This window comes from Diplotaxodon limnothrissa, linkage group LG1, assembly GCF_057381915.1.
Source record: "Diplotaxodon limnothrissa isolate DT_005_m linkage group LG1, D_limnothrissa_male_GT1.1, whole genome shotgun sequence".
In the NCBI taxonomy this organism is placed as follows: Eukaryota; Metazoa; Chordata; class Actinopteri; order Cichliformes; family Cichlidae; genus Diplotaxodon; species Diplotaxodon limnothrissa.
Window position 1 is genome coordinate 23,445,011 of NC_140596.1, and position 132,157 is coordinate 23,577,167.

A 132,157-nucleotide genomic window follows, 5' to 3' on the forward strand; every position below is an offset into this window, starting at 1 on the left:
GTTATGTTAGAAGCACAGCTCAAAGGACGCCAATATCATTTTGTTTTTGTCTGGTGTGAAACAAGAGTAAAATATTATTATTATTATTATTATTATTAAAAATCTGACACGTTGTCTAAGCAACACACCAATTTCCCTTGTTGGATGGCTACCACAGCATTTATGAGGGTCTCAGGATCACATACTGTATATAATAGATTGACATGGCCAATGTGACGTTACCTACCTACTAGTTGACTGGTTTTGAACTCTGCATTTTGAAGCTTCAATAGTACTGAAGCATAAATGTGTGAACAAGCGGATGGTTTGGTAAATTCTTAAAATGCCAGCAATCTTTGTCATCAAGCTCAAACCATTTAGGTGCAACACACAGAAATACATATTTGTCTAATATTGGCAGATAGCTGAATAATAAAATCCTAGCTTCAGTCATCATAAGCATGAGTACAAACTTCTTGAATGGGCTGCAACACACAGCAGGCATATTTGTAAGGTAACAATGGGAACCAATCTCTCATTTGGCTCCTGTGTGACTGGTTTTAGTGGAAGTGAAAACTAGCAGACAGCAATCAACTACAGCTCTAGGTAAAGTCTTGATGGTTGAGTCAGTCAAAATCACCCGCCCTACACTGGTTATGAAGAGCCACTGGGAGCAAAACAATTTTTTTGTCAGGCTTTTAATCCTGTAAAACTGTCTACCTTTAATATACAGGCCTACTGTTAGCCTCAGATGGCCACCACATGAGCAGCAGTTTTTGGTATTTCGGCGTTGGCTTAATTTTGTTGCTGCTGTGTCGTGACTTGTAGACTACGCTCAGAGAACGCACACATAAGCATCAATGAGGCTTGTTTCCTGGTGCAGCTGAGGTTGCTGTAGGAATGTGTAGTAAAAAAGATTAAACTTGTCTCTGCTTTTAATTAATGGCAATATATCAGGTTCTGCATTGGGTCAAAGAACTACAAGAAGCATATCCTTATTCCAACTGTAATATTTCCACCCTCTGTGAAGTGTTTTGCCATTTGACAAGCCTTAAAATTAATTGATTTTTTTGCCTATGCTGGACTGCTCAGATCTTATTTTACATCTCACCGGTAGCTTAGAAAAACACCCCCAACATCCAGAATGTTTTCTTGCCTTGTTACTTTATAGTAACACATTAAAGTCAGTCAACTGGCTCGAAGTAATCATATCTCTACTATATATCAGTCAGCACACCCACTGACCCACTGTACATGTTGTCATCTTAATTCTAGCTGATTAGAGAGAGCAAGCCTTTGCATGGTGCTGAGCTTTACGATCGTGACTGCTCTGGGAACAGGACAAATGAGCCATGCAGCAGCACCAGGAGACTGGCTCGGGGCTGTGGCTGTACATCTTATTAAACACAAGCTGCCTGCAGTCAGTTTAATCCCTTTGATTAATGATTGTGTGGATTGTTTGGTTGTGAAAACAGGGTTTGCACATGAAAACCAGTGCTGCAGCTTTGGGAGAAGGTTTCAACATGTTTTGTTGTTTTTGTACATTCACTTTAAAGGACTTACAAATATTACCCTTGAAAAACCATTATATTTTAAATTATGTATTTGGCTTTAGATGTATTATAATCTAATTAGATGTAGATGCACCTTTACAACATTTAGCATATAGGTATATGAGTTATTTTAACTGCTATTCATAGTTTGAATATGTCTGATCTATTTTAACTTTCTTCATGGGTAACAGATATAAAATTAAGGCCCACAGTTATAGGAGGGATAGTGTACATATAGGACATAGGATGGTGAATATGACAGGAGGGAAAGAGAAAGAATAAGATTCATTGATGTAGTGAAGGAGGACATGCAGAGGGTTGGTGTGACAGAAGAGGAGTGAGATGGAACTCATCCGTAAAGGGAGCAGAGGAAGTCAGGAGGTCAGCTGTGTGAATGTCATACCCTAATTTGAGACAACACTACTCTGCACATTACTGATGAAGAGCAGGTGTGCTTGAAATTACTTACTATTGAGATGCAATAAATGAATAAAAATTGGAGGACCGGAGTCATGTGCGGTCTTAAATGGTCTTCTTTTTAAATCCAGTTTCTCTGGACTAGTGGGATTCATCAAAGATCATTTGGTGCTGAAACATGGACAGTGAAGTTGGAGCAACGAAAGCCACTCTTGGCAGTCCCATCACCCCGAGGCAGTTGACTGGATTGGGGATGAATGGCTGTCTCTCACTAAGGTACAGACACTCTGGACCAGGCCTGGCCTGTCCCCAGGAGTACCACCAGTGGCTCCCCTACCGCCATGACTCCAGCCTTCTGCCCATGAAAGAAGACCTGGCCTTCTGGCTCAACACCATGATGGGTGAGACAACTTTTTATTTTGTAATAAACTGTATTGAATAATACTGTTTTTCGCCAATGATGATCAGATCTTGCGGACCTTAGAGGCCTACTAGGTTTTTATCCATTAAACACCTAAGTTATATATTTAGGCCCAAAGCTATTAAACAATTTCTAAGCAATAACCAATACTTTTTATTCTGTATTTGATTGGAAGCCAAAACAAGTAGCTGAGGATTAGAGTAATATGCTCGTTTTCCCTGTTTCTTGCAGCAGAATTCTTAACTAACTGTAATAAAAAGCATTGCAAAAAAATATTGCAGTATTGCACTGCAGTACTCAACTGGATGATCCATAGATAACCTTTAGATTTTGCTGGGACTCAGTCTAGCTATAATACTATACTTTCAAAACAAAACATGGCTACAAAATCTTGAATTTAGTTTGGATTTTTTTTCTAATCCACACAGTCACACGCCCAATAAATGTTAAATGCAAGTTGCGCCTCAATCAGCCATCAACAAGCTTCTGGCTTAATTCTGGTTCAATATTTGATATTTGGTCGATATTACACAAATTTTCAATAAGACTGAGGTCTATTGATTTGAGGTGAAGTTGAAGAATTTGGAAGTCATCCTCCAGTCCTTGACAGCTGGTACAGTGTTCCAGAAGGTATTTGGCTTATCCAAATGTCAGACAAGCTTCAGTTCTGAGCAGATGCTTCTTTCTTGGTCTTTGCTCTCTTAGTCCATTTCAGTGTAAAACTTGCTTCACTGTGGAAAATAATTCTGGTGTTCCTGCAGTTCCCAGTTCATTGCAGGGTTGAACCTCGGTGTTCCTGAACATCCAAACCAATTTCCTTTCATCTGAAAGTGACAGTTTTGGCAGAGTGGTGACACATCTGAATAAATTTTACTTAAATGCATTGAAATGCAGTAGTTTAGAAATGTCTCCAAGAGACCTTCCTATTATGTGTAAATCCATAATCCTTTTAGCTCTTCGCTGAGTTTCTTGGACTTTCCAATTGCTCTGAGTCAATCCAATAAGTGCTGTCAAACAAATCCTTTTATGCTGACAACAAGAAACTGACGGTTGTAGTCAATCATGATAGCAAGGTGTTACTAGATCTTTGTGTTGCCAACTTAAAAGAAATGTGTGGATTAGAGAAAACTCAATCTGAATTCAAAGTATTAAAAGATATTATTAACACTATTTACAATGTGTGAATATATGAGTCATTATGTTTGGAATCAAACATAATGACTGAAAAAAATTGATGTAATCATGTCATTATTATTTCAAACTTTGGTTCACCCATGTTCACTTTCACTCAGCTACAGTATAATCCAGAATTACTGATTTCATATTGGATTATTCTGAGTGCATCTGATTGTTAAAGAATCCTTCTTATGAAAGCAAATGGATAAGATCCTCTTGGAAAAACCAATAGAGGAACATATTTGATCGACTTCTAAGATCTTTTTTTGAGTAAAGCAAAATGCAAAAAGCAAACAATCCTGAGTTACAGTTGTGACATTTCTGTGTGTCATGTGTGAATTCTGCCCAGGAGTGGACCTCACAGCAGATAATCTGATGGAGAGTTTGGATAATGGCGTTCTGCTCTGTGAGCTGGCTCAGCTGCTGCAGGACAAGATGATACACAACAACAATGGCAAGGTGATGTGACAACACAAAGTAATGTGCACAATTATTTGCACACCAAACGGAAAAGAAGATAAGGCTAATGTAAAAACACGTAATGTGAGTCATTTTAATAACAACAAAATAAAAACAAAACAAATGAAATCTAACTTAAGAACAGTCAGAGTTCAGGTAGAAACTAGGTCAGGTCCGACGTTGGCAGTGATAATGTCTGGCATTTCATTCAGTGCTTGTCTATGTCTTTTATGTCTATTCATGTTTTCTTTCAGTAAGCCTCTCCTTACTACAGTCGTGTTTTGTAAAGATCTTACCCCTGATATGCGCTCCTTGCACACCAAATGCTGGCATAATGCAATTGGAGAGGAAGTTGTCTCTTCCACTCAGTGTGTTTATGCTCAAACTCACTAAAGAAGGCTTTTCTATTGTTGATCATTGGACAGGATCCATTGTGTACCCTGAAACACTGATCCGGGATAAAGCCAGTCAGTGTGCTTCTTAGAAATGAGAGCTTATGTTTCCACTGCTTCTCTGTGAATGTGCTTGTTGAAAACAATCAATCACAGGTCTTCACAAGAAGAGTGATCCACTGGCGAGCTGATGCAACTTCTGGATCATTTTTCGCCAGGGACAACACGGCCAACTTCCTCTACTGGTGTCGAAAGATTGGTGTTGATGAGGCTTACCTTTTCGAGTCTGAGGATTTGGGTGAGTTAAGACCTAATGAAGCAGAGAAATTCAGACCTTTGTTTCTTTTAACAATACAAGGCTCAAGTGAATCATGCCTCACAGCACTTACAGCACATTACTGATTAACATGAACATGTTGTATCTCAGCATGGTGCGCAGTGTGTCCTTAAAGAAACTGGACAATTGGAGAACAAAAGAAGAAGCGGTAGGCCTAAAAAAACAAAACTGTACAGCAGATGAACAGTATCTGAAAGTCATGTCCTGACCTTGATCTGACACAGGACCTAAGAGATACATCTGGACCTTTAGTTCCATCTACTGTTCACTGAAGTCATTCTTAAGAAAGGGAAACAGAAGGAAAAGGCTGATGCATGCCAAATTACACAAGAACGGGACTGAAAATCAAGTATAACAGGTCCTACGGAATAACAAATCCAAATTTGAAATATTTAGCATTTGAGAGAGAGTTACGACACTGAGACATGATGGAGGCCCAGTGATACTTTGAGGCTTCATTTTAGCCAGCCATGTCAGAGATCTTGTCAAAATTGATAGAATTATAACCACAAAAAAGTCAAATCATCCATCCACTATGCACTGAAAAGGTGTCTGACTGGCAATGGCTTCGTTTTTTGGTAGTGATCCAAAACACACTGCCAGTGCAGTAAAAGCATACCTCAATACAGGTGCACACAGTGGAACACTGTCAGCCATGGACTGGCCTCCTCAGAGCCCAGACGTCAACATTATTGAAGCAGCGTTTGATCAGCTTGACAGAGAACTGAACAAAAAGCTTCTATCATCCAAAGAAGAGCTTTGAATTTCCTTCAAGAAGCCAGGAGAACTATTCATGAAGACGACCTAAAGAAATTACAAAAAAGCTTGCTTGAGAGAGTTCAGGCTGTATTGAAGTGGTCATACCAAATATTGACTTTCAAACAAGTCCAAATCCTTTTTTGCCCTTATATACTGTGTTGCCGTGTATGTTTTCCCATGATAGGTGACTATAAACATTTGCACAATACTATAGTAACAGTTGCAAAACTACTACCAATTGTTTCAAATAAAACATTAACAGTCCAGTGAGTCGGTGATACAATGTTTGTGACTCAGAAAAAGTGAAGTATACATATCTCACATCTCACCCCAGTCAAGTCCAATTGAAGTACCGGTTTTAATCAAGTTAAATGCAGTAAGTAAGTCTAAGAAAGAACATTTTGCACTTCTTAGATGGGCATGTCTCTGCAAGGTGGCAGATGCGTAGGAATGATAATGTACAGGCTAATCCCCACCAGCAACAATGAGTCTCCCCTGCAGGCAAAGTTACCCACTTCACTTGATTAATTGAAGGAAGTGGGAAAATACAGTTACCACAATTTGACAGACTTAAGTTTACTTCATCAGTGACACAAAGGGGGGATGATATAAACTTCTTTCTTTTGTCAAAACAGATGAGTCAATAGAAACGCAGCTGTTTGCTGATTGTATAACTTTTTTTTTTTTGCCATAAGTGAATGCTGTGGCTAATGTGATGTCTTTGGACTCAAACGTTTGTCATCTTGGCAAATAACAAATTAATAATAATGTTTTCTGACACAAACTGAGTTATTTTTATTTCATAAACCATAATGGACTGAAGTGGCTTACTTGTTGATGACTTCATGCCTTCATGCCATCAGCAGCACATCCAGGGCCCTGAGGAATTCCTGGTTCAAAGAGAGAGATGCACAATAGAGACAGAATACCTCCTGAAACATATCCTCTATGTTCAGGCTGCAGGCCCCGCTTTTTTTTTTTCTTTTTTCTTTTTTTTACAAAAACAGAAGCTTATCTCTGGAAAGATCTTTCCTTTCAGATAAGTGACCTTTTTTTATTTGTACCCCTGTATCCTCTTTGTCTGTACGTCACGCATGTGCTGCCTGAAGTCCTCCACAAGCAGCCTCGGGAGGTGTGCCTGTGCCTGATGGAGCTGGGACGGATTGCAGCCAGGTAACTAGGAATAACCAACTGTCCATCCACAGAGCAGCTCCAAAAATAAAACTGTGATTGCATTACACTTAAATGAAATGTATTCTTTTTATATCATTGTTTTCATTCTACTGCCAATAGCTGCATGTTTTCCTGTTTAATTTTCTTTTCTATATTTAATTTTCTTGTCATCTCATTTTCTGTTTATCCTTCATGATGATTTTCACTGCTATAGCAACTCATTCATTACTTTTCACCTCTTAAGTTTTCATTTCTAGCTGCATTAGGTGCTCACTTTAAAAAAAAAACTAAGTGATAACTGCTGAAGTATCTCCAAGAGTTTAAGCACCTTGATGTGAAAATCACTATGTTCTCTCTCCTGTGTTGATTTGTTTGTGCAAATGCAAATTTTTTTGTTAAATTTCACTTTCAGGTACGGCGTGGAGCCACCGGGGTTGGTTAAGTTGGAGAGCGAGATGCAGAGGGAGGAGGCAGGGAGCTTATCTCCATCATCCCCTATTTTCATTTTTCCTCCTCTCTCATTGTATTCACCATCCCAGCCATCCCTACCACCTGCCCCTTCTCCCCCTCTCCCTGCACCCGCTCCCCTCACTCCAAGGGCAACCAGTCCATCTGAACCCCTCGCTGCTTTGCTTGCCTCTGATCTTCCATCAGCCACAACAAACCCAGTAACTATGTTTTCATCCCCTCCTCAGTCCCCCCTCTCATCCTGTACTCCTTATACAACCACAGTCTCGACACAAACACCTTTGTTCCCTTCATCCTGCACCACTAACACATCTGCCTCAACTCCGCTGTCAGCGCCTTCACCAGGCCAAACCCTGGAATCCACCACCAAAGTCTGCCTTACCGCAATAAACGCCCGCCGTGCGACAGCTACACCTCCCACTAATTCCCCACCTGCAGCCTTGACTCCTCGCTCATCAAACAGGTCAACCATCAGGAGGAGCTCCTGCACCAGCATTTTGGATGACTTTGTGCGTATTTTGTTTCCAGTGAAATTAATCTCAGTGGTACACTGTTTAAAATACACTCTTTTTGAGTTTGTTTTCTCTGTGGAATCTGTAATAGGTAAGAAACATTATTGAAAATCCACCCTGCAGTTGTCCCATCACCTTCCTGGTTGAGAAACAACCAAAGGGCTGTTACCGTGTTGGGGACAAAGTTCTTTATATACGAGTAAGTATGTTTCCGTTATCCCTTTCTCCTAAAAATTACTTGTATTTTGCAGTAACTTTGAGATCCTCCATACAACTCTTTAGATAATTTAGCCAACATAATAGAAGCAGTAAATACACTCTCTGACCCTTTGTTATGTACACTTTGCCAGTACTGAGTTGGACCCCCTTTAGCCTCCACAGTTATATTAATTATTCATGATATAGATTTAACAAGGTGCTGGAAACATTCCTGAAAAATTGTGGTCCAAATTGACGCGATAGCTTCATGCAGTTGCTGCAGATTTATCAGATCCATGATATGAATCTCCTGTTCCACGACATCTCAATGGATTGAGATCCAGTGGCTATGGAGGCCATTTGAGGACAGTGGTTTTTGGTGACCTTATGCAAAATATAGCCGCAATTTCCTGTTCTTGGCTGACCACATAGCAGTGCCGTGGTACCCTATGTAGTTCCACTTCTGTACCTCATCTGCTTCAAGGTTCATTGTGTTGCTTGTTCAGAGATGTTCTTCTGCATACCTTGGTTGTAACAAGTGGCTGTTTGAGTTACTGCTGCATTCCTTTCAGGTCAAAGTCTGGTCATTCTCCTCTGACCTCTAACATTAACAAGACTTCTCTGACTTTCACCCAGAGAACTGCTGGTCTCTGAATATTTTGTCTTCTCTGTAAAGATTGTGTGGGAAAATTCTAGTAAATCAACAGTTCCTGAAACACCCAGAGCACCCAGTCTAGCACCAACAACAACACCACCTTCAAAATCACTTAAATCACCTTTCTATCTCATTCTGCTGCTCAGTGTGAACTCAGTAGGCTGTCTTGACCAAGTCTACATTCCTAAATACACTGAGTTTCTGCCATTTGATTGGCTGATATGTATTAGTGAGCAGGTGAATAGCTGGACCTAATAAAGTGGCTGGTAAGGGTATAAAAACATAATAAACAAATAAGTAGTATGTAAATATATATTTTTAATAGAAGTTCGGTTTACATTGCATTAGTTTGATGACAATGCTTTTAACTTGTTGTTTTTTAAAATAAAATATTAAAGTATGTTTGCTAATAGGACAGGAGGCTTTGTGATACCAAAAGACAAATAATAAACCACACCTAATGGGAGCATTTGTCACAGATAACACATAATCACATATGAGGTGTGAACGTTTAATCAAGAGTTGAGTCAGCAACAAGTGCAATGTGTCAGAGGGACTGATTTGCATCACTTGGGATGGAGACCCTGATGTCTTTCAGCCTCCCTGAAACATCCTCCATCTGTATGCATGTGTTATGAAGGCTCAAAGATGGGGAGGCAGGGTTGCTTGGCAACCAGTGGTCAGGATACGAATGGGCTCACAATGATTGTATTCAGTACATAGACATTCAGTGAAGAGTTCAAACCTGGAAGAAAAATAAACATGTTTCTTTCAGGGTGATTCTGCAAAGATATGACCCTGGTGCGCATTTTAAATGGCAGCCCACTCGGGAGTGCATGTATGTGGGTACGGTTTTGAATACAAAGATGTACTTCAGTGTCTTTCATACATCCCTCCATCTATAAAAACTGAAAATGTGACCTTGATGCTTGCTGTATGTTCTGAGTACACGATATATCATTTTAACATAAAAATAATCACTGGGAATCTAAAAGGTGAGATCTTGATAAGGTTTCTCACAGGTTGGATCACAGTGTTTGTTCAGGAGATGAAATTTATTAGATGCATAAGTTCTGTTGCAACAGCTACATTATGACATTAGTGTCAGAATGCATATTTCTTACTTCCTATTTAGAGAATCATATCTGTCATATCATAACAGATATAACATATGTTGGAACACCACTTCTTAGAAACCTGAGGAAGTACAGATGCATGATAGCCAAATCATGGGCTGGCTAAATGCATATGCATAAGCAAGATTAAAGCTTTTCTATGCTATCAAAACTGCCTTGTGTGCTCACATTCTTTATGCAGTCTTTCAGATATAACGTCTGTCCTTGAACCTGCATCACGTCTTCATCCCTAATTATTAGTTTGTAGATAAATTTAACTGCTTCCTTTTTTCCCGGTTGCTGAAAAGCAGACAAACATGAGCTGTTTGAATAGAGTGATCAGTAAGCCATCCATTACCTTGAAACCCACAGCTGCCTACACGTGAGTGGGGAAACACACCATAAACCTCCATTTCCATATACCGTGATAACCCCTGTGTCGCTCCTAGGGGAGTGTACCCTTCAGTGTGTACAGACCTTTTTAAAGAGCAGATACTATTGATTACAAAGACAAAGTCATTAGCGATGGGTTTAATCAGACAGCTTGTTAATGAGCGGCTGAGCATGACCGCCCCTCCTCACGTGTAAACTTTCTACCCCGCCTCTCTCTCCCCTTCTCTCTCTATTCCCTTTGGACTCTATTCAATCACGCTGGCCCTGGAGTGCTTTGCTATTCTTTGGTGTTAAAAAAGAGGAAGGCTTCTCTTTCTTCTCTCTGCCCAATTAGGCTCTCGTTCAGCTTTGTAGCAGAGACCCCGTCTGGCTGTGCTGATGGAAGGAAAAGAGATTTATAGCACCTCACAATATTAAGACACATCATGCTAATATAGTGATGAACCTAAAAAGCACTCTTTTTTTTCATGATCACATATAGCTGATTAAAATCGTTTTCATAGAAACACTTCTTCATCTTCCTTTCTCAAGTGCTCTCGAGAAAGACGTTGACTCAACAGAAGCCATGTGGTCTTTGTTCTATAGCCGACCTTTGACATAACAGTGGAACGTGAAGAAATGATGAACAAGGAATGTGTGAAATATTTATGAAACCTGTACTCGGACCAAATCTACTGCCTTTGTTGTCATCGTTTTACCTGTTAGTAAGCTCAGATTTAGTAAACATTACAATGTAGCTGAGGCTTATGTGAGCGACGTTAGCTTTGTAGAGGTAAATTTAAGATTATGCAAATCTTCATCACCACAACTGTCCTCCAAATCATGAACGTGTGTCCAATCTGATGAACATCTTTACTGTAGTGGATTTGGGGATAACTAAAGTCACTAAGCTTTATCTTCTGGCGAATGAGGAGTTATTTTTAGCAAGATATCTCAATTTGACCTTTTAGTGCCATTCAGAATCTGCAATGGTCTAATCAATGTGCTGTCTTATAGGGTTTCTGTTATACTGTCTGCACCTAGACATACACCCTGTATTCAATAAGGAGGTCTCGCTGATGTGAGATCTCTAGTAAAGGGGAAACCGAGTACAACAGGCGAAACAGATTAATGGCATTAGAACCGGTATGGCTCATCAATTTGTGTGTTTGCTGTCAAATTTAAGAACTGAGCGCGCTCACAGCATCAAAATCAGCGCTTGTGGCTAAAGCCTGCCTCCTACTGGCATGTGTATAGAGGACTCCTTTTCCCTGAGTACACTAATGCATCTTTCAGGAGGAGAGGGGGAGAGAGGGAATCGATGGAGGACACAAGGGAATCCAGACGTTAGTTTATGGGCTGCAGACATAGCAGGGAGGGGGAGGAGGGCGGGGGTTACAGAGACAGAAATAAAGGAGCCTGAAATAACAAAGAGGGCTTTGGTAGATCATCTCCTTCAGAAAGATGCTGACTTGTTTCATTTTTTGTATTTTCTTCTTAGATGATTAAGTTGGTCTCTTATTTGACAACATTAGTCCATGTTTGAAAAATTACACCCAGAAAATAGTAGACTGCAGAAGCTATTTATAGTCTACATCAAATAACAAATCTAAGTTTATCTTTCACTTTATTTAATACGTTTAAGCTTAGACAGTCCATTGTTAAGAATCTGGACTGAAACACGAGGTTTGCCAGTGACAGTAAATGAAGACAAAGAAAAAAACAACTGTGTTTAGACAGTTTTTTTTTTAAAATTTGTATTGTGACTGATGTTTTGAGAATGATAACCAGTCACACTGATATTTCCTGGAAGTGTGACAGGAGAGTGGTTTATTCAGGATGTCAGACTTGACCCCTGTCAACCTCAACAGTTTAATCTGCAGGATAACAGCTGAGACGCACCACGTCTGGAGTTTCCTCTAAAGCCGCCCGTGTCTCCCGCCTGCGTGTGTGCGTGTGTCTGTGCTTGTACCATTGATTTCTTTTTCATCCCATACACGTGACACACACACACTTCCATACATAAAGCGAGGAGATGTGCTTGTATTATCGCATTCTTAATGGCCCTGTAATGAAGGCTTTATTGCTGATAAGGCAGGGGGTGGGTGGGGGGGTTGCTGGCGCTGACAGAACAACGGATGGCTTTGCAGGGCCTCTTGGGAATGTTAATGTCTGCTGGGAGTTGAGGGACTGAGCTGAACTCATCTCAATTTCTCCTTCCATTGCTTTTTTTTCTCCAAGGCTCTATATTGTGGCATTAGTTGCCATGGCAGCAGTTGGTTTTCAGCTGTAAGGACGGCTGTCTGTGTACGATTTGTTGATTCAGACACGACTGACCTCACTGTAACTACTGTTAACAGACAGACTGGTAACGCTGCAATTATTATCATTTAAAATAGTTCTGCTAGGCGGCTTGTGCTTCAGATCTGTGCGGGTGCGCCACGGTGTGTGTGTGTGTGTGTGTGTGTGTGTGTGTGTGTGTGTGTGTGTGTGTGTGTGTGTGTGTGTGTGTGTGCGTGCTCAGCTGGTTCCACGAGGAGCTGTTTCATTTGGCTTAATGAGATTTTGACAAAGCTTTCCAAGACATCATTTGCCTTTCATAGCCAGTGCTACACACACTCACGTGTATGTGATTATGTGTGTGTGTGTGTGTGTGTGAAGCACTGCTTAACATATATTTGAGAGTTCAAAAACATCCTGGAAATGCATCAGCCAGAAACTATATGGAAAGTTTATTACCCAGCATTCCCTCCCATGTCACCTTTGCAGATGCTGAATGAGCGTCACGTGATGGTACGAGTGGGTGGAGGATGGGAGACCTTTATGAGTTACCTGAAGAAACATGACCCCTGCAGAGGAGGAGAAGGAGGAGCAGTGCTGGCAGGTAAATCTGAGGTCAGGCTCTGTAAGGACAAACCAAAGCCACCCAACTTGAACATCTCACCTGACAGTTACATGGTGGTCGGAGCCCATTATCGTGGCAAGAAGTAACTGCCTCCGGCTTCAGGTGGCAGCGGGAACTCTCACCTAATCAGAGCAAAGTGTTCAAGGTCAGTGATTCAACACAGCTGACGTCCATTTTACCTCAAGTTAAAATACAATCCAACCTTTTCTCCTTATACACAGATGTGACTGTTCTTATAGCTGTGTGAAGTACGCAACTGACTGTGATTACAAGCTTACTTAACTCTGCGTATGCCACAGTGCGTTAGGAGGCAAATAAATGGCAACAATTTTATCAATTCACTCGCTTTCACCGCTTCCTGCTGCTGCAATTTGTGCTTCAGCAGCTTTATTTTGAGCTGTAAGAAATTGCAGCGCAGATATTTTTGTCAGCGCACCATCTTTTGGATGTACATCATTACTTCCATATATACTTCATTGTGAAACACTCTTTCAGGAAAAGGTTTTTTTTGGTACTCTGCAATAATGTGTCTGGTGTAAAGTCATGTTTAGATTTGTGCAGTTTCTCAAGCTCACAATGTGTTTATGTTTGTTTGAACTTTTTTTATTTTAGACATCCACATTCCTTAATCATCTGTGTATTTGAGTTTCATTGGATGTTTGCCTGTAATTAAACCTTTTTTCTAAAAAATATGTGTTTAAAATAATTGTAACTTTTAAAAAAAATATAGACTTGATTGCTATTGCAAGAACTAAATAAAAGATTTCTTAATGCTGCTTCATATTTACTTACTTCTCACGTTATTTGTATGTTTTGGGCCTTTTAACACAGATTCACTCATCCAAGTCTCTTTTTAAAAAAAAAAAAAAGCAAAAAGCAAAGACACAAAATGTTAAGTTCTCCCTCTAGGTGGCACCATGTCCTCAGTGACAAAAGGCCAACTGCCGCCGTGGTGATTAGTTGGGGAAGTAATGTGTCAACACTGGCGCTATGATGGTGTCCTACCTTCCTGGACATTCATCTCTTAGCTGGACCGTCTGTTTTCAGTTCAGCTCCAGAAAGCACCTCTACCCTACAGATTTAACAGTACAAAACATCTTGCTGCCTCAGACAGACGAGGATCGTCACATATTAAAACTTTCAAGATAAAGGTGCTTTTTTTGTCTTGTTTTTTTTTTAAAAACAGAGTGATTCACATATAGCTCTGCAACTTTGGAGGGCAGAACTGCAGAGTCCCGGCACAAACACAAAGACAGAAAGCAACAACATGTTAATAATTACATGTTTTATTTCAGTAAAATAAACTAATTAAAAATGGACACACTTTTTCATATATTGAAAGAAACTAACTGTAATGAGATCATGCAAGGCTGTAATGTCTGGCTTTTGTTTTTTGTTTTTTTTTTTATCCCCACGTAACATCTGCAGTGGATGGAACCAGTATAAATGTAGAAAATAATAGCTGTGCTACTGAAATGAGAGCCACTCTTAATGGTGGCATTTTCATGGGTCATCTCTCATTGCACAGAGTACTTCTCTAAGTTTCTCATGAAAGTTGGATTATACAACAATTTCCAGTATCTTGTTACACGGTGCTCATCCGTCCTCTAACGTTCGTTGTTTTTTGTTTTTTTGTAATGCTTTGTAAATCTTGCTACTGTGTGCTACTGTTCTTTTGTTTTGAGTTGATGACAAAACTTCAGCTTCAAAACACAGACACTGCTTTGTGTTGGTGTTCATTGAAATTTACTATTTGAGACATGGGGGGCTGGGGGCTGGGGGGTAGCTGTGTGCTTTCAAAATGGATCATGTGTTATGTTTTGACTGCACACATGCAGTGGTGGCAAAAGTCTAATTCCTTCCCCACCCCCATAATACGCAAAAAAGAGTTGTGTGCAGTTGTGCTTCAGTCAGAACAACACATTGTACTTTCACCATGTACATATACATTACACTTCACTGCTTACAGTATATTACTGTGTTTCAGTTTAAGTGCAAACTTAAAACTTCATTAAAACACCACACAGCGTCGCATTCTGTCAGTTAGCAGTGTAGCGAGCATAGATATAAAAAATTTCCATATTTATAGTATGCCCTACTTTCAGGTGGAAACATTTCCACATTAAGAGCCTCGGCCGATTGACCCTGACCTCACAACACTGTATAAACGCGGACTCACAACAGGGTGCTTGTTACATGCTCTGATCATCTTTTGCTCCCTTGTGTGACCTTGCAAACAAATATAGTGCCACCAGCTTAAGACTTCAGGTTCACTAAATCATGAAACGCAGCAAAGTGCAAAGATTCAACAAGACACTGGCGATACAGTTTTCTATCATGCCTCAGTTCATTTCCTCATTGATGGTGATGGTGAAATGACCAAACGTCACACACAGTGTTGTTAAGACACTATAACACCTTTTTTTTTCTAAGAGAGTTAATTGACATAGCTGATAGAATATCTCATGATTCATCTCAGGCAATCAACACTTATAAAAACATCATGGCTGTAATATTCTTGTATCATGTAGTCATGGATCGTGGAGGTGGTGAGTTTTGTCCTTTTAAAATATATTACCTCTAGTGACTCGGGAACAAAAAATTACAGCGTTACAAAAAAACAAAACAAAAACCAAATGGCTTTTGTGGGTTATTCTCGCCCAGTAGTGTTAACAGGGTGATAGTTTTTCCTTTTATATTTAACAGCTTTAAGTCCTACACTTTATTTTCAGACATTTTTACATTCTCCAAACCATGTTGCACACTATGGAATATGTCATTTTCCAACTTAATACAGAAAACCTGGTGTATTTCAAATCAAAAATAAGTTTCCAAGAACGCATTCCTTACATTTGACTTATTATGGATACTTGTCATTTCAAGTTTTCTCAGTCTAGTTATTTTCGATGTGTAAATTAAATAATTCAAACTGAATGTGTATTTGCAGTACAGCTCGAGACACATGTCTAGGCATATGTTGCTGTAGGTGCTTTGTTTCGACCTCGGATTTGGAGGTGTAAGACAAAAATGAAGAATTCCTCTGTTCCTCTCACACACAACAATGTGTAGTGTACTGTTTTGTTAGCTAGTACACAGTACATTTGCATTTTACTGGTACAAAATATATTTTTACTAAAATGATCAGTCATTGTGTGAATTCCAAGCATCACAGCCTTCAACAGGATTTTTTCTACTTATAATTTTGTTCTTGTTGTTGTTTTCTAAAGATTAACATCCATATAAAAAAAATTGTAAACAACTCTTAAATTCACAATATGCATTTGATTGCTGGACAATGAGGTCCATCACAGAAATGATCTTTTATTGTGCTCCTTTCCTTATATTAAAACTAACATTGCAGGATATTAAATGATGATAGTTTGGCCTTCCACTAATGTTTGATATAGTCTGTTATTGTACTTAGTACAGATGAGAATTCTGTGTGCAGATTGTGCTTGTATTTTTAGTGGCATCACTGAAGTTGCATTTCTTTCTCTTCTAAAATTGCTTAATTCGCTTAGTTTGGTTTAATTTTTCTTGCTGTCAGGTTATGATTCAGCCTTCAGCAAACACACCGGTCTGTCAGATCCATGACAGTGCAGCAGATGCTGTGTTTCTTTTACTCAGATTTACCTGCTTACTTGCATTACTTTCACTTGGTAATCGACTGAACTCTGCCGGCCATCACTGCCTCTGAGCAAACAGAAAACAAATATTCAAAATCTACTTTACACAAACAATGATCTGGATCTACACTGAGATGCATTTGTACATATATAATTGTCAAAGAAGCGTCAAACAATTTGCTCTGGAAGGCAAAAATTTTACTTCTGTGTATTTTATCATACTGACCGCACTGCTAGACCCAGTATAGGCTGCAGACGTGTGCCCTGGGGCTCATGTTTGATATCAGTTAGTGTGCTATACTAAAGATAGGCAATGGGCAGTCAGTGCCAAATTTTTTTCTTCTTCTTTTTTTTTTCCATTACAAACAGTAACACAGCACACTTCACTCGACTGACAGAGGAATGCTGACAGGATGTTCTGGCCTGATGTTTGTTCCTTTTGCTGGATATCTCTCATGATTCATCCATAGTAATTGAGCATGTGTGGAAAGGCTGGTGTGTGTCTGTGTTTGTGTGTGTGTGTGTGTGTATGTGTGTGTTTGTGTGTGTTTGTGTGTAAATGTGTCTCTTGTGTGGGATTGTGTGTGGCTTTATGTATTTAAGAGAGCACCATTTTATGACAATTTCTCTTCAGAGAAAACAGTCACCATTAGATCATCATAAAGTCAGCATTTCAAAAATCAAAACCAAAAGAAAAAAAGTCTTATTTGTGCTATTAGAGCCATGTCCCAGTCAAACATTGCTGTGGGTGTCACTCTTGGCCTTTACGGAGGTCCCTCGGGGATTTTCAAGATTAGGTGTGTGAAATTTGCCGTTACTTTGTTCCTTCTGTCACAACTCAGGCACACTGAACACTGAAGGGGGATGGCGATGCTGAGGGTGTTGTGAGATGGTGATCAGACAAAAACTGTTTCAGAGTTAAACATCAAGGTTGGAAGGGTGTGTTTGTGCGTTCGGTGGTTCAATCGCTTCACAACGCCCCTGTCACACGGTTCCGTTCTCCTGCCTCGGCTTGTGGATGGTTGTGCGAGTGGCAGGCGTACTCAGGGATGGAGCCAAGGTGCAGAGGAAGCCAGCCAGCAATGTGAGACCGAGGCCCCCCCAGGCACAAAACATGGACCAGCCATAGCCATGGCTAATGTCTTCAGGGAGGCCATACATGTAGCGAGGATAGCGGGATAACTCGAAGTTGATTCCTGCCACACATGTGCACAATGAGATGATGCAGCATGTTCCTGTGTGAGTGGAAGAGAACAGGACTGGTTTACATGGTTTTCAATTGATTATTGAATTTTTACATGTACTCTGCATCTTACTGCAGGATGAGAATCATGTTACTGCGGGACATTGAACTGTTATCTCATGTTAACACAAAGGTGCTCTCAGCTGTCATCAAATAAATAAATAAAGTGAATAAAATTGGATTTTGCATGCATGCATTCGTGTGTGTGGATGTGGGCATATGTGCTCTCACAGTACCTCCCATGAGAAAGAGTAGCCCAGCTACATATTGCATGAGGTCATGCTGCTGGCAGCATCCCAGCACTCCAATGATCCACCCGAAAAGAATGATGGACACAGCCATGCCCACAAAGCCAGCTGTCATTCTTCTTAGATCTGCAAGCAGAAACGAAAACTTCACCGAGGGAATCGTAACTTACAGACACTGAATACTAAAGCTAAAGGCTAAAGTATTATTATTACTATTATTGAATTCCTTATGTAAACACGTTGCATCACTGAGAACAAGATCTCTTTTTCATGACACACCTGTGTGCAATAACATAAGTGTAGACAGACTGCTAGACAGGCAGAAACCTAATACAAAGAGACATTATACATGGTCATAAATTATGAAAAGTATTTCCCAGGGTAGATATAGACATGTAATGTTTTAAAATCATCCAATTAAATAAAAAAAACAACAACATTGCTTTAATTGTTTGGTTGTTGTTGATGGGGTTTTCCCTTTTTTAGTCTTTCAGTTTTTCCAAACTGTGTGAACAGGAAGTACAGCTAATATTAAAATGTCATCAGACATCGTGCAGTAGAGCCTTGTAAATAAACTTTATACATTGCTGCTCTATTTGCGAGGCAGGAAAATCGCACTGTGTTTCACAGTTAGAACAAAGATACAAGAAACACAGGAGAGTAGGACAGTAACAACTACTCTGTGATAATAGTTAAGATAAGCATGAGTCAAGAGGCAGGCATAGAAACAATATCACCATGATAGTGTAGACAAAACTATAGATTGTACAATGATGTTACTGGGAATACAAAAGTCAAATCCCTGGAGTTCCACAGCAGCCTTAAAAGTGAGGCTAGCACCTATCCAATCAACAATTTCATGTAAACTAGGCTACATGCTAACTTAGAAATAAAGTTACCAATGAATGTTTACTTCTAATTGTATTATCAATAGCAAAGTTGTGACGGAACCAACTGGCTGTCCAGTTTCGTCTTTCAGAGGAACTAATATTGTAGTATGCTATGATATACTTACTCGTGTGTCAAGGATTTAACTAATGCCAATAAAACAACTTAATATAGATCAATATAATATTCAAAAATCAGAAATCAGTGAATTCAAAGCTCTAACTGAACTTTATTTCGTGCTAAACTATCTGCTTTTAGACAGCTTTTTCTGCTTTTTCGTGTTGAAACAACCTGCTGTGTTAGAAGAGGAAGTGTTTTAAGACATCATTACGTAGTTTCAATACACAGTTCTTTCTAGGAAATAGTCTTATTTTCCTCATCTTCTAGATAGATCCACACAGTGAAATCAAATGAGGATCCCACTGTATACACAAATAAAACTAATTCAATCTGTTAGTAAAAATAATTACATATATAATTAAACAATTCAAAAAAACTGTAATGCATTAAAATGATATCACTTTTACAGAAAACCTTTTTAAGCCAGAACCATGAAACAGTTGCCAGAAAATTCTAAACTTTGATAAATGAAGTGTTCAGTGAGCCTTCTAATAGCTAATGTAAAAATTTAGTACTCGTGCAACAAAATACAACGAGAATAAAAATGGAAAAATATAGCAAGAACACAAATAACAAGAATAAATGCAAGGATGTATTTTTAACTCATCTTAACTGAACATCTCTGCATTACCAACGCACTGTATCACCCGTACTGAATATAAAACAACACACCTACAGGCAATAAGATAAAAGTAGTGGAACATGATACTGGAAATCACTACTGATGGAATCTAAGGTCTGGCAACTCACTATCTCATATTAACCTAAAGGTGCTCTCGGCTGTCATGAAGAACAGAAACTGAATAAAATTGTATTTCGTCTGCAGACTCATGTGAGGATGTGCTTTTCACAGTACCGTGATACAAGGATGCCAAGAAGTACAGGTCTACTCAAGGGTTTAAAGGGGAGGTTTAAGAAAAGAAGCCCCTGTGTTAATAACCCTGATAACCGTGAGGTCAGTATAAGGTCAGCAACACATTTACTATTGATAGGCAGCTATGTGTTAAAAGTGGTAAATATAGGTATTTTAATTATTCAGAAATGGATAAGTATCCACTGCGACGAAGCGAGCGTCTTGCTAAGGCTTATAGGTTTATAAAAGACTGCAGGGAATGACAGCACAAGGAGATTATTTCACATAAACGTTTCCAGCAAGACTGAAAAAAGACGTGGCTTTTGCAAATGCATTTGAAATAGTGAGGGGGAAAAAGACAAAAAAAACATATTTATGTTTAATATTTCCACACTTATATCATCATATCTGTACTGTAAGGCAGCGGTCCCCAACCCCTGGGCCTCGGACCGGTACCGGTCCGTGAGTCGTTTGGTACCGGGCCGCGAGAGTTGAGGCTCAGGTGTGAAATGTATGGTTTTCAGGGTTTTTATTGGTTTTCAGCGTTATTTTGTTATCGTTTTTATCGTTAACTCGGTTTTCCTGGGTCTTTTCACGTGTTATGAATAAATCTTCTTTTTTTCGGTACCGGTACTAGTTTTATTTTGTTGTATTTATCCGCAACACCTTAAAGGCCGGTCTGTGAAAATATTGTCGGGCATAAACCGGTCCGTGGCGCAAAAAAGGTTGGGGACCGCTGCTGTAAGGTATAAGAACAGTATTTTGATTTTGGTGTTATACGCAGTTGTACATTTTTGCCATTATTTAAATTGCATTTATACAGTATGGGTACTTGTATGTATAGTTGTTTCTTTTAATATTTGATGACATCTAGAAGGCAAATAAAAATCACAATAAAATGTATTGACAGAAACAAAAATGTCTATTTGAATTTGTTGTTGAATGTGTTTTCACATAATTTTTTAATAAAAAATCAGCAATCCATCCATCCATGCGCTTCCGCTTATCCTTTTCAGTGTCACGGGGGGCGCTGGAGTCTATTAAAATCAGCAATGATTTAATAAAAGTTTATAAATAAAATTCACATTAGCCTCTGGAAGTGCTCAAGTTACCTTCATTTGCTAAAACTAATTAATTTTGTCACTGCCTCTCACATGAAAATAGTTTCGGACATGTTTGAGGCTGACAAGAACTGACAGGATGAAAACACTGTTATGTGAACATGGCATCTTTCATCTAGTGCATAGGTGTCAAACTCTGGCCCGCGGGCCAAATTTGGCCCGCAGCCTAATTACATTTGGCCCGCGAAGCCATACCAAATTACTATTAGAGCTGGCCTACTGGTATTATACAGCTAATGTATATATTGTTTAGTATTAAGCTTTGCTTGTTCCATATTCAGTTTTTCAGCAAAATGTGTTTGAGTCAATAAGAAAAGATTCATTCTTATATCTGAAGGAATAAATATATTTCAATAAATATATTTCAATAAATATTAACGTTAGCCCGCGACTTTGTTCCAGTTTTGAATTTTGGCCCACTGTGTATTTGAGTTTGACACCCCTGATCTAGTGGATCAATTTTAGTTTAACAAGCAGAGCTAATGGTAGTTACAGTAAAACTGTCTGTCGGTACAAAGAATAAATAAGAGCACAATACAAAATGTGTTTGTCTGTGTCCACCTGCCAAACTTATGTTCAACTTTTACTTCTGGTTTGGGTCTCCTCCACCTCCAGAGGGAAATATCTAGCTGATAAGCTGCTATATGTTCCACTGCCTGTTCCTATTTTTGTCTGCTATTCAGTGCTGTGCAAGCAAGTCTAAAGTGAGTTCCTTTTTCTCTGAAAACAGTGACACTAAATAAGAGAAGAAATGTGTGTTGATTCAAGTAGCAAAACAACGACTAAAACAGGGATAACTTTCATAACTAGCGTGGTTAGTGGTAGCAGGTGTGCTGCTGTTTCTCTTTTTTTGATTAAATGTGCAAACATCCTTTACTTTCTCATGCAGCTCTGATTTTTCATTGGTGTTTCACAGGTCAACAGTTTCAGGACTTAGTAATAAATATTGCATGCTTGAGCTGTTTTTATGGATTGTATGATTAAGAGCCTGTATGTGATAGTTATGTAGATGCTAAGAGCAGTATGATAAATCCAGAGCACTAATAGTAAGACTAAAGCAATCCTGTTGTACAAACAATAAAAAAAAACACCACTTTCCCTTCGACTACACATCATGTTGAGTATTGATATTCATTAAACAGAAGCAAATGTGATTTAATGTGAGAAAAAAGTGAGAAAGACTTCCAGCAGTTCTTTAGCTGGCAACATGGTGTTATTTTGATTTGGTAATAATAGAGACATTTGTTTGACGAAAAAAAGACATAGGACCCAACACAGTGCCTTGGTGCACACCAATGTCACTCAAAAACAAAGCCCATTACTAAAAAAAGATTGTTATTTAATTTTCTCTTTTTATTTTTTAAATTATCATTAAGCTAGTCTAGTAATGCTATGATCACACTAGGAAAAACAGTGGCTGGAAACTGTGTGAAATAAACTTCTAATCTTCATGCTTCAAAGATGTAGATTACATGAGCAAACCACTTGCAGTCACTTGCTGTGTGACTTTGACTTTGAACAGCAGTACGATGGAATTAGCCTGCTATCAGATTGTGATTGAATGGGTTCAAACTGGCAACGACATGCAATCTGTTTGTGATAATGCAGCAAATAATTGTGATAAATCAGTTAAAATAACAAATCTGTTCGCATCTACATAAACAGAAATCCACATTAACTTCAGAGTCCAGCCAGAACCTCAGAGATTTAAAACAGAAATTTAGATTCCCTCCAAATAGTGAAATTGTTGCTGTAGATCAGCAATTTCAAGATAATATCAAGAATGCCACCAAATGACAACCAGCTGAGTCGAGTATCCAATACAAAAAGAAACGTCACAGATGAGATGCACTTATCAGACTTGCTGAGTTAGACTGTAATGTTTTGGCAATCAGTCTGCTTGTATTGATCAGACAGCAATTATTTACAATGCCAAACCCTTTCGAGTCTGACCGAAATTCTTTGTAGAAAAAATACATGTGTATTAATGAATAACTCCAAAAACCAGATAGTCAATCACCAAACACAAACACAGCCAACACCAGCTCCATAAAGACAAAAACTTTAATACTTACGGAGTGCATGCCACTCATCCTGCCGTATAGTCTTTGTGATGTTGATGGGTAAATTTCGCGGTAAGATGGACGAAGAATAGTGATACTTGACTGGGATACATCTCTGAATTATGCCTGGCAGAAGAAAATGGAAACAGTTGTAACTGGAGGACAAATTCCTTTAATTCAAGTAAGTAAGAGGGTAACAAGCAAGGAAATTAAGTAAGAATTGCATTCTGAACCTTCGCCCTACTTCTGGGATTGTAAGATAATGTGTGTATGCAAACATGGTAGAAAAGCTTCTTATTTATTTTCCACCCTCACTGGGTTTTAATTTTCTGAGCTGGCCTTATTAACCTTGTTTTCCCAACCACTCCTACATTGTTATTAAGGGAGGGGATTAGGGAAACAATATGGAATATGGATTATTCCACCGACAGCCACAACTGTTAACTGTTCTGCCTTTAAAGTGAATCTATTTTGATTTTTGCATTTGGTTTTGGGAACCAAAGTCTATAATCCAGATCCTGCTTTTCATATCAGATCTCATATTAAGGAAAATTGTGGATACTTGGTAAGCCATTAAATGTCCCACACACCTATTGAAGATTAACATAAATTAATTTAGCTTCATGACTGGAGCTGTGATCAGTGAACCGGACTGTGCTTGACTGACGCCTCCCTGAGTCTCCTTTTTGCTTTGTTGTGAGTTCAAATGGGACAAATCAGACATTTATCACAGCTACGGTACAATGAGTTTGATTATTACTCGTAAGCATATCGGTGCCCGGCTTTAATCTGATAACGCAAGTGAAGGAATCTTTGAAGGTGTCACATATTGTGAAAGTCTAAGTCCAAACATCTATAGGGGTAAACTCTGTTCCACATATGCTGAAAAACTATGTGAACAAATTAAGATTTTGAACTCCTAATACTCTGTATAGATCTGGAAATGCATTCAGAAATGTTTGCATTAATTAAGAAAATAATCTCCCAGATGAGACACAATCAACTATTAAAATGCTTTGCAGCTTTGACCTTTCTTTTCATCTGATTCCGAGTGCAGTTCTGTAAACTGTCTCACTTAAAATTTGTGTTATTATCATTTATTGTTTGCCTTCAAGCAGGATGACAGAGTTTAATTAAGGTCACTTTAAATCTGACAGACTGGTTGACGTCTGATTGCACAGTAATCACATTTTGGCTGCTTGAGCAGGAAATAACAACGTTAGCACAATTCTGATGTTCAATTACATACATTCGTGAGATCTAAATGTAATAACAGCGGACGAATCTGCGTAATGCTTCTGGTGTATATTCATTGTCACTGTAGTGAACATGCCAATGGCAAAGCAGAGCTACTGCAGCGAAGAAAGATATAGTTTGGTTTACATGTTATTATTCTCCACATAATGCTGGTGCTTTATAGCCAGTGACCATTATAAATAATCAGTTTTCTTCTATGCCATCTGTACCACTCTTTGCACAAAACATGATAAATGAATGTGAAGCTATAAAACCTGAAGTTAAAGATGATCCTAAGACTCAGGCAGGGCTATCTAAATCGAGTAATAAAATCTATTTACTTAGACTGCATACAGTATTTACTTCTGCAGGCACTTATAGTAAATACTGTAAGTTCTATTATGCTTGAAATTGAGCCAATTCTAATCTGCACCTCCATTCTTGCTGATAAGAGCTCAGTATGGTAAATATCCCAAAGGCATGGAAGCTAGTAGCAGCAAGAACTTTTAACATAAGTTAAATGTGTTGTAGTCTGTCAACACGCATAGTGCAAGATGTGGACATGGTCTCATGAACACAGCTCATAACCAACATAGTAGTGCTCGTTTAAAACGCAAATGTTTTAAAAAGAAACACAGTCCAGTTAAATAATAATACAAAGTACAGCCTGAAATAACCAGAACACTGAATCACAACCATTCAGAGACAAAATCTGAATAAGCTTCATCAGAGTTACTTGCTGCTGTAAAAACTACATCGCACTAATGTGTTTATGCCATAAAGTCAGCCTTTACAGGACAATGGGGCAATCAGTGAAACATTAACAGAACACTGAAATGATGTAAGTGCACTGCTCTTACAATATGATGATTTTTGAGAGCAGAAAAGAAAATGCACAGTAAATTATTCATTGGAGAGCCTGAAATCTTGTGTTATTCGTGCAATTAAATGGTTTTTAATTGTAAAATGAGTGGCAGTAGTTATAGTAGTTGGGGGGGAGGAAAGTGGGAAGTATTATGTAACAGAATTACTGCAAGGTATCTAAAAGGCTGCTAGATTTGGTGTGAATTGGTTTCAGTACAGCATGCTGTGGCTAAATGAATGTTATTTACTGGTCTGTTTTAGCCATGCTGATCTACTTTTATTGTGACACTAACCAACAACAACAACAACAAGGACCACAAAAAGTCCCCCAGTTTCAGGACCTTACTCTTTTCCAGGTATGACATCAGGCCTGATACAAAGGTTTTCATTGTTGTTCACTGAAGGATGGCTGTGCACTGAGTTGTCTCTACTGTAGCCTAATATTTAAAGCACTTGCATTAAAGATTCAGCTTCTGGTGCACACTGAAATTGTTTTATTTATCATATTGACTATTACTAGACCGCTTAGGCTCTTATAGACAAGACTATCCTCTTGTTATAATAATATTATAGAGAGAGAGAGAACGAGAGAGACTTAGCACCATGGACAGCGAAATTACCCGCTAAATTAAAAGACACAATAGATTCCAAAAGGCCATCCTCATGTTTTATAAAATGTCAAAGCAGAGACATGCTGATGTGAGAGGCCTCTGGATGAGTGTGTGTGTGTGTGTGTGTGTGTGTGTGTGTGTGTGTGTGTGTGTGTGTGTGTGTGTGTGTGTGTGTGTGTGTGTGTGTGTGTCAGGCTAGGTGAGCTCATCGCTGAGCATCACGGCCTGGTGGTGCACACAAGAAAAACCAGGCTCCAGACTGCTCGTGTTTACCTTTGTAAATGAGGTCCTCGGTCTCCGGGTCGAATCCTTCCCGGTGACATTTCCTCCAGAGACCAGAGATGGTGGAGTTAAACTGCCGGCTACAGTGAGACTCCATGGCAGACGCCCCGGCCAGAAAGTGCCGCTTCCTCCTGAAGACAGGAGCAGCATCTGGGCCGTTACCTTCCCTCTCCAGGCTCTTTGGAGGCATCTGGAGGGGGAGGTTGTGGCTCGAAATGTAGATGTAACCCGGGTCGTTTCGCTTACTGGCATAGTTTTTACACCTCTCTCGATGTCTCCTCGCGTCCGTCTCGTACCAATAATCGGTGCAAATCGCCATGGCGAGCAGCCCCAGCGCGCAGAGAGCCAAGAAGAGCCCCGTGCCCGTTAATATTTTCATAGCGGCCATCTTCCCCACTCGACGGAGAGCCCAAACAGTCGCAAGAAGGTTCCTCCGTGGCCGTGGTGATACCGCGTGAAATAAATCACGACGGCACTCACAACCTCGCGCAGTCCCGCGCTGGGAGCATGGTGCTGAAAGGCCAGTGATGTCCGGACTAGATGCTGCGGTCTATTGTTGTGGTACCCGGTGAATGCAATGTTGTTCCCACCATCTGTTATGGTACAGGAGGAGAGGGGATGGATGGCGACCAACGCTGTGAGGAGGAGGCAGGGGCAGTGATGTAGTTGCGCTCTCTCTCCTCCAGGTTGTTGCGGGATGGGGGAGCAGACAGAAAGCAGCTCTGTTGTGGGGGAGTGCTGGTTTTTAATGCTCGGATAGTCACCTTTTGCACTAAACGTGTAAAAGACAGGTGCTGTGGAGTCACAGCTGAGCAGTGTGCAACCGATCCTTCAGATTAAGAATCATCTACTTTTTTTTTTTATGTGTGTATTTATTGTTATTTATCTCCCACAACTGCGTTCCTGCACAGCAGCAGAAACGATGCACAGTGTAGAAATGATGTGACATGCTTTAAGTGATAATTGTTCTATACTGGGCTTCATAACTCAGCCATCCAGGCAATGTTCACGAGATGGCTGCCAGCTGATACACAATCACATGTGTTTCAGAAGCGAGTTCCAACACAATTAAATTTGTTTCAATAAAGGCACAAATAGAGCTATATATATTCGTGTGTCTGTGTATATATATATATATATATATATATACTTGTGTGTATTGCACGTATGTATTAGATAATGGTCCAGCAAGAGTAAATCTGTTAAAGATTCATTTACTCTATATTGGGCCTCTGCTTTGTTACAGAATAGTTTACAATCCCAAAACATTACTTTCCAGGACAAGCACATATTTTAATCTGGGCACCCCAGGAGAAAACATGTCTTGATGACATGATGACTTTAGTAGATTGAACATAGACTGAATTCCCTTAAGGCCTTTATGAATTAATATATATAATTTAAGTTGTAAGGCTCATTTTTTTTCCCCGTAAGCAGAAACGTCACTTTACATTTTACTACCCAACTACCTATAATGTCGCATGTGCATGCCTCTTTTCCCTTCAGAATTCTCTTAATACTTCATGACATAGATTCAGCAAGATGTTGGATGCATACCTCAGAAAGTTTGGCCCACATCAACATGATAGTATGACCCAGTTGCTGCACATCCACGGGGCGAATCTCCAGTTCCACCAGGAGGCCATTTGAGTAAAGTCATTGTGTTCAAGAAGCTAGTTTGAGATGATTTGAGCTTTGTGACATGTGACTGGAAGCAACCATCAGAAGATGGATGTGGTCATAAAGGCATGGACATGATCAGCAACAGTATTCAAGTAGGCTGTGGAGTTACTCAGTTGGTACCAAGGGGCCGAAAGCGCGCCATGAAATTATCCCCGACACCATTACATCCCCAACGACCTGAACTAGGCAGGATGGATTAGTGCTTCCACGTTGTTTACACTAAATTAAATTCTAAACCTGATTTCTAAATGTCACAGCACAGAAATTGGGACTTACCATCATCACCATCAACATTGTCCAATTTGGCGAACCTGTGTGAACTTCCTGTTCTTAGCTGACAGGTGTGGAATCTGCAATGGGTTTCTGCTGCTCTAGCTCATCTGCCTCAAGGTTTGATGTGCATTCACAGATGCTCTCACACATGAAACCCTTGGTTCACTGGTTATTTCAGTTACTGCTGCCTTCCCATCACTTCGAGGAAGCCTTGACCATTCTCATCTGACCTCTGACATCAACAAGGCATTTTCACACAGAGAAACTGCTGCTCACTGGATATTTTCTCTTTTTCAGAGATGTCCCCAGAGACGTTCATGTGGGAAAATTCAAGCAGATCAGCAGTTTATGAAACACTCGGACCAGCCCCTCTGTCACTACCAAACATGCCAAGTTCAAAGTCACTTCATTCATTCCTCTGATGCTCATCTTGAACTTAAGCAGGGCATCCTGACCATGTCTTTTCCTAAATTCTTTGAGTTGCTGCCATGTGACTGTCTAACTGGATACTGCATTAACAAGTAGAACAAAGTGGCGGGTGAGTGGATGCAGAAAAAAAAATTTCAGTGTAAAGTTATGAAACACAAAAGCTTTTGCAAAGCTTCATGTTTTGATTTGTTTTTTGTTGTTGTTTTTTTAACACTAAACAGTTAAATCCACTCTGAAAAGTGAAGTTATTAAGAGGACGGTGTAAACATCATCAAAATATTATGATTAACATCCATCTGTCACATATTCCAACCCCCCGACTCCAGGAAATAAACTCTTGGGCTAAACTACGCAAGGATGAGAATAAGAATGAAAGACTTGTTTGTACCATTTGCCAGTGAAACCTCTTCCACTACAGAGTAAATAGTGGTTGCTGGTTGTCCTTCTGTGCTGTGACTTAGGAAGGCTCCCACAGACAATAAGCTGCTCACAGGCTGATGACTAAGGAAGGCAACCCGTGGAGGAGTCGTTATGGCAACAGAAGCTTGCCAAATAGACTGTGTTGAAATTGGACAAGTGTGAACACACAATCAATACCCTCCCACACTGCCATATGACATTTTAGGCAAAGGACCTTTTGCAGTAAAATTATGCTCACGGTGGACAACAAGGTCAGCTGAACACGTCGCACTGTCTCAGCACCCACGCACAACTCTATCAGTCAAAATATCCCCAAATCCACTGAATCATGTGTCCCAGTGCTTCCTCTTGTCTGCTAAAGCATGGTGTTTAAAGTTAAAAATAAAATGGCTTCTTTAAACAGAGATGCTGGAAATTTACTGGTGATTTTATTCAGTGGTGGAAACTTTATATTAACAACATGACATGAACATCTGCATGGTTAACTTTCTAAAAATGTGTCTTAAGCATTACAAAACTGTTAGTGAAAACTAAATATGAAACCATACCAATCATCTTCTTCCTCGTGAACTAATTTCAACTTTGTCAGAGTCAAGTATACGGCGCCGGCACAGCTTTGTAACGAGCCCCGACTTCTGCTCGACAAAAGGTGCAGCCTGTGTTATGTTAGGGAGATAAAAGCATATCGAGTGTACTTTGGTGAGGAGCCGACTCTAAAGCGTTAAACCGTCCTGATTTCTTGGCACTTATTTCTGAACAAGGCAAAATGACAATGTGGTGCACGTCTGATGAATCCGTTTTCTCGTTTTCAATAAATACGCAGCAGCTACATGAGAAACAGAAGATGGGCAGCAGTAACAACACACAAAACATTTAAACAATGTAGCTCTGAATACACTATAAAGAGGGAGGTCCTTGTACAGGGCCGGTAATACTTGTTCTGACCAGGTACGTCAGGCGTACCCGTGTAAAGATACATGTGCAAAACATCATGATTATCTGTTCAACAAAAGACAACTTGGTAACAGAACTCCAAACGATCCAAGTTTGGCACATTTTGAAGTGTCCACATCATTTGTTCCGTCGACAGTCGTCCATCCGTAAGGTGCCAATGCTCTGTCAGACGTTTTTTTAAGCATCACACAAAAGTTTCTATGAACATATATGACGGGTAAAAGATATGAGGAGAACAGGATGTTGCTCCGCTATTAAGTTTTAGTTTTTGGTAAGGCAAAAAGGGTGTTTCCGCCATTAGCAGTCGAGAATGGCAGAGAGCAGAGCCATGACAGCCACGCCACAGAAAATGAGCAGTACCTGCATCAGGGAGTGTCTGGAAAAGCAAACAAAAAGATAATAAAACTTTAGACATTGAGACTAATTTGAGCACATTAAAGGAAACCATCTGCCCTTTTTGAAACCACAGAGCCAGTTTTCCATTCCTTGCTAAGTTTTATTCTACTAAACGATCGGTCACAAACTACACACTGGCTCTTTCAGCCATCTCCAATGTCTCCCCCTGTGGCCTCGAGCAAAAACTAGATTAATATGGAGCATGGGAATAAAAAAATGGCCATTTGTTTTAAGGGTGTGCAACCAAAGGACTGATAAGCTCATGCCATGGCAAGGAGTCCATTACCCATCATAAGAATGACTACCACTCCTACAATCCTCTATTCTGATTCCTTTGCACAAACACAGGTAGGACTGAAACTGTCCTGCAGAGCTTTAAATAGCTGCTTTGTTACAAAGCTAGCCTAACCCCCCCCCCCCCCCTCCCATAAAAAGGCTAATATATGCTTTCCTTTTACTTCACACTTATAAAAAAAATAAAGTAATTTGTTATTTCAGTTCTATAATTTCATATACGCATCAAAATCAAGATGTTGCTATAATAAAATGCTACTGCAACTAAAAGCAGTTAGGTGTGTCAAAAGATTTCAATATTTAAACCTATTTGTGATGTTGATAGGCTTCTTTATATTAGGCTGAAGCATGTTTTCCATGCAGATTTATTTTAGGTTAAACAACAAATAAACAAACAAAACCCCACTCTGGCTGTTTTGATAGTAAATGCTGGTGTCCCATGTATTAATCCATCTTGGCTCACATTATTGCCAAAGAACACATAAAGATGTGTATAAATATACATGTGGTGTGAGTCAAAGCCGGACGTTCGGTTTCCGGCAATACCAATCACAGATGAACATCTGTTTGTGAAAACATGCAAATTATTAAAACAGATAAAAACAAACAAACAAACATGTGATTTAAAATAATTCTTCTTGTTTGAAATCCATTCGACATGCTGGTTAGACCCCGAGAATAATGCTGTTGATTTCCTCAGTAGCAGTAAAAGCACTTTAATAAAGGACTTCTTTAATAAACATCCATCATACCTGAAACTGGATTCCTCGAGAAGGTCGGGCACTACATTCACCAGGGCTATATAGAGGAAGCCTCCAGAAGTGAAAGGCAATATCCAGCTACTGGCATTTTCTAGGCACAATATGAAAGTCTTCTTACTGAACATGGCGACTGTAAAATGCACTCCAGTTATTAATAATGTGTTTGCTTGTGTGTTGTGTATTGGCCCCATCCTACCTGTGCCTTTTGGTGACTGAGCGCACAGAGCGAAGAAAGCTCCGAGGACCCCAACCAGTGCTGTAGACAGCTGCATGCGAGCAGCACTCCATCTGTCAAACCCAGCCCTCAGCAGAATGGCAAAGTCCCCCACCTGCAGATGATGATGTTACCCACATAAAAAAAATGGGTAAACATTCAGCGTGTTTACAAACACTAGAGCACTTCCATTCTTCCGATACGCCTTAAGCAAAGTAAACTGTACAATTTAGCAGCAACTCTGATCCTCACCTCGTGTGGGATTTCATGGAGCAGGATTGCGAAGGTGGTGAGGAACCCAACCTGCAAGAAATGTATCATTAGTGCTGCTTTGTCCTACACAAAGAGCCTAAAGAAAACCACAACTGAGTCAGGTATGCGTCAATTATTTCTTGTTTTGTTTTTAGCATGAATTAGGGAAGACAAAATCTCAGCAGATCACTATAAGTGAGCTTAAATTTTTTTAGCCACAGTCAAGGAAAAATGAAAATCTCATGAAACAAAAAATGTAGTTCATACATCAGTAAGGTCAAGTGACAGTGAAGGTAACTTAAGCTGGTTTAGGCTTTAAAAAGCTAGAGTAATAGCAGCAATGACCACCTGCTTTTGAAACAAGACCTCATTGATCTGAGGGAAGTTGACAAATTTATAAAGTCCTGATTATTTCATTCTCAAAATAAATATGTTGAAAGCACGATCATAGACCAGTGTGAATGAAAAAAATTGCTAATTTTACACTGTGCTAAATGCACAACGAGTAAACAGAAGACACTGGTGAGATGTCTTGTATGTGCATGTTTGAGACATTGAGTTAACTTCCTCTCTGGCACACGGATCCATAGTTCACGCTGCTTGCCTTATGTCTCTCCAGCTGGACTCCCATCCCACTGCTACAAATATACAATAACTTACTGAAGCGATACAAATTCATGTTACTGCAGTTTGGAGTGCAGATTTTTTCAATAAGACCGTAATGCACCAACTCAAAGGCTGCTCCCACAAGCCGAGGCCGTATATTTCTTCAATTTCAGACACTGTTTCGTCGTTTGGAATAATTATTATTGTATTTTGTATTAAAGTATTTATTATTCAACCTTTTGAAGTGCAAACAACCAACTTTGTATTCACACTTACCCACACTCAGTGGACATTATGTTACTGAGTCTGATGTTTCCTCCTCTGAGGTTCCAATAACAAACCACTGACATGTATTTATAACGCTGTGAAAAAGTATTTGCCCCTTTCTGACTTCTTTTTTTTGGTGCATTTTTGTCACACTTACACGTTTGACATCAGATAACCTGAGTAAAAACAAAACACTTTTTAGACGATGATTTTATTTATGCAAGTGGGGGAAAAAGCTACGAGGTGGTTGAATTATTTGTGATTAACCACTCAGTTTCACTTGCCATACCTGCAAAGTGAAGCAGGTTAAAAGATCACCAAAAGTAACATATCATACCTCAATCATGTAAGTGTGACAAATTAAGAAATCGTGAAGGGGAAAATATTTCGGTGCATTGTATAGTTTGTATAGTATACATTATACTTGTATAGTGTAAAACATAAGGCCCGAGGGCCAGAATCAGCCCAACAAAGGCTCCAATCTGGCCCACTGGAAGGAGTGAATAGACTATGATGTTTAAGCTTTTCCCCCCTACTTATATTAAAATCACTCAGGAATTAAATGTTTAGTTAAATGTTTTTACACTGACAGAAACGGCACTTTCACTTGTCAGGGCCAGTTCGATGAAAACAGAGTAAAATGTGTGTCTTCAGACAAATATTGCTTCTTGTTCAAGAAACAGAATTTGAGGGGCTGCTACTCGACAGTCAACATTCAAATACAGTATCTGAAAAGCTTCCATTATAATTATAAAAGAGTCCAGCATCAGCTACTGCACTGTATTTACAGTAACCAACTGTCAGTATGTGACTGCAACTTCAGGGAACATCGGCAATTATATTGTAAAACCAGGAGTTCTTTCATGAATATGCATGCAGGAGACTAATTGTGAATAATCACATTCTCACAAAACTACTTTGCTGAATCAGTGTGGTTTTGAATTTGCATATTTTCAGCACAAAACTATCCAGATAAACTAAAACAAGGCGCCGCCACTGTTTTAAAGCACACTTTCGAGACTGTCACAGCTCTGTTGCCATATTGGTTAGCTGGCATAAAGCACACATAGAGCTTGAGTTATTGCTGGACCCAAAATAATAACTGCATCTGAAACCAAGAGCAAAATAAAGAGCAAGCACCTGAGCTTGAAAAAGCAAAGCTGCTAATATTACATGCAGAGTACTTTAGATGTAGGACAAGCTGTTGGCTTTTGTGTGTAAACTACAAAAGAGGTGTCACCTTATCTTACCTTTTTGCTAACCAGGAAGCTCCCAGATACTGCCAGCCCATGGGTGAAGTTGTCAATGCAATTGGCGAGTAGGTTTAGGTATCCACTCATCTGTGACACAGAACACATGACACATATGTCACTGTTAGTCACATTACTGCATATTAGTCAGAACTGAGAAAACAGCAGGAATGGATCACTTCTGTTAAAGCACAGCCTCGGCAGAACTCCACTGCAACATTACATCCATGACGTAAAGTGTAGATGTTTACAAAGTTTACTTTGTGGACCACATACAACTAAAAAAAAACTATTCTGGAAAATAAAAATAGTTTCTAGTTGACTAAATGCTCGAGACATCTAGAAAATAATTAGCGCAATTTCAGTGTCTTTAGTGTCTCAGTGTTTTTCCACATTTAGTCAGTCTAATCTCACCATAAACAAACACATGAACAGGCCTTGGGTTATGTCCAGATGTCTCCAAATTTGACTTTGGTGAAATTTTTCCATGATGTGACTTATTCTTGCAACACATTTTTTTTAATGGTGCAATAAAGCAGATTTTTTTTGTTTTTTAAATTTCTTCTCTGGAGCTCTGGCCGACCAAAGTTCAGTCTTATCTAACACATGTTTGACACCCACGCCACTGCGAACGAATAAACTAAACATAATAACACATAAAAAGATTTTGGTGATTAACTCTTGACTTTCTCTGCCAACTTTCTTGTTACCGTCTCCAAAAATAAATTGTTTATTATGCTGTCACTAAACACTCCCTGGTTCAAAAAACTCAGTGCTCCAAGCATGATATGTGGGGAAAGTGGAACAGCTTTGTTTTTCAGTAAGCTCCTGCTTTGTCTTTTCAAGGATCCCAGTATTTATTTGCACATACACAAATTGCATGTAAATGCAAAAGCAATGTGGTCCAATTCCCGGCTTGTATACCGCCACCAAACAAACTTTATACACAAAATGGAAAACAAAATTTTAAAAAAAATTAGTTACAAAAAGTTATGACTTTATACTTTTAGCTCAGTTGTGATCTACCCATTTTCACAAATCAAGGTAGGTTAAATATACACACAAAAACACATAAAGACAGACAGACACCTCCCCAGTGTATTCATCAGACTGGTCATATACTGGTGGAAACCCTTATGTATGGGATCACATTTGATCAGATATTAAATTGGTATCACTAACCTTTAAAATCTTTAATACATACGCTATATGTGTAAACAGCAGCACAATCTGTTTGGTGCAAGTATACAAGCTGCGAATGGCACCCCATTGCTTTTGCATTTACGCACGATTTAAGTATGTGCAAATAAATATTTACATACTTGAAAAAGGTAAAGAAGAAGCTTATTGAAAAGGGAAAGAAAAAAAAAGAAAACTGGTCCACTTTCACTACATATGATTCTTGTTGCAGTCAGTTTTTAAACGACAGAATTGGATAGGGCGCACCATGTCCAATACAGGGTTGTGACTGAGGGTGAAGTCATATCCCAGCTGTCACAGGATAGGGCAAGGTACACTCTAGGTACACATAGGTCACCTGTCTATCACAAAGCTAACAAAGAAAGACTGACAACCTTGCACACTCCACCTACAGCCAATTTAGAATCATCACCTGGCTGAATATTAGTAGTTATACCTAAATTATTACAATTAGCAAATTAATAAGAAAACACAGCCCAAGCCATCCTAAGAATTCCTCTATAGACACCTCGTGAGGTGAGGACAACCATGTAATTTAAGACACTTTCACTGCAATTTCAATAGGTGTTACAAGGGGCCATAACACCCCCTTAAAAGGGTTTATTTAGGAGAAAAATACATTTTGTAATAATTATACCTGTTATAATAGTTGCTGCTGGTGCATTACTGAGGACCAGCTTTGAGGCAACTATGAATGCTATAGCCATGAGCAGGGATATGGTCCACTCAGCAAACCCCAGCTGGGAAACCCACCCAAAACTAACTTGTATTAGCTACACTTCATTGCCCCCTTCTTAAATAAGGATCTGAAACCTAAATAACCAAGTCCCATCATACTTCACACACCTCAAAGTAGGGCAGGGCAATATGGCCAAAAATATTTATCACAATATATATTTGAAAATTTGCGATAATGATATAACTGATGTGAGACAAAATACTTCACAACTCCACAACTTTATAAGTGCAAAAAATCCCCATCACTTTATTTTCACTTAAACAAACAGCTGTTTTTAACAGTGCAAATGCAAATTTTTCGCTGACAGCTTAACCAAAAGGCACTTTTGGTTAAACATGCAAGCGGACCGGAAATAACGACGGTCTGCTTGCATGTTCTACAAAAAAAAGAAAAAAAATTGCTTTGGTTGCCATCTGACAGACAAAAACGAAACCAGTTCCACATCACTGAAGTGCACGTTTTTAAAAAACAATTCTGGTTAATCTGTTTCATTCAACGATCCGCTTTTGCCCTTCTCATTCTCCTTCGCCGCTATGCTTTTTCCGCCATGTGTGTATGAAAACAAAGGCACTGCGCAGATAAGACTGTGAACTTTCCTTTGTGTCCTCTCTCACCCTTAGAATGACCCTCACTCAGCCTGGCTCTGGCTGAGATCTCAAAAAAGGAGTTCTTCATCCCCACTGTCGCCATGTGTTTTGCTCATAAGGAATCGTTGTACGCTTGAGGTTGTGCATCTTTACAATCCATTGCACGATGAGATAACTATTGTTGTGAACGGGCACTATATGAACATTTTTATATTGAATTAACCCATTATTTATGTTACCAACCAGCTTATGAGACATTTTAAAATGTAGCTTATACCCTAAAAAATAAAATTGTTAGAGAAAAAGGCATTGCAAAGGACCCACAACAGAGTCGTTCTACAGCAGAACTGATTATGCAAGTCTCTCTTCCTGGTTTCACTGAACCAACTATGTTGCTATTTATTACTCAGTTGGAGAAAGTAAATTTTTTTTTCTTTAAATGTATTTCTTACATAAGCAAACCATGTCAAATTCTTACCCCAAGTGATGCCCCCATCTTTCATCATTTTCTGTCTTTTTGTTAACCGGGATATGTTTTGGTTGTCAGCCTTACCTTGATTTTCTCTGATCCTTCCTGCAAACTCTGCTTGGAGGATTTCCATGACTCAGCATGGTGCCTGTTACTGAGTGATACCACTGCTTTTCCACTGAAAACTGAATTAGGCTGTGTCTGTGGAGGAAAAAAACGGAAGGGGGGGAGAAGGCACAAATGAACACATCTTCTCAACAAGAACTTTAAAAAAAAACAAAAAAAAAACCTCATTTAAAATACAGTTATGGTCAAAACAGTAAGGAAATGGTAATGCCTGAATCCCACAGTGCAGTAAACAGTCATGTTACTGCTGCTCCTGCCGTGTGTCAAACAGTTCACCCACAGGCGGCTTAACAGCTGGTAAAACATTCTCATTATATTTTGACCTTCTTACATTTGCGCTAATAAGCAGTCGTTTGTACTTTTCATTTGTTTTCTCAGAAACAACGAAATCTCCTTTAAATTCGACTGCCGCTCCATCATGTTTACATTTTCATATTATAAACAAAACAGAACGAGAGAGCGAGAACCATTCATCTTAGGCTATAGGGTTTGTTTTCCGAGAACAGCCAGCTTCCTTGTCCCATTATTCAGAAACCACTTACGCTGCCATTTAAACTGATAGTCAAATTAAATGAGAGGGAAATAGGCTGCTGACTGCTGGTCGCCGAAAGGAAATTTTTGCTCCATGTGTACGATTGAAGCATGAGGAAGTAATAAAGCGTGATGAATTTTGGGGGGTTATCAATCTCCTCCAACAGATTGGAGCTAAACTGTCGGTGCCAAATAGTCTGAGTTTTGCCTAATGAGAAATTCAAAATGACCTAAGAAGCCAGAAAGTGATAAAAATCCTATCTTGACATTTTCCATTTGACTCTGAGGCTCTCCACGCGTTTGTTCGTTCTTCTTAAACACTGACCCAATTAGAGTAAAGAAATTTAGTTCAGCTTGTTATACTTTTTGCTTTCTATGGAAAGATTTGCCACACAATATTATCAGAGAAAACACCTATAACCACCTTCTCGTTCTCTCATTTCCCGTCTCTTGCTGCCTGTGTCTATAAGTTGAGTATTATCCTTTGGACACTCAAATGGCTAAAGCAGCTGCTACACCCCAGCGCTATAAATAGACACCAGTGGAGGAGCTGAGCCATGGACTCCAATCTTCTCCCTCAATAGCAATAGAAAGATAAGAAAGGGAATGAGGCTGCCTTTACAAACGTACTGCTATCAGCCAGTGTGTTTGTCACTTTATATTATCTCCATCAACCCCTAAACAATAAACTTAAACAACTAAGAATGCTACAGTATTTAAAGTTAATAGTTCATTTATAGATATTTAAATAATAACTATAAATAGTTGTTTTTTAAACCAGTGCACATAAATGCCACGTCTCATGTAGGTGAGGTTGTTCATGAGTAAACATATATGTTTACCTACAGGGGATGGTAAAGGCAGAATTCAGATGAATACACATATAAGGTGTTGTGAAAATGTGTTTGCCTCCTTCCTGATTTCCTATTTTGTTGTATATTTGTCACACTTAAATGTTTTAGATCATCAAAAAAATGTAAATATTAGACAAAGATAACACAAGTAAACACAAAGTGCAGTTTCTAAATAATGTTGTTTACTATAAAAGGGGAAAAAAATCCAAAGCTACCTTTTCCCCCCACAAAGACAGAGCAGACACTCACTTTGCTTTCATGCACATATGCCCAAATTTATCACCCCAGATACATCGGTATCTGTATTGTCTGATTTCTGCAAATGATTTCTGATTTCTGATGAGATGACTCAGGAGGGGTGGGTTATTTTTATCCTCCCATGAGGCTCTGTGGAATCACCAACGGCCAACAGTGTTGTGGAAAAAGTATTTGCCCCTTCCTCATTTCTTGTTTTTGCACATTTGTCATGCTTACATATTTAAGATCATTACATTACAATAATGCGGTTTTAAAATTACTATTTCATTTATTAGGGGAAAAAGCTATCCAAACCTGATCTCCCTTGTTAAATTATTAATTCTGACTAACCACATTTTGTGGAAAATTGATTTCAACTCCACTAGGCCCCACCCAGCCCAGATTAATGCCAGAACTGTTGAATCACTTGTATAGATGCTGTGTGACAAAATAGCTCAGAAAGCAGCTTAGAAAGAAAATCATTGACATCTTTCAGTCTGGAAAGAGTTACAAAGCCACAATAACTAGAGAACTGCAGTTAAGATCAGAGGTCATGACTGAACAATAAGAAAGAGACTGAGCAAAAATGGCATCCACAGGAAAGTTCTAAGCCAAAAAAAACCCCGCTGGGCAAAAAGAACACAAAGGCTCGTGTCACATTTGAAGCTGGAATAACTTTGGAATAACCTGGATGACTTGTCATAAATGCTGGAACCATGAATTCTGCTCTCCACCTGAACATCCTGAAGGAGACTCTCCGAACATCAGTTCATCCCCTGAAGCTCAAGCACTTGGGTTATGCTGCAGTACAATGATCTGAAACACACTAGCAAGTTTACCTCTGTATAGTTAAAAAAAAGTGACCTAATCAAAATCTTGGACTTAAATCCAATTGAGATGCTTTGGTGTGACCTTAAAAATGCCGTTCATGGTCGAATACCCTCCAGTGTGGCTGAAATAAAACAATTCTGTAGAGTGAGCTACAATTCCTCATTGCCATTTACCACAAACACTTGATTGCAGTTCTTGTTGCCAAGGGTGGCACAACCAGTTATCAGGAGCACATACTTTTTCACAGCACTGTTTGGCATTGCAGCCAGACACCAGAGGAACGTATCATTATAGTAGTGCTATCCAACCTCTGAAAAAATGTGCGGCCCAGACGTGCAAATAAAGAAGTGCACAGATGAAAAAGGGACGCACACACAACGGGAGTTTATTTCTCACGTCCAGCGTGAAGAAATGTTTGCACACTGATATAAGCTGAGGGATTTACCCAACTAGGGCTGGGCGATATGACCCAAATTTCATATCTCGATATTTTTTAGCTGGATGGCGATATAAGACATATATCTCGATATTTTTTTTTTAAAGCCATAAAGTAAGAACAAAAAGAGAGTTCTTAGTCAAAGCTGTGTCCCAGATGTCACACAGGCACTTTTATTAACATAGAGCAGATGTACATAAAATTTACTCAAAAATAAATTATGAGCATTTATTAAATAATAATGCTCCATAAATAAAAGAAAACAATGTTGTTTTTGTGCATAACAAAAAGCTCACAATTGTGCAGTCAGAATGTAAACTAAAAGACGCTGAGCATAATAACATAGACAGATTTCACAGCTGCTCTGTTCCCAACTTCTCCTGTGTGACTGATAGCCTGGAGTTTGAAATCCGCTTCGTAACCACGTCTCTTAACAGGTGCCATTTATGGTCCTTATACACACACAATACGGTAATATTACGCTGAAGCACAGTACGTATCACTCCGCGAGGCTCAGCCGTAATGCTCCGACAATCCATCAAGCGGTGCAGCTCCGTAGCTTACCAAAGTCGTACTAAAACATTTTGACAGATTGCTGAGCGCCGTGTACCACATAAAATCGGTTCGCGGCCATCAAGCACAACCAGAATTCATACAAAAGGCGCGCTGTCAACTTTTGAGAGAATGAAAGGGTTTTAGGCCGTGCAGCCCCTCTGGGCTGCATGGCGTTAGCGTGGTTAGCTCGTTAGCGTGGTTAGCTAGCTAACACGTTGACGCGGTCCAGCCCCACACACGGGGCGATGCGCAGTAACTCGTTAACGCAGATTTGCCGTGTCCATCTTGTCGCTTCCTGCAGGTGAAGCGATGGGGGAGGAGGGGGAGTTGTGTTGAGTGAAGGAGAGGCGAGGCCGAGTAACGTTGCGTAAAGACAAAAGTGGACGAAAGAGAGGCAAACTTGCGGCTCCACAAGTATAATTATAACGTAACATAGACTATATCGATATAAAGGATATTGTCACATCTTATATCTCGTATAAAAATATATCGATATTTTTTAAAAACTCGATATATCGCCCAGCTCTATACCCAACCATAATAATAAATGCTAATTAGTGAACATAAGTAGCTGGATATCAGATAAAGAGCCACAACGTTGAGTCACGATATTTTTCGGCTCTTTAATTAGGGGTCCAGATACACAAGTGTATGTGCAAGTACAACCTTATGCTCTAATTTTAAAATCAGTCCAAAAGTCAGTTTTATCCTCCTGTTGTCTCTCATTTGATGATAGGTATGAGGGATCAGTGTAGCTGCACCACATACACACCAATTTCAAAGTGCGCAGAAGTCCAGACCCAGTCACATCTGCTGGGAGCGTCACTTACATGTAAAAGTGCAGCACGAAAGCATAGCTTGGCAGATTAAATTGATCATGAATCTCAGAATAATCACAATATTAATATGAAGCATCAATTTTAAATGAGATAAAAATTGACCTGACTGTCAAGCTACCCCAAATCACTTTGATCATCATAACCCTATTACTCAGCTGTACGACACGTAGCTGTCCTCCCCTCTGTGCTGATAGTAGTGCGGACATGAGCAGTGTTTGTGTAATTTGTTAGCCTGTTAAATACAACGCTGGAAAACTGGCAACAATGACCCTGTCCAATATACAAATCCTTACAAATGAGCAAATTAAAGAGAAGACATAAAAATCCATCTCTGACAGCACAGTGATGCTGTTAGCATCGTTAGCTTTCTGTGTGGACTTTGCTTGCTCTTTCTGTGCCTATTGGGGTTCTTCCCAGATCCTCCAGGGTGAACTGATGCTTCTAAATTGGCTATAGATGTGAATTTGAATTCTGTCCAGTATCTGTCCCCGATTTGGTCAAATAGCTCACAAAATGGATAGATGGCTATTTCTCTCTCACTGAACAAGAATGCCGATGTGCATATTTCCCAAAATCTCAAGCTGTTGGTGAAAGCGTCATGTGATGTTTCAGTCATAGAAAAAAACTGGCAGAATTATGCTGACTGAACACAAATGCATTCTGCACCAAGCATACCAATGAAAAGATAAATATGTGAAGGCTTGTATTGACATGTGTGTGCGCAGCACTGAGCATATTCTTCTGAAAACGCAGCATTTCAGCAGAAATACTTACAGTCGAGTTAAAATTCAGGTCAGAAACTGAAGTGGAGTTCTTGGGGCTGTCTTGGTCTGGGAACATTTTCTCCAGGAGCAGGAAGGCCAGCAGACCGATGATTACCCACAAGCCTTGTGTCATGTAGTGGTTTTGTTTACCAGCTGGAAGGGTAGCAAACAGACTGCAAATAAGGCTGAGAGAGCAAATACACTTCATAAGATGCTTCAGGAGAAGCAGACTGTTAACAGTGAAAGCAAGCTGGTGTCTAAATATTACAATGATAGTAAACATTATTAGCAATTATAGAAGAATAGGTCAAATTGAATAGAGGTGGTGAAGGCACTGGTGGAAAGGAGACCCACCTGAAGAGCCAGAGAGCTCCCAAGCCTCGGGAAGTAGGTGGAGGAATACATCACCCAGGAGACCACCAATAGCAAAGCTCAAGAGCTGTTTCAGCTTATGGCATCCAGCTGACAAAACACACACACACAAAATATCAAGGTAACAATTATTTTGCAGAGTAAAAGTTATAAATAATTTTATACAATTTTCATGTTTTTGGTTTACAATTACAAGCACAAACTGATTCCACTTTCCACTCATCAACTAATCATTTTGTCACAAGAGACATTAATACACAAGAGAATCTCTGGCTCACCTTACTAATATTAACCATGCTTACTCACGCGCCCTGTTTTTATTCCTGAGGAGTTTCCTTGGTAATGACTAATGTCTCACAGCCTAAAATACACATTTGGCCTGCCACGTTCTTTAGGGTGGGGCACCTGAAAGAGGCCTCAGACTGACCTACAATAACATGTCTAGTTACTGAAGCTCAACAGTAAAAACCTCTCTCACTCTTCAACCATATGTTAACTGGTTAAAATTACAGGCAGGTATTGTAAGGGTACATTACTGCCTGCCAGGGATGGGTACTAATGCCTGGTACTAAACAGGCAATGGGGTGAAATGTTAAATAATGAATAAGCTCTGACGTAATTGGTTCTGCTCTCAGGACTGGGGGAGGATGTAATGCATTTTCACCATTTCCAATCTAGAAACTTCTCTTGTAGACTGCGTGCGAGGCCCACTGGCACAATGCTGCACATGTATCGAGACCCTTCGTTTAATAACAACCACAAACGAGAATGCAACATACAAAAATGTGTCTAGAATTCAACACCACTCACTGCCACAAGCGCTGCAAGTCTTTTCTTGTCAGGGCAGAAATGACTAATATCTTGAAATATCTAGCGGACATCACTTACTGATAATGTCGTTTTCCACTGCCATGTCCAAAACAAGGAAAATACTGCATGTGACTGCACAACTCAGTATTTCTCATTGAAAATCCACTGCACAAGTAGTGCCAGATCTATTAGCCTCAGATGTACAAAATTTTGGTTCCAATTAGAAAATGTCGGTACGTGAATAAGTTACGACTAAGGTGCTAAACATCACAGTGCCTCAGTGCAGCCTCACAGAGCTGTTGGTCCGGCTTCCATTTTCCCGCCTATCGGGCATTTCTTCTTTCATTTTTATTTGGTGTGGACCTGGGTGACCTTTAGACTGACAGTTTGAGAGTCTTTCTGTTCAGTATGGTATTTTAATGCCTCGTGGCAGGGGGGTGGAATCATTATCATGAGGTCACCACAGGAGACGATCTGTTTACCAGGAAGCAGCAGTTTTCCAAAAGGTTTGAGTACCCTTCACATTAAACCATGAGGAATGTGCAGCTGGGTTTAGGAGAGGCTGACCAGAACTACTTGTTGATCATACCGGGATTTATTATTCAACAGCTGGAAATCTGGAGATTTTAGCTATATCGTTGTAAGAAGCTTTGAGAATCAGCGATGCCAGGTCAGACTTCTGTAACTGTAACATACTTCCTTGATTCACTACAAGCATTTGAAGTCTGAACTCTTGTCCTTTAAAACACTGCCATCTCGGTTTATGTTGACTATTGACTATACTATTGTCAAATGTATTTTTGAGCAAGTAAAAAGGATTATAAATCTAAAAGTTTTGGCCAATTGGTGACAACTAGGGACAAATAACCCTCTAGGGAATGCCCAGACTGGTCGGCGAACTTTTATGAGAATACACATATTTTTGGTTGGCAGATGGTCACCAAGCAGTCTCTACACCCATGTGACTGAGGTCTTCCATATTTACATCACCAAGTAACAATGCAATGCCATAAAGCCCCGCAGAGCAATTATTTAGTGTGCCCTCAAAGAAAGAATGATAAAACGAAATGTTCTCTTGTTGGCTGCAAGACCAAACACAAGACTGCTCATGCATTCCTCGACATCAGAGCAACTGAAGACTCAGTGGGCGACCTTTACTGTAATAGCTATGTTAGCTCAAGAGAAATCTTTTTATGTTTAAGGTTAACAACATCCAGCGTGACAAGGGTTACCATCTGTTGTCTTCATTCTGTGTGCATGTTGATTATATTTAATACAATTACAGTCCCGCCAACTGTGTTATTGTTTACATGTGTGTTTTGTTTGTTTTCACTGTCAGATGCATGAACATGAAACAGTGACACAAACGCAGCCCATTAAAACAGGTGCACCCTAGCTTTTGTTATGCCAAATGACCCTCACAGCATTGTCTATTGTTTCACCTACACAAATATGTGTGATCGGCTTCTCTTGCATAGCGTCACATATGGTAAATGTCTATGCAGGTTTATCATTGCAGTTATAAAATACATGTTATAATATAAATAATGCACAGGCATACTGATGTTGCACATCGTCTCTTTCACCTTCTGTTTTGAGGGCTGCTCCAGCTTCAATGGGAATGACAAGAAGGGGGAAAATCCCACTGAGGCCTACAGCAACAGAGCCCACGAGAGACAGGAGCCAAATATGAGCACGCTCACTGGCTAAGAAGTCTGCTACTGCCTGGAGGCCTGGGAGGTCATCTGTCAGGCTGGGGCCTGGTCCTGCAGCTGTGGCCGTCGCATGAGCCATAACTGTTTGTGTCATCTTCTGGTTGCTCGATGCCCCCCTGGAGGTCAGCATCAGCAGGGCAACCGGGATAAACAGAGCCGCTACAGCCCAGCTGGGCCTCCAGTAACGTCCACCTTTCATCCGTTCCAAGGTCCGAAAAATACTTGCAACCAGTAATTCTGTAAAGGAAGGAAACTATAACAAAAACAGGTCTTCTCTGTAGCTTATAAATGTACTTTTAAAAAAACAACAACAAAAAAAACATATAATTAAACTGAAAACTTCTAAAACCTTTCAAAACGGTTAATCTTTGCAGCTGAGTAGATGGAATTGGTGTTTCTGCTGCAGTTTTTTTTAATTTTTATAATAAAATAAAATGAAAAATGAACAGAAAGATTGAAACACAATCTACAAACATCCTTCTGAAGAACAGCGATTATTTCCATGGAACAATTTCTTAAAAGTTATAAATCACACACAGTACTGTGAAAAAAATCTTGAGTCACCCCTCATTTCTTTTTATTTCGCTCAAAGGAAGCCAGGCTCTCTCAAGCTATTTCAAAATGTGTCCACTCATTTTTTCAGCCCAGTTCTTGACCCTTAACATTTTCATAGGACTTTTTTTTTGGAGCCAATTAACACTGACCTATGAAGCATAAAAAGAGATTAACAAGTGTTCTGTTTACACATATCGGACAACTTTTAACCAGAAGTAATTTCAAATTATGTCTTTAGTCAGTTCCAAAAAAACAAAATTTTATTCCAGTTTCTTTAAGAGAATCTAAAAACAACAAAGATTTCACAGTTTGCCAAGCATAAAAAGTTTGTTTGGTTTTTTTTGCACTAGGAAGGTGATTCCCACAGACCTAATACCGTAAAACTTCACATATGTCAGTATGGTATGAAGAGAATCCTTAACAATTTGAGAAAACTGGACAAGTGGAGGACAAAAGAAGAAGTGGGAGGCCTAAAAACTGTCTATAACGGATGGAACAGTATCTAAAAATCATGTCCTCAAAAAGAAAGAAAGAAAGAAAGAAAGAAAGAAAGAAAGAAAGAAAGAAAGAAAGAAAGAAAGAAATTATTCCCAAAGAGTAATGTCTTTAAGACATATATAAAAAAAAGAAAGAAAAAAAAACACACACACCAAAGACCTGACACAGGACCTAAGATGATCCCGGTACTGTTCACTGAAGGCTCACCAGAAATGACCTCAGTGTAAAGGAAACGGAAAAGCTGAAGTATGTAATTACACATCATAAAGTCAAAGATAACTTTTAAAAAGACGAGTATAGGCCCTGAGGCCCTGATAGTAAAAAAGACTACATTTTATGTATGTATGTATGGCAAACTACATACACAAAAGACTACAAATGCAAAAGTTCGCGCTGACGTCTATTCCAACGTAGGAAGTGTTATGAACAGCTGATCGGATCGGTAAAGCGTGTTTCTGGAATATTATGTTTTTGTTCCTGCAAGCGCTTTTTATGCAGTTTTTGCAAAGCTTTATGTGGAAGGAAACCGTGACCGAGGACAAGCTGATGGCATCAGATGTAAGTACAACTCCTCCGGTTTCATATGCAAAACAAATTATTGCACTAGCTTACGCGGTTCAGGTTCTACAGGGATTTAAAAATAGTTACGCAAAACGGAGCGTGCTGCTCTGACCGGCTTTAAAGGGTTAACAATGACTTTAAAAAATAATATAAAATAGTGTGCAACACCACTGAAGTTTTTTTAACCTCTCTTTTCAACCAACGGCAGTCACTCTCCAAATAACTTCTGCTTAGTTTTCCGAGCTTCCTTCGGGTCCTCTTAATCAGCGGTCTCCAACCTTTTTTGCGCCACGGACGGTTTATGCCCGACAATATTTTCACGGACCGGCCTTTAAGGGGTCGCGGATAAATGAGGGAGGGGCTAATAATCGGCTCAGTCATTTTTAATGATCGTTGAAAGCCCAGATCGTAATCGTGATTAAAATTCGATTAATTGAGCAGCCCTAACGCAATGCCACCTGGAAAGTGTCTGTTTTGCAACACCTTCCATTTCTTTCAGCATGACAATGATGTCAAACACACTGCCAATGAAGTAACAGCATACCTGGATAGAAAAAAAGCACACAAACACAAACAGAACAAATAGCAGCAACATTCAAAGAAGAGCTTTGAATGTCTTTCAGGAAGCCTGGAGAACTATTCCTATATTTCCATTTGTGTTAGTATTTAAGTGGAAAAATATTTAGAAATGAAAGGTGACTTTAGACATTTGCCCAGCACTGTAAACCAGGACCAGTATACACTATATACTGTGTATGTAAGTACTGGGGGATGACACAGTTTTATTACTGGCGCTGTACGCCACCACAAGAGATCTGAAATTAGACATGTCAAGACAAAACTCAAGTGCAGGTTTTCAGAGTTAAATCCACGGTTTCATGAAAACTATCATACTAACTATAGATATTAAGCTATTACTGCCATTTTTTATTGCCTCAAAAAAAAAAAACTTAAATAAAATCATTCTAAATAATACAAGCTGCTTTTACCTCTTGTTGTTGGTTTACTAGAACTGGGAGCACTGATCCAAATATCAATAGTATCAATAGCAATGGTGGTTAACACCTCAAACATGCACTATGAAAAATGTCTGAAACTTTTTGTGTTGACTGCCACGTCCATTGTATTTATAACCTATTGAACTTTTAAACACAAGAAGCTGACCTGCTTTAGAGCATTTACAAAAAAACTCCACTTTTAATATGCATGAAAAGATGAAAGGTGTGTTTTGTTACCAAATTATTGTGAAAAGTGAGAAAAAAAATCAAGTGCTTCAATTTGCTATGATGATACTTAACTCATAAGTCATAACACACTGAGGTCCACTCCATAAGCTGCCTTGTAGGCTAAAAATATCAGTATTGATATTGATATTTCCAATACCTGCACTGTATTTACTTGATATTTGATTGATACCAAAATTTGCAATCTGGCCGAGCACTACTATTTACAGCATTTACAGCCTGTATCTGTCCACAGCTTTTGTCCACTAACAAAAACGAGACTATAAATTATAGAGCTGTAATTCATAAACCCTTCCTATAATTTGTATATACAAGAATACCCTCAAACATAAGCCAAGAGTATCCCTGTATTTATTAGGATAAACTGTAACTTAAATATGGTGTTAGGTAACAGTAGCACTACACATACTGGTCCCATTAAAACATCTGTGGATTTGATTTTTACTCAACTTCCATCAATAAATAGAAACTTTTTAAACTCTCGGTAAACACTGGAGGCATTAAAAAGACTTTGGCATACATGTGACAAAAGTTCAGCTATGCTGGAGGAAGAAAGTTCCAGAAATAGCAGACAGACTTCCTCCTGGCAGGAGCCTATTGATATTTTTGTACAAGCCTTTTTTTTAACAGTGACTGCGAAAAGTTTAAGTGCCTTTAATTTATTATCGATTAATCACATTTTTGCAAGGGGGAAATGTATAACACGTTTACGTCGCTGTTAAACATCCAGTTTGACACTTCCCTGCTTGGGATTTCCCTGGAATTGCAGATTTAAGCAGCACGGAACATACGCAGTTGCGCTGTGATATTAACCGCAGAGAAGATGCAAGGACGGTGGTGAAAAAAGTCGCAAGCAGTGCGGCAACTTAAAAAAAAGCGGTTAACTCAAAGTTGTGTCAGCCAAGTTTACACTTGGGGTCTGGTTAGCAGGCTAACGTTAGCCCGTAAACGTGCAGACGGGCACAGCTACAGAGATTAGCCTCGCTGACACGCAGCCACTTCACATTAAAGCTAACCCTGCTATAGCTAGCACCAATTTCACAAACTTACAGATGGCGTCAGTGGTCAGGAAACCAAAACAAATAGCAGTCAGCATGTGGCTTTTTTTTTTATTTTTATCTCTAATACCTTGTGATTTCGGCAATCTTTGCACCAGTGTGTCCCTGCCATCCAGGCCGGCTTGATAAAATGCAGGCTGAGTTCCTCCAGACTCCAGCTGCTGCTGCTCCTGCAGACAGGGATCCGTTAGCTGCAGCGCACCAGAGACTGCGGGTCACCGCGGCTTCCCCAGTCTCCGAACCATACGCTGCTCCAGACAGCCACGTATCAGGATCATGGAGGGGAAACATAAACAACAGAGGAGAGGCACAGCATGGATCCCGCCCCACCAAAACGCTCCAGGAAGTAACTTTATTGCCCCCCTCCCTTCTTTCACTCGGGACCCTTAAGCTCTCTAAATCAAGGCCAAATATCAGCATACTTTTCTTGCTCGGGTAATTTTTATTTTTACTTCAGTGAAATGGCGGGATGTAACTAGATACCACTAGCACAAAAAAATCAAATCCTAACCCAAAAGAATTGTATAATTGGTAAGAGTGTTTGAAACAGATTTCAGAATCGACTGATCCGATTAGTCGAACAAAAAAAAGATTATTTGCATCAAATATAAAAAAAACATGCCTCCCATGTTTTTCTTTTTTTAATGAGAGTAAACTGAATAAGCATTTGTTTGTTCTGCAAAGTAAGACAAATAACTATTATTGTGCTTTAACAGTTTACACTTTAAGTATATATAATAATAATTTTAATTAGTTATAACAGAACAGATAATTCATGTTATCTATAAAGAAAAGTTTGGCTACCATCAGTATAGTCCATCACAGGTGTAAAATGTAGAAGAAACAGCTATATACAGTTGTGGTCAAAAATTTACATACACTTGTAAAGAATATAATATAATGGCTCTACCGAGTGTCCCGTTATTTCTAAAACTCTGATTTTTCTCTGATAGAGTGATTGGAACAGATGCTTCGTTGTCACAAAAAACATTCATGAAGTTTGGTTCTTTAATGAATTTATTATGGGTTAACAGAAAAAAGTGATCACATCTGCTGGGTCAGAAATATACATACAGCAGTGCTAATATTTGGTTACATGTCCCTTAGCCATTTTCACTTCAATTAGGCGCTTTTGGTAGCCATCCACAAGCTTCTTGTTGAATCTTTGACCACTCCTCTTGACAGAATTGGTGCAGTTCAGTTAAATTTGATGGCTTTCTGACGTGGACTTGTTTCTTCAGCATTGTCCACATGTTTTCAATGGGGTTTAAGTCAGGACTTTGGGAAGGCCATTCTAAAACCCTTATTCTAGCCTGACTTAGCCATTCCTTTACCACTTTTGATGTGTGTTTGGGGTCATTGTCCTGTTGGAACACCCAACTGCGCCCAAGACCCAACCTTCATGTTGATGATTTTAGGTTATGTTGAAGAATGTGAAGGTAATCCTCCTTCTTCATTGTCCCATTTACTCTCTGTAAAGCACCAGTTCCATTGGCAGCAAAACAGCCCCACAGCATAATACTCCCACCACCATGCTTGATTGTAGGCATGGTATTCTTGGGGTCAAAGGCCTCACCTTTTCTCCTCCAAACATATTGCTGGGCATTGTGGCCAAAAAACTCGATTTTTGTTTTGTCTGACCACAGAACTTTCCTCCAGAAGGTCTTATCTTTGTCCATGTGATCAGCAGCAAACTTCAGTCGAGCCTTAAGGTGCCGCTTTTGGAGCAAGGGCTTCCTTCTTGCACGGCAGCCTCTCAGTCCATGGAGATGCAAAACACGTATGACTGTGGACAATGACACCTGTGTTCCAGCAGCTTCTAATTCTTGGCAGATCTGCTTTTTGGTGATTCTTGGTTGACTCTTCACCCTCCTGACCAATTTTCTCTCAGCAGCAGGTGATAGCTTGCGTTTTCTTCCTGATCTTGGCAGTGACGAAACAGTGCCATGCACTTTATACTTACAAACAATTGTTTGCACTGTTGCTCTTGGGACATGCAGCTGCTTTGCCCCAAGTGACTTTCCTGACTTGTTCAAGTCAATAATTCGCTTTTTCAGATCCATGCTGAGCTCCTTTGACTTTCCCATTGTAGCGTTTGTGGGCGTTTGTATCCAATGAGCCCTATTTAACTGGCCTAAGAGAAGTCACCAGCTGTCGTCACTCATAATCACTCACAAGCAGTTAAGAGGCTATGCTATGAAGCTCAGTTCACTGACAACTTTCTAAGTCACCAAAATTGCTAATTCATGTTGCTGTATGTATATTTTTGACCCAGAAAATGTGATCACCTTTTTCTGTTAACCCATAATAAAGTCATTGAACAACCAAACTCCATGAATGTTTTTTGTGACAAAGAAGTATCTGTTCCAATCACTCTATCAGAGAAAAATCAGAGTTTTAGAAATAACGGGACGCTCGGTAGAGCCATTATATTATATTCTTTACAAGTGTATGTAAACTTTTGACCACAACTGTATATAGTCATTGTGGCTTACGATAATTAGATATATGGATTAATCTTACTGCCTTCATGTGGAATATTTTTAGTATCTGAGGGATTTTTTGGCCTAATATCACTGCAAAACTAAACAAACCAGAGTGTGAAAACCCCCCCCCCCCCAAAACAAAATAGAATAATGGTCAAAAAGAGAGATGCATACTGTCATTATCATCCTCATCGGTCCCATTATTGTTGCTGTTAGATACAGTATGACTGTAAGTGTCATTACACAATGCAGGTCTTATTGCAGACAGTGTTACTTAATATAAATAAGGAAGAGAGTGTAAACTACAAGCAAGTTACTCCTTTGCTGCTTTCGTTGTATTTATTTACAGGAATCAAAAACACTTAAGTTCTGGCTTGTCTTCATATTTAAAAGCTGGTACAATTTTATCTTTAAATTCAGTTAATAAAAGTTTTAGAAAATGAACGTGGTATACTGTTAACCTTTATGTCCATTATGTGTTTTATTATGAAATCAAAGCTAAGTAGGCAAACAGGTCTTATTATCACTATTACAGGTTCCCTGTGCAGTTTCCTGCTTCTATTAATGCAATAGAGGAACATTTTAATGTGTGGGTTCCTGTTTTGTTTGTTCATGGACACATCTAGGTGGTCATGACTTATCAGCAACTGTGGGTAGGCCTATGTTTTTACTTTTGTCCACTATAATAAGGGAGGAACTAAAGTTTTTAATTGCAGTGGGTCACAAATGAATAAGTTACTTGTTGTTGTTCTGGATATTATTAAAACTTAAAACCAGTTTGAGAAGATTATAAAATATGTTGTTAACAATTAAACCAATGCTTTGCAATTTTCTAGCTTTATGACCTCTTAAAAAATAACTGGTCAAGTTTCAGAAGTTTTGCAGTAGCCAGCAGCTCCTGAAAGACAGAGTTCCCCTATGATGTTTAAATAATATGTGATTCAGTTAACTGTCTGAGAACTAAAGAGGTAAAATTGGGCTTCACAATATCACACACAAAAGGCAAAGATAATAGAAAAGTGAGTGTTTGAAAGAAGACCTGACAGACCTGAGTTTGGGAGACACTGAGCTACATCTCTGTAACGAAATATATATAGTTAAAACTGGATGCAGCTCAATCAGTAGCTAAAACAAAATTCGGCTTAACGAGGTTTGGTGTCTTCTTTATGTTTTTTAGTGTTTCGTTTATTTTAAATGTGCACATTAGAGTTGTTTCTACCATATATGGATCTGTAAGAGGGTCCACTTCCTCATCTTTCCTTCAGTGGAGCTGTTCAAGAAGTTCTCTTTATAAACTGCCTGACCACCAGGTGGTGCATGTGACAGGAGTTTACTTTTTAAATTACAGTGTGACATTTGCCCTGACAGTCAAGAAAATGGCCATTGTATGCCGACAAGATTTTAACTTAAGACTGGACGCATGTGGAAACTACTTTTAAAAAACTATAAGAAGTCCTCATTCCCCCCCAACTTTAGCATTTTTGCAATGCAGCATCATTGATTCATTCTTAAATCTTTTGATTCTGTAGGATTAGAAAATGTGGAAGAAGCCAGTCTCATGAGTAATGCGTACTATTTATGACAAATCAGTCTTATGAGACATACAATCCATAAAACACCTTGAACATAAACACATGCTTTTCTTTTCCTATTTCTTTTTGTGTGCAATGACTTTACACTTGTTTTTCAAAGGTAAAAACATTTCAGTGGGCCAGCTTATCCACCACTATTTCCCACATTCTTTGTTTCGATCAATTCCTAAAAAAGTAAGACTTTTTTAGTCCTTTAAAAGCAGAATATGGACAAGCTGCAGAATGAGCGCTAATATACGTAAATAAAAGGATTGCGCAAACAGTCTTAGCCCCTCTCAAGGGCATGTTGTTGAAGTCAAATTGACAACATGCTCTGAGGTTGTTTTTAACATTTGAAGTCTAACCAGAGTTTAAGTTCTCAGATTTTTAAAAATAACTGTGGCTCTGACAGGCGGACTTAGCAGAGTGAGATGTGAAGATAACAAAAAAAAACATGATTAATGTCCGCACTGAGTCATCCTTGTCTGACTTGAGCAATACATTAAGAAAGAGGAACTTGGTTTTTTGGTGGGATAGAGGACCACAACCTTATATGGTTATCTATGGGTTTCTGTGCTTGTATAGCAATGAAGAGTTTCAAAAAGAAGTTAAATTTAAAAGCTGTTAAACTGACCGTGATGATAGATTATTCTTGTTGTGCTAAATAGAAAAAGGGCGAAACAGGGGAAAAAAGTAACTTTCCACTGTGAACGGTTGCGTGTGTTCGTTTGCGTGCATCTGGGTGCGTGTGCGCATGTCCGCTTGCCTTGTGATTCACCCTTGTCTAATAATACCCACAGCCAAGTCTAATAGCTGATGCTTGTGGAGTCCAGAGAAAATGAGGAATCAGGAATAAGAAGTGAGAGGGCTGGATGTCCCCTTACACGCTTGTCAAGCGACCGTTCCATGTCATTGTGAAACACATGATGGCCACTGAAACCTCTGGGGACTGTCAGCCAGGAAATGTAGGCCTTCGTTGTGGAGTGTCCACCCACAGAACTGAAATATTCTGTGTGTGTTTTTCCACAATTCTTGAGAAAATTGCAAGTGAAACAGAATGCATTTTGTCCAAAACCCACCCGCTGACACGAATCACAAACCGGGGGGCCCAGTTTTCTGTAGGCTAATACAACCCTTGCACATAAATGCTGGATTGCTTGCCACTCAGTGATGATGTTTTGTCGGGTGTGGGCTCAGATCACATTGTGCAAAACTGCATTGCACGACAAAGTGACAGTATCTGATCGTAAATTGTGGCTGTAATTAGCCCTGCAAGAGTGTCAGTATACAAAAAAAATGTCTCACGCGTATATTTCTATTCTTGTAAATAAATATACTTTGCTGTTTTTGCAGATAGCAGGCCATGATGCATGTGCATACACGATAGATCTTTACACGTTGTCACACCATTAATCGAATTTTGCCAAATTTAACATGCATGCAACAAACACACTTCAGTGTTTAAAAAGTTGCTTTGTCTTGTTTACATGGTGACTTCTTCATTGCAATTTGTTTTATGTTAGACATGTGAAATAATGTGTTTAGCCCTTGGTATAACCTGGCAACAGCCTGGTAACAGATGCTTTAAATGCTTCTTGCAATCATTCTGTGAGAACAAGTACAAATCAAAATACATCTATCTAACTTCATGCTGTCTTTTTTCCTCCTGCCACCCTGCTTTGCCACTGATTTAATTCAAAGGGGAAGCATCTATTGTTTTAGCCATGCCGATTACCATTCAGTTCATATTGTCACAACACTTCTGTTTAAGCTGTTTTTGTGCTTACATGTATTGCAACCCTTGTCACAGAAGTGTAGTGGATAAAATAGACTAAGCTTAAAGCAAAATTGCTTAAAACGCCAATCAAAGGTCACTTCTCTTGTGCCACCTTTCTTTCATTCTTTGCAACAAATGCGCATCAAACTGATAAGAAATAATAATAAGAGGTTTGAAACTAGACTGCTGATGTGGCCGAATGAGTTGAACTCATCAACATTAGGAGTTCGCGCTGGATTCACAGCTGTAACAACTTGTCTTGTAGGAAGTTTGTCACCTTCTTGTTTTAATAGGGAAGAAGAAGAAGGAGAAGAAGAAGAAGCCTTATGGTACCAACCTAAATTGGTAGATTTAAGGAAGTTTTTAGTTCCCCTGCTAATTCAGAGATATATAGAAAGCCTGCATTTTTCAGCCACCTTTGGCAATTTGCTTCCAGTAGTTCAGCAACTCCCGTGTAGAGAATTTACAGCTGGATGCTGTACATCAAGTGATGGTAAGACCCAAGCAGTATTTTTTTTTTTTTTTTTTGTTCTCTCTGAGCGAGAATGTGGGCGTTTCTTAACTGATACGAGTTCGCTGTTAGTAATACTTTGTGTTTTTGTACAGGTTTTTAAAAGTGCAGTTTAGAACCAAATATATTCAAGCATTTAACCAACATAGTTCACATTTTTTATTTCAGTAATTTGGTTTTCTTTATTTGGATGTGTTTAATTTTCAGAAGATTTTAATTTGTTTTGTTAACATTAAATATAAGTGCAGATAGATATTCGTCTGTTTTACTGTTTGCCTTTTTGCATGTAACGTCACTGTATTTACTCAGAATGCACAATTTTGTGCAAGAAATGCATGTGACTGAGTTTGCTTATTTATTTTTATTTATTTTCTTTTTTTTGTAAGTTGGTTAGTGTTAGAGTGTTAATCTTTAATAAAAGCCCGCAGAATATGTTTATATACAAATATTTGTGCTTTACTTTCATAGCTTTAATATTTTCTGCTGCACAGAGTTAACCAAAGTTTATATCTACAAGCATCTGCTGTGAAGAAAGTGTAGTCTGCCTGGGGACTTTCTTTTAAGGTTGGGGGTTATAACCTTTTTTTTTTAACTGAATTACTCAACTCTCTCAGAGAAATGGTGAGCGAAGACGATTACGAAATTCGAATACTGCCACAGGAGTTACAGAGTGTGGACATCAACCTGCAGTCATTCTGGTCAAACTGATGTTCTGTGCAGGGGGAGTGCAACACTTCCTGTTGCGACGTACCCTGTATCCTGTTTTCCACAGTCAGTGGTCATGCATGTCATTCCCCTCAGCAAGGCTGTGTGGGCACAACCTCGTGACCATGCGTTGTGAATTTTCTGAGACTGAATCAAGGGAGACTCCACATGTCTGAGAAAAACTCTAAATGTCAGCAGAAAAAAAAATCTGCAGGCCTACGACGGCACGAAGAATTTATGCACGTCTGTTAAGAAAAGACTAAAAGTCTAAAATGTGTTTGACTTCAGTGAAGGACTGTATAATCCCTGTGTTTTGCAGTGTTAAGTAAGCTGTAACAGTACCATTTGATAAGCAGCAGATTACTTCCCTCAAAATATTAGTAATACCTTAAAATAAGCACATACAGGCAGTGATGAGAACACTAACACCTCCACACTGCTGGCCTTGACAAGACATGAGGGGCCACGCTACGCGACCGTGAATTAAGAGGTGGCAATTTAACTGTTTGCCTACATGTGTGGACTTGCAGATATGTATCTTGTGACTGTATTCAGACTGAAAACTGTGAAGTGCTCAGTTACACCCTGTATTGCGGCCAAACCAGAATGCAGTCCTTGGTCTGAGCTGCTGCAGGTCACAAGTATGTAATTTCACAGTGTGTCACTTACACTTACACTTAAATTTATCAACGCTGAGAGCCTTATTTTATATCTCACTGGACCTGTTTGCCTTAGAATAAGCAGCCTCTATTTAGGTACAAGACATCTCATGCTGCATGCCCTGTTACTGGGTGTACATTTTTAATGTGCAGCAGCAGGGACAGTGCAGGTATGTTAGCAGATGTCCTGCTGTTGTGTATGTTGGTTAACGACTGTGGCTTATTGGGGCATGTTATGGAAGTTAATATCTATGGAACTTATTCAATCCACCTCCACTTTTTACTCTTTGATGTTATTGTTGATGAAATCGGGCAGCTAAAGATTTGCAGTTGGTTTGCTGCCATTGGTTATTCTTATTAATAATAAAATATTATTATTGTTAGCTGACTCAACGCCCAGGAAATCAACGAACAAAAGAAAAGTAGGTCAAGTCCCTAGAAAACATGGACACTCCCAACAAAGGTGGTTCTGTTGACAAAATCTTTTACCGCGAGCTTTTCCTTTTTTTTGGATTGAATTGTACAAGAAAATAAAGCAGAAACTCATTGTGCTATGCTAACCATCCACTGACTGCAGCTTTCAATTTACCCTAATTAAGGAAATAATATTGATTTGTGTAATTCTCGTTGAACAAGTGGTAGTAAAACACCCAGAAGTAAAACAGGATTTAAAAGTATTCAAGCAGTGATATGGGACTTTTTAACAAAGCCACTAAAGGAAGAAGGACTATTAGGAATGAAATTGCCATGAATGGACCAGCCTCTTTAATATTTACATTCAAAAAGGAGGTTCATTTGCATTCAGCATTAGTAAAATATACAAATGAATTAATGATATTGAAACTTAGGCAGCTGCCTTGTATTTTGATGCTGAGTCGAGGTTAATGCCTTGCTCAGTAACCCTTAAATGTCATTAAGAGTGGGTACAAAATGTACAAACACGTACATTGCAGCAGATGGAAGATTAAATATGGAGCCCTCTGAGTACCTTTAATTTATACTATTCCAGTCTGCTTAGATTTTTTCATGGTCATTATTTTTTTTCACATCTGCAATGTGGGAGTATCTCTGCCAACGGAGATAAGTACAAACAACTTTGGCACAGCGATCACGCTGAAACTGGACATTAGGAGCACCTGTTTTAAGAGCAGCTGTGCTGAGCCTCGTCATGTTTTAGCAAAATGTCTGCCAGTGGTATAACAGAGCCCTAAGAAATAAACGCATGCACACAGTGTTAAGTAAAGGGATACTTTTCCAAAGGTTGCAAAGAAGTTTTTAGATTGTATTACAGTTCACAGATGTACCTAATAAAGTGACCTCTGACTGTATTTCAGCAAGAGGTTAGTCAAAGTCACTGTAAAATCATACACACATGACAAATGGAAGGCTTTCAGAGAAACACTGTGTTGCATGTGATGTGTTGTGGCAATGGTTTTTATGTTGTGTTTTTGATGTTGCAACCTATCTGTATGATGTTGGAGTAAAAATAAAAATAAAGGTTTTACTGAACACTGAATAAGTTGTCAGTATTTCTTTCTTAAAGCAATATGACTACTGAGTTTGTGACTGTACTTGCAATAAGTTTCAAAGCTGTGTGGAAACTAGTTTGTTTTCAGCCATCTGTTTACTGCAGATGTTTCTGTTACTGCAGTTTCTGTTATGTTGCACAATGCGAATTACGTGTCAACGGTCAGCTTTGTTTTGTTATTTACGCCGGCATTGCCACTCTTTTAATAATACCTTTATATGCCTGATGCCTGTCTGTTTATAAACTGCATAGAAGGGCCTCATCTGGAGCTGACCTGCATTAAACCTGCTGAACCGACCAGAAAATAGCACGCAAATTAAAATAAAAATGCAGCAGAGAGGTGACCCGCTCTTATCGAGACCTGGACAATCCGGACTGTATGACACGTAAAAGGATTCATTTAAAGTCAGCCTTCAAGGAACTGAATCTGAAACAAGAGTTCCCAGTTCCTTATTTAATAGTATAATACTGCTGTTGTGCATGTAATGTACTTCATCACTCAGGCCACAAGGAAAACAAACTAACACTATAAAACCAAAAAGAAGAGACGATTAAAACACTGACGTCGAGTGCAGTTTTAAAAACTTTGACTGTATGCTCATGTATAAAAACATTAAATGTTAATCTGTTTTTTCTGTCTTTACCTACTTTGGACACAGTGTTGATGCAATTGTTACGACAGAAATGAAACCACAGACTGAAAATGCAGTTTTATGTTACACTTAAGCAAGTTCAACAGGGATAGTTTGACTTATTTTTTTAGTCAGCATGTTCACACTCACTCGGCACAGTACTGCATTTTATTTACTGCATTACATATATTAGAGTGCTGATAAAATCAGAGACAAGGATGACACATTTTAATTCCTTTTAAGATTCCTAAGTATCAGGTCATTTTATCTGTGAGGATTGTTAGGTTTATTTTAATTGGTCACCAAAACATTTAACATGGCTCTCTGATTCAAGATGGTGTTGCTAAAACAAAACAAAACAACAAAAAAACCCCATAATGTAGTACAATTACTCACAGTATTTGAGTATTTCAATCTTTTGCAATATTGTACTTCTCTGTAGCAGTTCAGAGGAAAATACTGTAAACCTTTATTAAAGCTCAAGTCACTGATTATGCCTGTAGTACAAACTACTACAAATAAACTTGCCTCTTTGCCAGTTACAGCATTAAAATGAAGAACAATTTTGCATTAATAATTATCGTGAAATAATATAATAAATATGATCTAGAAATGTGTTATTGTGCATAATGAGCACTCTTACGATAATAATAATAATAATAATGGATTGGATTTATATAGCGCTTTTCGGGGCCCTCAAAGCGCTTTACAATGCCACTATTCATTCACTCTCACATTCACACACTGGTGGAGGCAGCTACAGTTGTAGCCACAGCTGCCCTGGGGCAGACTGACAGAGGCGAGGCTGCCATATCGCGCCATTGGCCCCTCTGGCCAACACCAGTAGGCGGCAGGTGAAGCGTCTTGCCCAAGGACACAACGACCGAGACTGTACGAGCCGGGGCTCGAACCGGCGACCTTCCGGTTACAAGACGAACTCCCAACTCTGGAGCCACGATCGCCCAATCCCATCGCCCACGATGGGATTTTTAAATACACATTGATGGTCTACAAATACAACAGTTCTTTGGTATTTGTTCTGTGTACCAAAACTACTTTTACAAAAGTAACACATTAAAGTATTTCTCTCACCTCTGAAAATGATAACACATAACTTCTGTTATGAAATGCTGTATTAATTTTATTATATTTTTTATGATATGGAGCACATAACGGAGTAATCTAAATCGTATCCTATATTTAAATGATCATATTTGAGTTAGCTTAAATGGACGTTGAATGTTATGCCAAAAATGGTCATTATGTTGCTTAGTGAGGGGGGGGGAAAAGAACCAAACATTATCTTTTGGCGTCACTGAAAATAGTTGTGATAGAAATAGTTCCGGTCTTGCTGCAGCTCACTCTGTGTATTAATACTCCTGGAAAATGCTACTGTACATATGGTTGGTTCAGCTCAGGCAGCTGTGATTCAGAGGGGGGCTGGTTTGGGGGTAGGCCTCCGTCTGTGTGTTTTTAACAGCTCCCTAAAGTGAGACAATTATGATCCCTCATCAGTTCAAGGGGAAAGCAGGTCACAAGGATTAAAAGCATTTAAATTTACAAAAGACCCTGAGGTGGCACTATTTCTGTGACGGACTGTAACAAAAAAAAAGCTTCCATAAAGAGATAAATGCATATGTGCACTCCGTATGACTAATAGTGTGCATTTGCTATGATGTCTATGTGCATGTGTGTCGCATGTGTGTTATTTTAAAATGAAGTTTGACCGACTGATCGATGTATAGCTGAAATCTCTGAATCTGTGTGACCGTGATCTGTGTTCGAAGATAAAGATAAACTCGGTGTTTTGATCCTATGCCGGACTTTATTTTCAGCACAATGCCTTATCACAATACTGCATTCTTCCTCTTAAGCAGGCAGGTCTAACAATATGCACTCAGATTTATGCTACACTGTTACTGTATTATTTATCAGTTATTTCAACATCTGGGAAATACGCATTTATTTTCAGATGTTACAGTTGACATGATATGTTTCGAAACTGGCAACCAATGCAGCTACAACACTCAGCCACAACATTAAAACCACTGATAGGTGAGGTGAATAAAATCATCCTGTTACATCTCAATATTTTTGGGCCCTTGGAATCATGAGGATGAGACTCTGACATGTACCATCCACCTAAAGGTAAAGAAAAGGCAGACCATTGCCATGACAGACCTGGGAGGCAGCGGCGATAAGCCTGCCATACTGCAAAAAACATGCTCTACAACTTCAGAGAATACTCCAGATTGATATCTAGATAGGAATCTGTGGGATGTGCTGGAACAAACCTGATTCACTGAGGACCCACACCTCAATGCTCACGACCGAGAGGATCCACCGTCATCTCACTGCACTCCAAGAGAAGAGGTCAAAGCTGTTCTGTTAGGGTGAAAGCGGGCTAAACATTAATAATCAGGTGTTTTTTTAATATATATATATATATATATACATACATACGTACATACATACATATATATATATATATATATATATATATATATATATATATATATATATATATATACATACATACGTACATACATACATATATATATATATATATATGGTCGATCATCTAACATCTAAATTTGATGGCAGCCCGATGTCTTCCTAAACATTGAACATGTTGGCCAAAAGAATTAGTTTAATATATGGCATAACAATGCATTACTGAATTAAAAACAAACAGGTGTTTTCTCAGTTTCATAGACTGTCATTACTGTTTGGCAACAGAGGTACTCACTTCCCCCTCAGGAATTATTCTTCTCTGTGTGATAATCACAATCTCCATTTGCCTCGGTGAGGTTACAGCACAGACACTGTACCTTCATCTTATCTCACAGCTGTGCATTGCATGCGTGTGTGTTGTGTGTAGGGGCCACATTTTCCTCAGCAAGCCACTGTTTACATGACCAAAACAAATGTAGTAGTCATTTTGCTACAAAGCACTCCTTCAGTCTCTCGGTTTCAGGTCCGCAGTCAGGATCCAGGCACATGGTTGCCATTTACATACTAAACATAGCAAGGTTGGTAAAATAGCATGGAATTTTTACTTGAGCCCTTGAGACAAAGCAGCTGAGCATTTATAAGCACCATATAGCCATGTAATACATGCTTTATAACATGTTGTTGTCTATTTGTAAACTGCAAGGGATAGTTGACATCATTTCAAGGGTTGATTTTAAAGCTTAAAAACAAAACATGATGTAGCAATTGTGAAAAAAATAGCAATGTTTATTTTAAATCTACATGATTTAAAAATGCATTATAATGTGCAGAAAGAATTTTAAAACATAAATGTTTATATATACTAGTCCATCTGCTTAAATATGACACGTTGTAAAAGCGCAGACATTGACAAAGAGCACAAACAACAACACGTTAAACGCTTGCAAACACTGTTGCCCACATTTATCACCTCACACTTGATGGGGGGAGAAACTGACAGTGAGGAAAGCCCTCGATGATGATTGGCTACCAAGGCATGGGACAGCATATAGACCCTGATAAATGTGAAGTTTCATGGTCTCCCCTGACAAATCATCAAATGGCCAGGAACCTTTTGCAGACACACTCTATTGCTCCCACCCACACTAAATTTACAGAAGTCAAAAGTTCCTTTTTCATTTTACAGTTAAACAGTGGGCCTTGTTTATTTAATTTTATCTGATGCAGTTGAAAGGCCTGTTTGAGCAGTAAGTGTTATAAGCTTGTGCTATACAATAAGAGAGGGAGACATTTTTTGGTTTTCGTTGACTGAGAGGAAATTTTGAAACATTGTGCAATGGTGCCGCAAAAGTTTTGAAAGGTTGAGAGAGCATTTTACCAGCAAAGCATCTGAGAGTCGGTCCTGGATAAGAGGTATCCATGTTCCATCCATACAGAATGGAGAGCTATCTCATTCAGCCTGTAAGTATAATTTCTTTTATTACAAATATCTAAACTCCGAGGAGACTTTCTAGACTTTGAAACTTAAACAGAGCTGACAGACTAGTCCTTTTTTACCGCAGGACTAAACAGAGAAACACTCTTAAGAATGGATGACATACATTTTTTTTAAAAATTAGATGAGTTAATGTGGTTTCTACTACAATTTGAATACAGGGCTTACAAACTCTAAGAGTGTATTATACGATGAGGTACATGAAATTGAAACTCAAAAGTTCTGAGAGTTTCAGAACTGTAGGACAAAGAAGAGAAAAGAAATCGTCATTATTGTAGCAACACTTGAAGCTAATTTAAATGTGTATACATTTACAGGCGACTTAAACGGGTGTTTAAAATGTTACAAATAATTTACAAATCCATTGGATAAAATGCAGATAAGGAATATATTTTCTGCATAGTCCACATACACCATTGACTTAACGCTTTTCATTAATGATATATACATTTTGTTGTTGTTGCTTTTGTTGTTCCAGCAGCACACAGATGAAATTTACGACCCTGAGATCTACAGACATCAAATTCCAGAATATTCATATCCTTATGTCCTAGATCCAGAAAGCCAGGCAGGTGAGTTTTACTTCAACGTTGATTTTTTCTAATCTTTTACTGTTTAAAGAAATTTAATGTAAATTAATGATGAAAAAAAGTTTGGACTGTGAAAATCCACTCGGTGATATTTAAATGTAAATAATTTTAAAATAAAAAACAATGCATGGAGATTGTATTTAAAGATACTGATGTCATTAACTAAACTGTATTTTTAAATATATAAAAAGATTGATATTAAACATATTTTAGTCATCCTTCAAAAAAAAACTTTGGCCATGGCTTAATGTGGTAACGCAGACTTTTCTGGTTTGTTGTACATAAAAAGACTGCAGTGTGTGCAGCTGGAGCACACTGGAACACAGGAAACAGATGCCATTTCTTTTTTGCCGCTATAACTACAGACATAGAACAACTTTCGCCCCATGGGGTTTTGTTAATATAAGAAAGGTGCTTTACTTTCTCTTGTAATCAACTGTTTTGAATGTTGCACTAAAACAAGTTGACACTGGGCTGGCTGTGAAGGCATCACTTGTCATTTTGATGTGCTCTAACCTGGCGTCGAAAGATGTCAAATCTTTATCTACACCCAGAAATGTTTAAATTCATATATACCGATCAAGGTAATAGATATTAATTACTGTTGTAGTGCTAGAGTTGACATGGGACATGCTTTTTTAACTATTTTTGTTTATTAGTGATAAGACTGCACTTTGCATTTAAAATATTTGCATATTTGCAGTGTTAACACTTAAAAAAAAACTTGTACTTTTCAAGCTAGCTTATCTATCTTTTGTTTTTTTTTCTAAACAACTAAATAAGTTTTAAAAATAAAACAACTAGGGAAAATTTGTAAAAAAGAAAATTGCAAATTAAAGACAGTCAGTGGCTGTGGTAATAATGCTAGTGTGGCAACAAACAGGAAAGAGCTTCATGCTGAATTCTCTTTTATTCATTTCACACTGTTGATGCAAACTCAGGCACTTTCAGAAAGCCAGTTTTCCACTTGTTGTTTGTTTAAATTCTTTAAATATCTCCAAATATGGATTTTCACAGAAATACATTGTGGCTTTTATTATGTCTCCACTGTCATTTGTGCATTTGTACAGACTTTTTTCCGAGTTTAGATTTGTCTAAAAATCAGTCTGAATGGGTTTAATTTCTTTCCATTTTTTCTAATTTCACATGTTACAAATTCTGCGGTAGCAAAAATAGTTATTACTGTACAAAAAGAAGAGAAAAGGTTGTGGCCATTATGCTGTTTTTCACCATCTCTATTTAGAACACTGGGACTACCATGCTCACCCTCATGTGCACCCTGCAGAGTTTGAAAACCTCCAAGAGAGCAACTTCACAGAGCTCCAGAATGTGCAGGCTCTCCACCCATCTGGGCTCTTACGACACGACACTCTACGATACGAAGCTGAAAACCTGCTTGATCCAAATCTAGCGGCTCATTCCCATGTGTTACAGCAACCAGTAAGTCCTCAAACCCACAAAACACAAGCAGTCATTAGTAGTCAGAGGCTAAAATGACAGTGATGCTGACTACTAAAGGGAATAATTAAGTGCAAATGAAACTGTTAAAAAGAACAAGTGCTGCCAGCAAGCTTTAAACTGTTGGTCTGCAGTGTGCATTCTTTAAACTAAGGCTTTCAGTGCATCATCATCAACTACTCGAAATGAGTTATTTGAAATCAAACATTTACCCACCAGTGAGTATGATAACACATTAAACTACTTTGATGTTATTTTTTTTTAATCTATTTAAAGCCACTGACATTTACACTATTCAACTGTGCAAGTATGAAGCATAACTATACTCTGCTCTCTGTGGTGGAGTGGAAAAAGCATTCACTAGAAACTGATATCTGTCAGCTGATTGACACATAAGCCGATTTTGCTACAGTGCACCATATATTTTTAGTTCTATGCAGACATCTTCAGAATCTACATAATTCGAGGCTGTTATTGAAATCACAGAGAGGATTTCGGGACCTTGAGGCCCTTTAAGGTCCTGTTACAAAAATCAGGAAGTGAATCTTTTGAGTTACAAGAAACACTTTTATTTTAGTGCTTTTTTCTTCTTTCTTCCCAGTGTTAAAGGAAAAATTACTTTGAATAGGCTCTGTAGACTCAGCTAAACTCAAAGTCACATCTGCATGCTTCAAACCTCCAGTTATGAACCAGTGAACTAGAACAGAGATCTCTGGTTTTGGAAAACAGCACGTCTAACCGCTTCAGCGTCGTCAGTTTCAAACCCCATACATTTTGTTGCCTACCTCAGTATGAACTTGTGTTATGCAAGCGTGTGCATGTGTGCCTGTTTTCTTGTATATTCACATGTTTCAAAGGAGAAAAAAACCCACAAAAATTCTACATTCAATCTTCAGCACATGTGAGATCATGTGCATCACAATAAAAAGGACTTGTTTTGATGAAGATCAGAGACTTTCCCCAAATCTTACCATGTATGTACCATGTATAGTGACATTTATGGCTACATGCAAAGTTCATGTTCCCTATTTTAGGTGATGTTAAGTCCAGAGATGTTATAACAATAAACATTTCACTCAGTAGTGTGAAGACGTAAAGTCCTGAAACAAGCAGATACAGCTGACGTGTAGCATAAAAGCATAAGGGATTTTTCATGTTGTAAAACATCTTTTGATTAACCTTAAACTTCACCAAAATACTCACCTCATAAAGAGCAACTTGTGCTTTTGCTGTTAGCAATCACACAAAAAAAACCCTCACAGAGCATGTGTGCCTATAGGTCACATGACGGTTTTCACTTGTTAGCGAGTGAAATTTCCCTTTTAAAAAAACATCTGCCATTTTTTACGAGAGGAAAATGTTTGTGTGCTTGGAAAAAAAAGAGACAGAGCGAGATAAGGTGTTGATACAGAAATTTAAGTGTAACAGGAAAGTACAATGTGAAAACCACTGTTCGCACATGGAAATTCACATTTAGGTATCCGTACCGACCGTTGCCTCAAAAGATGTTATGAATACATTGACAGGTATTGCCTGTCACACGCACAGGAGCATCCACACATCACAGCTCATGCAGAGAGAAACTTTGTTTTACGCTTTCACTTGCAGTGAGAACATCTTAGTGGAAACCCACACTTCACTGTACGTGTTTGATATAGAGTACAGTACAACAGTACCCAACGACCATAGCGAATAGCTGTGCAATGAATTATACTTTTGCCAAGCTTATGCATCGGCATTGTGAAGATGACAATTCTAATGTTGCAGTGAAATGCTATACCGTTAAAAGTGTAATATGTTGTGGTCTTGCAGCACTACCCACTCAGGACCTCAGTTTTCATACTTATGGTAGAGCTGTCGGATGGCTTTAGATTTCACGGGCGTTTCTGATAAAGTGGTCACAGAGTGCATTTGAGAGTGGCACCATCATCTCTGTCTGCACTTTATATTAGTAACGTAGTTTAAAACTTTCCAAAAGTCTTTAGCTGTCAAACATGCGGCTTAAAAATGATATTAGAACTAAACCCATGCACACATACATACATGAAATAGATAAATAGATGCATACATACTTAAATAAATAAAACGTGTGAAACTGTGTCTGAAAAAACCAGATAAAGGCTAAATACCATACTTGAAAAAATGTTACATTGCAAGGAAAATTTCTTTTCTCAATTAAAACGGCAGACCTCTTAGGAAATTAAGTACAGCTACAAATACAAATTAAAAGATGGATTACATCATTAAGTTCTGTAGCCCTTGGTAGTTGGATTGGACCACTCTGAACATGGCAGTATCTAAATGTCACATTTAGTTACAGCAGAGTTTAGTTGAACTGCTTTACAAACTGCTCTTTATTGCATCAGCTTGTAGAAAGTACTGTACTGTATACTTTTTTTTTTTTTTACCAATAAATGCTAAGTGCAATTTTGCATTCTTTAGCCATCTTTGGTGCTAAACATTATTTAAAATCATTCGCAAGAAGAAGCTCTTTTCTATGAAATGATACATCATTATTTCATTATTATTATTATTGTTTCACTTCAACTCAGGGGAAACCTGGAGATGAAAATAATTTAATAGATAGTCTACAAGTTAAATCATTGCAAACATTTTATTTAAAACTAACTTTGATTTGTATGCTACAGGTAACGTTCTTCCCTCGGACCTTGTATCCACCGCATATATCCCAGCGCAGCTCTGATGAAGAGGACCATGGGGCACGAAGTCCGCCACTGGAGGTGTCTGATGAGGAGTGCTTGAGAGATCGAGTTTCTTATATCCCAACAGGAGAGCTGGGTAAGGAACTAGATTTGCTGTACTCAGTCTGTGGCAGTTAGCATGGATACTTTAGGAAGCACCAACTGTTCTGACCGTGTTCACATTCATAGTCTCACTCTTAAGATTCTCAGGTCGTTGTATATCTAGAAGTTCTACGTCAATACTCTTTCTTTAGGTTCTTGAGTCCTGGAAACTAAAGGAACTTTCTATAATATCTGATCGTGGCTCAAGAGTTGGGAGTTCGCCTTGTAATCGGAAGGTTGCCAGTTCGAGCCCCGGCTTGGACAGTCTCGGTCGTTGTGTCCTTGGGCAAGACACTTCACCCGTTGCCTACTGGTGGTGGTCAGAGGGCCCGGTGGCGCCAGTGTCCGGCAGCCTCGCCTCTGTCAGTGCGCCCCAGGGTGGCTGTGGCTACAATGTAGCTTGCCATCACCAGTGTGTGAATGTGTGCGTGAATGGGTGGATGACTGGATATGTGAAGCGCTTTGGGGTCCTTAGGGACTAGTAAAGCGCTATATAAATACAGGCCATTTACCATCTGTATAAACACCATGTGGACGTGGTCCAAGTTCCTCTATGAATGCGTTGACCAAGACAAGGGGCATGTTTATTTGTTGCGTTTTAGGTCATGCATGAATCAGAGGTGCTTCAAGAGTCTCTGTCTGACTTACGGATGAGTTTTGCTTTCTGTGCACTTGGATAGTGGACATTTGTCAATAAGACATGTCAGCTTTGTGTTCTGCTGACAAATTAAATTGCGCTTTTAGGATCAGCTACACGTTGCACAACAACTGCTGGTCTTGCATCTTCTCCGGAAATTGGCCACAAAAAGACAGTGAGGTTTTCTTTTCTGTTATGAATTATCATGAATTTGGTCTCCAAGAATGGAATTCAGTTCAACTCATTCATCCGTCCACCAAGCCTATCACAGCTGTCACTAGGCAAGAGGTGGGGTACTCTGAAAACAGGTCAATTCAGTTCAGTTCGGTTAAAAGTTTCTGTCTCTCTACACTGGATTTTGGAAAACATGCAGTGTGTAGAGTGGGAAAGCTTGCTACCTCGCTGGCCTTCTAATGAGGTATCTACAGAGATCTGTCAGTCTTTGGGGCATTTTTTTCTGCTGTGACCAAGTTCTGTATAAAAGTGGTAGACAGCAGCATGTTTGTTGAATAGGCATTTTTTCCAACACAGCAGGATTGACTCACACACCAGAGTCAGAGTCTCAGTGTCAGTGGACGTTCTGGATCATGTCCAAATCCTTTCACAGTTGACCATTGTTCTCTGGCTTAACCAAAAGTAGTGTGCACTTCCTCTTTTATATTATTTAGGATGTGACAGAACCTGAGTAGTGTCTGGTGCCCAGTGTCAGTAGTACCTGTAGTCAAGTGGCTTATGCTTTATGCAGTGTTTTGTTTTGTTTGGGGGAATTTTTTTCTTTTAAACCAAGCACCGAGGTGAGGATTTCAGTGGAAGTGAATGTGCGTCATACTAAACTGGTACCATGTAAAATGCTCCCCCCCCCATCGGCTTTACAGAGTTCCTTTAGTTTTGGATTGTGTATGAGTGGAAGTGAAAGGAGAAAAAAAAAACAAAAACGCCATATTTCTCTGACTATAGAGACATTTTGTCCAAGGAGTAAATAGTTTGGTCGCATGTGTAATTGTCACCTACACTCCCGATCAGGTGGCTGTAAAAATAACTCTTTTAAACTATAAATTAGATTTTTATTTAATTATTTTGTTAACAAATTAGTCACAATAATCTTAGAGTGCAAACGAATGATTTTTAAATGTCTCAAAAAACTACAGTATGATGATATTAGAAAAAGATATGTGTTGTGTTCCCATATAACATACAGCATGAACAGTGTCTTTATCTTGCTTTTGATGTGTACAGAAGTCAATTGTCCTCAGTTTTGTTGTATGGCTACAGGCAGCCATGTGTAAAGTGATATAAATTAACGAACGACCTCCTGCATCGTTAATGTGACATCTAAGCATTGGTTAACCTACTTCAGATACAGTTAACTGTGCGTCAAGCTAGGTTCATTTCATTACAACAGAATGATTGTGTAAAAAATATGATGAATCATGGACGGCTATATCTGCAGGAAAAACATTTTCCATTGCTTCTAAGAACTTAAAAGCGTTTTCGTGCAAAGTCATTGCAGTGTTGCACTGTACGCCGTGTAACGTTGACACACATAAAACAGATATTGTAAAATCAACTACTGCTCTGCTGAAACAATTTTAGTTCTAATTTTCTCAGTGACCGATCTTTGACTTTGTGTAATTTGTATAAAGTTATACATTTCTTTATTTAATCTTTTATGATTTATATTCACACACACACACACACACACACATATATATATATATATATATATAAGATTTTCTAATCTGTAAGTAAAACAAAAAAATTATAATATGTCACTTCTAATGATGCAACTCTCTTGTTTCCAAAGGTAATAAAAAGAAGATCCGCTTGTACCAGTTTCTGTTGGACCTTTTAAGGAACGGCGACATGAAGGACAGTATCTGGTGGGTGGACAGAGATAAAGGGACATTCCAGTTTTCTTCCAAACACAAGGAGGCTCTCGCACACCGCTGGGGAATCCAGAAGGGAAACCGCAAGAAAATGACCTACCAGAAGATGGCTCGTGCTCTGCGCAACTATGGCAAAACCGGAGAGGTGAAAAAGATCAAAAAGAAGCTGACGTACCAGTTTAGTGATGAGGTGCTGGGCAAGAGTCATCTAGACAGAAAAGCATACATATAGGCAGGAGGAATGCTCAAATACTAGCACTGAATAATGAAAAGTATAGATTTAATCAGTCTTCCTGATGAGTACTGCTGCACAGTGTGACCGGGTCTTTGAAGGTACTAGTAAATGCAGCATAAAGCTATGGACCACAATCTTCCTTCTAAGACATGCTGGGGGACCGTTTAATAAGTACAGAAGAATCACCATAGAAAGCTCAGTTTGGCTTGTCTGTCTGAAATATTTGGAAGACAAAATACTCCAAATGATCACAATGAAAATAAAGTCAGGGCCGAACACGGTTATGTGTAACACGCTGTTTGTAAATGTGTATAGATATTTGTGAATGAGTACTTTTGAAAAGGTGTTATTGCTGGTGTTCCTTGTTGAGGTGGCCAGAGTTGGAAGTGAAAGTCATGTGATACCATGGTTTAGAGAGACCTTTGATACACACACCTAACAGACAAAGTCAATATCAGGAACTAGAAAGAATTCCTAATTACAACTACCCTTGGGCCATTTTAGTCAAAATAGCTTTAAAGTGTGCAGTTTATTACAGATTAAAGTTTATTTCAGGCTTAAAGTAATACAGTTTAATGACTTTAGCTCAGTCTCTCAAAAACTGCAGGCAACTCTTGTCTGACGCCTAACTCTTGTGAATGAAATACAGACAAACAACATGTACAAAACAACCATAAAGTTGAACTTCACCTCTTAAACCACAAAAACCACTACCAGCCACGGGGAACAATCATCTACGATCATCAAACTCTACAACATCATTTTCAAACACATTCATAAATCTTTGTTCTTAATTTTTCTTGTAGAATTTCTTTTTTGTCATTTTGGTTTATTGTGTCTTTTTGATAGAAAGTATAATAGTTTTCCTGTGTACGCAACAGAAATGTGAAAAAAAATACATGGCTTTTACATTAAGACTTTAAATCCATGGGTAAACAGATTGAGTGCTTCTTTTCAAAGGTACTAAAGTCAGTCAGATGAACTTTCTGATAAACATTGCATCTCTGAAATGTAAAAGCAAGCTGGGATTATTGTTTTTCAGCTATTTGGAATCTGGAGCAATGAGTTCCAGCAGGTTACGTCTGCTTTTGTTTTGTAGCTTCATATTAAATGTACAAGCAGCAGCTATATGACTCTTTTCTTCGAACTCCTGGTATGAGAGGGATTTGACTTGTTCGCTGCCTGTTTAAAAGCATTAAGGAAAAGAAACAGAGCCCTCTCTTGGGTGGGGTGGATGTAGGCATGTTGACATCCCCCTATGCAGTTTTAAGTGGGGGTGCACACATAGACGTTCATATTCTGTTTGGAAATATCTGATATATTTTCAAAACTAAATTCTGCTTCATGTCATTCAACCACAGCAATGACATTCAACTTCTTTGTCATGTTGAACATGTACAAGTTCTCTTGTAATGTTTTTACTACTGTTTGTATATATTTAAACTGGATTTTTAAAAAATATATTTAAAACAGAATATTAGGTTTCATATCATGGTTTAGAAGACCGTATATGAAACGCTGTATGTTACAATTACAAATCGCATGTACAAAGTTAATAAATTGTCCGTCACCTTATCTGTATTGTGCTTCTTGCAAAGATAATTGTGATGTGATTTGGGCAAACACTGGAGATAAAACACAAAGAAGAAGAAACACAAAGTCTATATAAAGTTGAATTGTGTTAGACACACAGATTAAGTGACATCTCTCATTACAACTGAAAAGATAATCGTTCAACTATGAGGAACTATGAGGTTAATATGGGGCTGGGGAGGTGAAGTCACTTGTCACCAAGTACTTATATCTGCCTGTGTGTACTGACACACCGCAGCCACCAGTTCCCCTGTTCATAGAGGGTATAAAGAACCCACTATGTTGAAAGTTACACAACTACAATTTTTATGTTATATCACTGAGTGGGCAATGTAGTCCTCTGTTCATTTGTTCTCTATTTGCTTTTCATTTTCATAAAAATTTTTTAGCAAACTGTCTAAAGAAGACCTATGAAATGCTCACTGACTTCTCCGTTTCCACACACATCCTTTTTTAACTGAGAAAATAGGAACGAAATTTATTTATCATGTCAGAATCAAGTATGTCAAAGGCAAATTTTGTCATAGATAGATGCTCCTGTATGTGAAATATTAACATATGTAATGTGTTACTGAGGGTAGCAGATTTAAATATGTATAATGTGTGAAATTAGATATTTAGAAACTGTGTTTTATGGCATATTGTATTGACCTTGTACTGTTGAAGCTTCATCGTGGGCCAGAGAAAAACACTTTGAGAGTTATTTTTCATTTAAAGTGCTCAGCGTCTGTGTGTTGGTCTCACAGTTGCATTCTAGTTACGATGGCCATTGGCATTATGGGAGTAGCCAAACTGCAACATTTACTACTGTAATCTGCAATATGTAAATATAAAGTTACCACAGCACCTGGTGTCTCAAGAGCCAACAGCTCCCCACAATGGCTGAGCTATAATTAATATCAATAACATGTAGGCGTTAAAATGTCCTTCAGTCAAATACAGTAATTTAGAGCTCATGCAAGAGAAGAGAACTGTGTACATGAGATGCATAAAAGCACCAGATTAGAGTATAGTACAATATAGTTAGTGTAATATAGTATAAACCTTTTGTAGACACAAATCCCTTTGGGGTGCATCAGGAAGGGCATCTGGTGTGAAAACGTTGCCAAATCAAACATGCATAGCTACACGATGTGGCAACCCTTGTGAATAAACGAGCCGCTGATGGCAGCTTTAGTATAGCATAGACAAAAAAGGTCTGTTAGGAGGTAACAAGAGAGAACGAAAGGCAGAAGTGTGGAGTAACATTTAATTTCAGGACTGTGGCTGTCAAAGAGAGAGCTGGCTGATTCACAAAATCATGGGTTTGAGGCATGCCACACAGGCTGGATGTCAGTAAGAAGAGAAAGAGGACTTCTGGAGTGAGCTGGATGAAGCGGTAGAGAGTGTCCCCGGGGGGAGAGAGTGGTGATTGGAGCAGTCTCCAAAGTTCATGAAAGTGAAGATAACAGAAAGGATTAGGAAGTGTTAGGTTGGTATGATACTGAAGAGACAAATGCAGAATGATAGATAGTAGTGGATTTCATGAAAAGGATGGAAAAGGCTGTGGTGAAAAGTCTAAGGAGCTTGGAAAGCTTGGTGAAAATGTGCTTCAAGAAGAGGAGGAGCACGGAGTAACATATAAGAATGGAGGTGAAAAGAACAAGTACATGAAACTATTCAAAGGAGGATGTTAACAAAGAAAAAGTGAGATAATCTGAGACACAAGCACAGAGAGGGTATAGATACGGCAAAAACTGAGTTGAAAAGGAAAAGGCTAATTGTGAGTTGTATGTAAGGCTGAACACTAAAGAAGAAGAAGATCAGAGAGGAAGTGTGCTGATGCCAGTTTTCAAGATGATGTACGGAGCTGTAGTAACTGCACAGGGATAAAGTTGAAGAGCCATATCATAAAGATGTAGGAAAGAGTTAGTTTAAGAAGAGAGATGATGATCAGTGAGCAGCAGCATGGCTTAATGCTGAGAAAGAGAAGTATAGATGTAATGTTTACTTTGAGAGTGTTGATGAAGAAGTATAGAAATGGTCAGACGGGGCATCACTGAATGAATCTGCAGAAAGCATTCAGTAGGAAAGAGTAAGCGAGTGGCAAGAGAGGAACTGTAGTACTGCATGAGGAAGTCAGGGGTGGAAGAAAAGTATGTGAGGGTGGTGCAGGGCACCATGAGGATAGTGAGTGAGTAGTGAGGTGTGTAGTAAGAGTGACAGATGGGTTCAAGGTGTGGGTGGAATTACATTACTGAACTATGATGTTTGCAGTTGAGATTTTGATCTGTAGTGGGAGTAAGATGCAGGTGGAAGAGAACCTGGGCAGGTGGAGGTATGCTGTGGAGAAAAGAGGAATAAATGTTTGTAGAAGCAGGACAGGGAGAAAGGTGTAACAGCAATGCTTCGAGGGGTAGAATTATGGTATGATGTATGTGGCATTAACAAAAAGGAGGCAGAGCTGAAGATTTTCATTGAGAGTGACGGGAACAGACAGGATTAGAAATAAGTACATCAGAGGGACAGTTCAGGGTGAGCAGTTTAGAGATGAAGAGACAAGGCTTTGATGGAGGGATAGTGAATATATTCAACACGGCATGTTGAAGATGGAGCTGAAAAGAGGAAGAACACAGTGAAGATTCATGGGTGTAGTTAAGGAGGACATGTTAAGGAGGAAGATGCTAGAGATAGAGTGAAATTGAGGCAGATGATCCACCTCGGTGGCCCCTAAAGGGATCAAGCAACTTTGTATTTGCTCGACAACCTCATGGCTCAGTTGCTGCCAAAAAACAACAAGATTGCCATGCATGTGTGTCCAAGACACAGACCAGTTAAAGACCTTATCCATTAAAAAAAAAAAAACAAACTAGAGTTTGTCTCTCTATTTGTAGTTTTAACTCTTAGACATACAGGCTAACAGGAGGCAGAACAGATGTGGGCAGAGCAGACTTTTTTTGGAATCAAAGTGCTAAATATAAACTACTGCGTTACATCTCTTCCCCTCCCTCTCAAGGCCTATCATTCAGCCGAGGTGCTGGAGGAAAGGATGGTTGAAATATAGCCCTTGGTCAGACGTGACCGGTGACAGGCGGTGGGCTGGGAAGTGGGGGCTGGGTCACTGCTGGAATGGGCTGTAGGAGTGGAGTGGTGTCTGCGGACACTGGCTTAGGACTAGCAAAAATGGCACAAGAGGTGGGATGGTTCATGGAAGGAGGGGAGGCATTTTTGGAAAGAGGCCCACTATTAAAGGCAGGGGGTGTTGAGACAGACAGCAGACTGTTTGGGAGCAAAGAGTCACACAATTTGAAGAGAGGAGATTGATCAGGATGCCAGAGCCAGTCAAAAAACCAAGTAAGTGGACATATTCGACTACCTTAGCAAACAAAGATGGAGCAATTTATTTCTCATCTTATTTAATGTTCCTACTGTTCTGTCACATGCCTGCTTTGAGCAAACTAATCCATGAATCAAAAGGTTTGCCATAGATATGAGTTCTCTTAATAACTGTAAACTTTTAGATACACTCTTTATTGTGATATTACCACGTTCTACCTTAATATCTAGTCAGAAGAACAACAATATGGCAAGACATGTGTAAAAAGTACATGTGAGAAAAAGCTGAGATGGGCCACACCCCTCTTAAGCAATGAACCACAACTAAACTGCCTGCCAAATACCTGCATATCATTTTCGTTATAGACGGTGACACAGCCTTTGTTTTTTGTTCATAGTGTTTTTATATGAAAAGTTTTCTAAACAGACTTAAAACATCATTTTAAATATAAAGCTTATTTATTCCCACGCAATGACTTTAACCTGTGTAACTGAGAAATGACATTTGGAAAACATAAAGAAAATGTAGCTCTTCCTTTTCATGATTATTAAATGAAAGGTGGTTCAATATGTTCACTTTGTACAGCTTAAAGATGTGTAATGCAGTTGACCAAGTAAAGTAGCAGTATTCTTCTTCCATCCCCTCAAATTTAAATATATTCCATGGCTTATTAAGGTGCCACAAGTGCCTTTATTAAAATGCTTTATCAGCCATCATGTAGCCAGGAAGGGAAAATCAGAACCTACTACATTCGTGTGCATGCAGTTGTTGTTTCTCATCAGAAAACACTCTGAACTTGAAGCCCTTTTTGGTCTCGTCAGTAGCTCACTTACAAATCTCGCGGCGCAGGTGGAAACATCGTCTGATGTGAAATCGACACTGTCACATTTCCAGCATCACTGCATTCACAAAATGATTCACTGATCCAAAAATGCCCCGCAGGATTCCAACTTGACAAATGACTTTCCACAGTTTTCTTTGCGCTCTTGAGTGGGAAATGAATGGCCGCTTGAGGAGCGAGAAGCCTGACATGTCACATATCCGATGACAAAGAGTGCAGCCCAAATGGCCAAGCTTGTGTGCGTGTGTTAAGACCTTTAGTGTCAAGGACTTGTTCAGGACAAATTGTCTTGAGCCCATAACATTACTGACAATTACTATCAGTACAGTGCGGTCAATAAGATTGTTTTCAGTCAAACATTTAAAGACAAGAATAAATACAGCAACAACATTAAGAAAAGCTGTAATAATATATAAATGAACACATTTGGCTGCAGAAGGTGCATTCAGCTCAATCCTAACCTTTAACACTAATCACTTGTTAATGTGATTGAATTAAACAGAGATTAAACTGTAAATGCCAACATTTAACCCGGTCATCGTGAGATTCAGCTGAAATAATTTGCTAAACATATCCAAAAATAAGGTGAAATTAGGTTTAAAAGACCACTAATCAGCTTTACAATTACTAAAATTCTCTAAAAATAAAACTCAAGGGAGTCTATTTGACCTTAAAGCCAGACAGCAGTATGAAAATTAGAACAGTACAGATGATTGACAACATGACAAGAAGGGCACATTATTCTTCCTCTCCCTTTAAAGTCACAAAAATAGCATCCAGCTAATCCCTCAACTATGATACCTGCAACCCCTGTTGCAGCTTAAGCCTGCCAGCCTCATTTATTAGTCCAGTACATATGCATCCTATATTTAAACTCATACTTGCGGGGCCATCTGTTAACATGTGGAGGGCTTTTTTTTTTCTTTTTTTGGTTTGTGTGTGGTTTGGTGAGGACTCGCTGAAGACTGTCCGCCTGCATTACGCCAGCACAAAGTGTGCGATTCATAACCGTTAAACCATTAAACATGTCAGTCAGTCGTGTCAGTCACGCTCCCTGTTTTTAGGCTTCTTGTAAAGATGACAAACACTTAAGAGTTGCTGAAGAAATTTTTTCAGTCTTTCAGATTAAAAGTGTTTAGCTTGTACACATACAGTACAGCACTGTTAATGCTTGTTCACGTTCCAGAATGTGCTCCGGAATTCATTTTTGTCTTCTAACTTGATGTTTGTGCTCTGACAGGATCTGTGTGGAGTGGCAAAAGGCAAATTTATTGGTTTTCAGTTAGCCCCACCCAGTGTGCTGTGGACTGTACAACATTTTTCACCCTGGGCAGCCATGCTGAGCTCATGACTCTTCTAGCTTTGCTGACATATTCATACTTATTGTTGCCCCCATATGTCTTGTTCTTTCTTCAGAATTTCTTCGGGCATGATCTTTGTTTTTTGAGCAGAGAGAAATTAACCAGATGAAAAAAAGTTTAAATAATGTCAAATCTCACAGATATTTGTCATTTAGTGTTTTTACAGCATGATCAAATTCTAATCACTGAATTGTCGGTGAGATGATGGTATCTGTGTTCACTGCTGGCCTGGCAGCATATGAGCTTTAAAGAAAGAAAGTTAAATTGACACATCAAAGGTTTGCTTTTAATTTCCAACCCACCCTCCCCAGTTTCAGCATTTGCCAGGAAACCAAAGACTCAGGAGGCAGAAGAGGGGTCCTCTGTGATCTTTGAGGCAGAGACCGAAAAGCCAGACGCTAAAGTAAAATGGCAGTGCAACTCAAAGGACATTGCCAGCGACAGCAAATACATTATTGCAGCCGACGGGAACAAGCACTCGCTCACTATAAAAGTTATTACCAAAGAAGACGCCAGTGTCTACGCAGTGATCGCTGGGGGCTCAAAGGTCAAATTTGAATTGAAGGTGGTGTCTCAACCAGGTGGGAGATTGCGATGCTGCTGCTGTGCATTTGAGGTCTCTGTGTGCTCACCTACGGGCTGTAATGTCATCACTGTGCACAAAGCAAAATGGAGCACTCGATGCAGAAAACCACTGAAGCAGTAAATAGTTGACACACTGCATGCACTTGATGTTTCTGCACATTCTGACAGCACCCTCTGACAGTACTCAAAACCAGATCTCTGAAACAGCTTGTATGCTGTGCATTTGAGAGATGTTTGCTTTAAAAGGATCAGTTTGACATTTTGGGGAATGCATCATTTCTTTTCCTGTCGAGAATTAAGTTAGAAGATTGATGAAACTCTCGTATTTGACAGCTAGATTCAAGGTTATAGTCAGCAGACAGCTGGCTTAGCATATAACTCATACTGTATTAAGGGCAGCTACCTTGACTCGGTCCAAAGATTAAAAAAAAACATCAGACCACCTGTGCATGAAAGGGCACCTCTATAGCTCACTGTGAAGTTGCTGGGGAACCAGAAATGACTGTGTCGAACTTTGTCTTGACCTTTTTTAAAAAGAGACATCTATAAAGGTTTAGACCCTCAGAAGTGGCCAATTGTTATGTGGTTAAATGTGTTTTGTAGTTGTGCATACAAACTTAGGAGAGGCATTCTTATGGGGCTAGAGTAATCAACTTAAAAACTTGTTTTGTGTTCTGTTGGATTTCAGTAACCCTGCTGCCCCCGTCCCTGCTGGAGTCACAAGGTGATCAGCTGTTGGCTCATTAGAACAAATCTATGACATTCAAGCCTGGTTCCCTGAACGGAAAGCTTGAGTGTCGTCACACTGTGTTTTCCCCAAACATGACATTGTGATTTTTTAACACATCAAAAGATCCTACTGAAACTACATGAGAACCTACGTGGTCCACTAAATCAAAAATAATTGTCCCAGAAGGGACTTGAACACTAGTCAGCTGGCGTAAGGGTCTGTGACATTTGGCTTTGTCGCTATAACTGGAAACAAGCCTTCATGTTGTTTCAGTAAGACTTAAATTGTACATAACAGATGGTGGAGAGAGAGAGAGAAGTCATCCAAGCCAGTGGTCGGATGACTCGTTGTAACGTGACTAGAAATTACACAGCTTCCTTCAGTTAGTTGCATGCCTGTGTCCTGGGGACTGTTGTCTCTAAATACAAATGATATTACAACAGCAAGTTTATTTCCCAAAAAGTCCAGCTCTTCATTTGAGGCCGTGAACACACCTACTCACTCGTTTAACTTCACTCCTTTTGTCCTGTATTTTATCGCACCTGCACAGCACTCTAATGTACATTGAGATGATTGCCAAGTGTGTCACGGAGCAACATTTGTGCTATTGCATTTGTGTTCGTTTATCAGTGTGGCCCTTTGGCTTTAGTAAGATGTAAACAAATGTCAAAGAAAGACAGCGGCCAAAGTGCCCAGTGTGCTATAAGGGACTGGCCACAGCTGTCTGTCAAAGCCACCTTTACTCTGTTTGCATGACGACCTTGACCCACACCAACGCATTATTTCCTCATGAGTAACCACCACTTGACTGGCACTGAGGAAAGGCATGAGAGGCAGCTGATAACACATGGAAAGTCAGCGGGCCTTTAAAAAATGATAAGATAAAAATATTTTGGTGATGAATGTTGGCCAGATACCTTTGTGGAGATAGGTTAATTGAAAAATCTAAATTGCCCATAGGTGTGAATGCAGGAGTGAATGTGAGTGCGAATAGTTGTCTGTCCCAGTGTGTTAGCCCTGCGACAGACTAGCGACCTGTCCAGGGTGTACTCCGCCTCTCGCCCTATGACAGCTGGGATAGGCTCCAGCGCCCCCCGCGACCCTGAAAATGATAAGCGGAAGCGACTGGATGAATGTTGGCCAGAGAGTTTTTGTTGACAAAACACAAAAATGTTTTAACCTCTCGTATTATTTATGTTGTTTCAAAGACTAAAAACTCACTGTTTGGAGCTGATTCTTTGTTGAGAGGGGAACAGTGAATGGACTAAACGTATGATTGTCGTTTCTCTGTGCCTCTCAAATGTTTCTTGCTATCTTCAGCTGAGGCCCCTGCTGATGGAAAACCAGAACAAGCCCCTTCTCAGCCTGCAGTAGCCCCAGTACAAGAAGAAACTCCTGCCCCAGCACAAGCTGAGGGTAAGTTCATTTTTATCACTCAGTGATTCCTTTGTTCTCTTACCAGCTGTCCATTTTTATAAAATATGCTGTGAAAATCATTCCCCGAATGCTCAAAAATGCCCCCAAATATCCCATAACTGTACATGTGTACTCCACAAAGACTTTGAAAACAGCTGCCATTTGTAAGAAAAGGCATTGCCTGGATGCTATTTTAAGTTTTGCACATGCTATGTTTAAAGAAAAGGTCTCCAAGGTCCTGTAATTCCATGTAGCAGGGTGGATAAATACAGGACCCCTCAGACTTTTTAATGACCTTCTTTTAAAGAGGATTTCACATTTATTTTTACTGTAGTAGAGTAATGTCAGATCAAAAATTGTCATATTCTATTTAACAACAACAGCAGAAAGTTGAATGGTTTATGTCATGTGCCTCTATGTGACAAGTGCATTAAGGAGGCAAATACAGGACACAGGAAATAACCTCAAACAATCAGCAAATCCAAACATTTGCCAGTGAAAAGTTGCCAGAAAACATTAGAATGAACCTCAAAGACAGTGAGCAAGTTTACTCAACAAAGGGCAAAAGGCGACTAAGACAAGACAGATGCAGAGGGATGATTGGGGCAAAGAGGACATACAGCTGAACTGGACAAGACAAGAGATGAGAGACTACCACAATAAAACAGGAAGTAACACAGGCACAACAACAGCCACACACAGAGACTTGACAACCTGACATGAGGAACAATATAGTGACCACAACAGTAACTGAAACTAAAAACCCAAGCGTGAACACGAATGAACATGCACAAAGCTGAAAAACAAAACAATAATAAACAATTTAGGAATGACCCCGAGGATCATAAACAGAACACGAGGGACCGAAATATAAAAAAGATTGGGTCAGCAGCCCAGGACCATGATAGGTTTGCCTTAACTCTCAGAGCTAAGCTAATCATGTGCTATTTTCAACATAATGAAAAACCCAAACATTTTTATAATTGAAGTTTATGCTGTAGCATTGTATTTTAATCCCGTCGGTTTTCAGATGCACATCCTCCAGACACCAGACAGGACCTGACTGGACTCTTCACAGAGAAACCTCAGAGTGGAGAAGTCACTGTAGGTGAGTGGCTTCAAAATACAGGATATAAAATTAAATACATTTAATCCTTAATCTAATCCCACAGAATTAACCAGCTATGTATAGGAAGGGTGGACACACAAAAGCAAAGATACTTGTAATGAAAATACTTAAAAAGTAGAATATTGTATCCTTTTAATAAAAAACAAAAAGAAGCTATATCGCACAATGAATGTAATGTGTATAATGTGCGCTCAGTAAGATGATCATTTGTAGAAAAGGCAAAGATGCCATCAGATATGAGAATCAAATCCAAGCCTTGTTTTCACACAGGTGAAAACATCACTTTTGTGGCTAAAGTGAACGCTGAGTCGCTGCTGAAGAAACCCACGGTCAAATGGTTCAAAGGGAAGTGGATGGACCTTGCCAGCAAGTCTGGAAAACACCTGCAACTGAAGGAGACATATGACCGCAACACCAAGGTGGGCTAATGCTAAAAAGACATCACAACAAGCAACACTAGAAGAAATTTGGAATAACATATGTTAAAAGCTATGCTTCCGTTCAAGGAACACACAAACGCAAGGGCTCATGTTGTTTGTCACTAAAATGACCTTAAGGCTGGAATATGTAGCATTTCACGCTGAAGCAACCGACATGTTTTGCAAGTCCTGCCCTTCTCACTCTCAGTTGGGCAACATCTTGCCTCAGGCATTTATCCTGAAAGCACGACAAACCACAGGCACGCTATCTTCGAGGTAATGACACAGCAGTGACACATCTAACCTGTTCGGAAACCCAGAACTTCAGGGAAACTTAGAGATTTCAAAGGAAAGGAGGCAGGGAAAATCAGCAGACACCTTCCTAAAAACATCCCACATACACACAGCAAAACACATTATATCTCCAAACACATTAAATCTCACATCTCTTTGCACACATGTGATTGCAGGTCTACACATTTGAGATGCACATCATTGCTGCCAAGGCTAACTTTGCTGGAGGTTATAGATGTGAGGTTTCATCCAAGGATAAGTTTGACAGCTGCAACTTTGACCTCACTGTTCATGGTGAGTGTCCTTATTTTATTAATGTGACCCTCTTTTTATAATACATACACACACACACACACAAACATATATATATACATGTATACATGCACCACAGTGATTTATGGTATTGGACACTTTCTTTCAGAGGCTCGTGCTCCAGAGGGCCTGGATATAAGAGCAGCTTTCAGACGCACGTAAGTTTTATTTAAAAAAATTAAATTAAATAATAATATATGTCATTCCAAGAATAAACAAAGTGATGTGACATTTTTAAAAAGATTTTAAAAAGTAAATTGTTTATATGAGTTGTTCATTGAGAGTTTAACTTCCTCATCCCATTTCTTTAATGTCACAGCTATAAAATTCACATTCCCTTTATAAAACTATTTATAATCCAGTAATCAGTCACACTTTTTCTTCAATTTTGTATTACCAGGCTGACTATATTTTAATAAAAGTGAAATATTGTCATATGTGAAGGGTACATTTTGATACATTTTTTGTGATCTGTTTTCTGTAATCTCGTTTTATAATCAGAAAACCATTTTATTTTGGATTTGTTTCATATGAACAAACCAGTTTTTGCCCTCTGTAGAAAAATACAGAATATTTCTAAACAGTCTAAAGATGGCTATTTAAAGGAAGGACTGAATTATTTCATTAGATGAGCTGGATTAATTACTTCTGCATGTTTTCGGTAGATAACAGAAACACTGAAAACCACTTAAGTACCCATAGGCAGATATATTTTTGCACATGCTTTAAATCAGAGTCAATGGGGAACAAAACTGCAGCCATCACTTTGCCGTCAGCTTTGTGTATGATAGCGAGGACTCAGTACATTATAAAGTCAATGCACAAGTACAGTTGCTAATAAACTGCAGTGGATTATTGCTGTCTGTGAAAAATAACTGTGGAAATGCTAACCTGTCAGGAGTGAAGGCGGTAAGAAGAGAAGTGGACCAGGAGCAAGGTAGTAAAAGTGTTTGTTGCAGCAATTGAGGCCTGTATTCAAACTCTGAGGACTTTGTTAAAGAACAGAGAAATCAGGATGCAGATCAGAGACTCCTCTCTCTTCTGCAGCCTGCCTTTTCTCTGCCAAACAAACCCAGTGTTGTGAATGATACGGCCTCCCTTTTGCAGATTTTTGAGAACGACAACAGAAGGAAGACCTTGAGAGAGAGCTAAGTGTGGGACTCAAATTCAAAATCCAGAATGCAACTGCTAATTATAGCTGCGATTGTGTTAATCTTCGGCTCTCCATATGTGGAGATTTGAGCTATTAAACTGTTAAGTGACATGCCGCTAGTTGCATCTGTCAGCTCCCTCTGATCTCCTCCTGGGTCTTCATCAAAACACCAAAGCCAGCTGCACAAACAGCTACATGGCAGAGTGAAATTGGACGGTGGTTTGATCATACTGAAAGTGCAGGATGTGCTAAGACACAGGCTTTTCAGTAGCCGAGCTCTTCCATAAGGGGTTGCCACACAGAGGAAGTGCAGCTATGGTGTGTTGTAACTCCACCGCATAAACCAGAGACTCACCTTCTAATCCTGCTGCCGGGTCACAGGCAGGAGACAAATACACAGTCACGTCTACTGTGCCCTTGTTTTTATCTGTTATCCCACTCATGAGCAGTAAACAGAGCCTATACCGTACGGTGACTTGTGTTTGCTTTAACCTTCAGTGTTTTGCTTTGTTCTTGCGTGAATGAATGCTGCTGCTCATGGCTTGAAGAACAGTTCTATAGTTTTGGGAAATACAACTTTTTGACTTTGTTTCCAGAAATGAAGTAAAGTTATCCTAATGTAACAAGAATGGAAGGAGATGTAAACGGCTTGCCTCGATGCCTTAGGCATGACTGGCTTTGCTGTTTTGCTCTTTGTTAAAAGATGCTGGTATAAGACAGATACAGCCATTCCGCAAAAACAAGAACACCATCTTGTGTAATTTCTAAACTTCCATGCAGTAAACTATTTGAGTTTCAGCAGGGATTATAGTCACATTCAGATGCACACTGGCAGCTGTGGGCACCACAGTTGAGCAGTTATTCCTGTTAAACTTTTCCAAGTCTGCTTCGAGTCCGGCTGGACTCATGAAGCCGGTATGCAGTATTTGTGGAGCTTTGTGGATAAGTTTCCACCTACAATAACTGGACCAAACAGACCCCGACCCCCCTGACTACACCAGCATAAATAAATGTGTATTTCCCAAAATGAAAGCTGCTTCCTTAAACATGGCAACATCTGTCTTTCCAGACAAAAACATCTGCCTGCACTTCACATCTTTCCATTTGTTTTCTTTTAGTTTCGGCGTGTCCAATCCAGTTTTTTTTCTTCCAACATTTTGATATGCAAGTCTCTCCCTTGCATATTCGAGTAAACAGGAAATGATTTACCGAGTCTGGGAATGTGGATTTGTTTTATTTAAAATAGACTATTTCTGTTTAGTAATAACATTTACTTATTGAAGAAATGAGAAAAAGGTAACCTACTGGGTTGTTGATATTTTCTGATTCCTGCAGTAGCACAGACGGAAATGATGACTCAGGAGAGCTGGACTTCAGTACTCTATTAAAAAAGAGGTAAGCAATTACAAACTAATAAACAAAAAAATTCTAATTATTTATAGTCTTTCAGCTTTTGTTGTTGTTTTTTTGGGGGGGGGTTGCCCTTTATAATCTAAAACTCTCACGCTTTCATTCCTTCTGGATCTCCTTGCATCTTCAGAGAGTAAGCTACTTCTGCATTTGCAAACTAAAAGTTGGAATGATCACGGATCTGCAACCAAATAAGCCTGAACACAAACTAACAATGCACAGTGATAATTTAAGGTGGCATGATGTGTTCATTATTTCCGAGCTTATACATTTGTCTGTCACGCAGAATAGAAAAAAGTGTTACCATTTTTTAAACGTATACACATGATTTTCCATCACATAACATCCTGAGTCACTTTGTCAGATCCCATTGTTTTTCCTGACACTTTAAATAAATCCCCTGCTCACCACTGTCACAGCCCCGAAGATCATTTCACTCAGTCTATAATAAGTCTGACAATACTTCCACCTCCGTGCACCTACATTTTTCTTTGAAAGTCTTCGGGGTTAACACATGTCACATCCCTAAAATCCGCATATATGCCTCACTATGAGCAAACCCTGTGTTAAAATCCTAACAATGCATGCTTTGTTAGCATATGAGTCATTTTTGACTGACGTTGTGACTCAGGTTTAGCGTGTGCACGATTGCTTCAGTGCATTTTAACCATTGTAATGATATTTAATGTGCTTTAAAAGCATATTTCTAATTTGCTGATTGCATTGCTTTTGAAATGCTGTGTTTTAACTTTTCTGGTTTGTTTTGCCATATTTGCCTCTTGGGTTCTACCTCTGAATGAGCAGCAGTTTCTTAAAACCCTCAAATCGGTAAGAAACTGCTGACACGTTGTCTGAATGTCACTGGGAAACTTCTTGTTGTTCTGTGTTACGTGTTTTTTTTCCCCCATGACAGCAAACATTTGACTGCAATAATTAATAGTAACGCTGAAATCACGATCATTCTTAGCTGATTAAGTGCTGCTAGTCTATTACAGAAGCATAAGCAAGAGTCAGTCATTTTGACAGTATATAAAACAAATGCATAATAATTCCCCATTACATGATGCACAGAGCAGGCAGACAGAGTTAAACAAAACTTTACTCAGGAGGCAGTCTCACACCAAACAAGACATCAGCAGCAAGTAAGCAACAAGGAAACAGATGACAGGTACACAGAGGTACACAAGCAGTGTGCACAGCTTAGATCCAAGGTATGAAAAGGAGACATTCTCATTTGTAGTGAAACTGCTCTAAAGAAAAAGAAAATGCACATTTTATCTTATTTTGATACAAATATGTTGATATTAATGTTTAATGGGGATCATATTTGCTAGGGAAATTTAAGCATCTCATAGTTTTTCACATCTATAACTTTTATTAACAGTGACACTCTCATATGGAAGGTGAGCAGCGCAACTGGACTGTATAAAAGTAATGAATTTCAGGCCTCAATTATGGTGCAAGGGAAAGCTGTTTTCTCTATTTCTTTTATCTATATTATTTCTGCCTCTTTTCTGGCAGCCAGTTCTTTATTTAATGGGGTTAGGCAAGTAGTTTAGGTGCCTAAACATAACCAAATAAATAAATAAGTTCACATAAAATTTTAAAAAGTAAAAAAAGAAGAAGAAGAAATACAAAGTAGGTATATATGGAAATATAGTACTACAAGTAAGTCAAACTCTTGCCATGCCTTCACCACCACTTTAACCTTTTTTTCAATCATCAAGTTTTTTGTTGTCTTCACTACCAAATGTAATTTAGTAGCGAAGATAATACATTGTTATGAAGCAGGGTACAGGGCTGTGGTTCAGGAGGTAGAGCAAGTCATCGACTAACTGGAAGGTTAGTCATAAAATCCCTGGCTGCTCAAGTTTGATATTGAACCCTGAGTTGAAGAATGAACATGAGAGAGAAAGCATTTAGGCGAGGGGAAAAAATGCTCGTTTAAATGTGTCTGTAAATGAGACATGTTGTACAATGCACTTTGAATGCCTAAGTAGGACAAAAAAGTGCTCTATGAGAAACTGTCCATTAACAGCAGCACAAAAAATGTGCATGGGGAGCTTCATAGAAAGCCTTTCTCAGGTGGCTCAGTAATTTTGTTCATGTAGTTTGTAATACTCCTAAATTCTTGAAATTAGCTTTACAATAACTACAAAATGAGATCAAGCCCATAATGACACAACAGGAGATTACAAAACACAATCGATATCGATCTGTTTAAGCTAATCGTTAGCTACAAGTCTGTAAACAATCTACTAAAATGACTCTTGAGCGGTTGCTTGTTAGTTTTTCAGTATCGAATAATGAACTGATGCATGCGATATCAATGAATCTGACTGTGTCAGTTTTGCCAGTGTGTTACAGTGACTGTCCCTGTTTTAACAGCCTGCTTCTTTTCACTTATTTGTGTCACTCGAGTGGTTTTAACATCTCTGTCTTTGTGTGTTAGAACCGTGCAGGTGCACACAGAGACCGATGTGGATGTGTGGAACATCCTCAGCCAGGCTCCTCCTACTGAATATGAAAAGATTGCTTTTCAGTACGGAATCACCGACCTGAGGGGCATGCTCAAGAGGCTGAAGAAGATGAAGAAAGATGAAAAGAAAAGTGAAGGTTGGTGCACTGAGATAGTAGCAAAACTAACACAATTTAAATGAAAACCTAACAGAGACTGATTATTTTATTTTATTTATGCTCTGAAACACAGCTTTCCTCAAAAAGCTGGATCCTGCCTACCAAGTGTTAAAGGGCCACAAAATAAAACTGGCTGTTGAGGTTGCCAATTCAGATATTGAGGTGAAGTGGCTGAAAAACGGGCAAGAAATTCAACCAACTGGAAGGTCTGAATACACCCTACCTGTGCACCTTTGCTAAGTTTTATTTTTATAGATGCAAGTATTTTATCTTAATCAGGGCCTCATGCCTCAGTTTGCAGGGTGAGCTGAGGGATACTTAAAATGCATGCAGCCTTCTGAATGAGAAAGTGAACGCTGTTTTATTTCTAAAGTTTTAAATAACTCTGCAAAAAAATAATCTGGTTTTTAGCAGGTCTTAAAATTAGTTAAATACAATTAAAGTCAGATGAACAACAGCACATATTATATATTACACTGTGTCAGTATTTATGTAACAAAGATTAAGGTGTGATGGAAGAGGAGTGTGTGGAAAAACTAAGTAACACTTCCACAGGAATTTGATTGATCATCGGTAAATGTGAGCGGCTTTATAAAAGCAGATGTTTTGGCAGTTTCTAGATCTGGAGCATTCAGATATATTTTAACACAATGAGAAGCAGGAAAGAAAACATCAGAGATCTTAGAGAAGCTATCATTGTTGCACATCAATCTTCACTTCAAACACGTTAAAGTCTGTCATTCTGCATTGGGGAAGCGTATATTCAGTTGTAAAACATTTAAAACAGCTGCCGATTTTCCCACGAGTGGACGTCCCATCAAATTCACCCCAAGGCAGAAAATTTGGAAAAACCCAACAACTACAACTCAGACTCTTACATGTTAAATGCTAAAGTTTGTTACAGTACAATCAGAAAAAGACTGAACAAGGCTGGCTTGCTTGGAAGGGTTGCCAGGAGAAAGTCTCTTCTTTCTAAAAAGATCTTGGCAGCATGGATTAGGTTGCATAGTTGCATCTCAACAAACCACGAGACTTCTGCAACAATGTCCTCTGGACAGACGAGACCAAAGTGAAGATGTTTGGCCATGTGGTGGAGGGGGTGATGATTTAGGGTTGTTTTGCAGCCGCAGGAATTGCAGTCACTGAATCGACCATAAACTCCTTTGTGTACCAAAGTGTTCTGGAGTCAAATATGTCAAAATTGCCAAAACTGGGCCATGCAAAAGGACAATGATCAGCAAAAGAATCAAGGTGTTGCAATAATCCAGTCAAAGTCCAGACCTCATGGGCATAAATAAATGCCCACAAGCCTCAATGACCTGTATTAATGTTGCAAAAAAGTGGGTCAAAATTCCTCCACACCAATGTGAAAGCCTGATAAAGTCATACCGAAAATGATTACTTCACATTATTGCAACTAATGGTCTTTCCACAAGCTATTGAATCATGGGCTGTGCTTAGTTTTCACACACTGCTTCTGCATTTTGCAGTTCTTTTTAATGTGTTGTTGTTCATCTGAAATTCTATTTAAATCATTTTAGAAGATGCTCAGGGTGGCTTTTTATTATATTCTGTTGCAAAACTTTAGGAAGAACATACTTAACTATATTACTGATTGTTTTTCATTTCTCTCTTTTGCCTCTCCATGACCAACTTCCCTAATTTGTGCCTTTATTGCGTCATTTGGTTAAATCGATAGCAAGTAAGTGTCATAAGTAATACAAAACATTTCCTTTCCTTCTCACACGCTATATTGTGGTTTTAAAAAACAAATAAAAACAGTGTTTTCATTGTGTGATAATCTTCCTCCCTGTCAAGGTACATATTTGAGAGTGTTGGCAACATGCGGTACCTCACCATCAACCACTGCTCCCTGGCAGATGATGCAGCGTATTCCTGTAAAGTGGGAGATGAGAAGTGCACCACTGAGCTCTTTGTTAAAGGTATTTGATGTTTTGAGAACATTCACAGCATACCCGTTCCAGCACAGGTATGCAAAAACAGAGATGTTCAGCTAAATCACATGTTCTTATCTGTTTTGTGCAGAGCCTCCTGTCCTGGTAGTGAAAAATCTGGAGGATCAGATGGTCATGAAGGGTGAGCGGGTGGAGTTAGAGTGTGAAGTCTCAGAGGAAGGAGCAAATGTTAAATGGTTAGATGTTTTTCTTTACACTCATGGCTAAGCAGCCAGTAACTGATCATCCATGTCCCAATTTATAAAAAAAAAGTGAATAATCATTATTAAATAAAATAAATGAATCATGACTGAATAAAAAAGTATTCAAAGTGCCATCTACCATTAAATTATATTTAATCGGGTTAAATTTAGGCTCTCTTTTAATTTGCTGGATCCTTAACAGTTGCTCAGACACCCCACAGATGGCATCTGAGGATGTCATGTCTGCAGATAGATACCAGGCCTCAGAGACTGTGAAATGTTGCTACAAGCTGTGAATTATCATCTCAATGAAAAGGTTGCATGAGCCATTCAGTATGTCCCTCATGACCTTTACCCGAAGAAGAAAGTTGCTGCTACAAATGTATACAAGATATTATTGTCTGGCCAGTGTAGGTTTGTTGAAACAAAGTACAAAGATTAAATGTATCAGATATAATAATAATAATAATAATAATAATAATAATAATAATAATAATAATAATAATAATAATAATAATAATAATACATTTTATTTAAAAATAGCACCTTTCAAAGTACCCAAGGACACTGTACAACAGATAAAACACAGAAACTGGAAATATACACAATAATAAGAATAACAGATAAAAGATATACCACCTCTGTATTACAGTTCTCTGTGGTTCTATGTATTCCTGAATTACCTGTTAATCTGAAAGGTCACCTTGTGTATTTAATGGAGTGATGCAAGTAGACCTAAACCTGCCAGTAAATTGAGTGAAGGAAATGTGTGATTGTGTAACTAAAATGCAAAAAAACAAAAAGAAACAGGTGGTTGTAACAAAGTGAGAATCATCTGAAAGTTCCAACTTTTGCTAAAGCGATAAAATAAGTGTATAACACAGGACTGCAGCCAAAATGCTTCAAACAAATAGTCAAACCTGAATTCTTTTGCAAAAATGGCCCAAACTGGCATGTGTATTAATTTGTACATGGTCCATCTAACTAAACAATGTATCCCATTTGTTGAAGTTGGGCTCATGTGAATTCAAATTGGATCAATTCTGAAATGCAATGTAAACTTTCTAACTTAAGATATTGTCTTTATTTCACCTATTGACCTGTACTCTGACCTTGGATTCTGGAAGCAGGAAATCTGTAATGTTGCAATGTAAAGTTACATGTTGTTTAAAGTGTAACACCCAGAATAACATTTTAAATTTTGTTCCACCGCATACTATGAAAAGTACACAAAAACTCACCAATGAAATGCACTGAACCATAATCAGACATGTTGCTAAGTGATGAAACCAACGCGTGTGTCATAATATTTTTAAGTGATGAAACAGATGAAATTTCTAAATGTCAAAACATCCCACAGGTCAGTGCTAAACCACCTAACATTGAAATATTAATCATTCAAGCTCTTTTATCTCAAGGGATGACTCAGTCATGTGTCTAAACATAGCAGGCAACTAAGCAAAGAAGTAATTTTAACTGTAACTCTTTAAGCTTTTTGTTACTAGCAGCCTGTTGCAAAAATAAGTAGTTTGTGGTGCGTGGTATGCAGTGTGTTCTTAAAAAATCTGAGGAATTTGGGCAAGTGGAGGACAAAAAAAGAAAGAACCTGCCTTAAAAAAATGTCTGCAGTAGATTAACAATATCTCACAGTCGTGTCCTTAAGATACAGGGGAAATGTCAGCTAAGCCCTGACACTGGCCCTTCAGTTGATCAGTCTAGTGTTCATCAAATCCTCATCACAAATGGTCTCGGTGGAAGTTTGGCTGACAAGAAGTCATTCTTGAGGAAGTGAAACAGGATAAAAAGAAGCCTGAGATTAGCGAGTTTACCTCAGTTGGACAGAAAGTAAGGTCTGATGAAGTGATGAATCCATATTAAAATTTGTGGGTACAAATAATCATCAGTGCATATGGAGGAGGTCAGGAGAGAGCTTCAACAGTGAGTATCTGCAGCCATCTGTAAAGCACGGTGGAGGCTCTGTCATGGTTTTGGGACTGCATTTCAGCCAATGGTGTTGGGGATCTTGTCAAAATGGAGAAAGATTGATGAATTAAATACTGATTAAATACAGAAAAGTATCCTCAGATTTTGATTTAGTGTGCAGTGCCAACTTACTTACTGTGATTTTGCCTTATGCTACATTTCCACATATGTTGGCACATGGTTTAGTAACATGTTTCACCATCTATTTACCATTTTCCTAGCAACATATTATGTACTGTACATAATATGATGCAAAATGTAACAAAAATCTAACGTCTAGCCAATTAGCTGTTTTAATTGTCATACTAGGATTCAGTGACATCAACATCCACAAGACGTAGTGCATTTTACCTCAAAAGTAGGCAACCTCTGAAAAATGGTTGAGCAGTGTAACTAGCTCTTTTTATCTGAAACGTTTCACCATGTTTGTTGATCATATTAATTTTAATTGTGGTTTTAATTTCTGTTCAGGGAGAAAGATGGTGTGGAGCTGACAAGAGACGAATCTTTCAAGTATCGCTTCAAGAAAGACGGCTGCAAGCATGTGCTGATCATTAACGAGGCCACCAAAGAAGACTGTGGCCACTACAAGGTTAAAACAAACGGTGGCGAATCTGTGGCAGAAGTCCTGGTGCAGGGTGAGTGTCAGTTACGCCGTACAAACCATATGAACCATTTTTGTCAGTGATGAATTTTTCAAGGACGTATTCCCATACCTTACCAATAGCTCCGTGGCCTTGCCACTCTTGGTATGTGGTCTATCTTTAGGATATAGCACCTATCATTGTCCCAAGGTTGCTCCACAGATGTAAGAGCACATGTAAGCTAAAGTTAGAAGACATATATTTCACCTAAAGGGCAAAGAGTACTTTGTGGTTTGAAAGTATGTTTTATTATTAGATGGTAGATTTTCCTCTAGTACCAAGTCACAGCAGCTCGGTGATGCTGATGTAGGATCCCCGCTGGGCACAACTGAATTTTGTAAGTCTCCTTTTGAGAAATTAGTTAGATTTGGAACTTTTTTTTTCAATAACATGATGGTCTTTGGTATATTTAAGACAAGTGTCTCTTTGAAGGTGATTAGATGTTTTATTTTTAATTCCACAGGTGATCTAGAAATAATGGATGGAGACTGTTCAAACTCATCCATACACGGACGTAGGCAAAATTCATTAAGAAAAATCTAGTTAGTTTTCCCTGTAACCATTTTAGCACCATTATCTGACAGAACAAAACATTCATCAAAATCCCTCTAAAAGAAAAGATTATCACACAATGGTCATCAACATCTGCTTAAAATTTCTTCGCATTATATTGAATATGCATGCTCTCTCCTTTGCATATGTTGTTTTTTTTTTGTGTGTGTGTGTGTGTGTTTCAGAGGTGTGTGTAGATATAAACCTGATCTTTGCCTCTTTGTTGGCCTTTTAATTGAACAGCGAGCCTGCCAAGAAATACCAGCTGCTATCGTGTTGCAGGGATCAACACCTCAGTCCACAGTAGAGCTCCCATTATAATGCCATTGGACATTCCCATCATATATGCCCTACCTAGCAGTGAGCTGACGTGAAACTGTTGTAACCTTTAAAAGGAGCGCGGTGTGAGATATCTCACCCAGATAACAATTTCCCTGGGGCAACTTTAATAACCCTCTTGTACATTATTTCATCTGATATACAGTAATAACCCGAAGCTCCTGCATATGGTCCTCATATCCTCATATCTTGCCACTTTATTTTCTACTATAAATCTAATTAACTATTCCTCTTGTGTCTGTAGCTAAGATACAACACACAGAGGAGACCCTCATGCTCAAAATCATTATCACATTATCCACGCGTACAGTCGCTGGAGCTTTTATTTTTTTTAATCATATTATCCTCACAAGCTATCAACTAAACCTGGCGTCTCATAAAGCAGAAGGCCTGCTGTTATCTGCACTCTGAGCCTGTGTTTTCTGAACATGTAGAGAAAGAGCTGGAAGTCTACCAGAGCATCGCAGACCTCACAGTGAAGGCAAAAGATCAGGCGGTTTTCAAGTGCGAGGTGTCAGATGAGAACGTGAGGGGAACCTGGTACAAGAATGGCGTCGAAGTCAAGCCTGATGCCAGAGTGAACATCACGCATATTGGCAGGTGAGGACATGTTTGCACGTGGTAATGCGTGTTCGGTATGCTGCCTGCACTCCATGACGCCACAAGCTAAAGTTTTTGACCCCGTAGGATCCACAAACTGACCATTGATGACGTCAAACCGGAGGATGAGGGGGACTACACATTTGTGCCAGATGGCTATGCTTTCAACCTCTCTGCTAAACTAAATTTCTTGGGTAAAATGTGTGCTTTTATATTCTTACACTTTAAAATTAGAGTCTCTTTGGAGACTCACATGTTCAAATTTTACTTAAATAACTTATTTAATTGTTTTTTTCTTGATTTCCAAGAGGTGAAGATTGATTATGTGCCACGCCAAGGTACACAGCCACCAACTTACGCAGATTGTACCAGTCATAATACAAAATATTTTTCCATTTTAACCATTTACATTACGTTCACAGATCCTCCTAAGATCCACTTAGACTGTATGGGTCGCACCGCCGAGTCAACCATTGTGGTGGTGGCTGGCAACAAACTACGTCTGGACGTCCCCATCACTGGAGACCCAGCTCCAACAGTGATCTGGACCAAAGGAGAAAAGGTAAGACAAATGGAAGGCTTGTGCTATTAATCATTAATTAAGACATGTGCCACCAGTCCAGAGTTATATAGGTAAGATTTGAAATCTGGAAAAAAAAAAAACCACTTCATTCATTACCAAAGACACACTGATCAATCACAACATTAAATCACCTACGTGACAGCGTACAGGTCACTGTTGTGCCACCAAAACTGTTCTGACCCAGGTGAGACCTCCGAGGTTGGATAGCGGAGCCTACAAGCTCAATTTGATTGAGATACAGGGATCTAAGAAGCCAGGAAAAAAGATCTTTTTGTTTGGTTTTGCTGGGTGAGGTGGCTGGCTGCCATCGGGGAGTGCTATCATCATGGGGGTGCATGTCCTTAAATAATGTAACTGCAGTGCAATGAGAAGATGAATGTTGTTCATTTTACCTGTCTGCAGTTTCAGTGTTGTAGCTGATTAGTTTATATTTGTAGCTGATTATTTTATATTTGAAAGACATACTAATACTGCATTTTAAAAATGAATGCAACAATATGTTACATGCTTCCAATATTAAACAAGCCAAGGAAGTATATTTTCATCAAATTGCTTTTGATAATCTAAAGTGGAACAGGCTAGTTCTTCCATATTCCATATTCCATTCCTCCCTGCTTTGGCTTGTAAACTTTGATGCTTTCACCGAGCTGAGTAAGCACAGTGCTGCTAATGGCTTCCAACAGTGATGCTAGCTGTAGTTTGCAAGTCTTTGATTTGAGGGGACCCTCTCTGTCCTCTTTGGCTTTTAAGGCTTTGCTCTGCTCAAATGTAGGCTAGTTCTGTAAAACCCGGTGGAGATGACAAAGGAGGGCATACAACCTCTTGGACCACGAAGGATGGGGAAGTAAGTGTACTTTTCATTATATGCTTATTTTTTGTTTGTTTTTTTTCACTCACGCCAGCACTGCCAACGCATGCCTCAGTTTCTACGCATGTGCACTTGCTGACCTTTACAAGCTTTTGTGACACATAAACAGTAACGTCACATGTCATACATTTAGATTTGCAAATGTATTGTAGAAATGTGCTGTAAACCTGCTGTCTTACAGCTTGAGCTTTGAAAAGACTTTAACAAGAAAACCTCAAAGAGCAGAAGTAACAATTGTAAACTAATACATGGATTTTCTTAAAAACACTTTCTCCAGTGAATACCATGGTTTTTTCCTTCCTCTGTGTCAGTTTTAAACACTAAGAACAGGATAAAACTGCATGCAGAGTTCATCCATGTCACTAAGGTAAGAGCATGTTATGACTCTTCCCTAAGACAGACAGAGGGCACAGGAGGCTGAGCAGCAAGTACAATGTGTACAGTATGGAAAAGGTATAAACCATATGAGCATGAAAACGACATTTGGAAGCTCTCTTGCCACAAGGGGTCACGACAGCAGGTAGTTCCACACGTCTGATTTGGCAGAGTTTTTTGCCTGATGTGACTCCAATGGGGATATTTGTATCTAGTTGAAAATGAGCTAGCAACCTTTTGTTTGGCAAGCAAATGTGTTAACTGCTACACAACTGGAGATAAAATATGCAACTAAATACTAGATTCCAACACTAAATGTAGTAATTGAGAAATATTGTCAAGGTATAATATTAAGTTTGTCATAAAGGAAGCAAGAGCAGCATCACCTCAATCCGGTATTGGTCAAGAAAAAAATTCAAATGGTTAATACTATCAGTCAGACCAGTATGTTATATTAGCATTTTAAAGTTCACCTACTCTGAGACTTAATCTGAAGGTTTTTTACTTTCTATTTTAAAAAAATAAGAGGAATTAATTAGCTCATGAAATTAGATTTCAAATTAGATCTTCAAGTTGTAAAGCAGCAAATTGACATGCTAAATTGTATATTCATGGAAATAATAATGAAAGCATTCAGTGTCTGCATTTATAAAAGCTGATAAATGACTTCAACAAAGTCAAGAAGAAAGGGGAGAAACACCCTTCAAATACGTTATGAGAGTTGAATTTGCATGGTTTGTCCACCACAGGGCACTCTGCAATTTCCTTGTCAGCGACACATGTTTGCAACACTACAAACAACCAGCAGATGTGAGCAGAGTGAGGCAAAGTGTAAAAAAATAATAATTTTAACAAATATTAACTACACAAATGGCAGTGTAAAATATTAGCTGATACACTTGGATTTTTTTTTTTTAAATCAGCAAATATTGTTATTTGTATTCGTCTTAAAAGTCATAATTGATCCGGCTACAACTATCATTTTTAAGAAAGTGCAGCACAAATTCCCCAAAAAAACTTTGCTCAATATAATCGAGTAACTTTCATGGTTGTCCTCATGTAGGTCGTCACAGAGGGAGATGGTAGGGTCCATGTGGAAACCACCAAGGGCCACTGCGTCTTCACTATTGAGTGTGCTGAAAGGCAGGATGAGGGAATCTACTCTGTTGTGGTTCGAAACCCTGCTGGGGAAGATACAGCAGATATCCACGTGAAAGTTGTCGGTAAGACATCTTTTATCATTATTCTCCCTACCAAAGCCCCAGCAATACCAATTAACACACACCAACAGCCATCAAAGTTGTAAATTTATGAAATTTATCTATGAATGTCAAACTTTCTTCTGACAAAAAGAAGAGTAATGTTTCTCCTCCAGATGTTCCTGATCCTCCCATGGCTCCCACAATCCTCAGTGTGGGTGAAGATTCCTGTGTCGTTCAATGGGAACCCCCTCTGTTGGACGGTGGCCAGCCAATAATTGGTAAAAATAACTTCTAATGGGCTTTATTTCATAATAATATGAGCCATTTTCTTTTTGCATCTTCCTTTATTTTTCCTTGGAGACACCAAGCCAATGGCAACACACATTTGAATTTGCAGGGTATGTGCTGGAGAGAAAGAAGCTGAAGAGCTACAGGTGGATGAGACTCAACTTTGACCCCTACCCTGAAACCACCTATGAAGCCAAGCGTATGATAGAAGGTGTGCCGTATGAGATGCGAGTCTATGCTGTGAACAGCATTGGTATGTCTCGTCACAGTCCAGCCTCTCAGCCATTTGTGCCAATCGGTGAGTCTGTGAATTTATCTTTAGATTAAATAAACAGAAATAATTGCAACACTGAAATGGATAAGTGGATGTTCCATTTTCATTCAGGTCACTTTCATGAAAAGGTTGATTGATGAGTTGTCTTGGTTGTAAAGACAGATTGTGATAACATTGGCATGTTTGACTTGAATAAGTTGGGTCATGCAAGTTCCAGTGACTTAGTCAGTCTAACGTTTCACTCAGGTCATAGGGCTAGGGTGACTTGTAATGTGGTCATGAGTTCCGGGTCTGTGAACTGCGCATGTAACAAATTAAAAAACAAAAACATGATGATGCAAAGATCATCTCTGAGTTAACTCAGGAGTACAGAGCATGTCTGTTGGCTATAAGGAAGAAGTGGCATTTCTGTGGTATAACGCAAACATGAGTAAATAGTCACTGAGACACCGAACACATGTCAGGCTCCTATGATATTGATTTAGAATGGACTTTTAATTAAAACAATTGATAGTCTATGACTAATTCATCAATAGTCTACTGGGCTGCAGGCACACCAGTTCAGCTCCTGGGCTCCTCTTCTCCAAATCTATGCGGCTGTACTAGATGCAGTATGCAGTTTAGCATTGTTTTACTGAAATATATGACATAATCTGGATGGGAGCATGTGTAGCTCTAAAATCTGTATATACAGACTTTAGAGGCATTGATGGTGCCTTGCCACATATGCAAGTGCCCAGTTCCACAGCCAAACAAGGTTTGGAGTTAGATGCACTCTTTATGACTGTCACTTTTCATTCAGCAGCTCAGGTTTTAGTTGTCTTTTATTGTGGCACTAATTTATCTAAACTGCAGTCTTATCCTACACTTGTTGATTTAAGAGGGAGCATCAGTGTATCCAGATGGTCAGTCACTCCTAAGACAGCTGATTGGGAAACTATCCATGGCATCCCTTTCTATAAATAATGGCCTGGAAGCCCTTGACTGCTGGGACCAGCTGCTTAACACACAGGGGGGTCACTGCTTCTGTGGAGGCTGCTGCAGAACAAGCATCGTTATTACAACAAAGACAGCAGGACGAGAAGAGAAGACTGTCAATGAGAGAAAGAAAAAGACCACGTTGAAGAAGCAGATACAACCACCAGTTTAAATTAACAGCAGGACGTCTATGCACCGAGGAAAAATATGACAAAGGCTAAGCTCTCAAAGACGGCTGAGAAGAAGCCAGTGGAAGATAAGAAGTCTTTGGAACGTGTGGAAGAAACGGCAGCTGGGGCTCCAGAGAATGCACAAGCAAACTGTGAACACAGTAAAGCTGAGACAGAGGCACCTCCACCTCCTGATGCAGAACAGGAACCTGGAGCCAGTAGTGCAGAGGCAGCACCCAGTGGAGAAGAGGGAGCACCAGCTGAGGATGAAACACCAGCAAAAGGTGTCACTCTGACAGAAAGTGGTTCTCCTGCAGAGGAAGCTGCAGCCCCAGCAGTGCAGACCCCCGTGGAGCCTGCTGCTGCCGCTGAGCCAGACCCACAGCCTGTTTGCAGTAGGCATTGTTTGATTTAGGATTTTAGGATGTGATTTTTATTTGATTTTATTTTTTGCTGGATTATCATGCAGGTTTTAGAAAAAGGTTCAATCCACACTAGCAAAATTATTATGGTCATAGCTGACTGTATATTTAGGTCATGCTGGCAGTGAATTTTGATTAAGTAAATATTTGTCAGTGCACTGACTGCTCAGCAAATCATTCCCTAACATGTTTACTGGCTGTGCAACACACACAGAAATAGTCACACAATATTTAAAACTTTACACATTTGGTTTCTACATGTTTAAGGGCAAGATGGAGTAGCTATTCAGTTTGTTCATAGTTCCGCATATGCTTTCAGTTTGTCCTCAGAGTGATAACAATAGGGCTAAACTAGCCACTAAATCAGTTCCTCCTCTGTTTCACACAAATTCTAATTAACCCATTGAAGCTGTTCTTCTAACTGTCCTCCTAAAAGAAAAGATTCAATCCAAAGATGTAAGGCCGAAAATTGACCATCTTGGTCTCTATGGATGAGAGACTCCCAGGCAAAAGAGCTGTATAGCGCTCCAGAGCCACAGGTCTGAAATCACGTGTCACACAAAGTATCACAGCCACTTGGACTTTAGCCTGGCAAGTCAAGGTCAGTCATATTCACAGACTCATATTTCACTGGATGGAAAATGATGCCTAAATCTGGCTTATGGGCTAAACGGCCATTTGATAACTAATAACATTTAATATTTAATTAATATGTCTTTGTTGTTCAAGTTAGGACAGGATTAGGCAACCTGACGCTGATTTTCATTATTGGAGATGAAGATTGTGCTAAACCCTGTGGACTATATAAGACCAATAGCTCATCTTCACATACCTCCCACTACAGCTGCCTGAGTATGATCTGTGTATGCTAACAAGAACTTACACAAGTGCATACTGAATTTAACTTGACGGTCTACCACTGCTTCTTAAACACAGAAATGTAATAAATGCTGTCGATTATTATCTTATTGGATGTAGTCAAGCTTATACTAGCAAGCTATATATACAATTATAGAGTGTAGAGGAACACTGCAGGAAAGAAAGATGCAAATTAGCCCAGATATCTATACAGAATTCATCAAAACTGCAGCACAGGAAATTCTGGATGGTCTGTTAGTAAAATTACTGCAAGGCAAACAGCATCATTGTCATAATTCAATGAAAATGCTCTAGAACCTGCTTTTTAACTAAGTGTAGATCTTTGCCTTAAAAATAAATTAATTTAAATACAAGATGAGGAAAAATAGTGATTTTCTTTTCTCAGTCATTGCTTACCTGGCATGTTCTCCTTAAATTCTCTTTACATTAGAGTTTTAAATATTTTTATTCAGCCATAAACTGACACACAAAATAGGACCCAGTGAGATCCACTAAGATAGATTATGGTGATTTCTGATGCAAAAGGTATCTGGGGTCATGGAGATTTTACATTTTAAATGTACAGTCGAGAGCATTTAATAACATTCACACTATGTGGAGCCTATATTAAAAATCTCACATTATACTGCATTTACAACATTCATCTTCACTCAAATATTAACATCATCTCTAAAAAATATCTACAAAAGGCCTTTTTATCATCGATGTGATCAATTGTAAGAGGATAAAAAGTTAAAAAGATTGTGCATTAATATATAATATATATGATCCCTAAATTCTAAAGCTCTCTGTCACTGTCCTGACACTGATGACAGACTGATTGTGGAAGGAATTATTTTAAATAAAATGAATGACAAACTAGCATCTACCTGGGGTTTCAAGAAAGACATAATGTGCAGCAAAAGTGGAGGAAATGGAGAGAAGACCTGTTCCTCATAACTAACCTGAGGTTTGAGTTAGCCCTCTGGCTTTGAGCTTTTCCTCATTACAGGGTTCACAAATTTTACTAGGCCTCCTTTTTTGGAACAGGACTCTAAAGTGTAATGAAATGCAATTTATTAGGTAGACTTTAAGAAGGGAGTTTTTTTTTTCTTACTGTCTATGACTTGGAGCTTGCTGACTTGACCTGGTGTGGAACAAAAGAAAAGGAAAGCTGCAGTGTAATGTGATGATGGCTCTGAAGAAGGGTTAAATAATCTTGTACTGATTATTGTCATCCACTTGTCGAGTAATTAATTAAAGTAATGTATTGCTTTAAAGCTCTAGCTGACTCAAAGGGACATTTATGTGCTCTCTGCCTCTTCCTCAGCTCCTACAAGCGAGCCCCTTGGACTGTGCGTCGACGACGTCAGTGACACTTCTATCACGTTGAAGTGGCGGCGGCCTGAGAGAATTGGCTCAGCTGACCTTGAGGGCTATGGGATTGAGTACTGCAAGGAGGGTAGTACGTACCGGAGCAAGTTGCATTTATGCTAATTTCCACATCATAACTCTGTGATTTGAGTTTAGTTGAATTTTTTGTGGTTTCTGGCAACAGCTGATGAATGGATACCAGCAATGGAGGGTCTGACAGAGAGGACGTCGACGGTGATCAAAGGCCTCACCACCGGAGACAAGCTGCAGTTCCGTGTGCGAGCCTACAACATGGCGGGACCAAGTGCTCCCGCCACTCTGGCTCAGCCCGTCACCATCAGAGAGATTATGCGTGAGTAATTATAGATTACACGCTTCATTATTCGCTTGCATCCTTTAGTTCCCTACGTGGACGTGATACACAATACTCAGCCATTTTTTCATACTCTTATTTTGTGTTTTATTTTCACAGAACGCCCTAAAATTTGGCTTCCAAGAAATCTCCGTCAGACTCTTATCAAGAAAGTTGGAGACACCATGAACATCGTGATTCCATTTCAGGTGGCTTCATGAACACATGAAACACAACAAGGGATGTTACCTATGTTTGATATCAAAGTAAAACATGACTGATGTCTTTATCATTATTGGTCATATCTGGTGGTCATATCAGTGTGACTGGATGGATAAAAAGGTAGGATTATTTCACCTTTCCCAGCACGGACATAAAAAAATGTAAACCTTGGTCTAAAGACGGCGCCAGGTCAAAAGTCACTTTCATGTTAACATGTAGGCTGTCAGTAATTAGGAATGAGGCCACTTAAGAATCTGCTCTTTGGAATCTGGAAACTTCACCTGTAAGGTCAGATAATTGCTTGTAAAACTTGTTTGGGGGAAAATTCATAGTAGTTTCCTCAAAAGTATTTAAGATTTTTTAACTCTGGATCAAAGCAGTGTAGTGATGCCACTTTGAGGTCAACCACTTTTAAAATGAGGTGCCTTTGATATTGACCATAGACTGGTCCAGGTCCAGGTCTGAAAAGGGAAGCCACAGTAGAAATGTTTTGAACCCACACTCTAATGGACCAGCAGGGGGTGAGTCCTGAGTTTGTAAAAAGAAGACAGGTTGTACTGAAGTCTATAGAGAACTGCTCCTCATCTCCCTCACTCTATCACCTCAGCCCTGATTGTGTTCAAAGAAGGAGTTTGCAGTTTTGTTTTGACAAGCTGACCAACTGTGGCAACGCTGAGCAATGTTCTGTTTATGAGCTGCTGTTTGAACTTGTAAGTGTGACAGGAGAGAGCTGAAAGGTTGCTTTTCTTGTCTCTTATTTGCAGACAAACACAGAAGCAATCTGAGTTACAGCCATTCCTTTCTCTTTTCTTGTGATGCAGGGGAAACCCAGGCCAAAAGTCACATGGAGCAAAGATGGGGAGCCCCTAGATCCCACAATAGCTAGTGTTAGGAACAGTGAAGTTGACACGATATTCTTCATCCGCAAAACAGAGAGAAAACATTCTGGGAAGTATGAGCTCCAGGTGCAGATTGAAAACGTGGAGGACAAAGCAGCAGTAACACTGCAGGTCGTTGGTAAGCAGAACTGAACAAATGGAGAGCTACGTTTGACTTCTAATCGGAGTATAAAAAATCACTGCATTAAAACAGCACCACAGATGTTTTGTCAGTGGGCACTGAATGAGAGCTCCTATTTTTTTTTTCCTTCTACAGACCTCCCAGGCCCTCCTGAGGCTCTAAAGATTGTTGATACCTGGGGTTTTAATGTGGCGCTTGAGTGGAAGCCTCCAAAGGACAACGGAAACTGTGAAATAACCGGTTACACCATTCAGAAAGCCGACAAAAAGACTATGGTGAGACTGCGCTAGAAAGCTTTTTGGAGTCCAGCTGGATCCAAACACTAGTTCTCGCTTTTGCTTTTAGCATGTTTTTCCATGCTTTTCCACCCAATAATGAGCAGCTCAATTCAATAAAAGCAGAGATTAATTTAATGTTTTAATTTACCTAATACTTTCCTGTCCCTTTTTCCACGTTTCAGTACCAAAAGTTACATAGAGCAGACGTTCAGGTTAGGAAAATCCTGGTGAACAGAATCTATTGGAAGCACTTTTGCTCCACTTTCTTGTGGTACCATGCCTGTTCCAACTTTATGGTACCTGTGCCAGTAATAGAAATTTGTGCAATATGTTCCACATGGGGAACCTTTGGTAATTTTTGTTGCTAGTGCGTTTCTCCAGTGGTCAGGTTAGGTAGAAGAGATAATAACACTCAAATCTAAATTTCTTTCTCCCTGGCCCAACCATCTGTGGTCCTGGATGAGGTCAGATTAATATTTTAGTCTCCCTCCTGGAACATATCCTCTAATTACAGCAGCTTATGCTGAACATGCAGTTTCTGCTGGCACACGGGAGAAGTTTGGTTTCTGGAATTTGTATTTGGAAACATCTGCATAGTTTGGTTACATTTAGGTAACAAAACTATTTTTTAACTTAACAAAGTCTAAATATAAGTCAGCAGTTAACAAAGATTTATTAAATCAATGAGGCTTGGGACTCTCAAGCAAGCCCTACTTATCCACCACAGCCTGCTCCCAGCACCAACTTAGTCAGTCAGTATATTACAGTTGTGGTCAGTTTACATACAGTTTTTAAGTTTACATAAACTCATCATGGGCATAAATGGTAATGGTAAATGTCCTGTATTTGTATAGTGCTTTACTAGTCCCTAAGGACCCCAAAGCGCTTTACACAACCAGTCATCCACCCATTCACACACTGGTGATGGCAAGCTACATTGTAGCCACAGCCACCCTGGGGCGCACTGACAGAGGCGAGTAATATTATAGTAATTTGTTTTTTAAATAATTTCTTTCAGCTGTTAACCTATGGTATTTGGTTAATTGTCCCTTATCAAGTTGCACCTTGACCAGATACTTCTGGTGGCCATCAACAAGCCTCTGGCATCACACAGACCCAATTTCTAAGGAGGCCTACACATTTTCAGTAGGGTTTAGGTTGGGAGGTTCGCGAAGGAAGCTAAACGTTTTATCCACTGCAAAGCAGGTTTTGATGTGTGTTTGGGATCATTGTCTTTTTGGAACATCCGTCTGTGTCCAAGTTTGATTATTCCGTCCACTTTGTGCAATGCAGCAGTACCACTGGTAGAAAAGCAGCCCCAAAGTATGATGTTACCACTTTGACCATGCTTAAGAGTTGGTACGTTTTACTCCTCCAAACATACCTCTTGTCATTTTGGCTAAACATCTTAATTTTTGTCTCATCTAAGCACAAAACTTTTCTCTAGAAGTCATTTGGCCTGTTCGGGTGTGCAGCTGCAAACTTCAGTCCACCTTGAAAATGCTGATTTTGGAGCAAAGGCTTCTGCTGTGGTCAATAACCTCTCAGTCTGTGGCGATTTAAACCTTATTGTGAACAGTAACACTGGTGTTCCAACAGTTTCCAGTTAGTGGCAGCTTTGAGCCTTGGTGGTTCTCATCTGATGTTTAAATTTCTTTCTGACCTTAGCAAAATGGTAGCAGATCTAAATAACTTGTAGTTACGTACAATTGTGTAAACTCCTTATCTTGAAATCTGCAGTTGTTTAGAAACGTCTCCAAGAGACCTTCCCAATTCTACAATTCTCCTTCCTAGATCCTATTGTTAGTATTGGTTACTCCAGTGAGTGCTTGTTAAGATATAAGGCAGAACCTTTCAAAACCACTTATTAAAAAATTAAAGTGACTTTAATGGCGAACCCGTTGTGTATATTTGAGCCTTTTTGCCGACGTTTGATCCTGTGTGGATTATTGAAAACTGCAAATAAATTTGATCTTGAACACCCAATTCTTGTTTTTTAAAGTCAAATTCAGACTCTTCCCAGTAACTTTCCTCTGTGGGTCACTAGTGATGTAATATCTGGCCTCCTGGCAAGAGCTCCAACTGCCACCATCCTCCACCTCGAGCCGCCAGGAACAGTGTCAGCCAGGAATGTCCTAATCTTATCCTTGTAGCTTTGAGCTGGTCCAGATTGTCTGCACAGTGACGCAGGACCATTGTTCCCCTGCCAGCACAGCAAGTGCTCATGTTTCACTCCAGCCATTATTATTAGATCAAATTAAGTTTGCTTGCAACATAGTGAGGTAGGAGTGTTTATTATCATGTTACCAAAAACAGTGTACCTGTTATGTGGCATAGATAAAAGCACTTAGGGCAGGTGTCCTTTAAATAAACCCTTGTCTCAGTGAACAAACAATATATCCTGTGTAACTTTATGTGGGCTGTGCCTTAATGTAAAGATTAAATGTCATAAAATGAAATATTATCATAGCCATCCAGAGTAGCTTCAGGTGTCTTTAAGCTGAAAACTTAAATAAGTATGAATGACACCCTTCTGGACTCTAAATAAAACCAATTTATAAAAGTATGATGATTCATTCTTTTTCCTCACTCATTCAGTTACATTTGTCTTTAAAGTGGTACTTAAACACTCAATCTGTTTTTTCGTGTGTTTTTTTAAATTAATGTGAAGGAATGGTATACAGTCCATGATCAGTACCGCCGAACCCATTGTGTTGTGTCCGACCTCATCATGGGGAATGAGTACGTGTTCCGAGTCTTTTCCATAAACCTTGTGGGCCTCAGCCCAGAGCCGTACTGCACAAAAGACAGTGTTTACATTCAGAAAACAGGTGAGCAAATATAGCCAGTGTGATGCACTTGTGGTTATGATTATATGCTCTTTGGAACTGAAAGGAAATTATCCAATTGTCATCTCAGGTATCATATACAAGCCACCCAACTACAAGGATCATGACTTTACAGAGGCTCCCAAGTTTACACGCCCTTTGGTGGACCGTTCTGTCATAGCAGGATACAACGCCACCCTAAGCTGCGCCGTGCGAGGAATACCAAAGGTCTGTAGGGTATGAATTAGATGTTTCAAAGATATTCACTTTTACTAGAATTAAACCTTGTTAAACATTTTCCTCTGCTTATATACAGTGCTTAACAATTTTTTAGACCATAAGTGTGTGTGTGTGTGTGTGTGTGTGTGTGTGTGTGTGTGTGTGTGTGTGTGTGTGTGTGTGTGTGTGTGTGTGTGTGTGTGTGTAGATAGATAGATAGATATAGATAGAAAGAATAACTCTATCAGAAAAACTTCAGGAATGCAAATAAATAAGCAAATAAATAAGCACTTTACAAATCCTAAACTAGTACAGAGAAAACCCCACCATCAGATGACCCCCTATGAGCAAGACTCCAGCACGCTGAATGAACAGATCAGCAAAGCTGGCTCTGTGATTGGCTACAAACTGGAAACTTTTGAAGCTGTGGTGGAGAGGAAGTCACTGAACAAACTGTAATCATTATAATCTTGACCACCCTGAAATCTTTATTATTATTATTAGTAGTAGTAGTATTAATTGTATTATTATTATGTTATTCAATCAACATTTAAACTGCTTTCCAAAATCTTTTCCCAAAAATATATACTTACATAATTCTACTTTTCCTCCCTTATTAGCCCAAAGTAACATGGTACAAAAACAAAATGGACATCTCAAATGAAGCCAAGTACAGGATGATCAGTAAGCAAGGTGTCCTGACGCTGGAGATCCGTAAGCCCTGTCCATTTGATGGGGGGGTGTATACGTGCAAAGCAGTCAACGACAGCGGTGAAGACACAGTGGAGTGTAAACTGGAGGTTCGCCGTAAGTAGTTCATGAAATGCATGTGTCCTCTTTTGCATGCCCCACTTAGACTGCACTTTTTCTCCAGCATCCTCCTTTAACACCCCCTTCCACCTCCCTTGTTTGTTCTTAAAGAAAAACATTCACGCACACATGAACTCATCAAATAATTAAAGAAAAATATATAAATATATTTTAGTGTTAATAGCAGAATACAAAAAAAAAAAACATCCACATTTGATGTGAAATGGTTTCTTGGAAAATATTAACTGACCACACACCCCAGAAAATCTTCGACACAACAGTCTTGTATTTATGTATTTATTCCATGAGTAAAATTGGACATTCATTAACAAAGAAAGATAAAGAAACCCATTCAGTTTGATATTTCCCCACATCCTGAATTGGCTCTCAGGCTGCACACTTACTAAGAGATAAACAAGTTTCTGCTGAAGTCCTTTGAGTCCAACTAACAATTCATTTAAATTATGAATTAAACCCGCCGAGCCTTTTCTGTTTTTTCTGTTAAATACTAACATTTTATGAAGTTCTTTCTGAGATAATGTCTTGGGGATTATTGGGAAATTATAGAGCTCTAAATTGTGCTGCAGAAAAATAATCCTGTTAAAAACTGATTTGCAATTTCTGTCATAACTGCAAACATAAAAATAAAATCACATTTGCACAGAGTAAAAGTTGGCATTTTTAATTGTCATAATTTACCCTGTCAAGCTCCAAAATAACCTGTAATATGATGATAATATGATAAGTTCTTAGGAGGGATTTGACAGAGAATTATGGACTTTATTACAGTCTCCACATTTATGAGGTTTTAAATGTCCACTGAGAATGTTTAAACAGTTCAGCTGTATTCATTTATTTTTAATTCAACAATAATTATTAATTGAATCTACAGACAATCATCGCCAAGCTGTGCAACTCTCCTCAGTTATGTGGAGGTGTGACTTTCAGTGAACTTTCAGCATTTTTTAAAAACCAATAAAACAGTAAAAACACACTACAGACATTAATGTTACCTACTCAGCACCTAACAGATTAAGTAATTTTTTGTTTTGTTTTTACTGAATAAAAATCCCCCCTGCCTTGCAGCTCAAATTACTAGAGAAGATAAGAAGGAGCCCAAGAAGGAAAAAATTCAAGAAGCCAAATGAAGAGAAGATGGCATCTCAGAGTTCAGCTCCACATCCTTTTTATGTTTATGTGCTGCTTTCCTCTCCTGCAGTCATCTCACATCATGTTATCCTCACTGTTATATTAGTGTCATGTAAACCACTGGATGACAGAAGTGAATGGGGCTCACTGAATTTGCTGTTCCTTTATTTTCATTTTGCTATAAGTATTTATTATTAATTATCCCAAACAATGATCTTTATTTCAGTCCAGTTCTTGGTATTGATAACAGAGATAACAGTGTTTAGTAAATAGTATCAATATTTAGGAAACTACTGTCTGATTTGCTGCTTGTCTGGGCTGATTTGTGTGCATAAAAATTACTTGAAAACAGAATTACTAAGTGATTTTTTTTCAGTCATGTAGTGTACAGAGCTGTGAGGACTATGTATTTGCTGTCTTTCTACTTTTTAATTTCTTTTCACATTTACATTTAAGATCATCAAAGTTTACACAATATTGGACAAAAATAACCTGAGTAAATTCAAAACAGACTTACAACCACCGTGTTAAATCATGAATTAACTATGATTAATCACATTTTTCTTTTTGGAAAAAAGAAAAAAAAAACTACAGACCTCAGTCCTCAGTTAAGGTCTGAGTTCTTGATTCAACAATATGAAAGGGAAAAAATCACATCTATAGGGGAGCTCCAAGGAGAAAACCACTGCTGACCAAAAAGAATACAAAGACTCATCTTAAATTTGCCAAAAGACCTCTTGTTGATCCCCAAGACTTTTGGGGAAATATTCTGTGGACTGATGAGACAAAAGCTGAACTTTATGGAAAGTTTGAGTCCTGTTACATCTTGCATTAAAACTTCATAGAAAGAACATCAACAGTAAAACATGGTGGTGGTAGTATGATGTTCTGGGGCTGCTTCGCTGCTTCAGGACCTGGACAAATTGCCATAGTTGATGAAACCATGAATTCTGCTCTCTACCAGTAAAGGAGAACATCCGGAGGTAAAGAGTACTTGACTTATGCAGCAGGGCAATGATTAGAAACACACCAGCAAGTCCACCTCTGCATGGCATGAATGCAGGTGTTGGATTGGCCTAGTCAATCTCTGGACTTAAATCCAACAGACTTGTTTTTGCATGACCTTAAACAGGCTGTTCATGCTCAAAAATCCTCCAATGTGTCTGAATTAAAGCAATTCTACAGAGAAGAGTGGGCCAAAATTCATCCACAGTAATGTGAAATATGAAAAAAAAAAACTAAGAAATCAAGAAGTGTACTGTATATGTAGGTGGTATTACATTATAGTGCAGCAAGGATTTTTTGAAAACCCCCAAAGCCTGCCACTGATACTCAGAAGTCTGGTGCAATTGATACGAGTTTCTGAGAGCTTAGTTTTATTGTAACAAAGCCTTTTTAAAGCCAGAGCTGTAAGGCATGTGCCTGAACTATGTGAAGGGCTAGAATAGCCGGGGTGTGATTAAATGTAGAGTAGAGCACATTCTGGCTTTGCTCCATAGTGGGCTCCTGTAAGATCACTCAACAGTTATTCCTTTGATGCCTTGAATGTAAATATTTCCCGTGCCCTTTCAGCGTACAGCTGCAAAAGATCCAGAGAGCCTTGTACGTGTCACAGGGTCACCTGGAACATACTTGATAAATGCTTTAGAGCATCTCTGTTTTTTGCAAGGTGTTTTGACAACTCACTGGCTACTGACTAGTGACTGATATCTCTTTAGCCAATGAGTGTGCGGTTTCATACCACATATAATCCACCATTTTGAAATAGAATATCTTGAAGAGTTACAAAACAGAATTACATTTCATTCAGCATGACCCAAATTGGTTAAGTGAGTCCATAAACTCAGCAAGAAAGTCTTCAGAGAGGTCAAGACAGAGAGCAATTTTCCCATAGACCTCTACAGGACCGGCAGTCTTTTTGCAACCACAACTATCGCCATCTGGTGGCCTTCAGAGACACTGCAGGCAGGTTGAAGACACTTTCACATTGGCTTCATTTCTCCATCCAAGAAGCCTTGTCCTGGTTTTATACGCTTTAAGGCTCTGGCTCAGAACTAGCATTGTGTAATTAATCACATTGTTAGCTTGAAGATCAACTAAGTTTCTGTAATTTACATTTAGTGGCAGAAATGGTACAAAGTTTTGTGTATCCATCACATACTGGGTAATAAGACTGATAACTCCTCACTTTAATTCATCAGTTGTACCTCAACTGAACATGTGGACAGAGCAACTGGCTCAAGTCACTTCAAATGTGGTACAAGCAAGCAAACAAATGACCTTTCCTCTCATATACTGCCAGATGCTGGTTTGTGAATAGGACTTTCATGGTCTTAAAAGCAACACAAAAGTACAAGAATTATTGTGTTCATCCAATTTTATTCATTCAAAATTTAAAGAAATAGCTTTTTTTCTACTTTAACAGAATAAAAACAACTCGGGGAGATCTCACGTGTAAAACTAGTAAGATTTAATTCAAACTGACAATAAGTGAGATACTTTATATATAATCTGTATTATTCTGCAGGTTCATACCTATAAAACATAAAACCAAAAAAATTCATAGTTTAAGGTTGGTTAAAAAAAAATCACAGTATACAGTACATAGATTCCTCCCACAATTTGCAAAGAACTAAAACGATGTACAAACAGAGGTGACAAATTAAAGGAAAGGCCAACTTTAAGCCCTATGTAAGGTGTGGCATTCATTCATTCATTTATTCTACAAGTCTGTTTGGATGACGGTGCCGGAGAGCCCCGTCTAACTTATCAGTCTACAATCTCCCATAGGTGCTGAGATCTAGCGACTGTGAACACATGACAAACATTATTAACGATTCAATGATCCCTCATGCCCTGTGGGATTATCATCCTGGAAGAGACTGCTCATATGATGACAGAAATGCGTCACCACAGGATAAGCTGTGTAGCTAGTCGCCAAGGAAAAGTTCTATTTTGCAGAGAGACAAGCAGACCTAAACATAACAACAAAGCACAGCAAAGCCTCCGAATCCACCCCACTGCATGGATGTCAGGCATTTGAGTTTTCCTTTAATTTGTCACCTATCCTCTGTCAATGTAAAGCCAAGAATGCAAAAAAAAAAAGAAAAAACAAAAAAATGAACAAATCACTGTTGGTAGCCACTACAGTTGAGGAGGTAGCTTCCGTAGTTAGCATCCCATTCTTGATTATCTGTGTTCAAATAATTTACAGACAGACACAGAAACAAATAACAATAATCAAAACTACACAGAAAGAAAGAAAGAAAGAAAGAAAGAAAGAAAGAAAGAAAGAAAGAAAGAAAGAAAGAAAGAAAGAAAGAAAGAGATGCATACATTTTCACCACGTGGCGCATCAGACATCTCAAACAGTCAGCAAGACATTTTAGTAAGTGAACTTATTTACACACTCAGTTGTCTGGTGTGTGAAAACAGAAGATAGGAGTCGAAACGCCGAAATTGAAAGTTGCAGTAGAAGAACACAAGAACTTTTTATTGGTGGAAGAAAATGTTTCCCTACATTGCCTGAATTCCAAAGCGCTCACATGACGTGCACTTGTGAATACATGCTCAGAGGGTGTATCCACCTCAATGTGTACAATCATGCTCTAGCACAACACCAGCCAATCCCTCGTCAAACACAGCTTCACTTAGGTCAGCTCTCAGGATGGAAAGACTTACATTTTACTTTGAAGCATTAAAAAATGCTTTTCTGATCAGCTAGACGGACGGGACTCAGTATAACTTCTCAGTTAAGTCTGAGAAGTCTCAAACAGCAGAGTTAAAGTAGTCAATCTGTTATAGATAAATCTTCCTTTTCTTTTTAAATCAAGGCCTTATTTTCCTTCTTTTTTTTTGTACCATCACATATTTACTAGTCAATCCATCATATACAGGAAACACACAGCCTGCACACAAATACCTTTTAATACAAGAGCACACTGCAGATGCTTGTCTTTAAATATCTGTGGGTGACTAACAACCGCCCCCTCGTCCATTTCATACTTATTGGCAATGCTAATGCACCATCTTGTCAACTCAGCTGGCTGCCAGTCTTGTGTAGTGTTCAAATCACGTGAAAGTGAAAGCAGTATTACATTCATGTTTTTGTCTTGGATGATATTCATGTTTTTTTTTTCTTGCTCATGAGCCAAAATCTGTTTAATATGTATACGACTTCAATCAATAGTATATAAAAAGCAAGTTTTGGCTGCTCCATTGCCACAAGGGGTCACCACAGCGGGTAGCTCTGCACTTTTTTGTAGTATAACCAGCATAAATGTAGCTGATTTAAATTCGTAGACTGTTTATTGCCTTTTTTTTTTGCAACATATATGTGAGTTTCCATGCTCTGAAGTAAATCCAGGGTTGTAAATGTTTGCTAAACATAGAGCTAGAGCAGCAGGTGGATAAAAAAACGAATACAAAAGAAAAAGCCTGGCTAAGCTAACAAGCTGCTGGCTGTCATCTTACCCTAAGCCAGTGGTTCCCAAATTTTTTTTGCTAGGCCCCCCTTTGTTTTACAACATAGGTGTCAAACTCTGGCCCGCGGGCCAAATTTGGCCCGCAGCCTAATTACATTTGGCCCGCGAAGCCATACCAAATTACTATTAGAGCTGGCCTACTGGTATTATACAGCTAATATATATATTGTTTAGTATTAAGCTTTGCTTGTTCCATATTCAGTTTTTCAGCAAAACTTGTTTGAGTCCATAAGAAAAGATTCATTCTTATATCTAGAGGAAGATTTTTTTTTTTTCAATAAATATTAATGTTAGCCCGCGACTTTGTTCCAGTTTTGAATTTTGGCCCACTGTGTATTTGAGTTTGACACCCCTGTTTTACAAGAAAAATGTTCGCGCCCCCCCTCGCACGCACACACCCTTATTTTGCTCCATTGCAGTTTATTTCACACCTCAAACATTTAGTAAACAATTAAGCAAATACAAGTAAACTGCAATAAATTACAGGTAGTAATAAAATAAACTACTAACTCTTTTATGCTACGTCCGCACCTACACGGGTATTTTTGACAACGCAGCTGTTTCGTCCACACGTAAACTGCGTTTCGAATCACCGACTTTTTAAAACTCCTTTTTTGCGTCTACCTGTTTACGAGGAATACAGAGCTCGTCACGCAACGTCAAAGGTATGTGCCTTTTTCACGTCACGCTGTGCGCCACGTTATTGTTTACATGAGATGAATTGCAGAATGGCAGATAGTCAGATTAACAGTATTTTGTCTCTATCTGCAGGTTTTACACGCTTACATATACATACACAGTTACTGTCCCTCTATTTAGAAAGGCAAAGGCGTCACGGTGTAATTATTTTACATGTAGTTGTTTTTTTCCTGTGTAATAATATTCAACATTGCTATCAATACATTTTTCAAAAAATGCCTCTCTGTGCAAAATGGGTTTAAAAACATAAACAGCTGTAGGATACTGTTTGTCCGTGATTTGAACCGGGGGAACAAATCGTGGCAGGATCAGCCTGATATTATTTGTATCCCACTGTAACTTTACTGTATAAAGAGCTAACATCTCCAAAATGTCAGGAGTAGTTAGTCATTACAAGTGTTTGTGAACTAAAAATCACGAATGTGGGATGCTGTTTGTCCGTGATTTGGAGAGCCCAGCGCTGCTCCCGACGAAGGGGAAACCAATTATGCAGGGGAGACCTACCTTGGCAACTACCTTGGAAACATATTCAGCTATGCTTCATCTCCTGCTTTGCGTTTCTGTGGCTGCCCCATGCTAGCAGTGTCCATGCGTTTTGTTTTTCCCCCCCTTTTCATACCGCGCCCCCCTGCAATGGCTCTGCGCCCCCCCTAGGGGGGCGGGCCCCACACTTTGGAAAGGTCTGCTCTAAGCAAACAAGCACATTTCCCAAAATATTGGTTTATTCCTGTGATTTAAATGATTTCTTTTTTTATTATTATTATTCATAGGATTCAATTTTTGAGCAGTTTATGCTTATAAATACTCTGCATTCAGCACCATTAACAATCACCCTGTAGGCCACAACCAATCTGAGTATCAGGCCTAGGCAGATCTCATTTAAGTGTCATTGTACTGAAAAGGCTAACAGCATGCATCGCTCTGTAATTTAGCAAACAAATAGCTCAAAAAGGAAAAACAAATATGAAAATAAGGCCCAGATTTTAAAATAACTGGAATTTTCCATAAGAAAGATCAAAAATTGTGACATGAACCTGCATGAGAGTGCTTGTTTTGGTTTTTTGGTGAGGAAAAACTAATAAAGGTGCTGTTTTTTTGGTGAATGCTTGTTATTACACTGTATTTATCATTCAGAGGCCAGAAACTGTCTCCACCCAGCCAGAGACTTAATGCTACTCAAACAATAAATAATCTTTCACATCCGCTGTGCCTAGTTGTTGCTGAAACAGTGATATCTGCTACTTTTAATCACATTCTCTTAAAGTAAAGACATGTTTGTTTTAGACTATTTTAGACACTTTACAATCACACGCAGGCAGGGCAGAAGTTATTGCTGACTTTATATTATCCCCCCGCTAGGTGAAGACCACCTGAAAGTTACATTCATACATGAAAGTTTAGCGTGATTATTACATTTGCTACATTTTTGTAAAAGAAACAAAAATTCTGAAATCAAAAGTTGCTGTGAAGAAACTTTAAAAATTGACAAGATGTATAATAATTAAAAATTTAAAAGCTTATAAGTACAGGTGAAACAGGGCAAAAAAAATCATTAACACATACATGGAGGCTTGCAGACGCAGGCACCGGTGGCAACATTTTCCTTTGCGAGATCCTTTGTCGACCAGTTTGTGATGCAACTTTCTCGGTTCAGGTCTCCTAGAAACTGTTTCTCAGTTCAAAAAACCAAGTTCCCTTTAAATGATTGGCTGTGTCTGTTAACACAGTTATTAGAAACTAAGTGCTTGCTGAATCGTAGGGTAGTTGGCACATTTTGCTGTTTGATATAAAAACGTTTATTCTTGTAGCATCCAAGTTCACATGACACAGATGCGTCATTAGTCCTTGACTCGAGGTATGTTGTATGAGTAGTGTACAAGAGGAAGGCCTCTGCTCTGACAAAAGCAAGCTCGGCCACACGCCTGAATCTGGTCCGAGCTATCTGACACAAAAGAGTCCCCCTCGTCTGCGTACTCAGACTGTGCAGACGGCGTGCTGCTGTCTCCCCAAAACCCCTCCGAGCGCTGGTATGCCGCAGCTCCAACCAGGAGGGTGGGACAACTGTGGGACTTGACCAAGTGTCTACAGACTGTGGAGGACGAGGGGGAAGAGCAGGTCCTGGCACGCAGTGCTGCCTCACACTGCTCACAAACAACCACCTCACCGCAAAGCTGCGAGTACATCCCACAGTCAAAGCCCAGGTGTGTGGAGGAGCCCCCGTCTGTGAGCTCAGACCCTCCGCCACTGTCATCTCGGTGACCTTCTGTGGTGGTCTTCATCTCCCTGGTTGAACTTCTGCGACTGCGTAGTCTCAGCCAGTCCTCCCTGAAGGCTGGGCTGAAGAACACGTACAGCACTGGGTTCAGGCAAGCGGGCAGCGGGAAGAAGATGAGGGTGACGGTCTTGGCAATCTCCGGGCCACCAGCTGTGGAGCCAGTCAGGAGGGGGGCAAAAGAGAACGCTGCCACAGGACAGAAGAAGATGCAGTTGGTGAAGATGAGCCAGGCGATGTGTCTCAGGGCACCCGTCTGCTCCGGATCTGCCAGCTCCACCCTGCCCAGTGTGCAGTACAACTGGGTGTACACAGCTGCGGTGAACAGGTAGGCCACGGCGTTGAGCAGCACCAAAATGACCGTAACACTCAAAGCTGGACGCTCACCGCCGGCAAACGGCAGGCAGAGAGGAGACGAAGACTGATCACCGGAGGTCACGAGAGGCAGGCAGGCCCCAGCGGCGGCCAGCAGCGCCAGCAATCCTGCAGCGAGGCTGAAGCGTCGATCTCCTCTTAAGCACCCGCGACGGCTGCTGGCACTCCTCCTGGGCGACATCATGACCTTCCCAAGAATCATCCGCACGGCCACGCTGCGCTCCACGGCTGCCAACGACAGCAACAAGACTGACCACTCTGACGAGAAGACGGCCAGAACTCCTGTGATCTGACAGCCGGGTCCCATCTCCCACCACACCCCAAACTCAGCGAAGGATCCCCACGTAGCAACATCGAGCACAGTCAGTACGCCGACGTACAAGCCCGTGAGCAGGTTGGCCAGAGCCAGCAGCCCCATCAGCAGCCTGGCTGGAGAAAGAGACGGGGTCGGGCAGTGGGAATGGGCAGCAGCTCGATGTGAGGGAGAGAAGGTGGCCACCAGCACCAGGCTGTTAAAGACCAGCGACACCAGGCAGATGAACCAGACTGTCAGACGGATCATCCAGTTACCCAAGAGGTGTTCACAAGGCTTGAAAGCTCCTGAAAAGCCAACAATATGACAAATTTAGTTATTATCTTTTTTGGGATTATTTCAAATCTTTAACACTGATTGATAAACACAAAAGCTGACTACCTGGTGAAGGAGAACAATGCATAACCATTGAGATTTTTTCCACATCTTCCCCACCTGCAACAAGAAAGAAAATGGATATACTAAGAGGGGAAAGTGTTTTGTTTTTTTTTAAACTCAATCCAAACTAGTAACATTGCTGTTTAAGCTCTCTGTGATACTTTCAATTTAAATGTAATTTACATTTTTTTATATCTTTTTTTGGGGAATTTTACAACCTCATGACAGCCAGGAAATATAGCACAATTTTTAATGTTAGTAAGATGGAGTAACACTAACACTGCAAACAATCTTTTTACTTCAATAACACATGCAGTTAACATGTCCGCCATCCCCACCTGCAGTTTTCTTCATGTGCTCTTTCTCAAAAGAAGTCGTCACTGAGTCACATCCAACGAATGCACAGCACTGGTAGGCGTAAGGGACAGAAATGGACCTTAAAAAAAAGAAAATGTTTATCATTTAATAGCACTGGCAGATTTAAGTGTCATATATACATTTCTGGCCCTTCTGATTGCTTCCAATAGTAGTATTTAGATGTGGATTAGCCTCCTCATTCGTGGAAGCTGTTGTGTTTTCCTCAGTTTTTCTATACCATTGTTGATTTGTTTCTCTTTGCTGTACTGAGGGATAACTGTTCAGTTTATACTTGTGTGCACCATGTATGCTTTTCAGTTCTTGAAAACTACTTGCCCTCTTTGTCTAAGCATGCAAGTGTATTTTACACTTACATGTCCTCAGCCTACACAGCGTCATTCTCACCTGAGTTTAGGCAGGTTATTTGCAGTTAGCACATTTTTCATCTGCGGGTTCCCGGAGAGTTTCAGCTGACTGAGCACGCTCAGTCCAGCTGTTGGAATCCCAGTGAGAGAGTTCATACTCAGGTCTCTGCAGAAATGATTGCACACAGACAGTTTAATTTTGTAGGGCACAGAGAGTGACACCAAACAGTGTGACTGAAGGTCCTACTCACAGGTTGGTGAGCGCCCTGAGGGTGAGGAAAGCATCTCTGTGGATAACTCGGATTTCATTTCTACTCAGGTCTCTGTGTAACATAACTCAGTGAATTCACAAATCAGGCATAAAAACATTTGTTTATATTGCATCAAGGAAGTGCATGACTAAGTGGACTTACAGTAAACGGAGAGCAGAGAGACCTTGGAAAGTGTCTCGGTTAATTTTTTCAATATGATTGTGCTGAAAGTTTCTGTAAATGGGAAACATAATTTTATCAGGTTATAAACAAGCAAACATTTCTTTAATCGCCTTATTTGTTTATTTTTTCTGCCTTTTAAAGCTTTCTTTTGTGTAATGGCTTTTCGATCTTCACTCACATCTCCTGCAGCTGGGTGCAGCCCTGGAGGGAAGGTAACTGTTTTATCTCATTGTAGGACATGTCGCTGATGGAGGAAAAGAAACAGCTTCAATAACTGCACAACTGGGACAAATTAAAATGAAAGAACAAAGACAAAAAGGTTGGACTGTTCCATTCAGTGATAACTGGTCTGTAAAAATGAGTGCACAGACCTTACTAAAACACTATGCACTGTTCGACCTACTCTGCTCTCTTTGTATTTTCCTAATGATCAATTACCTGCTGTAGGTAACAGGAAAGAGAATGTTTCTTACAGCGTTCGCAGCACTTTGAGGTCCTCGCACAGATCAGTGGGTATGGATGATATCTTGGTGCCCGAGAGGGTCCTGAATATGAAAAGCTACTCAGTCACTTCTGAAACACAAAATCGCACAAGCAGAGAAAGATGCCACATCTGAGTTCACTTACAGACTCTCAAGGTTGTTAGTCCATGTAAGGATGGGGAAGTCCTGCATCATACTGGCGCCACGCAACATCCTGAAAACACAAGTTTGAAGAATAGTAAAATCATTATTACAGAGATCAAAGTGTGAGATGGTGTGACTTAAATAAGACTGACTGACTCTTAGAGCACATTCAAATTGCCTTTTTCATATATTTTTATTCAGCACTACCATCTGTCAGGAGTTGAGCCTGACGGAGGGACTTACAGTGAGTGCAGGCTGGACAGGTTCTGGAAAGCTGACGCGCCCACGAACGACAGAGGGTTGTCATAAAGATGTCTGGGAGAGCAGAGGGGGGAGAATTCAAAGCAAAAGTCATTCACTATGCAAGAATGGCACCATCTTCTGGACATTCATCTTTCTGAAGCCTCAAACTTGTATATGGCGTATTTACAAAGTTAAGCTATGAGTGTGCCATGTCTGTTTATAAATGAGTGTCTGCAAGTCAGAGGGGAGAGTTGGACCTTACATGGTTTTCAGCAGGGGATTGTTGTGGAAGGCCCCCTCGGGTATGGAAGCAATATCATTGCTATGAAACCCACTAAAGAGAGAAGGTGGCAGTGTCAGTTAACCTTCCTCAGTTCAACACGTGGCATACACATTACTTAATTTCACATACTCTAAGCCAAAGTTTAAAAAAAAAAAAGACATAATGATTCTATCAGTGAGTGTCAAATGCTTTAAAAAAACTTTTATCAAAAAAACATGTTATCTATTTCTCTTTAAACATCATATCCAAAAGGTAAAAGCTCAGATATATAACGATGTAACAGCATTAAAGTCAACAGAATATTTTGTTTCTGTGTGTGACAAACAGAAACAGTCACAGAAATGAAGGTAGCTTAAAATAATTTCAGTATACATGTGTCTAATCCTCTAATATTTAATATAATTAATATTTTCCTCATTACACATCTGTCCTTTTTTAAACCAGAAAAAAAGACAGCAACTTGCCTCAGTGAGGCATTAAAAGTTTCCTGACTTTAGTAACAGTACAAAATGTCTTTCTCGGGCAGTAGAAATGGGGCAGTATACTCACAGCTCTTTCAGTTTGGGGAGGGCCTGTATTGCTTTGGGAAAAACCTTCAGGTTGTTGAAGTTAAGATCTCTAGACAGAGAGAGACACAGGAAATCAGTGCAGTTTCATCCATCCTGTTTCGCATCCAAAAATCAATGCAACATTCAAACAAGGACATCTACAATTAGGAGGAAAGACTGGTTTTGTGACTAAGGCCAGCACAGAGTCACGCAATATTGCGTGCCCCCCCCCCCACACACACACATTTTAGCCAGAGTCAAAGGAAAATTATCAGCCCTGTAAATATTTTATAAACACTTTTGTTAATTGGGGTTTCATGTACTCGGACATAACTGATGTTTTTGTTTATTAATGGTCACACATAATGGGGAAATGCATTGATTTCTGTCAAATAAGGTAACAGAGACTTATTGCCTCTAATGATCTACTGATCAATTGAGCCTGTTTCTTCCCCCAAAGGCCTAGCTCCAGAAAAAACCCCTGCTCGTTTCTCTAAATATAACAAAAGCACATTAATCTATTAAATATTAAAATACTGAATGCTTCCAAGTACACTGTGTTGTAAGAAACTAGTTAATAATTCATTTTTAATCAATTTATTACTCGGTTCATATTTTAAGCAAAAAAATAAATATTGTTGACAATATCCTTGTTCAGGTTCCAGAACTGTGACATATTCAGTTTCAGTCATAAGCATTTTTCTTTGCTTAATAAACATATGCAATAACCCACAATGAGTCTGCCCCTGAATGTATGAATGAATCACTATTCAGCAAAAGCAAAGAAAGCCCTTCAAGTCCTTACCAAACCTTTCTGTCAGCAGCTAAACCTCCTGCCTCCACAGATATTACACACTTAAAGAAAAAAGATACATTAAAAAAACTGTTGAAATGTAATACTGCACTAGTTTTATAAGCTTACTTGTGTCCCCTGTGCTGTGTCATTGTGTCTGTAAATACCAACAATGGCTCAGAGCAAGTGCCACCAGATTATGTGTTGTACAGTAACCATTTGCCAGGAGGTACGGCTGTCACTGAAAGGTTTTTCATGGCTCTGTGGCAGTAGGAAGTGAACAGTGGGAGGGCAGATTTGATAAGCATCATGTACTTTGCTCTATTTATCCTAGAGCAATTAAAGGAGGAAGTGGACACAATGATGTCTGGAGGACTGAAGCACAGGAGGGTGGGAGCACCAACACACACGCACGCACACACACACACACGCACGCACACACACGACAACAATTACCATACTGCTGTGTACTTACAGCGTCTCCAGGTTTACAAGTCCAGAGAAACAGTTGTCTCCTATCTCGTTGATTCTGTTGTTGTGAAGATGCCTGAAAAAGGTAAAACACAGATCTGCAAGACCGTCGTACCAAAGAGAAATAAAATAATTCAATCATTCTTCGTGGGTTTTAATTTACTTTTTAGCTTTTGCAAAAATATCCCATGCATGATTTCTGAATGGCGCTTGTGAATCAGGTGTCTGTGCTGTATGTGTATATGCAAAGAGTCCTCCTCGCCTAATAGATTCAAGGTCTTTTCTTCCTGTTTATTCTGACGTGTTTATACTAACCCTGCAGCAATGCCACTCAATGCGTGTGTTCTTGAGCGTGTGTTTATGTGAACATATAACAGCAGCAGTGAAAAAAAAAGGTCTGGAACAATCCCTTGGATTCGCAGTGCAACGCATTTTTGTACAAGCTCCTGGCAAAGGATGGTTTTAGGATTTCCCTTAATACATAAAACAACATAACTTCTGCATCACTGCTCAGCATCAAGCTCCTTTTACAAAGATTTTGCTAACATTGATTTGCGATGTCCAGTGCCTGTGGCTCGTTTCACTGCAAAAACGCCCTCGTGCATAAACACAGCAGAGAATGAGTAGCGACCTGTTTAGCTGACTTATTAAGCTGTAAGCTGTGGAAATAAACTATGGTATGTCTGTGTTTGGAGTTTGACCCGCAGTCAAGCTGAGGATACATTGATAGCTAAAGCTCAGCTCAAAGAAAGGTATTTTATGTTGACTTGTGATGACAGAATAATACAAATGATATATGAAAAAACACATACTATAGCTTACTTAACTCAGATGGGAACACAGGAAATACATTTAGATTTTACTAACATGATGTTAATTATACAGCCAAGTAGAAGAGATTTACACATGACTCAGAAACTTAAGTACCTTTAAACTATAGCTAAACTCACCCTATAGAGAGTTAACATGTGCTGGCATTATAACCTGAGAATCGTCCTGATCTTATTGACAACCCACCCCCGAGGAGTTTCACTTTGGCATCTCCCTCAGGCCATGTGAATGTTTGCAGTCGCATTGCCTGCTTAATTATAGTTTTTCCAAAAAGTACACCAACAAGTTGTTCCTGCTGAGTTATTCTGTGTATAGTTCTATGAAAACTGCATGCAAAGGTCCTTTAGCTATCCTGGGGAATTTACTTTTATGGCAACTGTTTCACAGGCAGGCTACTTAAACATGATGTTAATAATTTGATATTTATACCAACTATCAACAGATCATTTATAGATTTATATCCATCTAAAGTTAAGGCACAAGGCGGTTTGGTGCCCTATGACGTTCATCATCCGCCCTGCACTCTGCAGCATTGGCCCGACTGGCCAGAAACAATTGTCAAGTACACTGTAAACATTTGCGCTCAAATGCTACTGTGCAGATTTTCATTCTAAACCACAATTAAACAGAAGCTTAATATAACTTACAGTACAACTAAACTGGTGAGGTTTGCAAAGGCGTTGTCTGGTATGTACAGGATGCGGTTAAGTGCCAACGTCAGAGCCTGAAGGTTCGCCTGGTGCCTCAGAGAACCGACGGGCACCTCCATCAGGTTGTTATCATCCAACCAGAGGTGGCGCAGCTGCTGAAGGCTTTCAAAGCTGTCATCTGGAACAGTTGTAATATGGTTGGCATCCAGGCGACTAAAAAACAGAGCAAATAGGAAACGCATTTGTACTTTGGATTGGATTTAATAAATACATATAGAAATTACATTGCAATAATGGCACCGTTACCTTCACCCTCTACATTTTCTTGAGCTTTTCTCTGAGCCCTTGGTATACATTTGTTATGCAAATATATATACAGTATATTAGGGCAGGGCAATATGGCCAAAAATATTTATCACAAAATATATTTGGAAATTTGCGATAACGATATAACTGACAATATAATTGACGCGAGACAAAATACTTTACAACTCCACAACTTTATTAGTGCAAAAAACCCCATCAATGTATTTTCACTGAAACAAGCAGCTGTAAAAATATAAAAATTTAACAGTGCAAACGCAAATTCCTTGCTGACAGTTTAACCAAAAGGCATTTCCAGTGAAAACTGGCTGACATATCCTCAGCATAACCATGTTTAATATCCACAAAACTTAAAAAGAAGTTATACACACACAATACGGTAATATTATGTTGAAGCACAGTACGTATCACTCCGCAAGGCTCCTGCCTACGATAGCCGTAATGCTCCGACAATCCATCAAGTGATGCTAAAATTAGCAGGGAAAAAACAACGGAGAGCACGTCAGGGATGACGAGAAAGTGACAGGAGAAAATCCGTCCCAGTCAACCACCCAAACATCAATAACGGGAACCTTATACAGCGCTTCCCTATACACGTCGAACTCCCGCAGGCACAAAGAAATTACGGAGGCTATCACTTATCACCTGACCAAACATATGGCTCCCATCAACACTGTGCAAAACCAGGGATTTAGGAAAATGATCAACACCCTAGAAAAACGCTACACAGTGCCGTCCCGCAACTATTTTTCTATTGTTGCACTACCTGCTCTATACACACAGTGTCGAGCAACGGTGGAGACGGAATTTCAAGCAGTACAACATTTTGCAGCAACAACAAAACGTGAGACATTTGTTGTTTTTATGTTTATTTATTGTTTTTATGTTCAGTCTCAACTGTTACGAAGTTGATGTGGAGTTAATAAGTGCAATAAATATTTATACTGGAAAAGAGAATCGTGAGAGAATCGTGATCTCAATTCTAAGCCAAAAAATCGTGATTCTCATTTTATGCAAAATCGTGCAGCCCTATCGATCAGAGTGTGAATGTTAGACAGGAAGCACTTGCGCACAGTAAAAATTGCTTGTGTGAATTAGGCAAGTAAGCGCTTTGATTGCTCAGGTAGAGCAGAAAAGCACTATATAAGAACCAGTACTTTTACTAATACTTACTACTTTATTTAATTGGATAGAAATTGTATTAAACACGTAAACATTCTGTTACAACCCGGCTTAAAAGCCGCAACATAAATATGGAGACTAATACCAGAATTTCATAGAAAAGGGGTTTTATTTTAAATTACATAACAAGTGGGGCGTAACACATTCATAACTTTACTGACAACAATGGAAATCTTTCTCTTTACTTTCTCTCGTTTTCTTAAACTATCCATGTTGTATATTAGGTGGTGTCAAAAGCAAATTACCTATATCATCATGTTTCTTTGGCATGTTCTATAGAACATAAGACAGGCCCTTTTGCCACAGTGGTTTAACTCACAGCCTACTTTTAACCCTCACTTCTGAGAAACAGTGAAACACCTGAAATTCTCCACGTCCCCACAAACTCGTAGCTAAGACATGAATGTTTATTTAGTAGCCATATATAGCAAACTCAAATTCTTTGTAGACAATTCACAGAATTTACATTTTAAAAAAGCAATATCTGCGTGTACAATGAATGATCCAACAAGATCCTAAAATTCTGATCACTGACAGTTTTGGGATTAAAAAAAAATAAACAAGAAGGTAAAAAAAAAGGATTTAAACAGTATTATGAATGCACAAGTGCTCTTTTCACCATAACCACGTTACGTTCTCCTGCTATCCTCCCTAACTGAGTGTCTCACCCTCCCTCAAAATTCCTCAAGTGTCTGGCCTGTAAGAAAAACAGACATGATTGACATTTAGCTCTCTCCAGGCTTTATACAAACCAAGTCCTTACTCTGCCAGTGCATAATACTTCAGCTACAGACCCTAAAACCCCAACAGAGAAAAGACATCTGTTAAAAAAGGAAGAAGAAAGCCGGAAAAAAGAAAAGGGAGGACATATGGACAGAGGAGTGATTATAGCTGAAGGCAGAATTTTCAGCACATTTCTCCAGCTGGATGCATTCCTACTTTAGTCTCTGTCAAACTCAAAGGCACGGTGCTGGAGAGAGGTGGTGTCTCGAAGAAACTGGTATTTTGAAGTTGGTGAAACGACACTACATATGAGGGTTAATGGAAAAGATAATTGTGAAAAGGCCGATGCTTACAAGCAAACGTAAAAACTCCAGAAACAAACAGAAACGTTAGAAACGGATTGGCTGAATAAGACTCACCTACAAATACAGCAGCGGAGTGATAAGAATGTGATATGACTGAAAGAATGTTCAAATGCCTCAAAACAGATTAGGCAAATAAATCATTTCAACAATCACTCTCAACATTTTAGTTACTGTAAAATTGCTGTGTACAGTCACACATTAAACAGGAGCCACTATCTACAAGAACTTGGTCCACCTGGTGCGCAACATAAATGCAACTCCACCACACACTCAGGCATGAGACAACAAGGCTATACAGTTTACAGCACAAATGCTTACATCTAGAACAGTTATTAGAAAAATTCAGCACGTGTTTTTAAAGACTTGGACATAACTGATGTTTTTGTTTATTAATGGTCACACATAATGCTGGTTGTGCGTTCAGCTAAATCCTAACGGCAACACATCTGCAACGTCAACACTAACACGATGAAGCTCAGGAGGTAAAGTGCTTACAACTGTCACTGTCTTAATTTTTGCAGCTTAGTAAATAAATGTTTACTAGTTAGTACTGAACACACAATACATCCTAAATACTGCACAAGCTGAAAACCAAGATACTCAGTTATTCATTAGTTGCTGAAGACAACTTTTGGGAGTCAGTTTAAACCACACGGTAGTACTGTGAATCACATAGCGGTACTGCGAAAGTAACTGGGATTTATCATCTGACATTTGGGAATCTTTGTGGTAAATTTAAAAGCGATCCCTCTCATAGATGTTTACCACCAAAATTGTGGGCCAACTAATCAACACAGCAAGAAGATACAACACAGCCCTCCCCCCAAAAATAATCCCAGTAAAAATCAGCGCAGCCGATTTTTTTTTCCTGTTTTTCACAACATGAAACTAAAAGCTCAGCTGCACAGTACAGACCCATTTGCATACATTTGTTATGCAAATTTTCAGCAGCAAATGTTATCGTTACATATCATAGTAGATAAACTGTCCTGCAGTGCTACTGTTGCTTCATTATCATCTTTGTGAGTACCCATCTTGGATGGGCTTGTTAGTTTGACGTTAAATTCCATTTCCACACCGTAAGTTGCTTAATACACTAAGAGTGCTTTGTTACTACAGTACATATTCCTAAGTACACACTTAAAACACATCAGTATCTGTATATTCTAGAAGAAACAGGCTTTTTAGTTATTGATTGAGCCTCTCTAATAGAAACACTGTATGTTTATAGTAATAATAGCAGGACTTAAAACAGCATCTCCACTTTTTGACCATTCACATTTTCCATAAGCAATCCAAAACAGACAGTTTTCAGTCCAGAGTTGAGGCTAAACTTTATTTCCCCTGTGAGACCACGTTTGGAAGTTTACAACCTTTTATAACTAATCAAACAATATATCTAAACAGCACTGTAATACAATAACAAAGAACTATTACAATCTCTGGAGCAGGCCTGTGCATCGCTTCCTCCAAGGTTGATGCAGGAGAGGAAGGTCCACTTGAATTCTTGAAGGATTTTTATCTAGACAATACCCGGCACGTGCTTAAACATGCTGCATGTGTGTGTGTACGTGTGTTCATGCAAATGACTTACAGAGACTGGAGAGAGTGAAGGTTCTTCAGTGCCGAGTTTGGCACCGTCTTCAGCTGATTATTCTGGAGCATCCTGAGGACAAATTGGAAAAAATATATCTGAATATTTCAATTATTTCAACTCTTGTTACAAAATAAATAAATTCATTTCCTGAGGTTCCCGTTCGTACACTATCACGTGGCTTCACTTTGGCTATTATTACTCGCTTTAGAAAACGGAGTTTCCCCGAGCAAATACAGACAACCTAAAGTCTACAAAATCTCCCACAACTTTTGTGTGTTTAATAAACTTAAAACAACATCACATTCCTGTCTAACAATAACTCTAAAGTCTAAAGTTTGCAAACAAATATGAAGAAACCCTGACCTGAAGTGAACATTAACTTAGTCTGCCTGAAGCCAATTATTTTCATTTGTGTACTTATAAGTAACATGAATAAATCACTGGATCTGACATGCACATATGTTTCCATGTGTTTCTGTTTGCAGTTTCTATTCAAAACTTCCCCTGTATATCAGCAGGACTTTGAACTTTTGGCTAAGTGCACAATCTACAGGACTGTGCTTTGTTTGTCACTCCCTGTGTGCAAGCACACTAGGGTGTGCTGCCTGATGTAAATTTTGGAGTTCTAGCTTTTAAAGCAGAGCATGTACGCAGTTCTCTGTTGGGGATTCCCATATACACAGTCATAGTTGGGGAAGGGGTGGAAAACTACATTTAGTTTAAACCAAGTATATGCCCAGCCTGTCAGTAACTGACACTGCCACAATGTTCCCGCAAACTGCAATATTTACTCTCTCCCCCAGTGTGTAGAAAACACTGTCACAGCCGTAAGTGCGTCTGTGTGTGTTTGCGGGGGTATGTGAGTGTTGAGATTGGCAGAGAAGGCAAATGCTTACAGGACTTTGAGCTGATGCAGTCCAGAAAAGGCTTCGGGGTGGATGAACGACAGGTCATTTCCTGGAAGTCGACTGGGTGAGAGAGAGAGAGTCAAACTTGTATTTAAGACATTTTTCAAATGATCAAAAGCTGCAAGAGGCATTTAAGCAAAAACAGAACAGAGTGTAAGAAAACTGCAGACTCTGTTTTATTTCTGAAGCTATGCATTCAGTTGAGGACTTCTTCATATCCAGCGTCTCTGCATATCATGTTCCAGCTCTCAGGGTGAACACGGGGCCTGGAGTGTCAAAGACATGCGTCTGTGCCCCTGGCCTGTTGTCACTTCATCTGTCACCCATGAGAGATTAGAGCTGTTCCTGGATATCCCCTGCTTAAATCCCTTTCTGAGCCTCCAAAGCATGACTATGAAGTGCTCTTTTTAGAGAGAGTGAAAAATAATTCACCTCTCTGAGGCTGACACAAGCAGAGTTATTCCCTTTGAACAGTGCTGCCTTGTTACATTTATCATCACACAGCTCCTTCAGAGCATTTATGAATAATTTGAGGCTAAGGGGACAACTCCCTTTCCTGTTGGAAACAGGAAATATATAGGAAATATGGGTGTAAATAAGCATGGGACAGACTGACTGGGATACAGAGACCAAGTATCCTATCTAGTCTGAGAGATTAGCAACAGATTTATCACTCTGCAATGCGAGTCAGGCCAGGCTAAATTCCCTGCAACAAGAGCTGCTGGGTGTGAGCCTGAGAATCAAGGCTGAGTGTATTAGAAGACAGTTTATCCGACTTAAAATTTGTCTTTCTCTGCATGTCACGTGTTCAAATTTATTTGAGAGTTAGTGCACTTTAGTGCACAAATTTAATTGGTTGGATTAAGGAAGAGGTCAGGTCAGAAAGTTAGTAAACTCTACACATAAGAAGCAAAAAACACAATAGATTCAAATGCTTCTGCTCTCCCCCTTCAAGATCGTTTCCTTGTGAAGTCTTGCGTCTCTGTCGGCACTGCTGCAGATGTTGGAACAGTCTGCAGGAGTCTCGTGCTGACCACCTGCACATCCTCATTTGTCACAGCTTTAGCATGGCCCTTAAACTCATGCAGAGAGAAAACATTAACTTCTGTGTCAAACTGACCCGACCTTCATGCAGAAGACCATCAGTTGTGATACAAGCAGGGCTGGGGTCCAGAGAGCAAATATCAGACTGGGTGCTTCTCATTTGATCATTGACAGGGATTGTGCACTACCCCCAGGCTTGTAAAGCCCTGAGGCATCTGAGGGAAAACCTTTGGCGGAAACTTTCTAAACCATGGCGTGTGCCATAACGTCATCGCACACTTTCCAAAATGAAATTCAAGTTCAAGGGTTTACATTTTGTTACTGGGGGAAATCAACGGTGCGTTGCAAATGTGCGCCTGCAAGTGGTCAGAACAGGATTTCTAAGAAGCGCTTCACATGAGCCGAGCTCATGGTGAAGTTTGAGCTGAGTAACAAACCTGTCATACATTTACTGTGGTGTTATACTTTTTTGTTATACATGTTCTTTAAACACTAAGCAGTTTTCTTATAGTTACATGTACACATATTGTACCACAGATGATTAATACAGAACCTTCCTGAGAAAAAGATATTTTGTCATTATCTAAGTAATTTAGTGGTGATTTCTAGTGGTACAAACTGGATGCAACGGACAAAGAAACATCAGGTAACCTTGCAAGATTTGTACATAATGGGCCTTGTGCTGTAGATTAGCAAACTATATCTACAATATTAAACTTATTAAATCTGCTTTCTGTTAGAGTTTATATCTGTTCACATGAAACAGACTTAAAAATATTACAATTTAATTGCAGAATACCATCAAGCCATTTTATGCATCACAGTAAATCAGGCACAGCCACTTTGCTGCAAGCTTATCAAGTGCAATACATGAAGCAGTGAAGTTCCTGGTCAGACAAATCAGACAGATTAAATATTCCTGCTTCAATAGTCAAATTGGGTCCACTGTTGACTTTATCACAAAATCAAAAAGCATGAAAAACATGTTTTCAATATTTGTTTCTTTTTTTCTGTTAGAGTCATCTAAATAACTTGACAAATTCTGATTTTGGACTTGCATGATACGCATGTTAACATGACCTTAACATTTAGTATTAACTGTGAATGTTTGCCAGCTATTAGAGGCTGCTACCTCACACTTTGAGACAAACCCAATTATAACCTCCAAAGCAGAAGCCCGTAATTCACAACACCAACAAATCAACCAATAAATCTAAACATTTGTTTCACTTCCGACTTAAAGGTTGTCACAATGATGTCTTGCAACAGAATTTGGACTTCTAATTATTAAAGACCAGTCTGCAGGTATAGTCGTGACTGTAGCAAGTTGGCACACGCATAAAGACGCCTATAAATCAAACATGACATTAATCTTGTCAGTAACTGTTGAGTCACTCTTGTTCATTTCCAACAGATAGTGACCAATGTGGCTAATTCGATCACACAACCCAGAGCTTGTGGTGACTGTCACAAGCCGCTAATTACGACGCGCAAACACAGTTTGACAAATCGTTCAGGTTTCTCAACATTAAAAAGGTTCCCCGCCTCTTGCATCTTTCAGCAAATTCAGCACATGTCCCCTCAGGGCTTTGATGGATTTCACTGAGGAAAGGCTAAATCCTTTCCTTGTGCAATACCACTCCCACAGGTCTGCCTCTGTCAACAGCAAATTCACTAGAAAATGCACAGTTTTGTAGCAGTAAATAAAAACAACACGATTACTTTCTATCTGGTAAACTACTGTGGGTAAATCAAAACAAGGACCCCCTCCCACACATGTGTAATGCACACCTGTTTGTACAACTATTAGTACAGTTACCTGTGATTATACAGGCCTGACGTCATTTCCTATCTACACACAGCAGACGCAGTCCTATGGTTTGGATTTGAACTCCTCTGGTTTATCATCTGATAGTGAACAATAACAATTTGAACGTGATCTGAGCCGTATCGTCTTCTGCCCAGCAATAATGGCTGGAACTTCAACTTCTCAGAAATGAAACCATGTTATAAAAGCAGGAATACGGAGTAAATCCCATCACAGAACCACCATTTCTTCTTTATATACTTTATAACTCAACAATTTTCATTACACTGTAATATATTAACTTTACTTAAAAAGAAACTAAAAAAACAAAAAACAAATACATAAGCTTACATTTACTAAAATAATATGCCAGATTCTGCAACTTATAATTATCAGAAATAAAGAAACTTTTATGTAACCATTTCAATGCACAAAAGAGAAAAAAGATGTGGACCATGCGGCTGCAACCAAAAATATTTAACAAGGATGACTAAAAATAATAAACACATTAATGTTTTAAATCTTTGTTTCACGAAACTAAACATATCAATGCTGACTGACTCAGTTGAGTGCAATTCCCTCTTGATACACAGAGAGCCAATCAGTCACAGGTTACTTTAAAGAATATAAACAAACAGTGAGGGAGACAGAAAATACCTCTGTCATCACGTCTGTTGAGCTTTGTTGTGCCTTTGGCAAGAAAGAAAAAGAGTGAAGAAGATTGCGTGACTAAGAAGGAGGGAATATTCCTCCCTTTTCTGTGCTCCTGTTCTGTAAAGGGACGGCCTGCACTTTTTTCTTTTTCCCCCCCCCTTCTCCTCCTGATCTCTTTCTCCCCCTGTTTTTTACCCTCAGGGCCCATGCATTGGTTGACTGACACTGCTGAAGCCCTAAAGCGAAACAGTTGTCCACCAGAATTCACTGAATACTGAAGACTGATACTGCTGATTTGCTCTGAGAAAGAAATGTAAAAAAACAAAAACAAAAAATAAACAGGGGGAGAGGGGGGGGGGGGGTTAAAAACACAAAAAATGAGCTAAGGGTTTTTATCAATAGACCCCTGGAAATGCCTTCTCCGGAAACAGACAGCTCATCGGCAGTCAGACAGTTTTGATGATCTAAGACGAGACAGAAGTGGCAGCGAGACTGGGTGGGTTTTTTTGGCCTTGTTTCCATAGAAACCATTGTTTTGCCCTCTTCCTTCCTGCCTTGCATTCCTACACACAATGCGATGAAAAGTAAATTGCCCCTTCCACAAAGCAGGTTTGAGTGGTACACTCGATGAAGATTCTGCCGACTGAAAGATGCACAAGGGGCTTGAAAAAACAACAACCAAAAAAGTACACAACCGCATCGAGTCAAGTGGAGCTGGAACTGCCCGAGTACGTTCACTCGCTGGTCATTTTTCTCGGGGCTGCGTGTTACCTGATACCAGGTAGACAGATTTTTATCTCTGGCACTCAGCAGTGCCGAGCCAGACAGCAAAGTATTTAAAGAGCAAAGAAATAACACCCACGAAGATTAGATGGAACTCCACTCCAACAAAGCCCCAGAGCACAGATGTGCTGTTGCCACCCTGATAATCCCTTAAAAGCAAAAATCCACACAGGATGTCACATGATCGTTGCCTCAATGCATGTTGTCTTACCTCACCTTTTTAATTGAGCATTACTGCACCTTTTATTATTGCCCTTGCTCAATTTGTGAATGGTGAGTGATTCGTAACCTCAGTTAATGCTACGCTTATCTCCCTCAGCTAAGAGGAAGGGCACGCTCTGTGCACTTTACAGTGCAAGCTAAAATACCCAGGTGCGTATCATAAAGACCAGCCCTCATGTCAACACTGCACAGAATAAATACATCATTTAGAGGGGGCATGTACTCACAGTTCTTCGAGATAGGGGAAGGTTTTGAATACGTATGCTGGAAGCTCAGTGATGTTGTTCATGCTCAGGTCACTGTGGAAACAGGAAAAAAATTTGTTTGAGTTCACCGATACATTTGCAAAGATCACTTTTCATTCATTCGAGACTCTTGTTTTTTTTTTTAAGTTGCTTTCTTGGCTTGATTTTGCACTCATTTTCTAAGT

General features: G+C 39.3%; 6 protein-coding genes across 9 annotated transcripts in view; 3 read left to right on the forward strand and 3 right to left on the reverse strand.

Annotated features, from left to right (window-relative positions):
- The first annotated feature begins 2,127 nt into the window (after nucleotides 1–2,127).
- Nucleotides 2,128–12,977, forward strand: gas2b (growth arrest-specific 2b). Of its 2 annotated transcripts, none has more exons than XM_085355348.1 (7): nucleotides 2,128–2,350; nucleotides 3,896–4,005; nucleotides 4,554–4,695; nucleotides 6,603–6,666; nucleotides 7,079–7,643; nucleotides 7,738–7,845; nucleotides 12,756–12,977. In XM_085355348.1, the coding sequence occupies exons 1-7, from the start codon at nucleotides 2,128–2,130 to the stop codon at nucleotides 12,975–12,977; spliced, it is 1,434 nt and encodes a 477-aa protein (XP_085211474.1). The 2 variants fall into 2 exon arrangements, with proteins under 2 accessions (XP_085211474.1, XP_085211465.1); XM_085355339.1 differs by having other exon boundaries at nucleotides 3,896–4,003; nucleotides 4,546–4,695.
- Nucleotides 12,978–17,501: 4,524 nt separating this feature from the next.
- Nucleotides 17,502–26,434, reverse strand: tmem276b (transmembrane protein 276b). Its single transcript, XM_085355359.1, has 4 exons — nucleotides 26,038–26,434; nucleotides 23,066–23,179; nucleotides 17,997–18,134; nucleotides 17,502–17,752 (listed from the first exon to the last, which is right to left on the reverse strand). Exons 1-4 carry the CDS (start codon nucleotides 26,432–26,434, stop codon nucleotides 17,502–17,504), a joined length of 900 nt encoding a protein of 299 aa, XP_085211485.1.
- Nucleotides 26,435–29,263: 2,829 nt separating this feature from the next.
- Nucleotides 29,264–49,017, reverse strand: slc39a13 (solute carrier family 39 member 13). Of its 2 annotated transcripts, none has more exons than XM_085344483.1 (10): nucleotides 48,897–49,017; nucleotides 44,782–45,147; nucleotides 42,368–42,475; nucleotides 42,024–42,166; nucleotides 36,925–37,041; nucleotides 33,846–33,935; nucleotides 31,723–31,773; nucleotides 31,453–31,585; nucleotides 31,248–31,347; nucleotides 29,264–30,181 (listed from the first exon to the last, which is right to left on the reverse strand). In XM_085344483.1, exons 2-10 carry the CDS (start codon nucleotides 45,107–45,109, stop codon nucleotides 30,103–30,105), a joined length of 1,149 nt encoding a protein of 382 aa, XP_085200609.1. In that variant the 5' UTR covers nucleotides 45,110–45,147; nucleotides 48,897–49,017; the 3' UTR covers nucleotides 29,264–30,102. The 2 variants fall into 2 exon arrangements, with proteins under 2 accessions (XP_085200609.1, XP_085200531.1); XM_085344405.1 differs by having other exon boundaries at nucleotides 44,782–45,163.
- A 13,366-nt stretch (nucleotides 49,018–62,383) lies between these two features.
- Nucleotides 62,384–71,002, forward strand: spi1b (Spi-1 proto-oncogene b). 2 transcript variants are annotated; one of them, XM_085355366.1, is made up of 5 exons: nucleotides 62,384–62,610; nucleotides 63,123–63,216; nucleotides 64,478–64,674; nucleotides 67,341–67,491; nucleotides 69,938–71,002. In XM_085355366.1, the coding sequence occupies exons 1-5, from the start codon at nucleotides 62,569–62,571 to the stop codon at nucleotides 70,249–70,251; spliced, it is 798 nt and encodes a 265-aa protein (XP_085211492.1). In that variant the 5' UTR covers nucleotides 62,384–62,568; the 3' UTR covers nucleotides 70,252–71,002. The 2 variants fall into 2 exon arrangements, with proteins under 2 accessions (XP_085211492.1, XP_085211499.1); XM_085355373.1 differs by having other exon boundaries at nucleotides 63,126–63,216.
- Nucleotides 71,003–75,155: 4,153 nt separating this feature from the next.
- Nucleotides 75,156–107,995, forward strand: mybpc3 (myosin binding protein C3). Its single transcript, XM_085356514.1, has 34 exons — nucleotides 75,156–75,180; nucleotides 77,677–77,946; nucleotides 78,639–78,674; nucleotides 80,001–80,096; nucleotides 81,127–81,204; nucleotides 81,496–81,644; nucleotides 82,115–82,232; nucleotides 82,360–82,408; nucleotides 83,149–83,187; nucleotides 84,739–84,798; nucleotides 85,615–85,641; nucleotides 87,266–87,429; nucleotides 87,524–87,656; nucleotides 89,150–89,152; nucleotides 89,269–89,393; nucleotides 89,497–89,602; nucleotides 92,063–92,229; nucleotides 93,561–93,726; nucleotides 93,814–93,920; nucleotides 94,035–94,064; nucleotides 94,149–94,288; nucleotides 95,082–95,153; nucleotides 96,616–96,775; nucleotides 96,928–97,032; nucleotides 97,152–97,340; nucleotides 101,075–101,209; nucleotides 101,303–101,470; nucleotides 101,591–101,679; nucleotides 102,514–102,709; nucleotides 102,848–102,987; nucleotides 105,662–105,821; nucleotides 105,910–106,046; nucleotides 106,658–106,844; nucleotides 107,934–107,995. Exons 1-34 carry the CDS (start codon nucleotides 75,156–75,158, stop codon nucleotides 107,993–107,995), a joined length of 3,888 nt encoding a protein of 1,295 aa, XP_085212640.1.
- Nucleotides 107,996–114,161: 6,166 nt separating this feature from the next.
- Nucleotides 114,162–132,157, reverse strand: part of lgr4 (leucine-rich repeat containing G protein-coupled receptor 4) — a 30,905-nt gene continuing 12,909 nt past the window's right edge. Inside the window, exons 2-18 of the mRNA XM_085344600.1 lie at nucleotides 131,955–132,026; nucleotides 127,206–127,277; nucleotides 126,307–126,378; nucleotides 122,116–122,331; nucleotides 120,642–120,713; nucleotides 119,375–119,443; nucleotides 118,805–118,876; nucleotides 118,543–118,614; nucleotides 118,301–118,369; nucleotides 118,147–118,218; nucleotides 117,852–117,917; nucleotides 117,653–117,724; nucleotides 117,491–117,562; nucleotides 117,280–117,405; nucleotides 116,856–116,953; nucleotides 116,521–116,574; nucleotides 114,162–116,426 (exon numbers count right to left, since the gene is read on the reverse strand). Of these exons, the coding sequence (XP_085200726.1) occupies nucleotides 115,018–116,426; nucleotides 116,521–116,574; nucleotides 116,856–116,953; nucleotides 117,280–117,405; nucleotides 117,491–117,562; nucleotides 117,653–117,724; nucleotides 117,852–117,917; nucleotides 118,147–118,218; nucleotides 118,301–118,369; nucleotides 118,543–118,614; nucleotides 118,805–118,876; nucleotides 119,375–119,443; nucleotides 120,642–120,713; nucleotides 122,116–122,331; nucleotides 126,307–126,378; nucleotides 127,206–127,277; nucleotides 131,955–132,026 (2,755 nt within the window). The 3' untranslated portion in view covers nucleotides 114,162–115,017. The remainder of the gene's footprint in view (nucleotides 116,427–116,520; nucleotides 116,575–116,855; nucleotides 116,954–117,279; nucleotides 117,406–117,490; nucleotides 117,563–117,652; nucleotides 117,725–117,851; nucleotides 117,918–118,146; nucleotides 118,219–118,300; nucleotides 118,370–118,542; nucleotides 118,615–118,804; nucleotides 118,877–119,374; nucleotides 119,444–120,641; nucleotides 120,714–122,115; nucleotides 122,332–126,306; nucleotides 126,379–127,205; nucleotides 127,278–131,954; nucleotides 132,027–132,157) is intronic.

Excerpts from the sequence above, each read along its gene's own strand:
- tmem276b (XM_085355359.1), bottom strand. The coding sequence starts at position 26,434 with ATGGCCGCTATGAAAATATTAACGGGCACGGGGCTCTTCTTGGCTCTC. Across the intron at positions 23,180-26,037 it reads CGAGGACCTCATTTACAAAG|GCATAATTCAGAGATGTATC; the intron begins GTAAACACGAGC and ends TTCTTCTGCCAG. Across the intron at positions 17,753-17,996 it reads GCTACTCTTTCTCATGGGAG|GAACATGCTGCATCATCTCA; the intron begins GTACTGTGAGAG and ends CCACTCACACAG.
- gas2b (XM_085355339.1), top strand. The coding sequence starts at position 2,128 with ATGGACAGTGAAGTTGGAGCAACGAAAGCCACTCTTGGCAGTCCCATC. Across the intron at positions 4,696-6,602 it reads TTTCGAGTCTGAGGATTTGG|TCCTCCACAAGCAGCCTCGG; the intron begins GTGAGTTAAGAC and ends TGCTGCCTGAAG. Across the intron at positions 7,846-12,755 it reads ACAAAGTTCTTTATATACGA|ATGCTGAATGAGCGTCACGT; the intron begins GTAAGTATGTTT and ends TCACCTTTGCAG.
- mybpc3 (XM_085356514.1), top strand. The coding sequence starts at position 75,156 with ATGCCAGAGCCAGTCAAAAAACCAA. Across the intron at positions 82,409-83,148 it reads AGAGCAGCTTTCAGACGCAC|GAGTGAAGGCGGTAAGAAGA; the intron begins GTAAGTTTTATT and ends CTAACCTGTCAG. Across the intron at positions 89,603-92,062 it reads GAAGGAGCAAATGTTAAATG|GGAGAAAGATGGTGTGGAGC; the intron begins GTTAGATGTTTT and ends ATTTCTGTTCAG.
- spi1b (XM_085355366.1), top strand. The coding sequence starts at position 62,569 with ATGTTCCATCCATACAGAATGGAGAGCTATCTCATTCAGCCT. Across the intron at positions 64,675-67,340 it reads CCCATGTGTTACAGCAACCA|GTAACGTTCTTCCCTCGGAC; the intron begins GTAAGTCCTCAA and ends TGTATGCTACAG. Across the intron at positions 67,492-69,937 it reads TATCCCAACAGGAGAGCTGG|GTAATAAAAAGAAGATCCGC; the intron begins GTAAGGAACTAG and ends TTGTTTCCAAAG.
- slc39a13 (XM_085344405.1), bottom strand. The coding sequence starts at position 48,938 with ATGGCAGGGACACACTGGTGCAAAGATTGCCGAAATCACAAG. Across the intron at positions 33,936-36,924 it reads AAGGATCAGAGAAAATCAAG|ATGAGTGGATACCTAAACCT; the intron begins GTAAGGCTGACA and ends TCTGTGTCACAG. Across the intron at positions 30,182-31,247 it reads CTCGAGGAATCCAGTTTCAG|ACACTCCCTGATGCAGGTAC; the intron begins GTATGATGGATG and ends TTGCTTTTCCAG.